The following is a 122,716-nucleotide window of genomic DNA, read 5'->3' as shown; positions in this document are numbered from 1 at the left end:
GGGCACCAATACGGCTCCAGCCCCGACCTGGATGGCACAGTCGGAACTCTGGGTCACAGTCTGGGGCCCTGCTGTCTGGGTGTGCGAACCACTCCTGAGAGTCCAGGGCCGTGGATCGCAGTCCGAGCACTGACCACCCACCCCGGGCAGACCCTATGATAGGCATGGGTTTGTGTGAGACTGAGCCTGCATCCTGCACCTTGGCCCCAAGGGGTGATGCTGGTCCCAGAACTCCCAAACCTCGGCCTCCACCCCTGGGCTGCAGGCCCCGCCTGCACTGCCTGAGTGTTGCCAGGTCGGGGGCACTCGTGCTGCTGCCAGCTTCCTGTGCCATCCCTGCCTCTCCTGGGGGAGCTGTGACGGGCCCCCGGCCTTTGCACTTACCAGAGGCACTGGGAGGAGGTGGAGCACAGGCAGGCCAGCCAGGCCAGCTCAGCAGCACTGTCCAGAGCGGCCGCTGTGGGGCCCGGGAGCAGCGACTGGGCTTTACGGAGTCTGAAGTCAGAGGCGCAGGAGGGCAGGAGAGGATGGGGTGCTCTTCACTCCCGCCTGCTGGGTCCAGCGGGGATGCCCCATGGGGCCTGGTGGGGCAGCCCTTCGCTGCTCCCATCCAGCCCCAGCCCCGAGGACGTCGTGGCGCTCGGTGTGGAGGGCTGAGGAGACTGGAGGCCTGGGCAGACCCGCAGGCCCCCAGCTACCCAGCTGCAAGGGGCAGGAGTCGAGGCTGCATCTGGAGCAGGCGAGACCCTTCCCGTCCGAGCCCTTGATGCTGCCTCCAAGCCTACTTGGGATTTGGGGTGACCATGGCCAGCATTGCCGACACCGTCCCTTACGCGGTCTGGGCTCAGCCTCAGAGGAGCTGGTGATTTCTGGGGTGTGTGGCTGGCAAATGGAGGTGTGGGACTGGCGCCCAGGTCTGGCCGCCCTGGCATTGACCTCCTGACTGCTGCACTGTGGGGCCCAGGTCGACCCTTCTGGGCAGCTCAGGGCCGGGACTGACCATGTCCGCCTGGACTGCAGCGAGAAAGGGCACCTGCTGAGCACACAAGGCCCAGCCTCTTCTTCCTGTGTGAGTCGGCCGGTGGCTGGAACTCTGCAGCAGCCCGTGTGCCCTCCCTCCTGCCTCGGCTGTGTGGGCTGACCAGGGTCACGGCGTCCGTGGGAAGGGTCCTGCCCGCCTGGCCACAGGCCCAGCACCGCCCCCCAGCTCCCTGCTGCCCACTGCCCCTGACTCTGGGTGGGATGGACAGGAGTCGGGACGTCCACACACCTGCCCCACCCCCTCCAGCACTAGCTGAGACACAGTGATAGTCTGATTTTCTGGGCACCTTCTACGGCCAGGCAGAGCTGACCGCTGGGTGTGGCTTTTCTGCCTGTCTGTCAGGTGCTGGCGGTGGAACCTTGGGCCTTGCGTGCTGGGTCAGCTCCAGCCCTGGCTGCCCCGCAGCGCCAGGGCAGGCTGCCATCCCTGTGCCTCAGGTGGAACTCAGGCTCTGCTAGGGTCTGCTCAGGGTCACAGTAAGTGACAGAGAAAGGGCCAGAATTCCAGCCCCACCTTAGGGGAATGTGAAGTGGTCAAGTCTTGAAATGGAAGAAGTAAAGTTTTTTTATTTATTTCAAAATTTCATGAGAACATGCAGTAACCACAACTTTAAGGAACAAATTTCTGGAGAGCCTTGTTTTAGTAAACTATCAAGATAAGATAAAATTATGATAGCTATCATCATTCTTGTTAGCCTGCCAAGTCCTTAATAATTATTTCCATTTAAACATTTCTGCATTAGTAATTTGCTTAGTAAACCTTTTCCTTCCAGATCAAGTCATATTAATGGAAACTCAGATTTAGAGGGGTCAGGATGAACCATGCAGAGATGTAACATCCTGGCCAGTGAGTGTGAGACCCATCAGCTGACCGCTGCTCTTAGGACCCTTCAGGTCAGCTGGGTGCAGGCATGCACCTGGAGACTTCCGAAGGAAGATTTCAAGTTCAAGGCTGGCCTAGTCTGTGCAGTGAGACTGTGTTTTTTTTTTTTTCAGTACCTGGGATTGAACTCAGGACCTTGCACTTTCGAGGCAGGCGGCGGAACCACTGAGCTAAATCCTGGCTCGAGACTGTCCTTTAAAAACGACTTACTTAGGGCCAGGGATTTAGCTCAGTGGTTTTGCCACCTGCTGCGCAAGCGCAGGGACCTGAGTTCCATCCCCAGTACCAAAAAAACCCAAACAACTTACTTAGGCACTGGCTCTCTGAGTCTATGTCCTTGCCTGTTAGACGGAGGTGGTGTTTTACCTGGAGCATTAAGGTAGGGTCAAGAGGGAAACAGCTGGCTGGACAGTGGCCTTCAGACGGGAAGGTTACCACCTTGACTCCCCACCCTGGCCCTGCAAGCACAGCCCTGGACCCAGCGGGAGCGGGCGGGAGCGGGAGCGGGCGGGCGCAGCTGTGCTATATTTAGCCCCAGGGAGCCAGGCTGGCGGGAAGGATGGAGGACCAGCTCCTGCCCTGCCCGGGTGGAGAGCCCAGAGTGGAGTGCAGGGTGACAAGAGTGAAGTGGAAGAGGTGCAGCGGATGCTGCAGGCCTGGAGGGGAGGGGACTGCCTGGAGGGAGGCGGGGTAAGGGTGGGGCTGGGGCAGCAGGCAGGGGAAGTTTCCTAGAGCTGTGGCTTGCTGGAGGCTGCATCTGGGAGGTGCTGGGGTTGTGATGCTCTCTCCTTTTCAAAATAGGAGTTGGGCACGGGGCACTTCTGGGAAGCTGAGGCAGGAGGGTCACAAGTTGGAGCCCAGCCTGGGAAACTTAAGGAGAACTAAGATATAAAGGGTTGGGGATGTAGCTCAGTGGCACAGCACCCCTGGGTTCAATCCCCAGGACCACACGCATGTGTGCACACAGTCCCGTTCTGTGATCCGAGTTGACTTGCAGGTGACAGTTGCGTGCTTCAGGTTGAAATGTGTTGCTAAGGCCCTCCTGTGGGTGCTCCCCAATTCCCGAGTTACCCAGTGTCATCCAGGACATCTCTGGGAAGGGCCCCATCCTGAGAGCCTCTGGGGCTGGGCCTTGGCATCTGCTCCAGCAAGGAGAGCTCTGCCCATTTCACAGACCAGAAAACAGCTCAGGGCTGGCCCAGATCCCGGCCCAGTGGCGATGACCAGGCTGGTCCACTCTACAGCACAGTCAGCAGAGCCACTTAGAGCAGCCCATCCTCACCCCATCTCAGAAGTGACTGCCAGGCCTGGCTGCACCTGGCACCCAGGGGCACGGACAGCTGGGCACAGTGCACTTGCATCGGGGCTTGCAGACATCGGAGACCACAGAGCCACGCACCCCTCCAGGCCAGCACCCCATGTTCTGGCCCCATCCTCAAGTCCATGCTTGTGGGGGACCAGGGCAGGTGCCCCATCCCTCCCGCCTGTGGCTCCTGCACACCCAACACCTGCCCTGCACCTCCTGCAGAAATTGACCTAGACTTAAAATCCAGCGTTAAGAAACAAGAAACCACTCACAGCCCTGGGGCCTCTTAACCGCTCCTCCTAGACTACTTGTTTTACTTATTTAAAAAAATATTTCTTTACAACAGAAAGACCTGCCTCAGCCAACACCCCTGCAGGCATTGTCAGGGAGAAGCAGTGTCCTGGAAGAGGGCGAGGGTGGGAACCAGCTCTCCTGCCTTCCTGTTGTCTGCCGACTGCCGGCCTGGTGCCTGGGAAGCACTCCAGGCCCTACCTCTGGGGCTCTGGGAGGAGGAATCTGCACCAAGCTCCCCAGCCAAAGAGGGACCCAGGAAGTGTGTAATGGAAACAGTGACACACTGCAGCCTCCGAGCTGACCCGGCTGTTCCCAAACCCTGGGCCCCAGGGCTACTCTTGAGTTCTCCCAGTGGGGGAGTGGGTTTGATCCTTTCCTGCCTGGTTCCATGTGAATAAAAAGCCATGTGGTTCTCACAACCTTGGGCTCTGCCACTCTGCAGGACTGGAGACCAGACTTGTCCCCTCCCTGCAGGGCCCTTTGCTCCTGCGCCCTGCACACACATCCTGAGCCCTTGTACCCGGCATGGCTCCAGGGTGGCACCCAGTGCCACAGCCTTCAGGGGGCCTGAATCCCTGTGGTGCCCACTTGGCTCTGAGTCCTGGGATGCTGGGCCCCAGTGCCTCCAGCCTGAGACTAAAGGGTGCTACCAGATAGCAAGATGGGAGAGGAGAGAGTCCCGGCTGGGAGACAGGAGCCTCAGTTATGTGTAGATTTTTAAACTAGGGGTAAAGTAACCTGATTTCCTTGAGTCCCACTTCTACCTTTTAAAACTTTTTTGAGCCAGGTGTGGTGGCACACGCCTGTAATCCCAGCACTGGGGAGGCTGAGGCAGGAGGGTCACCTCAAGTTCAAGGCCAGCCTGGGCTACATAGTGAGTTCAGGCCCAGCCTGAACTACAAAGGGAGACCCTGCCTCAAAAAAACCAAAAAAAAAAAAAGTTTTTATGATTCTGGGTAGCAAACCCAGGACCCTGCAAGGTAGGCAAGTGCTCTGCCCCTGGCTTTTTGTAAATGTTTTTAGTGTCAGTGTGTTGCTAAGTTGCCTAGGCTGGCCTGAACTTTCCCAAGCAGCTGGAATAACAGGTATGCGGCACCACATCTGCCTCACTTTACTCTCCCCCCCCCCTTTTTTTACAGTACAGGAGACTGAACCCAGAGCCTTGACATGCTAGGCAAGGGCTCTACCATGGAGCTATGTCTCCAGCACTTTTATCATCCTCAAAGTTTGCTCTGTTAGAAAGTTGACAGTGCTGTAGGCTCGCTAATAAGGTAACATGGTGCTGGGGTACAGCTCAGTGGTAGAGCACTTGCCTAGCACATGCAAAGCCCTGGGATCAATCCCCACTCCTGCATAAATAAATAAATAAATACATAGCTATATGTAATGATACTTAGTAAGGTAACAGAGATAAAAAGTTCATTGTTCTCAGCCTGCAGGAGAAATGGTGATGATATAAGATGGAAAGCCTTCCCTAGAAGCTGGGCAAGGCTCCACAACCTGCAGTCTCAGCACTCTGGGAGGCTGAGGCGGGAGGACTGAAAGTTCAAGCCCAACCTGGGTAACTTAGTGAGACCCTGACTCAAAATTAAAAATTTAAAAAAGGGCTGGGGAGATAGTTGAGTGCAAAGACCTTGAGTTCAATCCCTAGTACTGCCAAAAAAAGGAGTCTTCCCTGGCAGGTTCACTTATGAATTTATAGGAAGATAATACCTACTGAACATTTGATCATGTATGTGTATCAAGTTATGCACATTTATATATATATATATATATATATATATATATATATATATATCTTTTTTTTTTGGTACCGGGGATTGAACTCAGGACCTTGTGCTTGCGAGGCAAGCGGCAGAACCACTGAGCTAAATCCCTGGCCCTGCACATTTATATTTTACATATTACATAGTTGAATGTTTTAATGCCATTTCTTCTTTTTCATTGTTTATTGGTACATTTTAAGTATGTAACACAGTTACAGTCAGCATTGGGATCTCGTACCTTTACACAATATATCTTGGTTCTTATTTTTTTCCCTATCCCCCTGTCCTCCGTTCGCTCCCTTCACCCTTCCCTATTACAATTTAATGCCATTTCTAAGGTTTTGTTTTTTGTTTTTAAATGAAAGGAGTCAAACCAGGGATGGCAACGCACACCTGTAATCCCAGCACTTGGAAGGCTGAGACAGGATTGCCACAAGTTCAAGGCCAGCCTGGGATACATAGTGAGTTCAAGGCCTGAGTTACAGAGCAAGACCCTGACTTAAAAAATAAAGAGTCTCCAGCTCTATGTATCAGTGAACTCACCTGTGTGCTCAATATCTGGCTCACGCTAAGAGCAGAGCCAGCTGCTCACATCCCTATTCTCCCACTGCAACCACCCTGCCCGCTAGGTGACTTGTGTCTGGACTGTCGCCTTGGAGTTGCCGCTTCTGGGCTTCACAGCTGTGGAAGCTGTGTGAGGTTCATCTTCCGTGGGTAGTACCAGTCCTCACTGCGACCCAGAACTGACCTTCAGGTGGGTTAGAAGCACGGTTCATCCATTCTGGCTCCGCAGCTGATGGGCATTTGGGGCACTTTCCAATTTTTGGCTATTGTTAACAGTGCTGCTACGACTCCTCCAGGAGCAGGGTTCCGGTGACTATCTGCACCGTTTCTGTGGAGCTGCGGGGTCAGCGCGAACGCATCGGCGTCACTTTGGTAGGCACTGTCAGATGCCCCGAGGACTGTGCAGCTCACACGCGCGCTAGCAGGCTGCGGGAATTCTGACACCGCCGTCAGTGCGGCCGGGGAGTTTCGTGTTGTCTCCTCGAGTCTCGCCCAGTGCTGGGGATGAACCCGGGCGCGCGGATGGACGCGGCCTGCACTCCGAGGCCGCCGGGGGCAGTGCCACGCCGCGGGCGCAGGGGAGACTGCTTTCTTTCTGACTTTTAGAAAAAGCCAAAATTCCAGATGTTAGATTTTTGGCAGCTGCTCGTGTTTCTGGAACACTCCCCCTGGCCACACCTCCCACGGAGGAGGCGCCCGCGTGGACCGAGCGCAGTCGCCCGGATCCTTGCTGCTCCGCATCGGGGAGAGAGACCGTTAGGCAGCCGCACTGTCCAAGCCTTGGAGGTTGTGAGACTTCTAACGGGTGAAGCCCACGCACGTGGGTCTCAAGCGCTCGGGGGGCGCCCGGGGACGGCGGCCGCCGGGGTTTACGCGCGCTAGGGGCTGGGCGCAGAGGCAAGCCCCGCCCTCCCACAAGCCACGCCCCTCCCGCCACGCGCCCCCCTCCTCCCCCCGTGCGCAGGCGCCCCTCGCGGGCGGGAAGGCGGGAGCGGGCGGCAGCGGCCGGAGACGGAGCCCGAGACGGCGGCGAGAGCGGCGGAGCGAGCGGCGGAGCTGGGCGCGGGCGGCGATGGCGATGGCGACGCGGGGCTCATGAGGCGGCGGCCGGCGGGGCGGGCGGAGGCCCGGCGGAGGAGGCGACCCCGGGAGACCCCGCCGCCGGGTGAGGGGCGCCGGAATGAGGGGTCGGCGGGGCCGGGGCAGGGGCTCGGGCGGGAGCGACGCCCCAGGCCCCGCGGCGCCGCGTCGTCCAGCGGAGGGAGGGGGCGGCCTTTGTCCGCTGCTCCGTGCGCCGGAGCCGGGAGCTGCGCGCCGGAACGGCCGCCGCTTTGTCCCGGGCCACGGGGACAGGCGTGGACGCTGCTGTTCCGTGGGGCCCGGGCCGGCGAGGACCCGCGATCGCCGCCCGCCGAGGGGTCCGGACCTGGACGCCTGTGCCGCGCGCGCCCGGGCCCTCGGGTGGAACCGCTCCGGAGCCGCGATGTGCCCGCGAAGGCGCTCGGATTCCCGCGGAGCGGAAAGCGGAGTCGGGGAGTCCCACAGAGGGGCCACAGACCCTCCCGCCCCGGCCCGGCCCTGCTCGGACGCGCGGGTCCTTGCGGGCTTGGCAGAGGTTCTGCCAGCAGCCTGCCGACCCGCCCCGGGTCCGCACGAGCGCCGCGAGCCGGGCGTTTGAGAAGACCGGAGCGCGCCCGATTCCCAGCGCGGGTGTCCTGGCTCGGCCTGGCCCGCGGGCGCACCCCCGAGGCCCCAGCACCCTGCCCGGGAGCCAGGACTCAGACTTCGGGGTGTGCAACCTGGGCGTCGTTTCCCCGGGGCCTCCCGACTCTGTGAAGCGGGAGCAGAGGACCCCGAACTTTTCTATTTCGTTCCGGAAAATAGACGGCTTTAGCCTGTAGATCAGATTATTTAAGAACATCACAGAATTCTAACACAGCGATCGTAAATTAAGGGCTGTTAGCCTTTGTTGGTTAACGTTTTTATAAATCAGCCGAAAGGAGGGAATGCGGGGCTCGGCTTTTCATTCGCCCTTCTCTCCCAGCTGCAGGCTCGCTGTAGCCGCAGTGATTGGATCTGGTATGCAAGAAGTAATAAAACCCAGAGCGGCGCTCTGAATAAATACAGAGCGTTTGCCCGACGAATTCAGTGCTCAGTGATGTGTTCCGAGGAACTTGCTTTACTTGAAGTTCACATTTCAGAATTAAGGAGGGTGTGTGTTTCGGGAAATCTGGATAGTTAAGTGCAGGTAGGGGTATAATTATTTAATTTTGCACTCAGCAGGATCCTGTTGAGAATATTGATAAAAATTTGATTGAGGAGCTGGGTGGTGTAGTGCACGCCGGTGATCCTGGCATTTTCGAGGATGAGGCAGGAGGATCACGGGGAGTTCGAGGCCACCCTGGGCTGCACAGTGATTTCAGGGTCAGCCTGAATTACATAGCAAGATTCTCCATCAAAAAAAAAAAAAAAAAAAAGAATAAAGAAATAAATAATAAAGCTGAATGTAGCTTGGTATGAAGGGTCTAGGTTCAGTACCCAATAGGTTCAGTCCCCAATACACAAAACAGAACAGTTCTGAACAGTTACTGTTTAGCTAAATATTAGCAGTTGTTTTTAGACATGCTCTTTACAGCTCATGAGTTTAACTTGAGGAAAATAAGGACGTATGTAAAATGGATTGTTTGGGGCGGGGGATTTAGCTCAGTGGTGCGGCCACCTGCCTCAAAAGCAAAAAGTCCTGAGTGCGACCCCTGGTCCCGCCCCCCCAAAGGATTGTTTATCTTAAGAATGAATGACCAGCAGTCGGTGTGGCTTACATGCCGCAGTATGTTACTGAGTTTTCCAGAGAGTGCAGTTGACTGATGAAATTTGCTGGCAGATTTGTCTTTTAGACCTGTGGAATATGTTATCCAAAGGATTTTCCTAAAACTGGGCGAGATGATATTTGTATAGATGGCATTTTGCTTTTAAGAAATAAAGTTTCTGAGGAATGTATGAGTAGAGCTCAGAGTTGAAGTGTTTTTTGAGGCTGTACTGCTTAACACAATTTGAGCAGATATATTGCCAGATATTCTAGTGCAGCTGATGTGGTGGTGCACACCTGTAATCCCAGCACTCTGGGAGGCTGAGGCAGGAGGATCAAAAGTTCAAGCCCAGCCTGGACAATTTAGCAATTTATCAAGACCCTGTATCAAAATAAATTTTTTTTTTTTTTTTTGCTACCAGGGATTGAGCTCAGGTCCTTGTGCTTGCGAGGCAGGCAGCGGAACCACTGAGCTAAATCCCTGGGCCCAAAATAAAATATTTAAAATAGGGCTGAGAATGAAGTTCAGTGTAAAAGCCTCTGGGTTCAATACCCAGTACCACACTCAGGTGCGTACGTGCCACACACACCCCCAAAAAACAAAGGGAAGAAATAAATGTTCTGTCACCCATTCATTCAGCAAACCTTTCTGGAGCTGGAGAGAAGACCTAGGGCCCCTGTCATGCTGGACACAGACTTGGCTGAAACACACCCTCGCCTCAGCCCCAGTGAATGTTTGTTTTTTCTCATCAATTACTTATACATCTGGCACTGAGCTAGAGGCAGCAAAAGTCAACACTACGTTTTTTTCTCAAAATACTTTCTTTCAGTACTAGTGCTTGAATTTAGGACCTGTGCACTAAGCCACACCCATAGCCCTTTAACTTTTTTGAGCAGGGTCTTGCTCAGGCACGGGGTTGTGCCCAGGGCTTGAGGTCCCCTTCCTTTGGCTCCTAGATAGTCACACCAGTTCTCATCTGTGTCTGGGTAGGACTTCTCAGTTTTGACTAAGTGTACTGCTACTTACCGAATGAGTAGTGATGCCCCATTGGGAAATGCTCAGAGTAGAACAGGGCTGTGCTTTAGGGAGCCCCTTTAACCCATCATGCCCATCCCAAGTCGCTGTTTATTTAGGTTCAAAGCTTTTCACCCTCAAATGCTGTCTTCTGTTGGGTTCTGATTTCCTCTCCTGCTCTGACTACTCCCGGAGATCTCCACTGGATCTCTGTCTTAGTCTTCCTCTCTGCCCACTCCAGACTTACTGTTCTGTGCTCCCAGTTACCATGCATATTTTGAAAACTCTTAAATTTTTATCTGTAACCCAGACAGACCCCCTGCTGAGATTTTGCTTACTGGTTCGGTACCTCAGATACTCAGAGGTAACTTAAATTGAGCTTTTAAGTGAATTTGACTGTGGTTTCATGTACTGTTTCATGAAGTGGCTCTATCAACTGTTGATTGAGGTCTGTGACCTTTTCTTTTTGTGGGTTTTGTTTTGTTTTGAGACAGGGTCTTGCTATGTAATTCAGGCTGACCTTAAATTCACTATGTAGCCCAGGCTGGCCTCAAACTCACAGCAATCCTCCTGCCTCAGCCTCCTGAATGCGGGGCTTACAGGCATGTGCCAGTGAACCCAGCAGACCTTTTCTTTTGAAGACAGTCTTGTTGTGTAGCCCAGGGTGGCTTTGGACTTGCCTCCCCAAAGCTAGGATGAAGTCAGGCCTTTTATTTTTTGAGGTCAGAGTTCCCACTCTGCCCATCCTAGTTCCTGAGACTGCAGTGGGTTTTTTGATGGTTTCTGCATTTTTTTGTTTTGTTTGCTATGCAGAAATCAAACCCAGGGCCTCACCCCAGGCGAATGCTCTGCTGGTGAGCTGCATCCTCAGCCCTGTTTTTTAATATTTTTTTCTTTTTACCTTTTATGGTACTAGGGATTCGACTGGGGTTTGCTCTGAGTTGCAGCTCCATCTCTTTTTTTTTTGAGAATAGGGTCTTGCTGAATTCCCAGGCTATGGTTGAACTTGTGACCTTGCTGTCTTGGGCCTCCCAAGTAGCTGGGAGGTTGGTCCAAGGAGCTTGCCCTCCCAAGGAGCACCAGCATACCTGGCTCCTCATGCAGCTTTTTGTTTTGTTTTGCTTTTTGGTACTGGGGATGGAACTCAAGTCCTTGTGGTGTGGGAAAGGCAGTGGAATCACTGAGCTAAATCCCAGGCCCCTCATTCAGCTTTTATTAAAAAAGAAAAACATGGGCCGGGGATTTAGCTCAGTGGTTCTGTCACCTGCCTCACAAGCGCAAGGTCCTGAGTTCAAGCCCCAGTACCAAAAAAGAAAAACAGGGCCGGGGATTTAGCTCAGTGGTTTCACCGCCTGCTGCGCAAGCACAAGGACCCTAGTCCAATCCCCAGTACCAAAAAAAAAAGAAGAAAAACAAAGCTATAGCTGGCACCTGGTACATACCTGTAATCCCAGCAGTCAGGGAGGGGAGGCAGGAAATTGAAAGTTCGAGACCAGCCTAGGCAAGTTAGTGACTTAGTGAGACCCTCTCAGAATTTAAAAAATAATAATAATGGGGGCGGGGCTAGAGATATAGCTTAGTGCAAAGGCTATGGGTTCAATTCTCAGTACTGCAAAAAAGGAAAAAAACCAAAAGCTATGCAGGGTACATGCCTGTAATCCTAGCTGTACAGAAGGCTAAGGCAGGAGGATTGTATGTTCAAAGCCAGCCTAAGGAAATTAGCAAGACCCTGTCTCAAAATAAGAAATTTTAAAAAGGGCTGAGAATATAAACTCAATGGTTGAGCAAACCCTTGGCTTCAGTTCACAGCACCCCTGAGTAAAACACCATATTTGTGAGGACGTAATAATGCTGTAGTGAGTCCCACCTTGCAGCTGAAGTAAATGTTACCCTCACAGTCGAGATCCTGTCCTCTGGCTGAGGTCATCCTCTTCCATGGAACTCAGGAGCTTGCACTTGCGAGGCATGTGGAGGCACCACCGAGCTATGTCCCTGGCCCAAATGTGAATTAGTACCTTTAAAAAAACTAATTGATTAAGTTTTTTGAATTAGTACCTTTTTTTCCCCCCTTCGTTACCAGAGATCGAACTCAGGACCTGGTGCCACTGAGCTAAATCCCTGGCCCCTAGCCCCTTTTTACTGGTGATAATCACCAGCTCGATTTTTCTTTTTTTCTTTCTTTTTCTTTTTTTCTGTACCGGGGATGAATTCAGGACCTGGTGCTTTCAAGGGAGACACAGTGCCATTGAGCTAAATCCCTGGCCCCCTATTGTTTTTCTATTTCTGTATCTTTTTGGTGTATATGTATGTGTCTCTAATGTATACTCACTCATCTACTCTTTTCAGGGCAGCTAGCATTGTCTTTTTTTTTTTTTTTTTTTTGGTACCGGGGATTGAACTCGGGTCCTTGCCCTTGAGCAGCAGGCGGTGAAACCACTGAGCTAAATCTCTGGCCCTAGAATTGTCTTTTTTTGTTTATTTTCCTATTTCTCTTCGTTTGGTAGTGGGGATTAACTCAGGGCCTTTGAACTGAGCTACATTCTGTTCTTAGCCCTTTTCATTTTTATTTGAGGCAGGATCTTGCTAAGTTGCCTCAGGAGGCTGAGGCAGGAGGCTCTCCAAGAATTGGAGGCCAGCCTGGGCTATACAGTGAGTTCAAGGCTGGCCTGAACAGTGAAATCCTGTCTCAAAAAAAAAAAAAAAAATTCTGTGTGATGTAGCCACAGGGATATTTTTAGCACATACCGTAGCTAATTCCTTGGCCTGCAAGCCAGGTCCTTATTCTTCCCAGCCTCCTGAAGTAGCATTTCTGTGGAAATCCTTCTGCTCTTTTATGCTAGTTTAGAGACCCCTCAAATATACTCTTCTTATAGCCGGCACTTCTCTTTTATGGGGTGCGTCACCATTTTTATTTTATTGCCGTACCGTGGATTGAACCAAGGGGCTGCTGAGCTACATCCCTGGCCCTTTGTCTCTTTTGTTCAGAAAGCTCTCACGAGGCCCGGGGATGTAGCTCAGAGGTGCCGCCTGCCTCACAAGCGCAAGGTCCTGAGCTTGATCCCTGGTACCAAAAAAGAAAAAGAAAGAAAGCTCTCACAAAATCACCCTGTGTTGGCCTTACACTTGAGACCCTCCTGCCTCTGTCTCTCCAGTAGCTGGGATCACAGGGTGCACCAGTGAGCCTGGCTAGGGTGTATTACAGTTGTAGTTATGTGTGTGATCCCTGTTTCAGCATTTGACTGTGCAGGAGCGGCACCGTCTCCAAGCCCGGGTGCATAGTTCACTCAGCCATGGACAGTTCTTCGCATGCCCACCGGGTTCTTCAGAGCTGTTGGCACAGTGACGTTGATGGTGAAGCTTTCATCCTTCTCCTGGAAGCCTCCTTCCTGTCACGTGTGGATCGGGGGCTGGGTCGGAGGCAGATACTCACGCGAGCATGAGTCCTGCAGCCTGCTCTCCTGCAGCGCCGTATAGAGCCCACACAGTGATTGATGGTGGTGGGGAAGTCCGCACAGCCTCGGGGCCTGAGTGGTGAGATGCCTTTCGCCAAGTGGGGGATTGGACCCAGGGCCTTGAACTTGCCAGGCAAGGGCTCTACCACTGAGCTACAGCCCCAGCCCCTGGTTTCTGAGTAGGCAGTGTGTCGTGTAGTGCGAGATCTTGAAGGTGTAAGAGGGTCGATAGCAGGGCACATCTGTAACCAGCACTCCAGCAAGAGGCTCGTACGTCCGGGGCCTGCGAGGCCAGCGGGGGCTGTCTCCAGAAGGACACATGGTAGAAGGGCGAGTGAGCTGCTCCTTGCGCTCTTCTCACGCAGCCACCCTTCTTTGGTCTAACAGGTGCTGTAGTTGCTCTGTCCTTCTTTGTGTGAACCCAGAGATTTACCCAGCTCCTGGCTGCCTTTGTTTGCCCCTGTTACTGAGGCAGCCGCAGGGAAGGTTCTCCTGCTTGGGAAGCAGTGCCACCTGGCTTTGCTGGGCCTCCAGGGCTCTGCAGGAGAAGCGTTGCCTCCTACCTGGCGCACAGCCTTTCTGTCCACCTTTGGGGCTCTGCTAGCCCAGGGTCAGTGACTTCCGGTGGGACAGATGAAAGCGGGTATACGGTGCAGTTTTAGTTTGTCAGCCTCAATTACATAGGAGGCTAAATATCTTTTCATATTTATTATACTTCATGTAAGGGGCTGGGGTGTGGCTTGGTGCTTGAGGTGTTGGTTTTTTTAATTTTTGGTACCAGGGATCGAACTCTGGTCCTTGCGCTTGCACAGCAGGCAGCAAAACCACTGAGCTAAATCCCTGGCCCCTTGAGGTGTTTTTTGGTAAAAAGAAACAAACAAGTTTTTTGCTGTACTGGAAACCACACCCAGGGTTGCTCTACCACTAAGCTTTGTCCCAACACCCTCCCTCTCCGCTGCCCCCTGTTTTTGGAGACAGGGTCTTGTTAACTGGTCAAACTGACCTCAACTCACAACCCTCCTGCCTCAGTCTCCTAAGGGCTGGGATTACAGGTGTGTGCTAGCACCCTGGCTGAATGGTAGGGTTCTTGCCTAGCACCCTGAGGCCCTGGGTTTGATCCCCAGTACCCCAAACAAAACAAAAGGCCCATTTCTATTTCTCTTCCTTGGACTGGGCTTTTTGTTGGTTTGTTTTGTTTTGTATCATTTTTGTGACAGGGTCTTGCTTCCTGGAACTTGCTGTCGCTGTCGTCATTGTGTGTGTGTGTGTGTGTTCCGTCAGTCCTGGGAATGCTGGGCACAGGTGTACAGCACCTCAGTGGTTGGAACTGCAGGTAGAACTTGCTCCACAGTAGTGGTTCTGTTTCTGCTGTAACTGGGGCAGAAGTGTTTTGCCTGTGATTTCCGCTACTTTTAGGAGGCAGGAAGACAGTGTGAGGCCAGCCTTGGCTCTTGGAGAGGTAGAGGCTTCCAAGTATAAAGCCAGAGACTGTCTCAGAACACACACCACACGAGTGCTAGCATCCTCTGATGTGTGTCTTTTTTTTTTTTTTTTTTGGTTGCTGAGAATTGAACCTAGCGCCTCACACACACTTAAAAAGTGCTCTTCTTCCGAGCCACATTTTCAGCCCATTATTAGGTTCTTTCAAATAAGTGGTTTCAGTAAATGGTTTTGGGACAGGATGTCATTGTTCAGTTGACCAGCCTGGCCCTGAATCTGTGATCATATCTCCCCTCCCTGCCCCCCCCCCAGCCTCCTGGGCAGCTGGGATACAAGCTGTGCCCCACGTGTGGGGCTTGAGGCACAGATTAAAGGCTGCCCCCTGGGCTCACTCTCCCACATTTTACTCTGGAATGCAATTTTACATAAGTTCTGTCTCAGGCCCCTGTAACCAGGGTATACTAAGTACACCAAAGCCTGAGATTGTTTCATAATGTAATAACGAGGCGTGGGTGTTGCATTTCTGCTCTCCCATGATTCCTTCCTTAATTAGTTCTTTAAGAATATGTGCAAATTTTATGAAGTTTGGACCCTAACCTACTCTTAAAATTTCTCAGAGGGCTTTTGTTGCAAGCAAACCTTGCTGTGTGTTTATTGTAAGAAACACTGATGGCAGAAGAAGAGTGATGGGTGGGAAGCTGGTCTTAGTGCCGGTGAGTTCCACTAAGATTAGCGAGCAGCAGTACCAGAGGTGGAGACGGCGCCTTGAAGTACCACACCTCTGGAAAGCTGCTGACGGAGCACTGACCCGTGTGCCCGAGGATAGCAAGTCTGCTTGCAGGTACTAGTGGAAGGGCACACACACTCACCAGAAGACATAGAATGTTCAGAGAATTGCTTGTGATCATTCCAAACTGGACACTGCTCAGATGCCATCAGCAGGGCGGTTACCTGAGATCACACAATGGCAGTGCGGTAAAGAGAGTGGACAGGCCAAGTGTTCTTCATGCTTACAACACAAGGGTCTATTCTGTGTTATTCCTTTTATGTAAGGATCAGAACCATTAAACCAGTCCTTCTGTTCATTTTTTGAGACAGATCTTGATGTGCACCCCAGGCTAGCCTCAAACTTATGATCTCCCTGCCTTTTTGTTTGTTTGCTTAAGACAGTCTTGCTGTGCTAGCCTAGGTGGCCTCAAATTTGCAGTGGTCCTGCCTTGGCCACCCAAGCAAGTACTGGGACATAGCAGTGCCATTACACCAGTCTCAAGCCAGCAGCTCTGAGCAGGAGGGAGATAGTCCTTCTACTCGAGGAGCGCTTGGTAATGTCGGATGGTATTTTGGGCTATCACACCTGGAACAGGCCAGGCATGCTCAGAACATTCTGTAGCAGTGGGGGAACCTAGGGCATGCGTGCTGCAGCCGGCTGCTTGTATCACTGGAGGCTCCAAGACGTGCAGCGTAGCTGCTCTGTAGGCTTTGGGACACCCCATACCCGACAGAACCCGCAGCCTCGGTGTGATTTTGTGGTCAGTCAGGCTGGCCTCTGCAGGTGCCTCTGCACTGGATAGTTTCGGACGTCGCCATTCTGTGTAGTTGGTTATTTTTAGCAGTACTGGGGAGTAAGCCCAGAGTGGACAGTAGTGTTTTCAGAAACAGCTTTACTGAGATACATCTGAGATACCATACAGCTCACCCATTTGAAGTGTCTGACGTAATGTTTTCAGTGTATCTACAGGCTATGAGCCATCACCAAATTAATTTTAGAATATTTTATAGTCCTTATTCTCTCCCAGCCTGGGCGGGTTCTACTTGTGCTGTAATTATGTACCTGGATAGTTATTTATTTATTTTTGTGGCCCTGGGGCATGAACCCTGGGCTTCCATCCTAGCTCTTTTTTTATTTTTTATTTTGAGACAGGCTGGGCTTGAACTTGTATTCCTCCTGCCCCATCTCCCAGAGAGCTGGGGTGACAGGTGTGTCACCACACCTGGCTCATTTGACTTTGTCCTCGTAATTTTGAATTTTGTATATATAATTGTAGACATTTGAATTTTGTGTTCTCTGTTCTAAAAAAATTGTAATGGTTATATATTTTATAATGGGGTTATATCATAAATTATGTGAGATTCTTTTTTTTTTTTGGTACTGGAGATTGAACTCAGGACCTGTCGCTTATGAGGCAGGCAGGTGTGGGGCCACTGAGCTACATCCTTGGCCCCAGGCCGTTCTTTTTTGAGACAGGGTCTCACTGTGTAGCCCAGGTGACTTTGAATTCCCATGTAACCCTGACTGGCCTTGCACTCCTGCCTCAGCCTCCCCGAGAGCTGGGATTATAGGTGTGTGCCACTGTGCCCAGCTAAGCTCTCCATGAAGACAGCCGAGATTTCAGCCTCAGAAAGCTGCCTGGCCACGCCCACAGCACTGCCTGACGGTGCTCTGTGGGACTTAGCATCATAAACATGGTAGAACTGGAAATGCATACTTACTTTTGCCTCAGATGTGTTCATTTCCCTCACTGGGCATTGCTCAGAGCCCTTGGCTGAATGGGACGTGTGTCCGACACCATCGTCCTGTGTGAAGCCAGAGCCGCTTCTGCAATGCCATGCATGCCCGCCTTATCCCGGGTGCCCACGCTCCTTCCTCAAGCTGGTTCTTGGATGCTCTGCAGCCCCAGGAGCGTGGCGTGCTGCCAGAGCAGATCGGCACTTCAGCCCACAATGCTGCGTTTTCTTTCCTTGTTGGTTGACTGGGCCAAGATCTGAAGCTACTCTCTTCCCGGGAGGCTTTATAATTTGATTCACAATAAATTATGTTTTGTGCTTTCCAAATATTGTCCATCATCAGGAGCTCTTTGAAAATAAATTGTTTTCTTGTTTATAAACACATTGATTACTGTTTGTAGTTAGCTGAGGAGGCTTTTGCTTAGGAATTGTCACCAGCTAGTTATTAAACATCTATTATCGCTCATGTGGAATTAACTGCCACTTAAAACGTTCCAGTGAAGCCGAACTTCATTGCGAACCCTGCACTGCCTTCCTGTCTGCCCGGAGAGCTGCCCCCCAGGCTTGGGTCACTGGATGAGTCTGGCTGCCTCTCGGAGCCAGGATACCCAGAAGGCGAATCCTCACTGTGGAATTCCACTGTCAGTGTTGGAACTCTGGAGAGCATTCCCACTGCAGATGTTTGGGTGACTGTTTGGGAAATGTCTCTCTGAAAATGTGACATCTTGTTTTTGTTTAATTTTGCTGCTGTTACTTTGCTTCCTTCCTTCCTGTCCCCAGAGTGCTGAATTCCAAACAGGTTTTCAGTTGTTCTGTGTATTTTACTGTGCCAGGATAATTTTATCAAATGGTAATACAAGGGACCTGAGAAACCGTCTTTTTTTTTTTTTTTTTTTTTTTTTTTTTGGTACCGGGGATCAAACTCGGGACCTTGTGTTTGCAAGGCAGGCGCCAGAACCACTGAGCTAAATCCCCAGCCCCAAAAGAAATTTATGGGTTTTTCTGTTTGTTTTTTTTTGGTACTGGGGATTGAACGCAGGTCCTTGCGCTTGGGCAGCAGGCGATGAAACCACTGAGCTAAATCCCTGGCCTGAGAAACCATCTTATTTGATGGTCTCCATTTATTTCACAAATGAAAAATATGGAGAGAAATCATTTTTGAAGTGCCTGGATCACCTTCCAGAGTTAGTCTCTTGGCTAGGAGTACTTGTTCTGTTTCACAAAATTTAAGGCTCAGAATCACTGTTCTACAAAATTAATTTTAGTTCATCCTGGATTTTGGTTTTGTTTAGACAAGAAATTAAGATTTTAAAATATAGGCTGGTTTATTAATGGGTTTTGGGTCTCACTTTTTAACTAGGAGATTAAAATTTGGCTACAATCATTTATATTTATTTGTTGTATTGACAAAACATTTAGAACATCACTACTTTAAAATTGTTTCCTGATTTTTATACTTTATGAGCATTAAAAATTGATAGGAAGATTCTGAAAAGATGGCAGAGCAGGAAGAGAAGCCGAGTCTGCCCGGATCGTCCTGGAGTGGGGCTGTGGTCAACTTCAGCTTCACCCGGCAGCTGCCCGCCTCCCACTCTGCCCTTGGTGGCTGTGGGCTCTGCAGTCGGCTGCTCTGCCCTGGGACACGGGGCTCCATCCCTCGGGTGGACTCACTTCCAGGGACTTTTTCCTCCCTGCCCTTTGCTTTCTCTTTTCTGCCCACTTGGGAGCCAGAGATTATATACTAGGACCTTCAAAGACCCCAAACAAACAAGCAAGCAAGCAGCAAACCCTGGGGGAGGGTAAGAATCTGACTTCCAGAGTAACCCTGTATTAGATTCAGTTGTCCATGTATTTTTGTTTGTTTTAGCAGTACTAGGAGCTGAACCCAGGCCCTTCACACTGAGCTATATCTGCAGCGTGTTCTTTAAATTTTGAGACAGTCTTTCTAAGTTACCCATGGTGGGCTCAAACTAGCAACCCTCCTGCCTCAGCCTCCCAGAGTGCTAGGATTGATTACAGGCATGTACCACCATCAGTAACAACAACAAAAATCACAAAGCATACAGAGAAACAGGAGTAGAGCCTATTCCAAGGGAATAAATGGCCAGGTGTGTTGGTGCATGCTTGTAATCAGGAGACTGAAGCAGGAGGATCAGCTGTGAGTTCAAGGTCAATCTGGGCTACATAGGGAGACCCTGTCTCAAAAAACCAAAAACAACAAAAGAAACAACCCAGAGGGGAGAAATGTCCACAGACTGTCCCTGAAAAAGGGTGGCAGGAGATCTACCAGACAAGGACTTGGAAATAGCGATTTTAAAGATGCTCAAGAATGAAAGCAAGGTGTGAAGAAAGTGATGTTGGAACGACATGGAAATAGAGATAGAAAACTCAACTTCTAGCTGAAAAATCCTGAGGCTGGGAAAGACAATGACTGAAATGAAAACACTCCGGGAATCAGAGGCAGATTCGTGCAGGCAGGAGAGTGAACCGGAAGGCGGATGTGGGAACCCGCCCAGGCCTGAGGAGTGGAAGGAAAAACTGACCTGGGCACCGTGGCGGGAGGGCCAGGAAGTGTTTGAAGGAGTGATGGCTGAGACGCCAAACTCGGATGCCCAGAGGCCCCGGGACACACAGTGGCCTCGTCTTCCTCACAGACCTGTTTAGGGGAGCTGGGGACCCAGTTTGAGATTCCCACGCAGCAGGAACCTCGGTGGGTGGGGTGGAGCGTGTCCTCCGCCCTGGGGGCCCAGAAGGCGGGGCCGTGCGTCCAAGGCGTAGGGAGGAAAGCAGTCCCCCGAGATCCACGGGACTGTCCTGTGGAGTCCAGGCGCCCTGCCGCCGTGCCCAGGGGAGTGTCCAGAGGGAGGTGGAAGGGACACTGTGTGTGAACGAGGAGCTCCCTGAAGTGAGGATTTCAGTAAAGACAAGGAAAGCCAGGTGTGGAGGCACACGCCTGTAGTCCCAGCACTCCGGGAGGCTGAGGTAAGAGGATCTGAAGTATGAGTTTCAGTGTGAATGGGGGTGTAGCTCAGTGTGAAGGCCTTGGGTTCAATTTCCAGTACCTTTAAAGAAAAGAAAAGAACAGCAGATCCGGCATTAGTCGAGCTTGCCGGCTCACATCTGTATTCCAACACTTGGGAGTCGGAGGCAGGAGGGTTGCATGTTTAACTGTCTCCGAATTTTAAGGAATTTTAAATGGGCTGAGAATGTCCCTGAGTGAAAGAGCACCCAGGTTTAACTCCCAATGCCACACATTTAAATAAACAAAACCAAGTATCACAGCAGTGGCTTGTAGTACTACCTTTCGGTTTCTACATAATTTTAAGAGACCCTGCCCCCTTCCTGTGCTGGGATTGAACCCAGGACCTTTGTACTGGGCTACATCCCCCACCCTTTTTGATTTTCAGACAGCCTTGCTGAGTCTCAGGCTCGACTCAAAATTGCAGTCCTCCTGCCTCAGCCTCCCAGAGTGCTGAGATTATAGGCGTGCACCACCATGCCTGGCTAATCTTTTTTTTTTTTAAGACTAAATTTCATTGAGATATAATTGACTACTGTACTGCACATATTTAAAGTTTACTGCTTGGTGAGTTTTGATCCATATACACCCGTACCACACTCAGGAGTGTGAACATACTCATCTAGCCAAAAAGTTGCCTCGTGGCTCTGGGAGTTGAGCCCAAGGCCTTTGCACTGTGCTACACTTGCAGCCAGTTTATTTTTAGACAGGGTTTTGCCAAGATGCCTTGGCTGAGTTCAAATTTTCAATCCTGCCTCAGCCTCCCGGGTGCTAGTGTTACGGATGTGCATGGCTTTATTTTCATTGTTATTTTTTCAGGGCTGGGGGTGTGACCCACGGCCTGGTGCCAGTTAGGCCAGTGCCCACCACCCTGTGTGTTCCCTCCCCCTGCTCCCAACCCTGGGTCCATCAGCCATGACTGCTGAGCCGTGCTCACCGAGGACTGGCCTGCTCTCCTCCCTGAGGCGCATCGTCCATTGGTGCTTTGGTGCCGGCCCTGTCTCCCTGACCGCAGTCGGTTCTGTTGTCGCTCTGCTGGAAGCATCTGTGTGGGCTCCAGACATGGCTGTGGCGAGGACACTCCTGCACACTCCTGCAAGCCTGGACAGTTGTGACCTCTGAGCAAGTCCCAGGAGCGCTGGGGGCAGGGCTCAGGTGGGCTCACGCAGACGGCAGCTGTGCTGTCCTGCAGCCGTGCCCATGTCTGCAGCCAGCACTGCACCACACCCTCCTCTCCCAGGGCCTCAGCCTGGGCCCCACTTGTGACGGGCACTTGTTCCCGTGTGTTGTCTCTGTGTGTGGTTCCCGTGTGTTGTCCCCCACGTGTTATTCCCATGTGTTGTTCCCATGTGTTGTTTCCTGTGTGTTGATTTCTGTGTATTGTTTCCCGTGTGTTGTTCCCCGTGTGTTGTTTCCCGTGTGTTCTGTTTCCTGCGTGTTGTTCCCTGTGTTTTCATGCCTCTCTCTCCTTGGCCTCTGATTATACAGGATGCAGAATCCTAGAGTCTTTCTGGCAGTGTTGGGGATCAAACCCAAGGCCTCGCTCATGCTAGCAAGTGCCCTACCACAGAGCTGCAGCCCAGCCTGGTTCTGGGTTTCCCCCCAGGACTTTAGTTAGTTTTTCCAGGATTTTTGAGGTGATGTCCCACTCTTTCCTGGCTTGTGCTGTTCCTCGTGAGAATGTGCTTGTTTATCTGAAGTTTCTCTTCTGTGTTTATGTATTCATTCTTTACTATTAATTTTAAGCAGTTTGGTTATGATATGCTATGGTGTTCCTTTCTTCCTCTTTCTTGTCCTTGGATTTTAAATTTTTCTTGCTTGTGTGTGTTTATAGTTTAATGCAATTCGGGAAATTTGGGCTGTCATTTCTTCAGACTATTTTCCTGCCTACTCCCTTTCCTGGGTTGCCAATTACACATATATTAGGCCTCTTAGTCATTTTACAGTTCACTGATACCCTTTTCTTTCTAGTTTTTTTGTTTTTGTTTTTTGTCCACATTTTATTCTGAGTAGTTTCCATTGCAGCATTTTCAAGTTTAAAGTCTTAGGCAGTATCTAAGCCTAGATGTGATTTACATCTCTAAAAGTTTGTTGTTTTTTTTTTTTTTGGTACCAGGGATCGAACTCGGGTCCTTGCACTACGTCTCTAAAAGTTTAATTCTAGTCTTTAAAAATATTTCCCTGTCTCTATTATGTTTATGTTTCATTTTCTTTTTTGCAGTAGTGGGGATTTAACTCAGCACCTGGAGCATGCTTGGCAAGCATTGTACCACTGAGCTGCACCCTCAGCCCTTTATTTTAAATTTTATTGTGATATTGGGTCTTGCTAGTTTTCCCAGGCTGGTCTCCAGTTTGAGAGACTCCTGCCTCAGCCTCCCAAGTACCTGGGATTAGAGGAATGCACCACCACACCCAACTGTGTGTTAGCTTCTTTTACTGTTATTGGTTACTCTTTTCCCCACAGAAAGAGAATGAAATACTCCTTATACCTGCCACCTACAGAGGACCAAATACTCAGGTTAGCTCCTGCCCTGGGCTGTTTTGTGGTCCAGAACACAAGCCCTGGGACGCTCAGGAGTAGGGAGAGGGTGCTGTGGCTCTTGCAGCGCTCACAGGAGCCAGGCTCCCAGTTCCGCTTTCTTAGGCCGGCAGCCTGGCCAGCAGCAGGTGCAGTGGGGCGGCTGCTGCAGAGCTCAAGAAGGCTGCGGGCCTCCGCCAGCTCCGCTCACCCGGAGAGGGCTGTGTTAGGGTCGTTGCCCAGGCATCGCTACTGGAAGGTCCTCACTGGGTGGGGGTGCTGAGGCCCAGCTCTAGCTGTCCAGCAGGAGAAAGGAGGGAGGGAGGAAAAGACCTCAGCGTCTGTGTGCAAGGGGTGGAAGGGTGAGTTCTTCGACAGACAGTTGGGTTTTCTTGACTGTGGCCTGCTAGAAACAGTGAGTTTCAGGCCTTGGGGAAATGCTTTGCACTAGGCTTGGGAGGTCCTGAGCCTGCGGCGAGTCTGGGAGTGAAGCATCATGGGGCTCCGTGTTCTGCGGCCGGCCTGCAGTGGGCGCGGTGGGCACACCTGTGAGCCCACACTCCGGAGACTTAGGCAGGAGGAGGGAAGTTCGAGCCCAGCCTGGGCAGTTCAGCAGTTAGGAGACTGGACTCAAAAACGAGCTGGGGCCCGGGGATTTAGCTCAGTGGTTTTGACGCCTGCTGCGCAAGCGCAAGGACCCAAGTTCGATCCCTGGTACCAAAAATCCAAGCTGGGTCTGTCACTCAGTGCCAGGGCCCTAGGTTCAATCCTAGCACCTCCATAAACTGTGCGGGGCATCATTTATTTCCGCTTTTGTGAGCTTTGTGACTTGTGGGATGTTTGTGTCAGATTCGTTACTGTAAATTTCGATGCTTACATGCTAAGTAGATGCCTGCACTTTGTTTTTCGTCACTGAAGACTGAACCCCGGGCATTCACACTGAGCTTCCTCCCCAGCCCTTTTAATCTCTTTCTTTTAGTACTGGGGATCAAACTCGGAACCTTGCGCTTTCGAGGCAGGCAGTGGAACCACTGAGCTAAATCCCTGGGCCCCCTCCCCTCCAGCCCTTTTTTATTGTTTTGAGACAAGGTCTCACTAAGTTTCCTGGGCTCAAACTTGCAACACTCCCGCCTCAGCTGCTCAGAGAGGTATGTACCATTACACCTGCTTCTTTTCGGTATTTAAAAAATAATAAAAGCTGTATTAAATTACTATGGACACAACACTCATGGACTCTTTTTCCGGTACTGGAGATTGAATCCAGGGCCTTCACATTGAGCTATTTCCAGCCCTTTCCATTTTTTAAATTTTGAGGTCGGAGCTTTCACTAAGTTGGCTTGAACTTGTAGTCCTCCTGTCTCAGCCTCCCAGATTGCTGCCTCACCCAGCTGGGGACTGTTTTGAATAATGAACAGAGTTGGGGACCTCAATGCAATTCAGAGCGAGGCTTCATTCCAAGCCTGTTTATTTGTTCAGCAGATTTTTTTTTTGGTACCGGGGATCCAACTTGGGACTTTGCGCTTGCGAGGCAGGCAGTGGAACCACTGAGCTACATCCCCAGCCCTCCAAGCCTGTTTATTTGGAATCACAGTAGGTCACAGGTGTTTTCCTTCCGACTGTGCGGTCGGTCGGTCTGTCGGTCTGTAAGTAAATCACCTCCCTTGGAGCTCATGTCCGCCAGGCCAGCTGTGGGCTGAGCTCAGCGGCCGGCTCTGGCACAGCTTCCAACTGGGGACCCTGCTGCGGCCCCTCACATCACAGTGGCATGTCCCCTTCAGGTCCCCTGAATGCAGTGACTTCAAAGCCTGAGTGTCACCGCCACACAGCTTCCCCTCACGCCACTGGGAAGGGGGCAGTGGCATCGTTGCCACTCCTGAGCAACCCCTGTGACACAGAAAGCTTGGCTTCTTCCTGGTGGCTGACTTCTCCGTGGGAGGATGCTTGTGACCACTCTGTTCTCTTCCCTTGCAGAGGGAGTCTGGGAAAGCTGTGAGGGAAGCTGCACGTCTCTGAGGAGCTGGGTGACGGGCGCTCTGGGTAGCAGGTAAGAGCACGTCAGCCTGGCCTGCAGCCCACAGCACAGGGCCACAAGGGGGCTCATGCATGTGCTGGGACAGGGTCTCACTGTGCACCCCAGACTGGCCTCAAACTTGGGCAGTTCTCCTGCCTCAGCCTTCTGAGTGCCTGGCTTTCGCAGACATCTTACGGAGTTGGCTCTAACCTGGATTCTGGACGTAGATCTGCAAATCCCAGAATAAACCCTAAAAAGGCTGTTTTCTTGGGTGCGGTGGCACAGCCCTGCAGTCCCAGCTACCAGGGAGGTGGAGGCAGTGGGGTCCCAAGTTTAAGGCTGTCCGGCAGCTTAATGGCCCTGTCTCAAAGGGTTGGGGATGGAGCCCAGCCCCAGTGCTTGCCTGGTGTGTGGGAGCTGGAGTTCAGTCCGCCGACCTGCAGAAAAGAAATCCCAAATGCTGTTTTTATTTTTTGGTGCCGGAGATTGAACTCAGGACCTCTTGCTTGCCAGGCAGGCGCTGAGCCACTGAGCCAAATCCCCGGGCCCTCCAAATGCTGTTTTAAATGGATTGGCTGTGGATTAGCTTGACTCTCCACAGTTCAGTTAGTGAACGTCCCATCTCCACCCCAGGTGGAACGCAGGCACAGTTAGGGAAGTAATGTTTGCTCCAGGTGCATTCACTGTGGGCTTCTAGAAGCCAGAGTCTCTGTCTGTGCAGCTCAGCTGTGGTCTCCCCGCGCCTGCTCTGCTGTTTAGTCCTGGGCTGCTGCCGAGGCGCTGTCTCTAGTACCTGTGACCGGCGCCAGTGCTCCAGAGCTCGAGCGTCCTAGGAAGCTCCCTCTCCGCAGAGCCACCCTGGCCTCCGTGTGCCCGGGGAGGTCCCGCGGGGCTGGGACCAGACCGCCAGGACTGTGCCTTGTTTTCTTCTCTCTCAATGAGGTGATGTTACGCATTGAAGCCAGGTACTGTACCTGAGCAGTGCTCCCAGTAATGAGACGGCCATGATTTTGCTTTTCAAGCCGGCAAAGACGTGAAAGCCAGCCAGGCTCCTAGGCCCCGAGAGCCGAGGCCAGCGTTGGTGGGTGGAGGACTTGTGCTTTGGAGGTGGTGGGTGAGGTCCCTCCTGAGCCTTGAGAGTAACTGCCGGCAGGCAGGGGCTGCTGAAGTGTCACTCTTGGCTCTGACTGGGTTCAGATTCAATACTGCTTGGGGCTGCAGTGCTGCTCAGTGCTGGGTACAAGCTTAGCATGTGGGAGGCTCTGTCCCTGGCACCAAAAATAAAAGGGGTTTCAGTGTTTGCTGATGAATTCCCACCTTCCTCAGGGCACAGTGGTCTGTCCGCCATGAGCTGGAGCTTCCTGACCCGCCTGCTGGAGGAGATCCACCACCACTCCACCTTCGTCGGGAAGATCTGGCTCAGCGTGCTGATCGTCTTCCGAATTGTCCTGACTGCGGTGGGCGGGGAGTCCATCTACTATGACGAGCAGAGCAAGTTCGTGTGCAACACGGAGCAGCCGGGCTGCGAGAACGTGTGCTACGACGCCTTTGCGCCGCTGTCACACGTGCGCTTCTGGGTGTTCCAGATCATCCTAGTGGCCACGCCCTCCGTGATGTACCTGGGCTACGCCATCCACAAGATCGCCAAGATGGAGCATGGCCAGGCCGGCAAGGCAGCGGCTCGGGGCAAGCCCTACCCCATGCGCTGGAAACAGCACCGAGCTCTGGAGGAGACAGAAGAGGACCATGAGGAGGACCCCATGATGTACCCCGAGATGGAGCTGGAAAGTGAGAAGGAGAACAAAGAGCAGAGCCAGCCAAAGCCCAAGCATGATGGCCGGCGGCAGATCCGGGAAGACGGGCTCATGAAGGTCTATGTGCTGCAGCTGCTGGCCAGGACGGTGTTCGAGGTGGGCTTCCTGATAGGGCAGTACTTCCTGTACGGCTTCCAGGTGCACCCATTCTACGTGTGCAGCCGGCTGCCGTGCCCCCATAAGATCGACTGCTTCATTTCTAGACCCACCGAGAAGACCATCTTCCTTCTGATCATGTATGGCGTCACGGGCCTCTGTCTGCTGCTCAACATCTGGGAGCTGCTTCACCTGGGCTTCGGGACCATCCGGGACTCCCTGAACAGCAAGCAGAGGGAACTGGATGAGCCGGGTGCTTATAATTATCCATTCACTTGGAACACGCCATCCGCACCCCCTGGCTACAGCATCGCTGTCAAGCCGGATCAGGTCCAGTACACCGAGCTGTCCAATGCGAAGATCGCCTACCGGCAGAACAAGGCCAACACGGCCCAGGAGCAGCAGTACGGCAGCCGAGAGGAGCCGCTCCCGGCCGAGCTGGAGGCGCTACAGCGGGAGATCCGGCTGGCGCAGGAGCGCCTAGACCTCGCCATCCAGGCCTTCCACCAGCAGAGCCAGCCCCCGGCCGCCCGGGAGAAGAAGGCCCGAGCCAGCTCCAAGGCCGGCTCCAACAAGAGCAGCGCCAGCAGCAAGACGGGAGATGGGAAGACATCCGTCTGGATCTGACCGCCCTCGGCCTCCGGCCTGGCGGCCTGGCGGCCTGGCTGCCGTGCTGCGTGGGGAGGCTCAGCGCTCGGGGGGGGGGGGGGCAGCGTGGAAGAGGGTTGCGAGTTCCCCGGGCGGCAGGGCGACATCGCGGCTTCGGGTCCTGAGGGGAGAGAGATTTAAATCATTCTTGTGGAGCAGTTTTGTATGTACAGTATTATGGCACTTTTTTTTTTTTTTAACAAAACCTTTTGTATTTGTACATTGAACTACTGTAGTTATACTTTTTTATATTAAAAAAAAAATCCCTACAAGAAATGCCTGTTAGGCCAGTGTTACTACCCTGTTTAGCAAGCTGCACGCTAGCTTTAGAGTTTAACCGATGCTCACTTCTTCCAAGTGCCTGCTGTCCAGGCAGAGGCTTCAGGAGGCCAGGGGAGTTGGGCTGCTCTCCCTCCCGGGGAGCTGGCCCGTGTTCCTGACATCCGTGATGTTCACCAGCGTCAGAAGCACAGGGCTTCCCTGGAGGCCACACGCGCACACCCAAGTCCACTCAGTGGGGCTGGCCCGGGAGCTGCTTGGCCACTGTGACACCCACTGCCACCGCGGTGCCACCCGGCCCGTGTCCCCGGCCTTGTGGCCCCGAGGGCCTCTGCTCCGCCTGGGGCGCCTGACAGCTGCTGCTTCCTGTCGTCATTTTGAAGTGCCAGTCCCCATCATTCAGGGAGTTAGGACAGCACCCTTTGCAAAGGTTTCGTGTTTATCAGGTTGCAGTTTTTCCTCCTTACCACCCAATTTTTTTAACCTTCTAGTCATTCATATACTTACGTATTGTTTTTGTTTTTTCCTTTTGTATTTGTATTTTTTATTTTTTTTTCCTTTTGTATTTTTAAATGTTCACCTGGAAGAATCCCTCGGGGCTTTATTCTTTACTGTTCTGTGGTGCTGGGGAGTGAGCCCACGGCCTCTCACCAAGCTGCCTGGGGTGCCCCAACAAGCCCTCCCGCCTCAGCCTCTGAAAGTGGCTTTCTCAGGATCTTTAAAAATTTTATTTTGTTTTGTTTTGGGTTTTGGTACTGGGGATTGAACTTGGGACCTTGCTCTTTTGAGGCAGGCAGCAGAACCACTGAGCTAAATCCCCGGCCCAAGATTTTTAAATATTTTAAAAAGTAAACTCAAGTGAGATTGGGAAGTGTCAGAAAATGATAGACGAGGTATGGCCAAGAAATACGGTGAATGAGTTAGTTCTGTTGCTTTGTTTTGAATTTTACTGCAGTGAAGGACACATCGCCATTGCTTTCAGCTTAACACCCTGGCTCACTGAAGCAGATGGAGCCCCTTCCTGTCTGTTGCACTGTCCTGGCTGCCTCCATGTCCTCAGCTGATTTAAAACCCCTCCCTTGCGTCACTTTCACTTTGGGAGGACCCAGACGTCGCACGGTGTCCGACCTGGTTAATCGGGTAGATGAGGACTCTGATGTCTCCACGAGCTGCCTTCCTGCTGCATGCGCATGGCAGCGGCAGTCATGGTATTTTTGAGCACACCCTGTAAAGACCAGGAAAGAGGGCTCCGGAAATGGGCAAGAACAACAGGATGAGTGCATCGGAAGCAGGAGGAAGGACTTTGAATGTGTCTTACTGTGACACATTTTTAAAAAGTTTATCCATTGTATTTTTTAACCACACCTGGTGTATATCTTGGGTAATAACAGACAAGCAGTTTCCTCCAAACCCAGTGGGTAATGAAATGTAGCTAATTCAAGGAAACAGCAGAACCCTAACCCTGAGCGAGGTGGATGAGCTTTCCGTCTCCGCTGTAGCGCTTTCAGCAGACTTTGTAATTGAAGCACAGAAAATTTGCTTGCATTGACTGCCATTTACTGAGAGCCTGAGGGAGCGTGGTGCCCTCCTGCAGGGAGGCTGGGTTGTGAGCAAGATGCAGAGGGAGGAGCTGAGCAGAAATGGCCGGAAGCTCGGTGCCTGGCTTGACTCCCTGCTGGAGAGCACGGAGCTTGGCCGAGCCTGGCGGAGCAGCAGCCTCTGAGATAAGGTGCTTCTGTCCCCTCACGTGCACACACTTTCAGGCCTTTGTTATTCTCAGAGTAAAGCTTTGATCTGACAAGATTTTATCACTGCCTTCTTAGCACATTTCTTCCGGCTTTTGAACACAGGAGTCTTCCAAAGCCATTCTCCCTGCAGGACTGTTACGGATCTATGTTAAGAAAATGACCCTAGGGCCAGGGATTTAGCTCTGGTTTCCCCGCCTGCTGTGCAAGCACAAGGGCCGGCCCAGTTCGATCCTTGGTACCAAAAAAAAAAAAGAAAATGACCCTAAGGGCTGGAGATGTAGCTCAGCGGGCACTGTGCCTGCCTGGGAAGTGCAAGGCCCTGAGTTTGATCCCCAGTACCAAAAAAAACACAAAAAAGCAAAAAAGAAAATGACCCTAGCTTGGCATGATGGCACACTGCTGTGGTCCCAGCCACCTGGGAGGCTGAGGCAGGAGGATCGATCATTTAAATTCCAGACCAGCCTGGGCAACTTCACAAGAGCCTGTTTCAAAATAAAAAGGAATGAGGGCTGGGGATTTAGCTCAGTGGTGCCACTGCCTGCCTCGCAAGCATAAGGTCCTGATTTCTATCCCCGGTACCACACAAAAAAAGAATTACATATTTTTTAGGGCTGGGGATTTAGCTCAGTGGTTTCGCCGCTTGCTGTGCAAGCGCAAGGACCCGAGTTCGATCCCCAGTACCAAAAAAATAAAATAAAATCCGGGCTTGGAAATAAGAGAAAGTTCTACTCCGATGTCAAGTCTATGGAGATGAGAGCAGTAAGAGCCCTGCCCTTCAGGGCTGGGTTTCTGATCCGGCGGACAGCTCTGAAGCCTCGGCTCTTCCTCCGCAGAGGCTGTGCCTCACCAGCGCTGCGATGTGCGCGGGCCTCGGAGAGCAGCGCGTCGGGCTGGGCTGTGAGCAGCAGCTGCTGTGCTGCGTGTGCAGCCTGGAGCCGCCTGCTCGCGCCCGCGGTCACGCGTGGCTGGTTTTGTTCAGTGTGAGTCTCACAGGACGGCCAAATACACCTGAGAGTCCCGTTTGTGGTCTGCGTGCTTTCTCAGAACCTGAAAGCGCTGGACTCTGGGCTGCCGGGCAACGCCGCGGAGCCTTCTCCCAGCTCTTTCACGGCGCTCCAGCGCGCTTAATGCTTCCCGCGGAAAACCTGATCCGAGGTCGCGCGGGCTCCGCAGGGCGAGCTTGGCGGGAGCGGGCTGCGTGCGCGAGGAGCCGCCGCTAGAGGGCGCGCTCGGGCCCGGCTCCTCAGGTCGGCTCCTTCGGCCCGGGGTCCCCTGCGTGGGTGTTGGGTCGGGAGGTGCAGGCGGCCTCGGGAGGAGCTGGGAACACATCGGCCCCGGAGCCCCTGCCGGGGGGCGGGAAAACAGGGCAGTGTCACCAGGCCGCGTGGCCCCACAGCACAGCCCAGCTCCGCCTGTCAGCGGCAGCAGCCGTATTTGGTAAAGAGCTTGCGAGCGGGTGGAAGCCCTGATGGTAGTGCAGTGGTTGTCCGGGTTTGCGGTCAGAGGGCGGCCGGCCCGGGAGGGAGGTTCCGCGCAGGCGCAGGCCTAGCCTGAGCGCTCGCCAGCCCGTCAGCCGCTGCTGCGCTGCTCGCCGCCGGGAGCCCTGCTGCTGTCTGCGTCTGCGCGGGGGCCGCGTGCGGCTCGCCGGGTCGGGCCGGGGCCCGTGCATGCTGCGGCTGGTCTCCTTACCATGGTGCAGGTTTCCGCCGTTGGCCTGTGCGGCCCTGAGCCAAGCGAGGGCCTCGCTGTTGCGAGCTTCACCGGTGCGGCCCGGGCAGAGTTCACCTCGGGCGCTGGCTCCAGGCGCCACGGAGGGACCGAGGCCGTCGGCAGCGAAAAGAGACGAGCCTCGGCTGCCCTCCCGCACGGCAGAGGCTGAAAACCTGGGCCGCGCTACACAGTCCTGAGAGCCCCGAGGCGCGGCCGGGACCCCACAGAGAGGAGCCGCCCGGTGAACTCGGGTGGCTGAGCATAGCGGGCGGGGTGGCCGCTCCTGCCCGCTTGGCGCCCTCCCTCCCTGCGCCCCCAGGCCATGGCCGGTCCTGGCCTTGCCCTCGACTATCTGTCCGCTCCCGCCTGCTCCCGCGAGCAGAACCACCCAGCGTCATAACGACGGGCTCAGAGCCGCTGACCTGGACCGGCCTGGCCACAGCGCCGGTGGCTTTGCTAGCGTGTTATTTTTAGTATGTGTTGTCTGGAGCGCTGCGGCCAGGGAGCTGGGCCCGGCGCGGCGCCGCTGGGGCCTGCAGTGGGCGGGCAGCGCCCATCCTGGCCTCCGAGTGACCTGACCTGGGAGCAGTAAGCGCAGGTGTGAGGACTGTCCCCTCCACATTCAGATCCGGAGGGATCGAGACTGGAAATAAGCCAGGTGTGGTGCACGCCTGTCATCCCAGCGCTGGAAGCTGAGGCAGGAGGATCGCCACAAGTTGGAGGCCAGCCTGAACTGCATAGCAAGACTGACCCCGTTTGAAAACAACAAAAAATCTTTGGAAACATTGGCAAGGGCCTGCGGGGTCTGGGCCAGGCAAATCAAAGCCCGGTGTGGTTCCAGGCTGCTTCGGGAGTTTGACCTAGGACAGACGGGGAGAGGGGCCAGGCAGGCGTGGCAGCTGGGGGAAGCAGGGGAGCAGGGATGAGGCCGCCAGTGCCCCTCAGCTCTGAGTGAAGCACCAGGGAGCTGCTTGGCACGGGGCAGCTGGGCGGTGGAGCGCACACGTCTCCAGGTTTGATCCCCAGCACCCACCCCATCTTTCTGCTGTTTACCTGAAGTTCAAATGCACTGTCCTGTGTCATCAGCGAAACGATTTGCAGGTTGCATTTACAGTGAATTTGCAAATTTTCACTTCATGTGGGTTCTGAAGCCTGGGTAGCAAGGTGGGAAAGGCATTAGTCAAAAAGCTATAAGCAGGGCCGGGGGTTTAGCTCAGTGGTTCCGCCTGCCTCACAAGCGAAAGGATCCGAGTTCGATTCCCGGTACCAAAAAAACCAAAAAAGGAGCGTGGAGGTGGGTTAGGGGCTGGGGATGTGCTAGGTACATTTCAACCCAAACCCATTTCTCAAAACCTGGCCCAGCCAGCCCCCGACCAGGTCCCTGAATGGCAGCATCAGGCACAGCGTTCACGGGACTACAGCTCTGACGTCCCCAAGGGACGGATGGGAGTGAAGACCGCCCAGCCACGGGGCGCTGTAGTCCCCTGGAGAGGGAGGTCGTACCCCCGCAAGCTGGGGCAGGGTCCAGGATGCCTGAGTGGAGGAAGCCGGTGACAGAGGTGGAGAACCGGGAGATGACCAAGACCCAGGTGAACCCCACCAGGGCCACAGGGCCCGGCGGGGGGTGAGTTGTCTGATGGACAGGGTTTCAGTTTGTGGGTTTGGTTTTATTTGCAGCACTGGAGATTGAACCCAGGGCTTCCACACTGAGCTACCTCCCTGCCCCTGCCCCCTTTTCATTTTTAATTTTGAGATGGTCTCACTAAGTCATGGAATTGTCCAGGCTGGGCTCAAGCTTGTGATCCTGCCTCAGGCTCCCAGAGCGCTGGGACGACAGGGCCACTCTACGACGCTTGGCTTAGTTCTGCCTTGGTGTTTTGTTGTTATAAAAGTATCACACACTCTATTAAAGAAAACTTAGAAAATTCAGTCCCCTAAAAGATGGGGGGTTTTTTTGGTGCCAGGAATCAAACTCGGGTCCTTGCACTTGCGAACCAGGCAGTGGAACCACTGAGCTAAACCCCCAGCCCCTAAAAGATGTTTTAAACCAGGCCTGGTGGTGCACAAATGCAATCACAGCACTGGGGAGGCTGAGGCAGGAGGACTGGAAGTTTGGGGCCAGCCTGGCAGCTTCATGAGCCTGGCCTTGAAAATTAAAAAAGGCTGGGGTGTGGCTCGGGGTAGAGTAGTGCTGGCCCAGCATGTCCAAGGGCCAGGGTTCCATCCCCAGCTCACAGACACGAAAGATACGTGAAATGTATCTTAGAAGCGAAACTCCCCAAATGTGTAAAATAGACGAAAATCTCCCTTCCCCTCAGCAGCCGTGCCTGTTGGGTACATGACCTGCTCAGGGCCTTGCCTGTCGCCTGTGGCCGTCCATCCCACTGCAGTCCCTGCCTGCATCCTGTTGGGGCTCAGTCCTCTGTCCCTTCTGCACATGGCGGTGGCGGGTGGGGGTGAGCAGCCCATGCTGAACTCTACCCACACAGCTCTACCCTGAGGAGCCCAGGCCAACGTGGCACTCGGTCTCGGCCCAGTGACAAGCGTCTCGGAGCAAGGCCTGGGCGGCCAGGGCAGGTGACCGTAGAGGAGCCGAGCTAGCTTTCTGCCAAGATGCTGAGGAGGAGCTGGTCAGGAAGGGTGGTGGGACAGGCCGCTCCCGAGGAATTTCCTTCTCCCTGACCTCTGAACCCAACGCTTTGCTTTTCAAGACAGGGACTCATAAGTCACTAAGTTACCCAGGCTGGGCTAGGATTTGCAAGCCTCCTGCCTCAGCCTCCCAGAGCTGGGCTTCCAGGCGTGTGCCACCCGTCCTGACTCAGAATCCTTTCTTTCAGAGTATTCACAGAGGCCAGGCAGCAGGAGAAATGGGGAAGGGATGGCAGGTCATTCCAGTCCCTCAGCAGGATCAAGTCTGCGGCTGTCAGAACGAGCTGGGTTTGGGTCCTGTCCCTTTTCAACGGCTGTTACCCAGACTTTTCCCTGGGTCCTTCAGTGCCCGGGGCCTGGCAGGGTCCCTAGCCAGTGTAAAGCTCTGCCGTCTTCAGACCTGGCAGGCTGGGTCAGTCCCGTCCTCCTCCCCAGCCCATGGTGGTGGCCCTGGGCGGGCTGAGGAGACAGAGCCTCCCCGGCTGCCTCACACAGCAGTGACACTGCCGAGCACAGTGACCCCACGGCTGGTTTTGCCCCCGCAGGGACGGGGTGGGAACATCAGGCATGAGGGGCCCCGGAGATCTGGGGGTGGGGAGGTGAGGTGCTGGGAGGTGGGGGCAGAGGCCCAGATCACCTGCCAGCAGGGTGTGCGGCGCTCTGTGTGGCGCCGGGAGAAAGGTTTCCGTGTTGAGCACACGTGGGCCTGGCTCCAGTTACACTGTTTTGCTTCCACATCCTGGAGCTCCCTTGAGTCCAGACTGAGCCCGATTAAACAGCAGCTGGGGTTGTGGCGGTGCCTGTGAGGCCAGCACACAGGAGGCTGAGGCAGGAGGAGGCAAGTTTGAGGCCAACCTGGGCCACATGGGGAGATCCTGTCTCAGAACTGCCAAGCCTCCGGGTGTCCAGGTCTCCGTGTGTCTCCCTGTGGTCCAGCCCTGCACATGCCCACCCATGGACACGGGCCTCAGAGTCCACATGCAGAGCAAGTTTGCCTTATGAGAGGCCGGGAGGTCCCCCAAGAGCAAGGGACCCTTTCTGACGGGGCAGGGCGGGGCTGGGGCTGAGCACAGGGAGCAGTGGGGCCTGAGGTCACAGCAGAGTGGGATTCGCTCCTGCAGGGCGGGGCTGGGGCTGGACAGGGCCAGGTGGTTCAGTGGTCAGTGCTCGGCTGCTCTGCAGAGCCCTGAGTTCGCTCCCAGCACTGCCAAGAAATACAAAAACAGCCCCACAAAACGCAAGTGGGGTTCAGATGGGGCAGATAGGAGAGGAGACGTGGGTGAGAGGAGGGACGCGCGCATGGGACGACCCCCAGCAGCAGTCCGAGCAGCCCATGTCCCGAACCTCGGCGTCGAAGTGCAGCAGACACCAGGGCAGAGGCCGGCAGATGGTGAGGGTGTCTTCACCCCAAGCCGCCCACAGCCGTCAGGAGGCTCTCGCTGCCTTCCGGAGAGCACGGTGCTGCCGGGCCCGCCCCTGCCCGTCCTCCTCGGGTGGGCGTGGGGCTCCGGCCTCAGCGTGGCCACAGAGCCCAGAGGCCAACTCCACGAAAGCCACGGGCAGAAGAAAAGAAGCTGGCGTCTGCGTCACTGTCCTGGGAGTCGCTGGGGTGAGGATGGCTCGGGTCTGTCGCAGTCGGGGCCACGCAGAGCGTGTGGCGGCTCCTTCCTGAGCGGGCGCGGAGCGCGGAACCCACTCCTCGTGCTGAGAGCCAGGCCGAGCTGAGGGGCGGGCGTTGCTCCCCAGTCCCCAGCTGCCCCCACCGTCAGCTCCCGGTGACAGCAAGGCCACCTCAGCCCTGGATGCCTGGGACCGAGCTCCATGTCCCCGGCCACCTGGTGCTGACTCCTCAGGAAATCCGGACTCAGGAGTCTGGCACCAGTGGCCGGGCGGAGCCCAGGCCTGGTGCCTCCCTAGAGCCCTGATGCCCATCCCGGGGCCACTATGATGGGCCCAGCAGCAGCCCAGGTCCCAGAGCTGAGAAGGGGGCGTGTGGATATGAAGGGGCTGCCAGGAGCCCCGAGCCTGCAGGACCAGGAGCCTGCGGCAGCCTGAGCTGCCTATGGCGACCCCAGGGACCTGTGAAGCTGGACCAGGAGGCGCAGCCTCCGGTGGTCACTGCAGAGAACCGGGTCCAGCATGGCCTGCTTGAAGGCGAGAGGGGCTCCCACAACCTGGCATGCTGCTTGTTGGCTTCCTCTCTCTTTTGTGGTACTGGACTTGAACACAGGGCCTTTGTCTTTGCGGTGCAATATCCCAAGCCCTTTTTTATTTTGGGACAGGGTCTTGCTAGTTTGCCCAGGTTGGGACCCTCCTGCCTCAGCCTCCTAGAGTGCTGGGATGACAGATGTGTGCCACCATGCCTGGCTCCTGTGCTGCTGTTTCTCTCCTCCCCACTCCACCTCTCCTCTCCCAGTGCCAGATGGGCCCCCCGTTTTCCCATCCTAGCACTCCCCCAGGGCGGCCTTCAGGAGGGGAAGTGGGGACGCAGCCATGGGTCTGAGCTCCAAGGTGGCCTCCGACAGGGAGCAGCCCCAGCCCTGCCCAGGCTTGGAGGGAGCAGAAGGAAGCTGCAAAGCTGGGTGGAAGCAGGATGGCAGGGAGCAAAGGCCCAGGCCTCCACCCAGTGCCACCTCCTCCCTGGAATCATTGGACCCTCTCGGCTCTGCCTCCCCGAGGCCCCGGTGCCCCTGCCACCCAGTGGTCAGGCATCCTCCAGGCCCAGCAGGAAGGGGACCTCAGCAGACAATGGCATTCACAGAAGGAGACAGAGGCATGTGGGCTCCTCGGAGCCTGGATGGGATCTTTAATCGGTGCCCAGCCCGATGACATCTGTACAGGACTCCAGCAGCACTGCGGCCCCACGCCTCCCAGGCACTGCCAGGCAGACTGGATGCAGACAGCTGGGAGCCAGGGTGGGTGGCACAGGAAGTCTATGTCCTCCCTGTCCCCACCATGGGCCAGACTCAGGGCTCTGCTAGGCTCCTGGTGGGGCAGTGCCCACTGGGGCTCAGTCCTGGGGTCCCCACTGCAGCCCATGCCCTACAGCCCCCCTGGTCCTAGGCCCATCTCCTCCACACTACCTCCTCAGAGGCCCCAGAATCCCAAGGCAACCGGGGAGCAGGAAACCCTGGTGGCGTGGTGTTCACTGTGGTCGGTCCCTGGGCAGCTACACCCCCAAGCCGGCTCCTCCCGGGGAGGGTGCAGGGACTTGGATGAGGGGAGGGACCCAGATAGGGGCAGCAAGGGGAACGGGTCTGGTGGCCGGGAGGCCTTCCCTGGACCCTAGGGTCATCCATGAGACCTGTCTGGGCCTCTCCCCCAGCCCAGCCACCTTTGTTCTTCTGACTAGAGTTCTCCCTGGGAGCCGGCCTGCCCTGAACACTGGACCCTGGGTCAGCTTGGAGTCACCCTTCTTGGATGGGAGGTGCCATTTTATTTGAGGGACCCCCCCAAACGCATGCACCCTGGCAGGGACGGCTGTCGGAATTGATGCACCCCTGGCGGGGCCTCTGGGCTGTGCGGGCCGAGGGCGGGCAGGAGTGGCACCAGCCCCCTGGGGCAGGGGTAGGCACCAAGCTGTGTTCCCAGTCAGGCCTGGGTGCCAGGTGAGTGGCCCAGGGTCAGGACCGGGCACCAGGCCCTCTTGTGAATGCCGCCCCCCCCGCCGCAGCGCCCGTTACATTCATCAGTTAAGATCAGTGAGAAAAAGGGAGGTGCCTCTCCCTGTCCAGAGCAGGGCCGTGGCGCGGTGGCAGAAGCTACATTCACACAGCAGGCGTGCGCAAGGCCGAAGCCGTAGGAGGTGGCCAGGAGTCCCCCAGGCCCGGCCACCACGGCAGGAGGACATCGCCATGCCGCTCTGCGCACCAGAGCAGAGGGGGACCTGGAAGACACGTGATGGCGCCACCCTGGTGGCGACGGTGGCGCCAGGTGTGGGGAGGGTGTCGCTTAGGCCCCTCCGGACCTGGAAGGAGAGAGGACATCAGGCAGGAGCCAGGAAGGGCCCAGGTAACTGCCGGCCACAAGTCACGGGCCTGGGGGTCAGACAGCGGTGAACAAGGACACAGCGACAGACAGATGGGGCGGAGGACGGGATGGGCACTGCAGGAGCAGGGCTTTGCTCCAGGCAGCAGAAGCGGGGACAGATGAGATGAAATGAGCCAAGAGGCTGCTGTCACACCGCCCCCTGCTGGGTCGGGTCGTACCTTCCTCGGCGGATGTTTCTGCCGGTGCCAGGAGAGGAAGCGGAGGGAGAGATCAAAGGAGGTGTCACCCTCCGTCCCCACTGCCGGAGGCCTGGGCCAGAGACCGCAGGGTCCCCGGGGCTGCACAACAGGGACGGATCCACCCAGGGGCTCTGCCACCCATGTGTTCACGCCCTCCCTGGGGTCCCGCTCTGCACAATGTGGGGTCAAACAGCTGCCCCCGTAGCCCAGGAAGGGACGTGGAGGTCCCACAGTGCAGCCCAGGAGGGGGACCCCAGTCTGGGCTGAGAGCCAAGGCTGTGAAGACAGGATCCCCGGGTTTCAGTGGAGGTGGCTCAGGGTTTTATTTATTTTTTTGGTACCGGGGATTGAACTCGGCTCCTTGCGCTTCCGAGGCAGGCAGCAAATCCACTGAGCTACATCCCCGGCCCGGCTCAGGGTTTTAATTGGTAGCACAAGGCCCCAAGGGCTGCCTGGACGGGGTCAGCTGGCCTCTCAGGGTCCCCAAAGCCCACAGCCTGGGTCTTGGTGTCCAGTGTGTCTCTTACTTGAAGCCCCAGCCTGTGCCACCCAGAACGATGGCTGCGACCAGGACGGCCCCAGCGATGGAGCCGATGATGATGTTGGTGCCACTGGGACCTGGGGAGGAGACAGCTTGCTGTCAGGGTCGGCCTGGGCCACAGTGGACGGCGCTGGCCAGTGCCCGACTCACCTTTGTACCGCTCCGTCTCCCCAGTGGGCGGGGATGTGGGCAGGGGGTTGTGGACACTGCAGTCCTTGCCGGTCCAGTCGGGCTGGCAGATGCACTTCCCCTCATTGCTGCAGACCTGGGGGCAATGGCAGTGAGGCTCTCTCAGGTCATGTGATTTAAAGACGAGGTCTCCCTATGCAGTCCAGGCTGGCCTTGAAGTCACAGCGATCCTCCTGCCTCAGCCTCCCGAGTGCTGGGATCGCAGTACCCTGCTCCCGGGTCCCCTCCACCAGCCCCTGCTCACCCCGTGGTGGGAGCAGACCCGGCGCTCCCCGCTGCCCGGGCAGGTGCTGAAGTTGAAAGCCGAGGCTGGCAGGCAGCGGTGGCCCAGGCACAGCATGTTGGGCCCGCAGGCCGTGCCGTCCTCCACGTAGCTCAGGTCCGAGCCGTCGGCCAGCTGCACGTGGCCGCCCCTAGGAAGGGACAGCGGCTGGGCCTCGAACCCGCGCCCCACCGCCCCTCTGCGCGCAGCCGGCCAGCCGCACCTGCAGTCCAGCTCCTTGCCCTGGTGGTAGAAGGTGACGCTGCTGATGTCGCCACCCAGGTCGCCCAGCCGAGGAGCCCCGGAGATGTTGACGCAGAGGAGGAAGCCGCACAGCACGTCCCTGCGGGGCAGCGGGATGTGAGCTGAGTGGGGCCTCTGCAGCCCCAGCCGCCGCCCGGCCGCCGCACTCACTGCTTGTTGCACTGCACCCAGCCGGAGCCCTTGCGGCCACAGTTCCCGCGCTCCGTGCCCTCCACGTTCAGCTTCTCGTAGCAGAAGCGATCGGCGGCCGCTGCGGGGAGATGGGAAGCCTCAGGGCTGCGCTCGCCCCGGCCGCTCGGTCCCAGCTCTTGGGGAGCCACTCACCACGGCCCCACAGGGCCTGGCACTGCCGGTCCCGGGTTCTGCAGCGGCCTCCGTAGCAGCGACCCTAGGGACGGGGTGGCGGTGAGCGTGGGTTCAGGGGCAGCACGGCCTGGGCTGGGGGCTGCGCCTACCTGCTCGCGGTCACAGGCGTAGCCGTCCAGCTTGTGCAGGTTCGGAGGACACTGCGGAGACAGGGGCCTGAGGGCTGCGCTAGGGACTCGAGCCCCAGCCCCCCTCAGTCTCCTGCACGCGGGAGGCTGCGCGCCTGGCGACGAGGACAGGGCAGGGGATCCTCGGGTCACGCGTGGGCACGGTGGCAGGCGGGACACCGGCCGGACATGACCGAGGAAGCGGCCGGGAGCGCAAGGAGCCCCTCCCAGGTGGGGAAACAGGCTGCCGGCGCCCACGGACCTGGCTCGAGTCCCCGGTGCAGGTCTCAGCGATGTCGCACTCATTCACCGCCTCGCGGCAGGAGACGCCCCGGGGCTCGTACTGCGAGAGGGCGGGCTCAGCGGACCAGGCTACGCTCAGGCCCACTCGTGGCCCCGCCCCACCCCGCTCATTGGCGCTTTCCTCGCGCGCGGCCCCGCCCACATAGTGCCCCGCCCCCGCACACCTTGCAGCGACGGCAGCACAGCCCGTCGCTGCACATGGCGTCGTGCGTCAGCGTGCACTTCTTGCAGCAGTTGCCGCCGGCCCGGCCGCACTCCTGAGGGTCACGAGGAGAGGGAGGGAGGGAGGGAGGGAGGCGCTGGGCTCGTCCTTCTCTGGGCCCGCCCTCGGGCACCCCCGCGGGGACACCGCGCCCCGACCCCGAGGCTCACCTGCACCGAGCCGCAGTCGCACTCCTCCCCCGCCTCCACGAAGCCGTTCCCGCACTCGGGCGGGTCCAGGAGCTGCGGGAACCGGCGGTGCGCCGACGGGGTCAGGCTGGGGGCGGGGCGGGGCGGGGCGGGGCGGGGCGGGGCGGGGCGGGGCTAGGGCTGGGTCCGGTACCTTGAGCGGCTTGTTGAAGAGGCAGCTTCCGCCGCCCTCCTGCAGGAACTGCGTGTACTCGTCGATGCTGCAGCGCGAGAACTTGCGGGGCAGGTAGAACCTGGGCGGGCGAGGGACCGGGCGGCTGGGCGCCCTCCGGCCGCCTCCCTCTGTCCCCGTCTGAGCGAGGGGCCGCCCCGTGGCCGACGTGGGCACTGCAGCCCCCCGCCCCACGGAGACGCCCGCGCCCCTGCTCACCCCGTGTCCTCCATAATGCAGCCCAGCCACACGTCGGGACACCTGCAGTCCCCCGCCGCGCTCCGGTGCCGGTTCCACATCATACCCAGGTTCTGGCCCAGCGTCTGTGCCAGCGTCACGGCCATGGCCCCCATATTGCCGTACTGGGGGAAGAGGGAGGCCAGGTGTCTGCACCCCAAGGCCCAGCCCAGCCCCCAGACCCCCTGCTCACCTCATTGACACCGCCTCCCCGGTTCAGCGAGCAGATGCCCCCCACGTAGGCCGCCCCGCTGCTGGAGCTCTGGAAGGTGCGGCCCCTGCGGGAGAGGCCATCAGCATGGGCCGGCCCTGCCCTGCCCTGCGATCAGCCTCCCGGGCTCTGTGAGCTCAAGTCTAGGTGCAAAGCCCAGGCCCCCAGGAAGGAAGCTGGGACGCTCTAAAGGGCAGGGGACACCACGGGGACTTGGACACCGGGCCCAGGCTCCCCAGCCAGGGCAGTGGGAAGCCCAGCCGGACACACGTGGCCAGGTGGCCAGTGAGAAGCAGGGTGCATGGGGCAGCACTCACGAGAAGAGGTGGGTAGCATCGCTGGGCTCGGGTAGACCCTCCTGCCGGTAGACCATGAGCCGGGCCAGGGTCTCCAGGAGGTCGTCCTGCACCTGGATCTTGTCCCCGTCGGCCCATGTTTCCATGGCGACCAGCACAATGCGGGTGTTGAGCTGCTCCTTGTAGATCTGGACCCAGAGAAGGGGGTGGTGGGAGTGGGAAGTGGGGTCCCGCCAGCCCCAGAGTGTGTGGCGGGGTGCGTGCTCACCACGTCTGCCAGGTTCACCACGGACTTGGCGAAGTTGCTGGTGAGGACCACCGACTGCCGCATCTGCTCAAACTGGGGGAGAAAGCGGGGCTCGCTCCTTGCAAGCCTCCCCCGGGCCACACCCAGGCCGGGCACCTACCAGCTGGTGGTCGTTGATCACGATGAGCTCCACGTATTTGGTCTCGCTGTGGACTGTGGGGTGGCCCCTGCGGACCTGGGGATGGGTGGGCCCTGGGAGTCAGTCCCTCCACACCCGACACCAGGTCAAGCTGAAGCTGCGGGCGGAATGCAGCCAGGGCAGCGCGGCCCCTGCAGAGTCTGCCCCTCCCAGTCCGGGGACCGCAGCCGCCCCGGTCGGAGGTGGCCCGGGGTCTCTGCAGCCCGAGGTCTGAGCGGGCCCCGTACCTGCCTTTTCCTTCTCAGCCTCGGCCGGCTCGGAGGGACGGAGCGGGCGGCAAACAGGCAGCCTGCGGGGACGCACGGGTGAGGGGGGCCCTCCAGGCCCTGCCCAACCCGACTTCCTGCCCTTACCTGGCTCCCTGCATCCGAGGGGGGCTGGGAGAAGAGGGGTCCGGTAGACGAGGTGGGGGAGAGGTCCCTGCAATGAGGGGAATGCGTTCTTGGGGCGGCCAGGCAGGTCTGACCGGGGTGACCCAGAACCGGGCAGGGCTCCGTGGGATCAGATCTCCCAGAGCCTCAGATTCCGGGTTCACCCTGAGAGCCGGGGCAAAGGACACTGGAGCCCATGGGAGGTCGCGTGTGGGACAGAGAGGGAACCCGAGCTGGGGTCACCGAGCAGGGCCGCGAGGCTGAAGTTACTGCGGAGGCAGCGGGTGGACGCTCAGGAGAGCGAGGGCGGCTCTGGGCACACCTGGGCGAGGCCCCGAGGCCCGGCCAGCTCCTGGGGCTCCACGACGTAGGTCGAGTCCCCGTCGGAGAAGACGCCGCTGCGGAGAGAGGCGGGGCTACCACCGGGCCGGCCCCCGCCGGAGCCCCGCCCTCGGAGCCCGCCCCCGCGTCCTACTCACTGCAGCCCCCGGCAGGTGGACAGCGCCGCGAAGGAGCGGGGGTTGCCCCTGAGCTTGCCGTGGTAGTAGCAGTGGTCTCCGGCGCCCTGGGGAGCCAGGCTGGTGAGCAGGGCGCCCGGGCCTGGCTCAGCGCCAGCGCTGTCACTGAAGGGCGGAGTCCCGGGCAACCCTAACTCCAGCCTGAGGACGCTGGGCCAGCCGAGGGCTGGGAGGGCGGCTGGCAGCGGCCTGTCCCGGGCACCTGCTGCAGGAGGCGCGGCCCGGCCTTACTCGTCCTATGTTTCATCACGTGACCACGCCTGCTGCCTTCGGACCGCGGTCCCTGGCTGAGGAGCTGGGGCAGCCGGGTCCTGTCCGTGGTCAGGCAGAGGGACCACCTTCCTGGCCCTGCTCATTTGCCCTGTCCAGGTTCTGGCCCGGGCACAGGGACCCATGTGGCCTGCAGCTGGGCTCTAGGGCAGGGTGGTTAGGCTCTGGGGACACAGCTGGCCCAGCACACAGGGCCCTGTCTTTGTGGCCTCCGGCCCCATGGGCCTTGGCTCGGGGTCCTGTGCCACCTACATGCCCAGCTCCCTGCTGACTGGGGCCTCTGAGTTGGGGAGGCCACCTCCACCCCATCCCTTCCCCAAGGACTCACGGTGCTGTGCTGAGGTGTCCCTTCCCGGCTGAAGTGTCGCTCCACATACTGAGAGGACAGGAGGTGACTGGGACAGCAGAAAGCACAGTCACCGAGAGGCTGGGGCAGGCCCCAGTCCCCTGTGCCCTGCCTGCCCAGTGGGCCACACTCACTGGTTCAGCTCCAGGTCCAGGGTGAAGTTGGAGTTGAAGGCTGGGATGACAAAGCTCACCTGGGCCAGGTGGGCAGGCTGGCACGAGGGCAGAGAACAGTCAGGCTGAGGCCACTGGGCAGGTCTCAGCCCCTGGAGGGTGGCAGGGGCTCCACGAAAGCCTCTTGCTCCCCGAGGATGGAGGTGCAGCTACCCTCCACTCTGCACCCCCTGGCCCGGGGCACTGGTCCCCCCTTCCAGCCAGGGCCTGAGCTGGTCTCCAGGTGAGGAGACCGAGGCAGGGCCCTGGAGGATCATGGGAAGGGAGAGGGGACCTGAGGTGGATGGGGCTGACCCCGGGCCCTGTGCCATCCAGTCAGAAGGAAAGGGGTTGGCTCCTCTGCCTCCGAATCCATTGCCCTCTGCCTTGCCCAAAGCAGCTCATCTTTAATATTTCAATCTGCGGTTAATTTTTAAACACGGAAGTTTTCCTGATGAATTTTTCAGAGGGGCCTAGGCAGCGGGGCTGGAGGCTCCTGGTTGCCATGGCAACATACCCATGAGGCCTAAGCAAGGTGGCCCCGTCCCAGGCCTGGGCACTAGCTCTGGGAGGCCGGGACCTCAGAGCCCCCAAAGAGGAGGCAGGGTGAGGGGGTGACACCCAACCCAAGCTCAGCGTGGTGCATAGGAAGGGCCGGGGACCCCAGATCCCTCAACCAGGGCATCTGCTCCTGTCCTGGTGTCATGGTGAGGGAGAAGGTGCCCGACAGGATGCCCCATGACCCCTAACTTGCCTGGCGGCTGCCACCCCCTGCAAGTCCTCATGGATCAGGCCTGAACCGGGATAAGTGTCCCTGTCATTCCCACTTGACTGCCAGGGACACTGAGGCACAAGGAGGAGACCACTTTGCCCAAGGTCACACACAGGGGGTGGCGGGGCTGGGACTCGAGGCCAGGAGCCCAGGCCCAGGCCCCCATCTGCAAGGCAGAGCAGGAGAGAAGTCCACCGGGTCCCTGGAGAGAGGGCACTGTGGGAGTGGGGCTCGGCCCAAGGACACTCCCTCACCCCGCCCCAGGCTGGCCAGGGTGCCCAGCTCCTCCGGACCCCAAGAGCATCCACGGGACTGGAAATGGAAAGCCAAGAGCTGGTGTCCTGGGTCCTCTCCCCGCCCTGGGGCCCAGGTCGCCTGCAGCCTGTGTGACAGCCACCGGCCCTGGCCACCAGAGAAGCAGCCTGCCCAGGCTCCACAGGTGACCTGGCTACCGCGGGAGCCTTGAATTTGCCCTGAAGGGTGAGAGGCACTCAGAAGTCTGCCTCCCTCAGGAGGCAGCGGCCAAAACATCCAGCCTCCACCCCCTGCACAGGCTGGGGAGCCCCACCCAGGGAAGCCCTGGTTGACAGGGGAGCTTCATGCAGAGCTGCACGGCCAGAGGCAGAGTCTGGCTAAGTCACTGAGTTGCCTGGGGTGGACTGGAACTTGTGATCCTCCTGCCTCAGCCTCCCAACTGCTGGGATGACAGCGGTGCAGGGGCCTCCTGTGTACTGCCGGGGCTGGGACCGATGGAAGGTGGTCAGGAGGGCTCAGGGCATCTGGTGGCAATGGAGGAAGAGGAGAGAACTAGACCTTGCCAGGGAGACAGTGCGGTCCCTGAGGGGGAGCCGGGTCACCCTGAGTCCCAGCACGTGGGAGCTCCTGCTGGCCCAGAGCCCTCCCGGTGCCCTCCTTGTCAGGCCCTGACCTTGCCCCTTGCTGCTGCTGCTCTCATGCCCAGCAGCCTGGTCACAGCCTGCCTGGCTGTCGGGGCCTCACTTCATGAGTGCCAGGGTGAGCTCCATCCTGGCCAGATGTGCCTGGGAAGGGGCCGGCCTCACCCTCCACAACACAGGGTGGGGTGGAGGAGGCACAGGGCCCCGGCATGGGGAAGAGGACTACAGATCGCTAGGATGTGACCGCTCAGATGCCGACCCCTGATCTCCGAATTCACCCCAAACCCGCACCTGCCCATCACAGGGGCTCAACCCAGGGGCCTCTGGAGCCTTCAAGCACTGCTTTTTTTCCTGGTACTGGGAGTCAAACCTAAGGATGCTCCACCACCAAGCTACATCCCCAGCTTGATTTTTAGTTTGGACAGAATCTGGTTAGGTTTCCCAGGCTGACCTTGAACTTGAGGTCCTCCTGCCTCAGCCTCCAGAGTAGCTGGGATTGTAGGTGTGCCCACTGTGCCATGACCTCGAGTCCCCTGGAGCAAGCTCCACACCTGCTTTTCTCCTGTCCGGGGCTGAACACTCAGTGGGGTGAAAGGCGGACGGGCTGAGGCAGCTGCTTAAGCCCCAGCCTCAGTTTCTCCTTCGTGGAATGGGGGTTGTGAGGGCTTCTGAGCCTTGGTCAGTGCACTGTTCTCATGGGCCAGTGAGGACGGGAGCCTGGACACAGTCTCCTGGGACAGGGATGCCAGAGCAGTGGCTTTGTCTGATATGGGAGGGCCGTGCAGTCTCCCTCTGGTGTTCTCGTGGGGACGGGGACACCAGCACCTCTTGGGCTGGGTGCCTGCTGCTGGGCAGGACTACTGAGCGGTCCCGCCAGGGGACCCTGCCCCAGCAAGGCCCAGTGCCCCATTTACCAGACCTTGAGAACAGGTGGATGGATCTCCAGGATGGGATGTGACCTACATTCCGAGGACAGAGTCACCTCCTCACAGGGTTGCCAGTCCCTCTGGGGACAGACACTGGGCAGCTGGGCTCCTCCAGGCAGCCAGCAGGGAGCCAGGGAGGCCAGGGCCTGGCAGGGAAGGCCGAGGTGTGGGGCTTGCTGGGTTCCTCTCTGAGCAACAAATAACACGCAGCACCCAGGCTGGCTCGGTCACATTGGGCAGGACCTGCCTGGGGCCACCTGCCCCAGGGCACTTCAGGAAGCCTTTTGAACCTCAGTGCCTGGGCACCCCAGAACAAGAGGGCCCTGGCCCCAGACACAGCCCCAGGATGGAGCAGAGACACATCAAGGGCACAGGCCTGGGCTTGCTGCCCACCTTGCCAGGCTGGACTGAGCCACACCTAACTGTGCCTACTCACGTCCCAGCCGGGTGACCAAGACCCTCCCCAGCAGGCCCCTTCATGCTCCCCACATCCTGCCCACTCCTCGGTCCACATGGCAGCTCCACATGAGCCGGGAAAGGTGACCCTCAGGACATGGCCCGGCCCCTTGCCCTGTGGAGGCCCCTTCTGCTGGGAGCAGCCGCTCTGCACTGCACTTGGCATCCTGTGTCCTCCTTGGCGAAGCCCCACCCCAGCTCCCAGAGGGGACAGAGCTCAGGCTGGGGCAGTGGAGAAGGACAAAAGGTCCTGTGTGCCCCTGTCTGTAACTCTGGCCCTGAGTGCTGCTAACAACCCCCGGTCCCGAGCGTCTTGTGGCTGGGGTCTCTCCAACCTGTGGGACAGGGCAGCGGCTCTTGGATTTGCACCCAGAAAGGCAGACTCGAGCCCGTTGGTGAGGGCCTTCGAGATGGGGCCTCTCCACTTCCCACTCCCGGCTCCTCGCTCACCGTCCTCATCCTCTGAGATGCAGGCTGTTGTCCTGGGCTCAGGGGTCTGAAGATGGGGCTCTGCCAGCTGGCCTGAATGTACCCTCAGATCCCCCCAGGATCAAAGTCTCGCTGTTGACCCCACACCTGCTGGGCCGGGCTGCAAGCTCTGCCACTAGCCCACTGGGAGACATTGGCCGTGGCACCTGTGTCCCGGCTTCTTCTGTCCTGGCTTGCAGGCCGGGAAGCACCCTGGGACCCAAACCGAGGTGCCCAGAAGCCGAGCAGTGCAGTGGCCTCAGAGGAAACAGCAGCCAGCTCTGCCGCTGAGACCTGACAGCTGGGAGAGGCGCTTCACCTCTGGGGCCCGGGTTCCCCCGGCTCACAAGCTACAAGATTCAGCACAGTGCCCACCCCTGAAAGTCCACAACCCTCTCCTTCACCAGGCAGGTCCACCGGCACAGGGGAAACTGAGGCACACATAAGCCAGGGCCCTGTGCAAGTCCCCAGCATGCAGGGCATCCAGTCTCACACACCCATCCTGACCTCCACCCTTCAGAAAGGAGAAGTCTGCCCCGTTGAACCCTCACTTTCAGTCCTGCCCTGGGGCATCACCCCTTCCCCAGACTGGGCACTCAGCCATCAGGACAGCCATTGAGTCCTCGCCAAGGCCTTCTCGGCTGCAGAGTTCACAGAGCATCGGCAGCTACCCACTGCCCATCCCACCTGCCTGGCAAGAGGCTGGCCTGGAGCTGGCCTCTGCCCCCACCCTGCCCAGCGCCGGGACCATCCGGCCTCCCAGTGGGCGGCGAGATGCTCCATCTATTATGCATGCTCCTTCCTGCCCGAGCGAGCCGCAGCCTGGCCCGCCCCCTCCTCCTGGACGGCTTTTAACGGAGTGCATTAGGCAGGGCCAGATGCCAGTCTGACAGACGTCGGTAACGCTAGCCCCGCTCCCCTTCTGCTCCGCAGCCAGCCCGATCTCCTCCCACTACTCCCAGCTGCCAGAACGTCCCGACTTCAGTGGCCCCTGACCAGGCTGCACACCTGCGTCCCGGCCAGGCTTTGGTTACCAGCCCCACCGCCCCAGGGCCCTGGCCAACTCTCAGCTCCCAGATCCTGGGGAGCCGAGCAGAGCTGAGTGAAGATTCCATCTGGGTGATTATCATTCACATGATATTAATTAATTATTAATTGCAATTAATCTCCTTCATTCCTCCCCTTCCTCTGGGGTGCAGGAGGAGCCTGGCACGGACATGGAGGAGGGCAGGCAGATCTGGGGTGTGGACAAACTTGAGGCCTCTGGCCATTTCCCAAGGGCCCCCTCCAGCCAGGACAGGGAGGAGGAGGCGCAGCCTGTTGGGGCTCAGGGGGAAACCGAGGCAGGGCCAGCAGTAAGCGACTGCCTTCCAGGAAGCCCACGGCGCGCGAGCTGTGGGAATCCCCGCCCCCAGCGTCCTGCCCAGGCCCATCTTGAGTACAGCCTCACGGCTGGAAGGCCAGGGCGGTGGGGAGGGGACCGCGGCCTGGGCTCCGGGGTGGGGCGCCGGCACAGGGGGTCCCCGCACCCCACCCCGTCCCCACTCACCGGGTCCCCGGGTGGCTCCCGGCGGACGCGCGTGTCCAGTTGCTTCCTCCGCACCTCGCCCCCGGAGCTGCCCCCGACCAGGCGGCTGGGCTCGGTGACCTCGGCGGCCGCGGGGCTCCCTGGCGCCCCCCAGAGCAGCACCCCGCGGGGACCCCGCGCGCTGAGCCCTGCGGAGACAGGGCGGCTGGGACAGGCGCGGGCGCGCGTGGGCGGCGGTTCGGGCCTGGCCGCCACGGAGCGGACACAGATCGTGGGCCCCGCCCCGCCCCCGCCAGCCCCGCGGGACGTGGCCGGGGCGCGCGGGGTCGGACGGGGGCCGCGGGTCACTCACCGGGCGGGGGCAGCAGCGGCAGGAGCAGCAGAGCCGCGATCGCCCCGCGCCGCAGCCGCCGCATGCTTCGCGCATCACCCTCGGCCGGGCTGCGGCGGGAGGACTCGGGGACGCGGGGACGCGGGGACGCGGGGGACGCGCGGACGAGGATCGCGGGCGGCGGCTCAGCGCACTCGGGCCCCGGCCATCCCGGCGGGCGGCGGCGCTGGGTTAAGAGCAGCGCGGGGCGCGTGAGCCGAGGCCCCGCCCCTCCCGCCCAGCGCCCCGCCCCCGCGCCGTCGCCCCGCCCTCTCCCCGCCCTCCTCGGCAGCGGGGTGGGGGGCTGGAGGATCCGCGAACACCCGTGGAATAGCGCGGAGGGAGGCGGGGTGCCAGGGCGGGGGCTCTGACTCCGGCGGCCGTGTGGGGTCCGCCCCGTTCCCCGGCTGCCCTCCCCCATGTCCCTTCCTGCGGACGCGGCGGGTGGGCGGAGTCTCGGAACCTGGACCCCGCGCCTCCTGTCGGATCCACCCGCGGCCCAGCGATCATCCCACACCCGACGTCCAGCCGCTTCGCGGCCCGCAGGCTCCCCCGCCTCCAGGGGGCTCGGGATTGTCACCCAGCCACCAGAGCCCCGGCCCGGGGCTCTCAGCGCCCGCCTGCCTAAGCCCTGGCCTCCACAGCACCGCTCCTTGGCGCCCCCAGCCCAGGTCTGGCCAAGACGGGCCCCAGCTCCAGGGGCAGGGGCTGTACCTGAGACGCGTGGGCTGGCAGCGCCAGGGGCCGCCCCCCAAGGCAGGGCATTCCACACTCACTGGGGCCACGTGCCGCGGACAGGGGCCTGGCTGTGCCTCCCCCACCCGGCTCTATTTCAGGAGCAGGAGAGGTGAGAAGACAGCTCCCAGGAGGCGCTGGCATCCACCGTGGAAGAAGTGACGCCCGGCCACCTGCCCCAGATGCTCAGCCAGGCGAGTGGATCCTCCCCGGGGAAGACGCGGGACAACCTCCAGGCCAGGGGCTCCTGCGAATGACCTGCTCTGTGGGACCGGCTGAGGCTCGGCACTGCCCAGGATGGGGGCCTCTGCACTCCCTTCCACAGAGGGGAAACTGAGACTCTGAGAGGTGATCTGAGCCTCCCAATCCACGCAGCTGTTCAGTGGCAGGCATGACCCAGACGAGCCAGACGGGAACAGAGGGGGCTGGCTGCCTTGTCTCAGCCCCAGCCCACTTGGCACCCCAACACTGGGTACGGTCGTGCCCACAGTGACGCACTGTGCCCCGGGCAGGGGGGGCGAGGAGCCCTCATCTGCCCAGGCCCACACTACAGCCAGGTCCGTGGTCCTGGGACCCTCAGCTTCCTGTGGAGCCTGTCCCAGCCCCAGGGAGTGGCAGCCTCAGTGGGGCTCAGGAACATGGATCCTTGGCCCCAAGGCCCCTTCCTCCCTGGGTTCCCAGCCCCAAGCAGACCTTGGTGATATCTTTTTATTTTTTATTTTTGGCAGCGCTGGGGATTTGAACCCAGCGTCTTTGCGCTGAGCCACACACTTCCCTAGCTCTTTAATTTTGAGAGTTCTGCTAAATTGCCTTGAACTTGGGATCCACCTGCTTCAGCCTCTGGTGTGTGCCACTGCATCTGGCCCCAGTTGGACATCTTGAGCCTCCGTTGACCACACTGCTCCTGTCCCTGAGGTGCTGTTGCCCCATCCCATGTACTGTCAGGTCAGCCTCGAGGCACCTGGCTGGGCGAGGACTTGGCTCCAGCCCCTGCTTCTGGCCCAGTCTGGAGCTGTCTCTGGCCTCAGATCGGCGCCTCACAGGCAGGACCTTCCTGGGGCGTCTCCCTCACCAGCCCTGGCTCTTGCTGGGGCTGCCTCCCCCACCGCCCTGGGCTGGGGCAAGGGTGCCCAGGGAGCCCCAGTCTGCAGCTGTGGCTCGCTCCTGTGGTCCCCTGCGGTGCCTGGGGCTGGTGGCCACTGCCTCTGCTGCCTTGGTGCCACCCTGTCATAGTTGCTGTGTGGCCCTGGCACAGTTGGGGGCTGGTCTCCTCCCCAGGACTGGGCCTCTCCTGCCCTGCAACTGGCTTCCCACACTTTCCCACACGGAGCCGCACTGGGCAGCTGACCCTGCCTTGGCACTTGCAGGTCAGGGAGTGGCATCGGGCCACTGTCCAGGCCAGGTACCCAGACCAGGCCAGCCAAGGTGAGAGCTGAGCTCAGGGCTCCAAGTCCCAGATGCCCACTGCCTGGACAGGGCCTTGCACCAGCGCTGGCCCACGTGAGCCTGCTCCTCTAGGTCCCCGAGGGCAGGGAAGGGGCTGCCAGGGGCCCTCTCTGTGCCCAGCACATGCAGCCTGGGCCTGATGCCTCGGAGTGAGTGCTGAGCCGCTGGGGCACCAGGATCCCAGGCACAACAGTCCTTGAGAGGCCGGTGGGGGGAGCGTGGTCACCCCGGAGTCTGGCTGCTGCCGCTCCCCATGCAGAGAGTGGGGCCTCGGGACCAGGAATGGGGTCTCCAGTGCCAGGGAGGCGCGGGCAGAGGGCAGGGGAGTGGGGTGGAGAGGAGCTCCCACTTTCGAGCTCAGGTGCTGGAGGGCTCTGTCCCGTCCTGGCTCAGCGCCTGGCAGTGGGGTCCCGCTGACCTCACCTTTGGGCCGGGCTGCAGTGCTAGTCAGGACAGTGCCGGGCAGAGACGCCCAAGGCAGTGTCGTGATGCACAGGGCAGGATGGGGCCTGCGCAGCAGCTGCCGTGACAGTGTGGGGAGCCCCGGGCAGCCAGCTCCTCCGTGGGAGGCGTGGGACAGGCAGGCCCCGTCCCAAAAGAAAGGGACGAACCCTGCGGGTCCAGGCCAGCCACTGTGTGGGCGCCACGGCGGGCAGAGTCCCAGCGGAAAAGCGGGAGGGCTGTGCTGCCCCGCGAGGAGACCCCTCGGTGGCTGCAGGGGCCGGGCCGCTGCCCACACAGTGCACACCCGCGCGTCCACTTACCCTCAGTGCCTGTATTTACACCTCCTGAGTGGAGGTTAACTGTGAAATTTGATGGATGCCGCAGAAAGGCTAAACAGGGGCCCCGGGGACAGCCAAGCATACCGCTCCCCTCCTTCCAAAGTCCCGCTCAGCTCACGCCCGAGAGGAGGCAGAATCCCACCGGGTCGGCTTCCGGCAGCGGCGGCGTCTGAAGACAGACGGGCTGGGAAGGGAGGGAAGAACCACAGCACAGGCTGCAATAACAGAAGCGGCCTCGGAATCAATAGCAAACCCATTTCTGTCTGCAGATCAATGGCTCGCTGTGGCACGGGCAGGCGTGGGACAGCTGGCGGGGAGGCCAGTCCCCAGGGTCCCCGCTGGGTGCGGGCGTCCTGGAGCCGAAGCCCTCCCCCCTTGGCTGGGAGGAGCGGCGCCGGGGAGGGGCCGGCTGGGCAGGCATGGCCTCCCTGCTCCGCCCGCTCCCGTGGTCCTGGCCCAGGCAGAGCCCCGAGGGTCCGGACACTGCCAGGTCAGCACATCCCGGCCCTGCGAAGGCCTGGCGGTGAGCACCCCTCCTGGAGGCCCGCAGCTCTGCCCACCGGGTGGGGGCGGAGACGGGAACGGAAAGGCTGGGCGCCCAGGGCCCAGGCCAGGGCTGGGTGAGTGGGCAGGTCGGCCTGCTGGGATGAGGGCTCCGATGCACAGCCCTCAGCTTGGGGGAGCCGTCTCCCAGGGCCAGGGCGGGGTGCTGCTCTATCAGCAGGCTGCAGGGAGAGAGCCACAGAACCAGAGCCACTCAGGAGGCCTGAGCAGGTTGGGCAGATGGGGCTCCTGGGGGCACTGCAGACCCATCACCCGAACCCTCGCCAGCGGGCAGCCCCAGTGGGGTCCTCTGTCCTCTCCTGCTCCTTGGCACCTGGGCCTGATGGGGTAGAGGGGTCTCAGGACAGATCTGGCCACAGTCAGAGGCCGGGGAACCCGAGGGCCTTTGGGACAGGAAGGCTAGTGAGCTTCAACAGTGGGTGGCTGGGACTGCTGAGGGGCGGCCTGCAGGGGAGAGAGCAGGGCTGGGAGGCTGCTCTGGTTCTGACCATGCTGCAGTCCTGAGCCCTCAGGGCCCAGAGCACCTCCTGGGCCTGGTTGGGCCGGTGAGCGCTGTGGTTTACCGCCTGGAAGGAGGCCTCGCCCTCTGCACTGCAGGCCCAGAAGCCATGGCCCAGGCGGCCAGGGTGGCCTGCTGGGCTTGGGGTGCTGGCTCGGGATCCCCAGCAGGCCTTGTGCAGCCCTTCCAGGGCAAAAGACCCTTGCTCAGCACCCTCCTCCTCATCGATTGTCACCCCTAAAACAAAACAAGGACGCCAGAAGGAAAGTGAGGAGGGAGAAGCCTTACAGCCTGTGGCTGCTGCTGGCCCCCAAGGGCTGCTTCTGGCCAGAGAGGGCAGAGAGTGTGTGGATGTGGCCTGGCCTCGAGTGGGCTCACCTGGGGCTGAGCTGGGCAGCGATCTGCTCCATGTCACAAGGTGGGCTTCGAGGGTGGGTCCCTGGTGCTGGGCACTCTGGAGATGCTGGCAGGGCCAGCAGGCCTGAGAGGAGGCTGGGTGTGCCTCCCAGTGGCCTCTGCCCCAGGACACGAAGGGCAGAAACAGGAGCCACTGGGTGGGTGGGCGCCTGGGGCAGCTCCCAGTAGCCCTTCCTCTGGGCGGCGCAGGAGCACAGGCCTGGCTTCTGCTCCCTCTCGCTCCTGGTGGGGAGGAGGTGGGGAGCGCTCACTGCTGGGCCCAGCAGGGGGCAGGGGCTCTGCGGGCAGTCCTAGCCCAGGCTCGGGTCCACGGCCAGGGTAGCAGTCAGGGCCCACCTTGCCTGTGCCCCCTTGTCCCCTATCCCAAGCCTGGTGAGGCACACAGGTCAGGGGCCTGGAAGTGGAGGAGGAATTCAGCTCTGAGCCTGCATGAGGCCCCATCACACCCGTGCGCCAGACCAGGGAACAGCTCTCCCAGCAGTGAGGGGCCTGCTCTGCCTCAGCTCCCCACCTACAGCGCCCCTCCCGCATGGCCCCTCACTGCCCCTCTCACAGCTGCCACCTTCCAGGGCTCTTCCCACTTGGCCTCTCATGGGAACTGCAACCCTGCACTTCTAACGGTCTGTGGCCGGCAGGCCTGAGAGGTGCACACCTGTTATCCCAGCGCTCGGGAGGCTGAGGCAGGAGGATTGACACAGGTTTGACGCCAGCCTGGACCACACAGGTCTCAAAACAACACAACCACAGAACAACCCCCAAATCAAATGGCCTGTGGCCATTGCTATTGGGCTGTCCTAGTCAAGTCAACACGTCCAAAATGTTCTCCTTTAGACTTTTTAAGTATGATACAAAGCCTAGAAAACATACAAAAAACGCTGATAAATTCAACTATGTACAGCTTTTAAAAACGTAGGCATGGCAAAAACAATAAAGCTGTTTCTTTTTTTTTTTGGTACTGGGGATTGAACTCGGGACCTTGCGCTTGTGAGGCAGGTGGCGAAACCACTGAGCTACATCCGCGGCCCTATTATTTAACTTTTTAAGATGGGGTCTTGTTCTTTATGAATAAAACATCAATAGCAGGGGAACTAGCAGAAAGAATCAACAACTGGGATCTCATCCTATTAAAAAGCTTCTGCACTGCAAGAGAAACCACCAACCGAGCTAACAGACAACCTACAATGTGGGAAAAAATTTTTAGCAGCTGTACCTCAGACAAAGGACTACTATCTAGAATATATAAAGAACTGAAAAAAATCAGACCCCCCAAATTCAAAGACCCAATTCAAAAATGGGCATCTGAAATGAACAGGCATTTCTCAGACAAAGAAGTAAAAGCAGCAAATAAACATATGAAAAAATGTTCAACATCACTGGTCATTCTAGAGATGCAGATGAAAACAACACTGAGATTCCACTTCACCCCACAAAGAATGGCTGCTATCAAGAAATCAACCAATAATGAATGCTGGCGGGGGTGTGGGGAGAAAGGAACGCTTCTCCATTGCTGGTGGCAGTGCAGACTGGTGCAACCACTGTGGAAATCAGTGTGGAGATTCGTCAAAGAACTAGGGCTAGAGGTCCCATTTGATCCAGCTATCCCCCTGCTGGGTATCTTCCCCAAAGAATGAAAAGAATCATACCACAGTGATATATGTGCACCCATGTTCATAGCAGCACAGTTTGTAACAGCTAAAGCTTGGAAGCAGCCCAAGTGCCCATCAACTGGAAACTGGATAAAGAAGACATGGGTTTTTTTTATAAAATGGAGTACTGCTCAGCCATAAAGAATGACAAAGTAGAGACATTTACAGCTAAATGGATGCACATTGAGGCCATAGTGTTAAGTGAAATAAATAGGACACACATGTGTAAATACCGAATAGTTTCTCCACTGTGAGAAACTGAGAGTGTAAAGAAGGATTAAAAGGATTAATAATGAATAACTGATAATTTGAAATAGGAAAAGGTCCAAAGGGGTAGGGGTAGTGGGAGGAGATGGGGAAAGGAAAGAATGGAAAGGAAGAATTGTGAGAAAAGAAAAAAAATGGAAACAAAGTCTATGTAAATAGGGAAGGGTGGAGGGCTGAAGGGTGCACAGGTAATGGGGAAAAATAAGAACCAAGATGCATCATGTACAGGTGCAAGCACCCAATGATAAATGTAAACGTATTATATACCTAAAATGTAACAATAAAAGAATTTAAGCAAAAATAAAAAAGGACAGGGTCTTGCTAAGCTGCCCAGGCTGGGCTTGAACTTGCAGTCCTACTGCCTGGCCCTCCTGAGTGCTGGGGTGACAGGCCTGGGGCTTCACGCCTGGCTCACTCTCTGTGTGCGTGGTATACCTGGGTGCCATCTCTGGTGACAAACCCAGAGCTAGAGGATGGATACAGACTACAGACTTCACTTCAAACCCTTCATTATTCTTGAATTTTGATCCGAAATATAACAATTTTAAAATGTGAAAATCATACATTTCTTCTGTGCTACGATTTAGACCTAAAATGTCCCCCAGTGCCTGGCACGTGCAGGGCTGGGCTTTCCAAGGGTGCTGGGGGGTCTCGAGGGCAGGGCCTGGGGGCGGCTGGGCTGGTGGGGCTGGGAAGCCCCCGGTTCCCCTCCAGGGACTAAGGACTGGCTCCTCCTGAGCTGCTGACGGGCAGTCACCCTGGCCTCCAGAGTCAGCACACTCCCTGAGGGCTCTGCACACACACAGCCTCCCCACCTCCGCTCCCAGCCCCAGCCAGGCCCTGACGGCCTCTCCCGGTCCCCGTGCCTCGGAGGACAGAGGAGGGCGGAGAGCACCCTGAGGCTGCCCCTTCTCCACCCACCCTGCCCTGCTCTGCTCCAGGCACCTCCTCTGCACTCGGCCCCCAGGAGAGGCGCCAGCAGCACCTGGCACAGGGTTCGGGGAGCCCGGCCCCCACAGGTCCACTCTTGGGCGGGCGTTGCCAGCACGGGGCACCCAGAGCCACCCCGGGGACTCAGGCGCTGCAGGTGAGGCACAGGAGAGACTGCCCTGCTGCCTGGGACACTCGGGTCAGTTCTGTGGTGGGGATGAAAAGGACACCAGCAAAGGGAGGGACCCGAGAGCTTGGCTCGCCATTCCCAAGAGACTCTGCCACGGCGACCCCGGCGACCCTGGGGACCAGACACCCAGCCAGGACTGCTCCAGCCGCCTGGGGCCATGCACTCCTCCAACAGACTTGGGCCTTTGGGTCCCAGAAAAATTCAGGAAAGCATTTAAACTGGTGGTGAAAAGGATGAAACTTCCTTCCACTCTGCAGGGCGGGGAGAGGAGGCAGCGAGAACACAGGGCAACGTCCACCAGGACTGTCCACCTGAGTCATCCAGGGCTCAAGGTCGCAGGGGACAAGGAGGGCGTGGGGTGGAGGGGCACCGTGCAGGGCCTGTGGGGGCAGCGGGAGGACACCACCGCTCGTGTCTTCAACCTGGAGGAACGGGCCTCAGCCTGGCTGCTGCAGGAGACTGAAGCTGTCGGCACCTGCCCACCAGGGCCGTGCCTGCCCCAGCCCAGCTCCCCTGGGCTCACTGTAGGGCCTCCGGGGTGACCTTGGAGCCTGTCTCCCCCCACCCCTGCCAGCACCACAGAGCCCTGGCTGGGGGACCAGCCCTGATGGATTCTGGGTCCCACAGTCCCCGCTTCTGGCTACACCCTGGTGCTTCAGAGTCCTGAGTGGCTGAGAAATTCCACAGGCAGAGCCCTCCCTGAGGAGAGAGCCAACAGGAGGCGGGACAGAGTGTTCAGTGAGCCAGGTGCAGCAGCTCCCACCTGACATCCCAGCACTCTGGGAGGCTGAGGCAGGAAGATCACCAGCTCGGGCAATGAGCAACCCTGTCAGACACACACACATTTTTTTTAACTTTTGAAGTATTCTTAGTGATCTTTGTAAGAGTATAGTAGAAAAATATCACAGGTGAAATCTGCTTTTTGAAAAAACAGGACAAAGGGGTGCTGAGAAGACAAATTTGGAATTGACCGAGCAACTCCCCCTGGTCATTTTCCGCAGTTATTTACATGATTCACACAAACTCTCAGGCATGCAGAGCCGCGATGCCTTCCCACAGAGCCTGGGATCCTGGAGCCACCCCAGCACTGCGCTGTGGCTCCATTAATTACTTGCGGGACGGCACTGTCTTCCTAATTAGCTGCAAGGTGATTAAAATCCGTTCCCCACAGAGGTCCCTGAGCCTGAGCGCTGGCCTGAGCAGGTGCCAAGCAGCTCCCGCCGTGCTGAGAGCGCCCATGCTCTGGGAGCTGCCCCTGCGGACAGAAAGTGGGGTGAGGGTCGGCGGAGCCGGCCTGGCCGCGAGGCTGAGGGGTGGTGAGAGGGCCCGGACGATGCCAGGTGGCACGCGGGGGCACTCAGCGTGCAGCTCTGACCCCTCGGCCCCACAGGAGCCACAGCTGCACCCCCAGTGCAAGGGGAGGCCGCACCATGCAGGAGACCCCACCCAGGACCGCTCCTGCGGTACTTCCAGGCTCTGTCCTCCGGGCCACTCCACAGGGCCAGGGGCCGTAAAGCCGAGGTTAAAAGCTAAACAGAGAGATTTAGAAGTCAGCAAGCTGTGGCCAGGGCCCCAGGACCTGGGACCCGGGACCCCTGACTGCTTGCGCCTCCACCCCGGGGGGCTCGGGCTCTCGGCCACGCTGGGGGAGACACAGCCCCAGGCCCTCCTTTCCTGGATGTGCCCCAGACCCGCCCCGAGACTCACGCGTGCGCAGTGGAGCAGTGGCGTCTAAAGAGCGGCACTTCTGATACACCCGTGGCCCCGCCCAGGGAACGGAGCAGCCGGGAGACCCCACAGCAGCGGCCCCTGAAGACCAACCCACCGAGCACAGCAGCGCCCGCCACTCCGGGGCCGGCCGGGGCTGAGCTGGCAGCTGTGGAGCTGGCTGCTCCCAGTGTGAGCTGCTCCTGGATGGCGGCCTCGGGGATCTGCAGACCCCAGCCTTCTTCGGACTCAGCTTTAGTGAAGCCCCCGAGGTTTACTGAGCCTGCTTTCTGATGGGGTACATGTTTTTTTCTTGTTTTGTCATCTGGGAATTGAATCCAGGGCCTTCGCACTGAGCTTCACCCCCAGCCCTTTCTAAAACACTTGACACAGGGTCTCCCAGGCTGGGCTTGAACTTGCAATCCTCCTGCCTCAGCCTCCCAGAGTGCTGGGATGACAGGCATGCGCCACCACACCTGGCTGAGTACCCACAATTGTTTGGTTTTTGTTTTTGCAGAACTGGGGATCGAACTCAGGACCGTACGCTTGCAAGGCAGGTCGTCGGGTCACTGAGCCACATCTCTGGCCCAGAAAACAGAGTTCTAAGCCTAGTAAAGGAAGGAATAACCAGGGCTGGGGATGTAGCTCAGTGGTGCCACTGCCTGCCTCAAAAGCACAAGGTCCTGAGTTCGATCCCCGGTATCAAAACCCCCCCAAACCCCCAGAAAACAAAAGAAAAAAACCAAAAAAACCAAAAAAAGAAAGGAACAACCTCACAAGAATTTGAAGGCCGGGGATGTAGCTCAGCAGTACAGCGCCTGACTGGCAAGTGCGAGGTCCCGAGTTCGATCCGTGGTACCAAAAAAATAATAATAATTTGCAAAACAGTGGCCCCCCCGCCCCTGGCTGCATGCTGTCCCTGGGCACTCCCAGGTCTCATAGGCCAGGACTGACCCCAGGCGGTGTGTGGCAGGGGCCTGGGAACCACGAAGGAGGTGGCTGAGGGCCACAGTTCTCTGGCCTCGACCCATGAGGCGGTGACAGGTCAGCACCCCTGCCCTGTGCGGCGGCCCCACCCACCTCAGGCGCCTGGCACTCTTCCTGCCCCCCCCACAGACGCCCAGGGCCAGCTGCTGCATGGGCACCGTCCGCAGGAGACGGGGCTCCACTGTGGTCACTGCCCTGCCCAGTCACTCAGGGGCCACCTGCTGGCTGATGTCACATCTGCACCTCCCAACCGGAGGCTGCTCAGCTGGGACCCGGCCTGGACACCCGAGGCCCTGCAGCCTGGCGTCCCCTGCGCACAGGTGGGAATGAGGCCTGGTCAGAGCCCGGGTGGCACCTGGGGAGCAGAGTGCAGCACCCCAAGGTGGGTCAGGGCACACCCGGCTCGGAGGACGGGGCAAGGTCAGCCACTGACAGCCCAGCCATTCTGGTGTAAATTGATCTCAGTGACAAACAGGTCATCAAGGCAAGGCAGCCGCAAAAGCAGACACGAAGCAGACAGCTGGCTAAACTGAGTTGGACTTCGGACCTCTCCGGCCTGGCCCTGCCCTCTGCGGCTCAGTGTCCTCTGTGCTGGTACCGCTCTGCCCACTGTGAGGTCTCCGGTCAGGGGCGGCCCTGTTACACAACTGCAGTGCGGCCCTGGCTCTTGGAGAGGCGGCAGATGGGCTGGACAGCAGGCGCAGGTGCCCGCCCGATGCCAGGCCACAGCCATCCCTCTGCCTGCGTCCCCACCCCGCCCGGCGGTGACGCAGGACAGAGCCCCTGAGCCTCAGAGTGACCCGGTCAGGGCGGGCCGCAGCGTCCATGTGCAGGGCCCTTACTTCCCAGGCACGGGTGCTGCGCTGCACGCTGCTGCCACCCTGAAATGACAGAGGGGACTGGTGGCAGTGTCACGTGGGCCCTGGGTCCTTCACAGGGCATGGGACATCTCCCGACCCCCGTCCTCCGTATGCTTCTGTACCACGGTCACCCCCAGCGGGAAGCCGCACAGGTTCTGTCCTGCAGCGCCCTCTCCCTCATTCTGGCCAAGGCAACGCCCCTTTTATTTCTTTTGAGGGCAGGTTTCCTTGTTTTGAGACAGGTTTCACTGTGTAGCCCACACTGGCCTTGACCTCACAGAGATCCTCCTGCCTGGGATTACAGGCGTGCACCACCACACCCTGCCAGGTTTTTTATGTTGCCTGGGCTGGCCTTGACCTCTTGGGCACAAGTGATCTTCCTGCCTCAGCCTCCTAAGCAATTGGGACTACAGGCAGAGACCACTGTGGCCAGCCGTGCCATCTTGGTTTTGTTTTAATGACGTCCCACAAACTCCTGCCCTTCACTAGGAGGCCCTGGAGTCCACATGTGGGACAAACGCTTAGGAGTGAGAGCAGCAGAGCCTGGAGGGCCTGCCACCCCAGGCTCTGACAGGGAACAGCTGAGGACAGGGGACATGACAGCCTAGAGAACAAGGCAGGTAAAGTCACACCTGCCAGGCCTGGTAGTGCACGCCTGTCAGCCCAGCACTCTGGGAGGCTGAGGCAGGAGGATTGCAAGTTCCAGTTCAGCCTGGGTGACTTAGTGGCTCAGCAAGACCCTGTCTCAAAATAAAAACAAAAAAGGGCTGAGGATGTGGCTCAGTGTGAAGGCCCGGATTCCATCCCCTGTACCAGCAAAAAAGGAGAAAAGCAAAGCCATGCGGAAGGAGTCGGGCCAGCGCCAGGGCAGTGCTTGCCGGGTACGCGTGAGGCCAGGGCTCGGCTCCCAGCACACAAAGCAACACGAGCCGCTGGCTCAGGTGCCCAGAGGGAGCCGCACTGGAGCCTGAGTGGCCCGCACAGTCACCGGGCTGCGGTTGGCCCTGGGTGCGGGCAGGCCGGGCCTGTGTGAGGCCAGGGCTCATGGGGTTGCACACCTACCTGCTCGGCCCCTTAGCGCCAGTGCCTGAATCCAGGTGGGGTCAGGTTAAACCAACGAAGCTAAAACGAGACTGCCCAAAGCGCTCCACAACATCTACTTCTGTGTGTGCGTGCACCCGCGGACCTGGGGATTGAACCCACATCCCCAGCCCTTTTCATTTCCTGAAACAGGGGCTCACAAAGTTGTTCAGGTGGCCTCAGGCTTGGGATCCTCTGCCTCAGCCTACTTTGTTTACACAAACCCCTCTGCCGCCCCCGGAGCTCTCGCCAAGTCTTTGGCTTTCCTTGGGGCCTGCCATGGCTGCCCTGGGGCACAGCTGGAGATGATGCCTCCATCCCATCCCCTCTCTTGTCTGCCTGCTCTCTGGCTTTGCCTGTCTGCAGCTGGACACGATGTAAGTGACTTCCTTGCTGCTTTTACTTCTTTGTCTGAGAAATGTCTGTTCATTTCAGATGCCCATTTTTGAATTGGGTCTTTGAATTTGGGGGGTCTGATTTTTTTCAGTTCTTTATATATTCTAGATAGTAGTCCTTTGTCTGAGGTACAGCTGCTAAAAATTTTTTCCCACATTGTAGGTTGTCTGTTAGCTCGGTTGGTGGTTTCTCTTGCAGTGCAGAAGCTTTTTAATAGGATGAGATCCCAGTTGTTGATTCTTTCTGCTAGTTCCCCTGCTATTGATGTTTTATTCATAAAGAACAAGACCCCATCTTAAAAAGTTAAATAATAGGGCCGCAGATGTAGCTCAGTGGTTTCGCCACCTGCCTCACAAGCGCAAGGTCCCGAGTTCAATCCCCAGTACCAAAAAAAAAGGTGTCTGATCCTTCCTGTACAGCTTGTAAGCCATCACTATCTGCTCGTCCAGCGAGCTATGCACTGCTGTCCCAAGGCCTAGTGCTGTGCCCCTAGGTCCTCCCAGTCCAGCTAAAATGGAAAGCACCACTGGGCCTCGTTTCTGCCTAGTAGGTGATGCCCAGACAGCAGTCCCAGACCCTGGCGTGTAACAGACAGGTCAGGGAGGCACAAGAACCTTGACTGGTGGCTGAGAAGGGACAGTATAGGCCATCCCCACAAATGCAAATGGGGGAGTGCTGGCGGTCCAACTGGAAGAGACGTCTTCACACAGCTAGTAAACTAGGCTTGGAGGATGCCCCCGATGAGAGGAGCAGTTGCCCATGACCTCAGCAGGGCTGCTTTGGAATAGGCGAGGGGCCTGGTGGGTCTGGCTCAGGTTGATGTTATTGGCAGCTACCGCCAGGGCTCAATAAGGCAGGGCAGTCCAAGGAGTACAGAGCCAAGAGTCAGAGGCCTGCGTGGGGTCTGAGGCCATTCATATCCAGTCTGTGCTATTAATGAGGGTGAGCATATCAGGCAAGGGGTTGAGGCCTTGTTAGGAGGGAGGTCTTCTGGAGGGGTAACAGAAAGTGGAGGCTCGGCGCTGGAAATCTTAACCTTGGCAGTCCGCAAGGGGGTCCTCCAGACCCGTTTCACCTGTAAGGTCCACCAGGCGCTCTTTCCTCGTCTGTCCACCTGACATCTGCAAGTTGGCCCTGTAACCATTCTGAGCCAGAGGGATTTTGAATGGTAAACCGAATAGGGTTAGTTTCCTAGTCTGCATTCAAGGCATCTGTTACCTGGGGAAGCTTAAGGAGAGGCCCTTCTGGGTTAGTACAGTAGTGTGGCAGTCTCAGCAGTTACACAGCTGACCCAATCCGGGTCACGACTCCTGGGAACTGTCTCCCGGAGGAGTTTCCGTCTGGTAGTGTAACCTTCCCATCCAGGACATAATAAGTGTTTTCCATTCTCTTTGCGCTATTCCTATTTCCACCATTCCCCTCCACAATTTACAGCTACAGGCCAGGAATACATTTCTCTTGGGCAAGTATCAAAGAACAAAGTGACACCGGTCGCTTTGTGGTCCCATTTTGTGGTTCTTAGAACTCTGTAATGTTGGTGGATATGGGTTTGGTATGCCCCGGCATAAATTCTGGCCTCGAATTCTCAGTGTCTGGCATCCAAGGCAGGTAGGGACCAGAGGAGCTCAACTCACGAGAGAAGAACAGATACCAATAAACAGTAAGCAATGTTTTGTGCAGCAGTATAGGTAGGTGGAACAGTAAACCAAAATCCTATCAGGAGCAGAATACAGCTCAAAGTTATTAGTCCAAACCCACAACAAACTAGGAAGTCCGAGGTCTGGGTGTTCATCCCACAGTAGTCTTTAGCTGTGGATAGACTCGGCAGCTTCTGGAGTGTCGAGAGCAGGGCCTTGAGTGTGTTGTCCCCTCAACGAGAGGTTGGCTTCTCCAGGCAGATTTTCCAACAGTCGTCTGGGTGGCTTAACTCGGGAGTGGTGGATCCAAGGCTGGATTTATGAAATTTTAATGGCTGTGGGAGTGGTTAATAGGATCATAGGGCTGGGGATTTAGCTCAGTGGCAGCGGGGCTGTCTGGCAAGCGAAAGGTCCTGAGTTCGATCCCTGGTACCAAAAAAAAGAGGATCATATAGGGAGGGCCCTTTCCACAGTGGTTGTAAAGGTTCTGTATTCCAATCCTTTACCCATCCATATCCCCAGGATTGTGTGTGTGCAGGTGTATCTGTGGGTATGGCAGGTCTCAGGTGTATTTTTGTGTAGCTGGGAGAATGTCTTTCCTAACATATGAGTTGTTCCTGTAAGAACAGGTTACCCAATTGATGTAAGTTTTCTTGGAGGCCTCTTATTATGGATGGTGGGCCCCCATATAAAATCTCAAAAGGGGTATACCCAGTGGGCCCATGAGCTCGGGACCTTGAAGAGAGCCATAGGGAGAAAATCTACCCAGAGCTTTGCAGCCCACAAGCTGTGTACAGGTTGCATTTTTTTTGTTTTGTTTTTTGTTTTTGGTACTGGGGATTGAACTTAGGTCCTTGCACTTGTGAGGCAGGCGCCCAAACCACTGAGCTAAATCCCCCGCCCCGGTTGTATTTGACTTTCTGTGTCTCTGCCAAGTTCTGAGTTCTTTCTGCCACAGATGCAGGCCACTGTCACTGCCTGTGGACGGAGCAGTGCTTATCTGGGACGATTTCTCTTAGCAAGGCCCTACAGACTTCAACCGCATTTTCTGTTCTGGTGGGAAAGGCTTCTGGCCAGCCTGAGTATGTGCAGACAAGCACCATGAGATATCTCATGGTGACAGGGCCTGACTTCAGTGAAGTCTATTTGTGAGTCTCCGAAAGGGGAGCGTCCACCATGTTGGATGCCTGGGGGCTGCCAGGGCCCCTGGGTTGGTTCAACTTTGGCACAAGTCTGGCATTGCTAGCTGGCTGAAGCACAAACTGAGGTTTGTTTGGGTATAGAACAATATCGACTTTGGGCCGGGGATTTAGCTCAGTGGTTTCGCTGCCTGGTATGCAAGCGCAAGGACCCAAGTTTGATCCCCGGTACCAAAAAAAGCCCCCCAAAAGACAAAAATAAAAACAATATCGATTCAAAAGTTGATTCACTGCAGTTTTCCCTCCATGGGTGATCACGGTGCCGTTTCACCCATGGAAGGGCAAGTATTCCAGGGATGAGGACTGTCAGGACCCATAAGCCTCCTGGCCCCAGGTGGGCTCCTTCCTGATCTGCCAATTTATTTGCTTCTCTGGTGTAATGGAGGGGCCACCCTGAAGGGTGAGGACCGCGTCAGGGGAGTATCCTGTAGCGCTTCTAGGTTGCCTTTTAATTCATTGATTGGACCACTGGTTTTCCAGGTGGAGCTTTCAGCAGCCAGCTTCCCGTCTTTTGTTTTTTGATGTCCCTTACAGTGGATGATAGCAACCTTTTCAGGCTTTCAAATCGTAGTCAAGAGTTGAGAGGTTTTGGGCCGGGGATTTAGCTCAGTGGTTTCGCCGCCTGCTGCGTAAGCACAAGGACCCAAGTTCAATCCCAGTACCAAACAAACAAACGAAGAGTTGAGAGATTTCATCCTTATTTTTAATTTGTTTCCTTCCGCTGTGAGAAGTCCTTGTACAGCATTCTGTGGACATGAACAGTGGTGAAAGTATACCTAGAGCCAGTGTAAATGTTTACTTTCTTTCCTTTTGCCCAGTTTAGGACTTGTCACTGAGCAGACCAGCTCTGGGGAAGAGGCCTGGCTAGGTGCACCTCTTCTGTGGTGACAACGGCATATCCAGCCTGACGCTTTCCGTCCTTGACTGAGCAACACCCATGGTGAACAGAGCGCACTCAGCATCGGTTAACGGTCCCATCAGTAGGTCTGGCTGACTGGCGGAGTTCATGGGTCAGGGCCGGGCAGTCGTGGTCTGGAGGGCCAAGCTCGGTGGGCAGGAAGGTAGCTGGGTTTGGTGGTTTAGTCAGTTGGAAAGTGAGCCAGGGATTTTCACAAAGCAGTCCTTGATACTGTGCAACACAGCTGTCTGGGAGCCAATGGTGTCCCCGGCTGCTGAGGAGCTCCAGAACACCGTGTGGCACCTGCACTGTCAGGTTCTGTCCTAGGGTCAACTTGTCTGCCTCCTGCAGCAGGAGGGCGGTTGCTGCCAGTGCACTCAAGCAGGGAGGCCAGCCTTGGCTACAGGGTCTAAGTTCTTAGACAGATGTGTGATAGGCCTCACCCAACAGCCGATCCTTTGGGTCAGGACCCCTGGTGCTACATGTCTTTGTTCACCAAGGCACAGGTTGAAGGGCCTGGTCACATCAGGATGCCCTCAGCCGGGGCTGCTGCCGGTGCCTGCTTTATAGTTTGGAAGGATTTGGTTTGGTCTAGAGTCCAGTCTCCTGTCTTCTTCTCCTCTTTATCTCCTGCTAGCATGTCATATAGGGGTGTGGCCTTTTCAGCAAATCCCAGTGTCCATATCCGGCAGAACCGTGCAGGCCCCAGGAACTCTCTTAATTGTCTTTTATTATTGGGTCTGGGGATAGAAAATATCACTTCTTTTCTTTCTGGCCCCAGGCGTCTTAGTCCTTTCTCTAGGTTGAAACCTAAGGCTACTTTGGATTTACATATTTGGGCCTTTTTCTGGGAGACCTTATGGCCACTGACCAGTAGGTGGTAGAGGAGAGCCTGTGTCCCTTATTCCAGCTACAAATCAGCAGGTCATGTATGTACTGTGGAAAGGCGCAATTGAAATCAGCATGTGGAAATTTGGCCAGATCAGTGGCTAATGCTTCTCCAAAGAGTGTGGGGAAGTTCTTAAAATCTTGTGGAAGGCGGGTCCAGGTAAGTTAGCCTTTTCGTCCAGTCTCTGGGTTTTCCCATTAGAAGGTGAAAATGAGCTGGCTGACAGGAGCGACTCAAAGACAGAAGAAGGTGTCTTTTAGGTCCAGGCAGGTAAACCAGGCAACATCAGGGGGAAGCAAACCCAGGAGGTATAAGGGCTGAGAACCGCTGGGTGCAGAGTTGTGGAGGAGTTGAGAGCACGAAGGTCTTGCACTGGCCAGTAATCCCTGTTGGGCTTCCTTACCAGGAGGGAGTGTTCCAAGGCGACTGGCAGTCTATCAGGATTCCAGACTGTTTCAGGGAGGAGATGTGTGGTTGAATACCAATATGGGGCTCCCCAGACAGGGGTATGCTTTGATAGTGATAGGAGTCGCTGTTGGATGGAGCTCAGTTGTAAGAGGGGCATGATTTTTGGCAAGTTCTGAAGAGTTATCTTCAGCCCAGACTTCTGGGAAAAGTGTCTTTAAAATTTCAGGGCTCTGGCTGTCAGATCATTTTGCCTGATGGAGCCACCATTCTTCTTCTCAGGGCACAGTCAGAGTCAAAATTAGGTCTGGGGCTGAGGCTGCAGGTCCAAGCCTGAGTGTTGCCGGCTGGTTTGTGTTGGTTTTTTTTTTTTGGTACCAGAGATCGAACTCGGGACCTTGAGCTTGCGAGGCAGGTGCCAGGACCACTGAGCTAAATCCCCGGCCCTGCCGGCTGGTTTGGAGTGATGAAAATTGTGGCCCCCAGCTTAGAAAGGAGGTCATGTCACAGGAGATGAATGGGACATCCAAGTATGTACAGGAATTTATGTTTGACTAAATGTTCCCCAGTTTCACAAGACTGGCTTAGGTAGAAGTCTTTTCCTGGATGGAACTCCAGAGGCTCTGACCACTTGGACTCGTTGAGGTCCCAGAGGTGCAACAGGCTGAGTTACAACTGAATGTTCAGCCCCACCGCCCACAGTAAAAGTCACCGGTTTGCCTCCTACTTTTGCCATGACCGTGGGCTCTCAAGGGCCCAACTGAATAGAGCCTGGTTTGTCCTAGTTGTCCAGATTGGACAAGGCAAAGAGGTTCAGGTTGGGCTGGCTTGCATCCTTTTTATTCTGCAGGAGATGTGGTCAGTTGTCCTTCTGGTGCTCATGCTGCTGACAGTAGGCGCATTGATCGGGGTCCAGAGAGAATGTTCTTCCAGTGCTATTACTTCTTTGTTGGTAGGGTCTCTGGGATCCCTTCCATCATCTATAGGGGTTTCCGACGTTTTGTGCCCCAGGAGGAGGAGCCTTTCCTAAAGCTGCTGGAGAGGAGGGCAGCCTTTGGATGATCTTGGCGGTTGGCCTCATGTCGTTGTTCTCTTTTTTCTTTTCTTTCTCTGTTTACAAAATCTTTTGGGCAATCTGAATTAACTGAGTTGTATTCATGCCTACAAAGCCCTCCATCTTCTGTATCTCTCTTTGAGTATCATTGGGTGGCTGAGCAATGAAGGCTGTATTAATCACTTGTTGATGTTTGGGGGCTTTGAGTCACAGGGCGCACAGACTAGGTAAGCTTCACATAATCTCTCACAGAATTCAGCTGGGCTTTCATCTGATTTTTTTTTTCATCTGATTTTTTGATGATAGCTGATACCTTTGACATGTTTGTTTTTTGGGTACTGGGGATCGAACTCAGGACTATGCGCTTTCAAGGAAGGAACTGGAACCACTGAGCTAAATCCCCGGGCCCCTTTGACATGTTTATAAGCCTTTTCCCACCCTTTTTAAGACCCACTAAGAGGGCATTCCGATACTGGTTTAAGGCTTCTAGTCCTCCCACTGTGTTACGGTTCCAGTCTGGTCGGCCCCTAGGCAACACTTCAGCAACCCAGCGGTCTGGGTCATCTAGAGCTGGAGAGGCTTGGGCCTCATCCAGAATCTGCCGTTGTTCCTCTGTGCTGAAGAGAGTCACAAGGAGTTGCTGACAGTCATCCCACAAAGGCTGGTGAATTTGGAAGATGGAGGTTACAAGTCCCATCATCCCTGTGGCTTCTCAGTGTAAGAGGGTTGTGGTTTTTCCAGTTCAGAAGGTCGCTGGTGCTGAAAGGCTGGTGATACCTCAAGGGCTGCTGGCCAGGCGATGGGGGAACTCCGGATATTCATGCAACAGCATCTGAAGGTGAGCCAGTGGTTCAGACTGCATGGCCCATCGGAAATGAGGTCTGAGGGGGGCCTCTGCTGGCTCTGGTGGGAGTGGTGAGGATCCTGCCTGCACATCAGAAACTAAATGGAGCGGAGGAGGCAGAAAAACAGTGCCCTCTGGACTTGATGTCGCTGGTAATGTTTGGTTGCGCTGGAATCAGTGGAGAAACAGTACCAGGTGGTGGCATCTGAGAAGGGTGAGGCATGGTTCCAGGCCCAAGGTTAGAAATTGGTTGCTGTGGGACCAGAGGAGCAGGTGATGTCACCGGTGGAAATGCTGGGCTGAGACCAGGCAATGTCACCAGAACAGGAACAGGCACCCTTACTGGCGTGGCGGCGGCTAGGCTCTGGTGAAGGAAGTGCTGTGCCGGAGCAGAAACTGGAAGCAGATAAGGCGCCACTGCTGGCTCAGGGGCGGGGCCTGGGAAGGGAAGGGCTGGGGCGGAGGTGGAGTCGGGACATCACTGGAGATGGGCAGGTATGGCTGGGAGGCAGAGTCAGGCAATGCTGGCGCAGGGCTAGGGGCAGGCACCAGAGGTGGGGTCGTGGCACTGAGGCCGAGCTTGTGGCACCTAAGGTGGGGGCGAGTCTGATTCTCCCTGAGAAGAATCCTCTGGGAGGACCAGATAGTCTCTCTGGCTGGGTCTTTTGTCATTGTTCCCAGGACTGGCGTGGCTCTTCTGCACGACTAAAATGGCTCCTGGGTTTTCATGGCACAAACACGGATCACAGCAGCAAGTTTAAGCAAAGTTGAAGCCATGAGTCTACAGGGAACTGGTCTGGGCAGCCTCCTTCATCAATCCCAGTAACTTTGTTCCAGACTTGGCGGAGAGTGTCTGTATTCAGTCCCCTCCGGAGGCCATTCTGGGCACAGTTTTGGGCAGTCAAGGTCACAGAAGGTGTGCAGCCTCTGGTGTTTCACTTTTACTCCCTAATTACCAGCTAGCCCTCCCTAAAATTTTCTAGCATACATTCTAACACCGCGGGTTTGGACTGACTCATACCCTGCTGGCTAGGCGCCTAGGTGTGTGTGGTTTCCCTGGACTGGAGTCACAAAGGATGGGTGCCCCTCCCCTGAGGGAAGGACCGAGGAAGTGTTCAACTGGCCGCGGGCCTCTCAGCCACTTGAAGGACTGTCCAGGCTTGAGAGGGTATTTATCTCATCACAAGAGCCTCCACTCGGCCTTTTCTTAGATGCGTCACAGAATCACAGAATGAGCTCAGTCAGACTCCGTAGGAAGAGGGATCACCCCTCTTTGCTGTGTAGCTGCATGGACCAAATACTGAGGATGGTATCTGGTTGCATTCATTTACACTCATACTCTCCAGGCATGCACAGGTTAAACCTTCCAACCCCCATCCCAGGGATTCTCTCCTCTCTGGCTAGCAGGCAAAAACTGAAAAAGAACCCAAAACAAGTGAGAAATGTTTGTTCTCGAAGAGGGTTGGCCAAGCCCTCCTTCCACCATATGGGGCAGGATTAAACAAATTAAGTAGGGTGCCCCTGGGGGGTCTTACCTTATCTGATGACCAGACTGGACTAAACCAGATGAGCATCCTCACTCCTTCTCGGTCCTGAAAAACACAGGCGGTAAGCAGTTCATCCTCAGTGCTCTGAAGACACTCAAGAGGAATCTCTGAGGGCGTGCTATCCCTTCGAGGGGCTGGGAGGGCCCTGCTCCCTCCGTAAGGGCTTCGACCAATGATTTTAGTCAGCGCGATCGATTTCCCCGGCCAACACACCAAATGTAATGGTAGACTTGTAGTCCATAGTGTTACAGCTCTTAATGGTTTAGTGGGATCAGACCAAGAAGAATCAGAACACACCTGGAGGTTGGAGGTAAGCGTATAGCTTTATTGTGCTGGTGGGCCAATCAGGGATTTCACAAAGCGATGAACCCAGAGCTGGCAATGAACAGGGTTTATATGGATCAAGGGAAGAGGGGTGGGGATATAGAAGCAAGGCACTTAACATCAGTTCGTTGGTTTGAGGAGGTTACACTTACTCTACATGATTGGTTAGCATACAGTGGGAAAGGAGGGATTACAGAGGATACAGACATTCAACGAGAAGAAAAGACAATGAAAGAGGGCATACCTGGGCAGCCTCAGATGTCTGTTAGGTGTGAGAGGGGGTATGAACTGGGAGTGGCTCTTTCTCAGTTAGGTCAGCTAACCACAGGAAAAATTTTCTGCTCAGAAATCATTTTTCCAGCTCAATACTGCAGGATTCCAACAAAGAAATATGCAAAAAAGTTCAAAAATACAGAATTAAGACCTCCTGAGATAAAAGCTAAAACCAATAAAAATATCAGAAAAAATATGAAAAACCATAAAGTCTAATAAAATTGCTGGACTGTGTGCGCGCGCATGCGCGCGCAAACACACACACACACACGCACACACACACACACATACATACACACGTGACAAAACACTCAAACCCAAAACCCATAACATAGCAGATGCAACTGCAGGGAGGAGAATCTGCAGATTGCAAGATCTGAGGCAATTACACAGGATGCAGTAGAGGGGAAAAAAAATCAGAAAATGCTCAGGATTGATTAAGAGATTTAAAAGTAGATTGAAGCCAGGTGTGGCAGGACACACCTGTATCCCAGCTACTTGGAAGGCTAAGGCAGAAGGACCCTCAAGTTTGAGGTCAGCCTGGGCAACATGGCAGAGCCTTGGCTCCAAATAAACACAACCCCACAAAGCTCAATAAAAATAAATAAATTGAGAAAGACTAACATACATTTCCCACTTCTGAAAAGAGATGGGGTACAGCTGACTCAGAGGTGACTGCTGGACTGTCCAGAACCGACAAGAGCCCAAGTGTGAGTCTGCTGAGAGGCTGGCTTGAGCCCCAGGTGCAGCTGCTCAGCACGCGCAGGCCCGGGGGGGGGGGGGGGGGGGGCTTCCGTCACCAGCACTGAAACAGACACAAAACAGCAACCCGGAGAATCTCAGGAAGAAAAAGCAAAACCAACCTGTATTAGACACATCAAGCTGAATTCATGCAACACCAAAGACACAGGGTCCCAGCTGGAAAAGGAAAGGAGCCCTTGAGCACCAGGCCTGACAACCAGGAGCCTGCAGCAGACAGCCCAGCGGAGATGGAAGAGTGAGCGCCACAGCCCGGCTCAGCCTACCTGACTTTGCCTCTGCTCTTGAGTAGCCCCTGCCCTTGTCCCAGCACCCTCCATGCCACAACCAGAATTACCTGTGAGGTGCACACCAGGAACGAACCAGGCCTCACAGGTGCTATGCATTGTACCACGAAGCCACATCCTCAGCCCCTTTTCCAGTTTTTAAAAATTTGAGATAATCTCCTTAGGTTGTCTGGGGTGTGTTCGAACTTGCCTCCCAAGCCACTGGGTAGCAGCTGTGCAACACCCCAGGGAGTAAGACTTTTAAACCACAGGGTGGAGGTGTATGTAGCACATGTCCATGGGGCCCCTCCCAGAGAGCCTTCCTGAGAATAGTCAGTTCCAGCCCTGATGCCCTAAGGCATGGCCATGGCAATTGCTTGGCTCACGGAAAGGGGGAAAAGTGACACATTACTTCCTAGCAGATGCGTGAAAGGCTGGTCACCATTTCCTCCCTCATTTCGATGAACAGGACATCCCAGTAGAGGGGCCGCCTCAGCCCAGTTCCTCAGTAAAGCCCACATGGACCAGAGCCATGGGTGAAAAACAAACCTTCCTTGTAAACTCCTGAGGTTTGAGGCCATTTGTTACCACATCATAATGTAGCTCAAGGTTCCTGAAGTAGTTTGGGGGCCTGCCCAGGAAGATTCCATGAAGTCAAACTCTTTTTACAAGAATACTGAGAAATTGTCTTCCATGTGCCCCTTCATTTTCCTGTGCATGTTCAGTGGACATGCAGAAGGAGAAATCCAAATCCATCTGTCTCTGTTAGACCAAGTATCAGATCTGCAGAAATGTGGAACTATTCTTGTTCTGCAGAATATAGTTGCACTAAAAATACAGTTTATATTGATACATAGTGACCTCCTTTTTATTTTTAATTTTTGTTTTGCAGTGCTGATGAGCTCACTTTTATCTTGTAGCTCTTTTTTTGTTTTTTTCCTGAGAAGGTCTTACTTTGCTGTTCAGGCTGGTCTTGAACTCTCGGCCATCCTCCTGCCTCAGCCTCCTTGACTGCTGGGATTAGAGGCATGTGCCACCATGCCCAGCTTCTTAGCTCATTTTCATGTAACAAATGTGGGCAGGGCACCACCTTAGTGGTGTAGCATGTGGCCAGTATTCCAGGGCTATGGGTTCAGTTTCCAGCTCTGCAAGACAAACAATAAAAACATTAACAAACCACTGCTTAAAAGGGTTCTGGGGCTGAGATGGAGCTGAGTGGTAGGACTCTCACCTAACACGCTCAAGACCTTAGATTCAATCCCCAGCACCAAAAAACAAGAAAGAATTGTTTCAATTTCTAATATGGTAAATATCAATAAATACGATCTTATTTTATGAATCCACATTTATATACAATGTGCATACCCTATATGCTACTCTGTACTCATATTAACTGGTATTTGTTATTCTTTTTTTTTTTGGTACCGGGGATCGAACTTGGGACCTTGTGCTTGCGAGGCAGGCGCCGGAACTACTGAGCTAAATCCCACCCCTTAACTGGTATTTGTAAGTGTAAATCCCACGATCCCCACACTGTGTCTCCCAGGCATCTGCAGTCACCAATGGCCAGGTCATCACCGGGGCAATGAGAACACGTGGCGTGTGACCCTAGGTCATAAGATGCATTTTGCTTCCTGTCCTGCTGTTGCCTGGCTCCTGTTCAGGGGAAGCCAGAGTTGCAACCCCAGGATCTTCAGGGTTGCAGGGAGGCTCCCGGGTCTGCCTCTCCCACCCGCTGTCTTTGTGAGCTGATCTCAGCTCCAGCTGAGCCTCCTAGGAGCTGTGACATCTGAGCTCTCTGGCCAGAGAAGCCCAGAGAAAGTGGCCCCAGGGCCCAGGTGCGGATGCTCGGATCCCAGCTCAGTGTAGCTGGGGACCAGAGTTCTCCAACAAGTGCCTGGCAGGGTCTCAAGTCACCAAATGTCGCCTTCCTGGGTCCTCTTGGCGCCCAGCTGAGAGATGAACAGGTTTTGCTGAGCCTGTGCCCTGCCTTGTGGGCAGCCTTGACACAGGCCCCACGGGCCACAGAGTGGACCTTCAACACCGTGAGCCCAGCCAACCTTTCCTCTTTCTAAACCGGTCACTCGGGTGTGCTATGCTGACAGAAAGCTGACTGACAGGCGCTGAACGTGAGCAGTAGCAACAGCAGAGGCGCACACATTAAAAATCCTCTGGGAGCCCCAGGTCTTTGCCAGATAGGGGCCTGAGGCAGCCTGGAGACCCGCTCAGCTGCACATGCCAGGCAGGATCAGTTCCAGCGGCCCGTCCTCCAGAGCGCATGGCCTGGCCTCCCTCCGAGATCTTGCACTCACCACACTCCTGCTTGCCTTGGGGCCCAGCGCCAACAGTGCTGTTTTCCAGATCTGGATCAGATCAGTTCTTCCGCCCGGACCACCCTGCCCGAGGCCTGTGCCCGCCTGGCTGTGTCCTCCCAGCACTCGTGGCTACCAGGTGGCTCTCACTGTGGTGAGGGGCCAGGCTGTCCCAGTTACTGCGGAGCCACAGAGCGAAGCGGCTGGCGCAGTGAGGGAATCGCTTTGATTGCTGGGGTTTTTTATGTGTAAAAAATGAACATAATATTATCTACCAGGCAGCGAGGTTTTAAGGACTAAAATGTGTTCAATGCATAACGACTGACCAAAAGAGGTGGCTTTGTTTTTTACTTTGTGAGCCCAGGATCTTCTCACTAATCTACACCACCCCCAGTCTTCATTAAAATTTAAAAAATATTTTAGACAGTCTTGCTAAATTGCTCAGCTGCCTCAGCTGGGCTCGCTCCTTCCCCTCCCAGAGGCTGGGATCACAGGTGGGTGCCAGCATGCCTGGCGAAGGTAGCTTTTACCACTTGCGAAAAACAAACTTTAAAAATAATTCAATTTTTTATCACCATTATTTATGATTCCTGGGGGAAGGGCTTAGAGTTTTTTTAAAAAATCAAAATTGAACTATCACAGAACAAGGACTGACTTTCCAGTACCTAAAAAACATGTACAAATAGACACAAAAAGAGCAACAATCCAACTAAAAATGGACAAAGGAACATTAACAGAAAAGGGAAAATAAAGAGCAATCAAATACACTGAATTTCACTGAGATAAACACAGACCGAATCGCTGCTGAAATCACGTTTTCACTTGCCAGTCTGCTGAAGACTGGGCCCAGGTGTGTCCAGCAAGGTGCGCTAGGTGCGGAAGGCCACGTGGCAGAGGCCGGGACAGCACTTGGTAACTGCAAAGGGCAAAAGTGAAACCAAAAAACCACCCCAAAGCTCCAACAGTGAGCAATGGGTTGGACTGGGGAAGTTACCAAATGTACAATATACTGCGCTCTGGGCATGGAGGTGCTCACCTGTAATCCCAGCTCCCAGGAGGCTGAGGCAGAAGGGTCTCAAGTTCAAGCCTAGCCTGGGCAATACAGTGAGATGGGACACTCCACTCACAAAAACATACTTTAGAATGTGTTAGCTTTCTGTTGTGTACCTGAGGCGAACAGGGCAGGGGAGGGAACATGACTTGGGCCCTGCTCGGTGGAGGCAGCATTGGTGGGCCGTGTGTGGCAGAGGGGAGCTGCCCGCCTCAGCCTCGCAGCAGCCAGGAAGCAAAGCGGGTGAAGGTCAGGCAGGAGGGGTGGGGACTAGACCCATTCCCCAAGACTGTGCCTCGGCCACATCTCCTGGGAGGCCAGCAAGTTCTGTCACGAGTCACGTAGCAGTTAGAGCCTGGCGCTCTCCCCTCCCGAAAGCCCCACTGACTAGAGGCGTTGGGTCGTCCGATGTCCGCACTGCAGCCAGTACAAATGGCCTGGCCCTCACATGAAAAGTCCAGCGTCACGGTGTTCACTGGAGTGGACCCATAGGGATGTGGACACTCACTTCACACTGCACGGCGCACTGGGAGAAGCTGTTTCTCCTCCCTTACACCTCGCTGGCGGCCGTGTTGACGCTCCACACTCCACAGACAGGATGTAGGCATTAACTCACCGGAGGTCACAGCCAGGGTTAGGGCTGGGATTTAAACCTCAAAGTTCATGGTTTTCTTTTCTTTTTTGAGATGAGATCTCCCTGTGCTGGCCTTGAATTCCTGGGCTCCAGCAATTCTCCTGCCTCAGCCTCCTGTGTAGCTGGCACTCAGGTGCTTGACGCTGTGCCTGGCTAGAGTCCGTGCTCTTAGCATTGCTCTCTACAGCAAAACAGAGAATGAAAAATGATACAGTGATATCAAAAGTTGACAAAATACAGATTTAGGAGATAAAGAATTACTAGGAATATAGGTACCATTGCTTGATGCTAAAAAATTCACTGAGAACTATAACAACCTAGTATAGTACCTATAGCGTGCTAGCAACAGTCTCACATGGCATTTAAACTTAGGACCTTACGCTTGCCAGGCAGGTGCAGCACCACTGAGCTACAGCCCTTTATACTGAAGGCATAAATTGACATAGCTAAGAGAAGAATGAAAAGCCTACACACACAGTGGGACATATTAACATATTTAATAAGAGCTGGCACTAGAGCACTGGCCCAGCATCATCTGTGAGCCCTGAGGCGCCATCCCTAAAACCCCAGCCCAAAAGTACATTGTATACTTTACCTCAAAACTAAGAGACAGAACAAAAAAACCAAAATTAGTAACATACAGAAGAGTAAATATTACAACAAACTTTATCAAATATACATGTATAAAATCTTGTAGCTAACACCTAGAAAATAAATATTTTATTTATGGAAAATATAAAAAACTGACTTTTTTTGGAGACAGGGTCTTGCTATGTAGTTCAGACTGGCTTTGAACTATGTACCCCAGGCTGGCCTCGAACTTGCAGCCATCCTGCTTCTGCCTCCCATAAAAACTGACCTATACTAGGTCATTAAAGTGTCAATCAATACCAAAGAATCAACATCACCCTGAAATCCCAGCACTCAGGAGGCTGAGGCAGGAGGATAGCCATGAATGAGGCCAGCCTGGGCTATACAGTGAGTTCAGGACAGTCTGTACTACGTTATCATTTCACTCTTTCTGTGGTGTTAGGGATTGTACCCTGCCTTGTACGGAGGCCCACATCCTGCCTGAGTCACTCCCACCCCACTCCCTCCCTCCATTCTTTTCCTTCCTTCCTTTCCTTTTCTTTTTCAACAGGGTCTCACTCTGTAGCCAGGCTGGCCTTGAACTCACAGTGATCCTCCTGCCTCAGCCTCCCAGGGGCAGGGATCACAGGTGTGCACCATCAAGCCTGACCCCCATCCCCTCCTTTCTGAGTTCTGCTACGCTGCCCAGGACAATCTTGAACTCCTGGGTTCAAGCGGTCTCTTGTGATCCTGGAGCCACTTGGCCCTACTTCACTTTTTAAATCACCCTTTCTACAGTTATTTTCCCCTTTTTTGGTATATCGATGAACATACTACTTTGGTGTAGCAGTTCATATGAGCAAAGTCTAAGGACTACATATTCATACATTAGGGGTGCTTGCTGCCAGTATTTTTAATGCTAAGCGTATGTGGCAAAAATATGTTTGATGGTCACTGGTCTAGATACTTTCCCACAGTAAGCAAGGATGTGAACTGAAGCACTGTTGGGAAAACTGGGAAATAACCGCAATGTTCATTGTCACAAAAATGAATCAACTAGCTGGGCATGGTGGTGCGCACCTTTTGTCCCTGCGCTTGGGAGGCGGAGGCAGGAGGACTGCAATGAGGTCAAGTCCAGCCTGGGTTACATAGAGAAGCCCTGTCTCTAAACAGCAGCAGCAGCAGCAAAAAATGGATTAAATAGATATATTCAAGAGTGAATCAGGGGATTTAGCTCAGTGGTTCCGCCACCTTCCTCACAAGCGCACGGTCCCAAGTTTGATCCCAGGCACCAAAAAAAGAGAGTGAAACACTGTATAGTGGTTTAAGCAATGGATAAGAGCTACATGTATTAACATGGGTTTACATGGGTTTTTTAAACACTCTTAAAAGGAGAAAAACCACATTGCAGAGTGAAAAATTACAATACACAAGACAATGTACTACACCGTTTATGGACACATATGTATGTTGTAACAGTTATTACTTATGTGCTGTTTAGAATACTCCAGAGGAAGATAAATACCAAACTCAGGACATCGGAGGGTTTCAAAGGCTCCAGTGTCAGGATCGAACTTGGCCTTGCGCTACATCCACACTTGCTCTATTGCTGCACCACAGCCGCAGCCCCCAAATAGGACTTATTTCTTTAAAAAACGGGACATAAATGTAATAAACAGCTCACAAGGAGTTCTCCTGAGCACCAGCCCCACACCGCAGTCCATGTCTCTTCCTCGAGGACAGCACATCCACACCTGCCCCACTCCAACTTCCTTCCAAATGCCAACGGCACCAAACACAACCCACTGTTTTAGCTTTGCTTTTTAAATATATCTTGAATTTTGGTACACATCAGTATATAAAAAGCTTTTTTATTTGTATTAATTTTGTGTGTGTGTATGTGATGGGGTTTTGTTGTTCCCTACACTAGTCTTGAATTCCTGGGCTCAAGGAATCTTCCTGCCTCAGCCTTTCAAGTGAAGGGACTACAAGCGCATGCCACATGCAGGTAAATGAAACAGTCATTTTGCCTTTATTAAGGCTCTCACCCATGCTAGGCACACATGACCACTCAGCCATACCCCCAGTACCTCGTTCAGTTTCCAGCCGCACAATACCAGGCTTTTCCAATAGCTGCTCATACACAGCAAGCCTCTCCTCAGTGAACGCCCTCGTCACTCTGCAGGTTTTCATTGCAAACTCCCTGGAGTAGAAATGCTGGGTCTTTTCAAACAGCCCTCTGAAAGCCTGCTCAGATCTACTTTCTCCTCCAATGTGTGGCACGTCTACTACCCTCTCCCAGGCTACCACAAGGAACATTACACTTTTTCTCCAGAAGTTTTCTAGGATCCAAACCAGGGGCTCAAGCGTGCTATGGAAGCACTCTGCCCCTGAGCTACACTCCAGTGCTACTGCTAGACTTTCTGACCTGAGGAGAAATGGTACATCCTTGCAAATTTAATTTGTATTTTTAAAAACTATAAGCACAAGGTTGTGAGTTCGACCCCTGGTACCAAAAAACAAAAAAACCTGTAAAATGACTAAGAAGTTAATTTTTTTTATCCTCCAAGACTTTGCCTTTTTAAGCCTCAAAGCACCTTTTTATAGTGTATAAAGGAAATCAGAGTTTTTTTCCTGTAATTTTGTTATTTGTCTATATGCATCAATCTGTTTCACGTGAATTTATCTTTTTTTTTTTTTTTTTGGTACCGGGATTGAACTTGGGCCATTGCGCTTGCGCAGCAGGCGATGAAACCACTGAGCTAAATCCCTGGCCCCCTTTTACCTTTTTTTTTTTTTTTAGACAAGGTCTATGTAGTTCAAACTGGCCTTGAACTATGTAGCCCAGGGAATCCTCCTGCCTCAGCCTCCCAAGTGCTGGGATTACAGGTGTGTGGCACCATGCCCAGCCTCACATGAATTTTTAAAAACTCAGGACAATGGTTTCTTTGGTATAAAGCTAGCCAAGGAGGACGTTCTTAATGTTTAGGGTGTGGAGAGCCTTCACTCAGTTTGCTGATACTTTTCTTTTTTTTTCTTGGTACCAGGGATCGAACTCGGGTCCTTCCGCCTTCGAGGCAGGCAGCGGAACTTTAGCACTGAAATTTAGCACTGAGCTAAATCCCCGGCCCAGTTTGCTGATACTTTGAAAAATGTTTTGTCAGATAAGCACACTGGTGGCACATCTGTGATCGCAGCTACTAGGGAGGCTGAGGCAGGAGGATCAGAAGTTTGATGCTAGCCTGGATAACTTAAGACCGTCTCAAAAGAAAAAAAGATCTAGAGTTGCAGCTCGGGGTAGAGCACTTACCTAGCATGTATGAGGCCCTGGCTTCCATCCCCAGCACTGCAAAAACCGAAACAAAACACAAATCCTTTGTGAGGACTACTGCTGTATGAAAAATAGTACGTGCAAGGTCCTGGGTTCAAGCTCCTGAACAAAAGGAAAATAGGAAGAGAAGCGTCTGAGGACTGGAAGCCGAGGCCAGTGTTCGCGGGCTGCCTCTGCCTGCCTCCCGGGGTTGCGTTTAGGCTCAGGCGCACACAGACGCCGGGGCTCGGGCTGCTCCATTCGCACCTGTGACCCGCACGGGGCTCTGTTTGGCTTCTCATGCCCGGCTGCCCTCTGTCCTCGGCCTCAGGAAGCCTCAACGCCAACAGCACAGGGCGGCCAGGGACGGCAACTCCACCCTAACCCCGGGCTACCATCCCCGAGGCGCAGACGGTGACGTCCTCGTCTGCCTTCAGGGCCCTGCGGCAAGATCCTGCTCCCCGTCGTCACAGGTGGCCGGGGAAGGAGGAGGAGCTGGCAGGGCCCGGCCTGCCTCCCTGCGCGTCGACCAAACAGAGCTGAGGCTGTCCTGAGCACGTGTGAGGCTCCGCCCCGCTCGCCCCGCCTACCCCTCCACCACGTGACCTCGCGTCGCCCGGCTCCGCGTCCACGCCACGGTGGGCGGGGATTCCCTGGGCATGCGCACTGGGCCGCAGTAGGCGGTCAGGCACTGCGGTGGGCGCCTCGGGGGCTGGCAGGACCCCGGCCCCAAGATGGCGGCGCCCAGCGAGACAGCCGCGTCTTCCTCTTGCCCAGGCGACGACGGCGGCGGCGGGGTCTTCGGGTCCTGGCTGGATGGGCGTTTGGAGGCGCTGGGAGTGGACCGAGCCGTGTATGGCGCCTACATTCTCGGCGTCCTGCAGGAGGAGGAGGAGGAAGAGAAGCTGGACGCCCTGCAGTGCATCCTCTGTGCTTTCCTGGTGAGCAGCGGAGAACCCCGGGCGGCACGTGGCACCCCCTTCCCTACTCGGGGTCACGGAGGCCCAGTAGCCTCACCTGGGAGAACGCGCTCCTGGCCCGAGCTCGGGGCCGCGAGAGCAGGGGGTGGTTTCTTGCCAGGGTTTGAAGCCGGAAGGTCACCGGTCAGAGGGGGCGCTCCGGCTCCCTCCGAAGGCCTAAGTGGGTCGGGGTTAGGATCATCAGTCCCCAAAACCAGTCCTGCCTCCCTCAGTGTTCCGAGGAGGGAAGAAAACGCTCTGGGCTGTCTGCCCATTGGGAGGCAGTGCCTGGGGCTGCCCCACGACCAAAATCGGTAGAAGTCCCCTCAGGTAGGAGTCCAAAGGTGAGCTGGTGGCAGAGGTCTCTTCAGGGCGGGCGGAACTGAAGGCAGTGTTACGATTGTCCTTTCCAGTATCCAGGCGTTTGGTGATCATTGGTATGGAGGGCGGTGGATGAGATGAGAGAAGTTTGCTAGCTGTCTTCTGACCAGATTCACTCCTTCCGAAATGCGTACTTTAAGCGGTGTTTAGGTAGGAAGTGATCAAGATGTCCAGTCTTCAAACCCGGTAATTTCTGCTACATTCATCCCGACTCTCGCTCCAACCCACACTCGAATAGTTTCTGTGGCTTCGCTGGTCTGTGGCTTCCGCAGGCTCTTTCCTTTTAAAAACAAGGAGCTTGAAAGTAAATTTACTTGCATCATTGCTAAATACTGTAGAAAACTAGGGTTGTCTTTGCATTCATGGTTTAGAGATCTTGGAAACTGGACTGCTACTGTGAAAGCCACCAGTCCGTCAAGGGCTTTATCCTTTGGCATCTGTCACAGTGAACAGAGAATCAAAGGTACTAGGAATACTGTATAGATATAAACATACACATACATACTTTGTAGAAAGTAGGAAACTGTTTCAAGTCCAGAAGTATTCTGCGGAGGTGGGGGGCAAGAAAGGGAAAGAAAAAAAAAAAAATCTCAAGTGCAGTTCATGAGCAGCTGTCCCGGATCCCTCTGGTGAGAACCCTTTTCGTCCCAAACCTGCTCTGTTGAGATTGCCCTAAAAAGGAAAACTTAAACAAAGCTTGTATAGCAGCTTGGGAGTTTGGTGGAAATACAGCCCAGTGGAATAAAATCTTTTCTTGGATCCTGACATTGCAGATTACACAAGGAATAAGAGGCAAGGAACTTTAGTTTTTGGTGTTTTTTTTCCTGGTGGTAGTGGGGATTGAACCCAGGTCCTCATGCACTTGCTGTAGCACCAAGCTACATTCCCAGCCCTTGTTCGGTGTTATTTTGAGACAAGGTCTCAGTTGCCCAGGCTGGCCAATACTTGGATTTTCTGTCTCAGCAGCCCAAGTGGCTGGGATTACAGGTGTGCGCCACTATGGCTAGCCCTTGAATTTTACTTCCAGCTGGGAGTCATCTTTTTTTAATTAATAAATTTAATTTTATTTTATCCCATTTCCCCATTCAAGCAATTTTCTAAAGACTCCATGATGAGCTTGTTAAAATAACTTCGTTACTTCTGGGTACCATTGCCTTAGCCAACCCTTCTCATGGTGCCCTTGTTTGGTGGTGTTTTTCTGTTGATAAAGGGAAGCAGGTGTCTGTGTTAGGCTGCTAACAGACTCTTGAGAGAAGAGGTGATGATCGAGAAAAAATGTAGTTCTTTCTGTCTGTGTGTCGCAGCATAAGCTGCAGAAGTCAGAATCATCTTTGAAGGCCCCTCTCACCCCCATCTGGTTCATGTGCCATGTTTGGTTTTTTCATAGCTTCCCTTATCCTCCTATGTGGACACCGACTGGGAAGAATTGGCCAGGAGTCATACAGTGAAGCAGGGCTTCTGTCGCTGAAACAGCTGAAGAGAATGCAGTGTGTTGTATGCTGAGCACCTGATTCAAAGTGCTGCTTTCAGTTAGCTGTCTGGAGGCATATATGCCAGAGGCCCCTAACTTACTCGCAGTACCCTCCTCCCTCAGCCTCCCTATGCTGCCAACACAGGTGTGCGTCACCACACCTGGCTGACCGTGACATTTGTGTCAAATCCTTTCTAGGAAAAACAACAAGCACAGCCCGTCTGGCACAGTTGCCAGACTGGGCTGATACTAAATCTTAGGGATTATGAAGTTTGTTGGCAAGAATTGAGGTAAGGTTCAAGAGTGTGGTGTACAGTCAGGCACCAGTAACAGGAGCTCAGAGAGTTAGCCCTGCTCACAGGCCTGGCACAGGCACCTAGGTGTCTGATCCACAGCCAGCGTGGTTCTGTTCAACTGACCTGAGGGGAAGATGGGCCCTCTGCCTGCCTGTCCCCGGGGCCCCATGCCCCAGAGGTGCTGCGGCACGACAGCCCACGAACCCTGGAGAATTGTCTGACCACATCAGCTGACTTCACAGGGCAAGTTTTGACCTAGGTGATGCATTTTATTTTTTTTCGGTACTGGGGATCAAACTCAGGACCTTGAGCTTGCCAGGAAGGTGCAGTTCCGCTAAGCTACATCCCTGGCCCTGTCGATGGATTTTTTGCACTGAAAGAAGTGGGGAGGGTAGAAGGGAAAATGGAAGATGCTGAGCAGAGGGTAGAGACTCTCAGGGAGAGGGGAAAGAGGATTTAGTGACCCAAGGCCTGAGTGCAACTGTGATAAATGATATGATTCGTTGTATGTTTCAGAACTGCTAAGAAAACTTTAGATGTTTTCACGCAGCGAACTAGTGAGTATGTAAGATGAACCTATTAATTACTCTGACTGTATCATTCCATAACGGAAACATTAAAACATTAGATAGTACCCCACAATTATACGTACAATTATTGTCAATTTAAAATGCAGCGTATACTGGGGATATAGCTTAGTGTGGTGCTTTACCTGCCTGGCAAGTGAAAAGTCCTGAGTTTGATTCCCAGTACTGAAAAAATACCAAAAAAAAGTAAACAAAAAAATGCAATATACATGTATTTAAAAGTTTTATCTACCTATTTTTTTGAGATGAGGTCTTAATGTGTTGCTCAAGCTGGCCTTGAACTCCCAAGTAGCTGCAATTGCAGGTGTGCATTGGCACCCGACAGAATCTGTCCACATGGCTGAATCCTGCCTGACTCCATAGTCTGATTTCTGCTCCATCAGGAGTGCTGTGCCCCGGGTAGCCCTTCTTTAGGTGGCTGTTGCTTTCATGAGCTCTCAGGAAATTAATTTATCTGCTTTTCCCACTAGGAAGAAGATTCCCTCCTTACCATCTGCAAAGAGATTGTGGAACGGTGGTCGGAATCTCAGAATGTTGTCCCCAAAGTGAAGAAAGAAGGTAGCATTGGTGTTTGTGGTCACCCCCAGGGCCTCTCCCGGAGCCTCGGCACACAGCTGATCGGAGACTTTTACATCCTCCTTTGGACACGGGTGCCTGGAAGGTTTCCGCTGGCAAGCAGCCAGCAGTGTGCTTTAACTTTTCTTCTTTTTTTCCCCTCCCTACTGGGAATTGAACCCCAGCCTTTCACACTGAGCTACAACCCCAGCCCATTGAACTCGGGACCTTGTGCTTGTGAGGCAGGCAGCGGAACCATTGAGCTAAATCCCTGGCCCTTTAACATTTTCTTTTGAGGCAGGATCTTGCCAAGTTATTAATTTGCCCAAGCTGGGGTTGAATTTGTGATCCTCCTGCCTCAGCCTCCTGAGTAGCTGGGATTACAGGAGTGCACCACTGTGGCTTTAACTTTTTTTTTTTTTGGTACTGGGGATCGAACTTGGGTCCTTGCGCTTGCAAGGTAGGCGGCGGAACCACTGAGCTAAATCTCCAGCTCCTGTGGCTTTGCTTTTCTCATCTTTCCAGTGGCCTGTGAAGCTTGGCATTGCGGGTACAGTCAGCTACATTTTTCTCATCTTATACCTTTTTCATGTTCTCATTTTGTGACACAGACTGTGTCTTCAGCTAAGCTCTTCACCCTTTAAGATGCTGAAATGGGCTTATATAGTCAGCATTAGGCTGGCAAGTTAGCTGAGAACATGCAAATCATAGACTCACAACCTGATGCGGTTGTCTGCTGCGCTAGAGTCCCCTGGGGCTGGCTGGGCCAGCATTGGTGGTGTTTTCCCAAATGCATCCCAGATGACCTTCCTGTGTAGCCAGGCTGGAGAAATGCTGCTTTATACCCCTGTTCCTTCCCTGACAGTGGAGAACACAATAAGTGATCTTATTTTAAAATGTGGCAAAATACTATGTTCTTTTTTTTTCTTCTTCTTGAGACAAGATCTTGTTATGTAGCCCAAGCTGGCTTCAAACTTGTGATCCTCCTGCCTCAGCCTTTCAAATACTGGGATTACAAACACTGCACCTCCACATTGGGCAAAATATTCTTAAGAATTTTACATGGCATAATGATAAACTTGAAAGGGAGCAGCCTGTGTCGGTTCTAGATCCCGAGCACAGTCCCATGTGTGGGCGCTTTCCCGTGATTTCAGCATAGTGCTTTCCAACCCTTTAAGCGGCAGCACTTCTCTGGTTGAAGATGGGTTAGGGCCTAAAACCTGGTTCTACTTGCTCATGGCCCCTGAGGCAGCTTCCCTGAACCCAGGGCTCTGGAGTCAGCAGGTGTACCACAGGAGGCTTGGGGTCACAAACCCCTCTCCTCTCGTGTTACCACACTGTCCCTTCCTGCACCCCTCCCAGATGAGGTCCAGGCCATTGCCACCCTGATTGAGAAGCAGGCACAGATCGTGGTAAAGCCCCGGATGGTGTCGGAGGAGCAGCGGCAGAGGAAAGCCGCCCTGCTGGCGCAGTACGCTGACATAACCGATGAGGAGGAATATCCTTCCCTGCCGCTCAGCCAGGGCTTACAGGACCTTAAAAAGTGGCCCATTCCCCACCTGGCTTCATTTTCTCTATGATGACAGTGACACGGCCAGGCAGGAAGATAGCAAGTTCAAGGCCAGCCTGGGCCACTTAGTGACTCAGCGAGTCCCTACTTGAAAAATAAAAAGGCTGAGGATGTAGCTCAATGCAGAGGCCCTGGGTTCTATCTCTGGTACCAAGAAGAAAAGGCGACCCTCTGTGGCCCTGTGTGGATGTGAGCCATGATCTGGAAAGTTGAGCGGGTTGCTCATATACACACGTATACACACATGTGCACATGCACATACATACATACACTCTCACACGCTCATGTGGACACATTTTGGTACTAGAATGGAGCCCAGATCTCCCACATGGTGAGTGAGCGCGTGCTCTGCTCCTGAGCTGACCCCTGGGTCCGGACGTCTACTTTTTTTTGGTACCAGGGATCGAGCTCAGGACCTTGTGCTTGCGAGGCAGGTGCAGCACCACTGAGCTAAATCCCCCTGGACTTCTGTTTTTAACACATGATCAGTATCTTCCTGAAAACTTCAGCGAGAAACAAGTCATGCCTCAGTGGAGTGCTTATACTGTGCTCTCAGAACGTCTCTGTTCACCTGACGGTTTTCTGTGTGGTGAGGTGTCCTGAGTGTAACTGAGGCACCAAGAACCATCCGAGGCATTGGGATGCAAGTGGCAGGTCAGAACCAGAACCTGGGTGTCTGAGGGTGTGCTGAGTTAGGAGCAGCCTCCTGTGACTTCCCAATGTGATTGTAGTTACAAATGGAGTTCAAGCCCCACGCAACACCAGAATAAAGCTGGGATCTGAGTGTGATACAGAAAGCATTGGGGGCTGGCAGGTCACTTGTGGGTGTGACGTTGACAGAGGACACGCTGAACTTACCTGGCTGACATGAATGGGGTCTGGCGCATTGTGTCGGGGCCATCGCCCTAGAAGTGTCAGCGGCATCATCATGGGAGTGGGAAGGAATTCCTGAGTGCTTCCGGGTCTGTTTCTGCCGGGATTTCCCCGTGGCTGCCTTGACAGGGTTGGCAGCACTGTGACCCTAATGACAGAACATCAGTTCTTGGGTGAGAAGAGAACTTTTAAAGCACTGGCTGTCCTGGAGGATGTGTTAAATCTCAGATTTCTGGGCTTTCCCTCCAGTGTTTCTGGCTGAAGAGGTTTGGGGTCCAGGAAGGTATATTCCTGGGAACAGTGCTTCAAGAGCCGCTGTTGAGAGGGCATCTCCCTGTGGCCTGGCTTGCAGGTCTGTCACCCAGAATAACTTACATTTCTTCTCAGCCTCTAAGAAAAGGATTCTAGAAGCTCTGGACAGAATTCCCTAAGTGGAGTTTGTTTTTTGTTTTTTTGTTTTTGGAGTTTTGAGATGGGCTTGCCATGTAGTTCAGGGTGGGCTTGAACTGGCAGTGATCCTCCAGCCTCAGCCTCCCGAGTGCTAGGATGACAGGTGTTCGCCTCACCCCTTTTCTGTCATCCCGACGGGACCCTCCCTGCATCCAGCCCGCTTCCCTGCCCACCTGTCTGCTGCACGTTTCTGATGCTGAATTGGGATGTGCAGGGCTTTGTTTTCCAACTTTTCCTTAACATCAGTCACTGAAGCAGATGAGAATGACGATTCAGGCGCTGGGATGAACACGGCTTCTGACAAATGTATCCTTCTCTGTGTCCGTCCCCATGTGTCTCCATAGGTCCTCTTGAGGGTCAGCTTTCATTCTGCTGTCATTGCCAGGGTTCCCTTTATCTCCAGGAACTTCTGTCAGCACTGTGAGCCCATCCTAGATGGCCCAGGTAGTCACCTTAGGACAGTGGTGGCAAACCTAAGGCACACGAGCTGCAGCCAGCCTCTTATCCTGGAAAGCTCTGAAAGGCTTGCTGTCACTGCAGAAGCACTTTGCCCAGGCTGAGCGGGTCAGTGGGCTCTGTGCAGGGCTGGCTGGGAGCAAGCTCTTCAGAGTCTGTGCACTGGTGCAGATCTGGGTTGCTTGGCACTCTGGAAACCAGTACAATAATGGAGTTTTCTTTTTGTTCTCAGGAACCTTATAATTTCTTGGAAAGAGAACACAAAAACTGAACGTTTTAAGCTGAAAATATACATAGTGACATCTGTGCTGAGGAAGGACCCTCCTGACAATCCTGACCTGAGCTGCAGCCCTGAGAAGGCAGCTTCTAAGTCCACCTTGGAGCAAAGGAGGACGTTGGTTATTAGGGAAGGGGAGGTGATTTCAGGGACACACATTCATTCACTGTGGTGCTAGGGTTAAACCAGGGCCTTGTGCATGCTAGGCACATACTTTACCATTGAGCTACAGCCTGAGCCTAAAACACTAAAATAGAAAAAAGTCATGTTTTAAGGGAGGAGCTTGTCTGATACTAAAGTTATTTAAAGTTGTAAAAAATGAGAGCTGGACATGGTTGCATACACCTGTAATCCCAGCATTTGGGAGGCTGAGGCAGGAGGATCACTGTGAGTTTGAGGCCAGCGTGAACTACATATCGAGACCCTGTCTCAAAAAACAAAGAAATGAGTACAGTTTTTTTGTTTTTGTTTTTTTTTTTGGTACCAAGCATCAAACTTGGGTCCTTGCGCTTGCACAGCAGGTGGCAAAACCACTGAGCTAAATCCCGAGCCCTGAGGAATACAGTTTTTGACTAGTTAGAAAATCTAGGGCCGGGGATTTAGCTCAGTGGGTTTACCACCTGCTGCGCAAGCACAAGGACCTGAGTTCGATCCCTGGTACCAAAAAAAAAGAAAAGAAAATCTAACAATTGTTAAACTTACTTTGTTTCTCATGAATTCAGTCTTTATGGTTATTAGAACAGTTTTTCCTTTAGCATCAGTACGTAAGGGAAAAACTGATAAGATTAACTTTTCAAGCATTTTTATGGGCCAAGTTCGTTTTCCAGTTACACTCCTATCACTAGAACTATCATAGTTATGCCAGCAGTATTCGGGTGTTGAATAACTATTTACACTTGAACCTTCATTTTGATAATGTACTTTAAAATTCAGATTTAGTTAAATCTGAAAGAAAACCAAAAACCTCCCACAAAAATAGACCAAAAGAAAAAAAAAAACCCAAAATCTGAAAGCGATTTTAATCTGAAGGACATTTTAGAACTTCTGTCCTGGTAGTGTTAGCATTTCTCCCTAGACCGAAGATAAACACAAGGGTTATCTCTGAAGGCTAGAGCTCAGCATTGGCGAGAGGACCGCAGGGCGAGGAATAGTGCTAGCTCGGGCCACTGTTACCTGCTTCTCAATCCCTTAACTCACCTCAGCTCTGTTCCGAAACACCAATGTGGAGGACGTCCTCAGCGCTCGGAAACTGGAGCGGGACTTGCTTCGGGATGAGTCCCAAAGGAAGAAGGAACAGGATAAGCTGCAGAGGGAGAGGGACAGACTGGCCAAGCAGGAGCGCAAGGAAAAGGAGAGGAAAAGGACACAGAGAGGGGAGCGGAAGCGATAACCTCAGCCAGCTTCGCTCTTCCCCTCGTGGACCTCAAGCCGAGCTGGGTTTCGCAGACGTGTTTAGGAGGTCTGAGAGCATTGTGGCAAAAGGTTTCCTCTTGTTTACATGGTTAAAAGGAGTATCACAATCATTCTAATTACGATAGGTGTGTATTCAGTGGTGTGGGCAGTCATATTCTAGTCGTTCTCTACCAAAGACCTAGAATGGGGCAGCCTTCATATTTTATTATTCAACTCCCAGGCTTCTTTAGCACCTTTTTAAAAAGAAATCTTCCTTGGATAAAGAGCAAGATTCAGAAAGCTGACTCAGGTTTCCTCCTGAAGGAGTGGAGCTGGGACCTCTGCTCTGTGGGGTGCAGGCTGCTGTGCAGGTGCTGGTGCCCCAGTTGTAGCGGTTTCCCGGCTGAGATAGGAAGCCCTGCTGAAAATCCAGTTTAGGGTACATGGCGGCAAACTAGGAAAAGGACTATTTGGCAAGGGAATGTTGTAGATCTGAGAATGTTTTTTAAGAAAGTTTCAGCTTACAGGACAGAAAAAAGTTTTTAAATAGAGATACTTATGTATTTTTCTTTTTCTGGGCAGTGACTTTAAGAAGAAAGTTGGCATTGAGTGTAAGGATATCATTGCTAGATTAATTTTTTATAATCATGAATCTCCTTGAGTGCTGGTAGATTTTAATCCTGATTTGCCCTAAATCATGACTATTAAGACCGCTGGTTCCTGGTTTAGAGAAACTGGAGGGATTACCCTTGTAAGAAAAGCACTGGAACCCTTGGTGATGCAAAGATACGCAGGACAGGTCCGGTAGGTGCTTAATGAACTTAGTGAATGGGTGGGAGCCTGGGGTCAGAGGTCACAGGGCTCCACTCCTGTCCTGGTCACAGCCACAGTGCTGCAGGCCAGGCCCTTCCCTTGCTGACTCCTGCAGCAGAGCAACCAGGGCTCAGCAGACTACCACCCAGGAGCCAGACTGGTGCTTTTTTTTTTTTTTTTTTGATATGGTACAAACTAAAAATAGTTTTTACATTTTTTTTTTTTTGGTACCAGGGATCGAACTCAGGTCCTTGGCGCTTGTGCAGCAGGTGGCAAAAGCACTGAGCTAAATCCTCGGCCCCAGAAGGTTTTTTTTAAAAAGACATGAATAAAGAAAAGAAGATACGTTGCCTCTTCACAGTCCCGTAACTGTGGCATTGAAAAAATAACCATCTTTTAAAAAAAATAAACTTTATTTAAATCACTATCTTCTGTCTGATTCTTTCCAGGTACCGGTGGAAGTGAAGTTTATGTAGACAGTCACTTAGGAGTGTTTTTACTTTATGCTTTAATTAGGCCTATAACCTACATTCTACTGGTAGAACCTCTTCTCCCTGGAATCCATAAACTTTTCCTCAGATTTCCTTTCTGTGAGGTGAGATCAGGAGATCATAAAGATTATTGTCTTTTGGAAAGTCAGTAAATTGGCTGTGAGGTCTTTTGAGTTACTAGTGGAGGTTTAGTTCTTTATTTGGTGATAGCAGTAGGAGGTGGCATCTGAGCCTGTTTCATTAGGGGCCTTATTTTGGGATTTGGTTTATTCTCGGTTTGGTCTCCAAAGGAGTCAGATTATACCCATGGACCCCTCACGAGTATTTGTTTGTTAGCAGTTGACTTTTCCTTCTGGGACTATTCCATAAGTATGTCCCAGTTAGTATACATTCCAACTAGTGCTTCAACAGAAAGAATCAGCTTGTTAGGCTTTGAGTATGATTGTCCATTCATGTGACTATAAATCCTTTATATCTAAAATGTTTAATATTGCAAAGGGCAGGGCCCCCCACCCCCTCCCCAACCGGGGATCGAACTCAGGACCTTGCACTTGCCAAGCAGGCAGTGGCACCACTGAGCTAAATCCCCGGCCCTCAAAGGGCAAATTTTAAATGACCACATCTTCTAGAGTAAGATTGAGTATTAGGCCAAACTTGAGATTTCAGTCATAACTAATTCCCAACCAACCCTCTAAAACTTTATAGTAGATTATTCAAATAGGAAGAGCCAGGGATGTAGCTCAGTGGCACCACCTGCCTGGCAAACACAAGGTCCTGAGTTTGGTTCCTGGTACTGAAAAAAATCAAATTGGAAGAATACTAATACAATAATTCAGAGTAATTTTTAAATCCCTTTATACAAATTGTTTTTTCCATAAAAATACACCAAGTTTCTTTCAATTAGAAATGGTGGGAGCACCAGCTTTACCAGTTTCACTTAAGATTTTGTGTGATTTTTTTTGTTTTCTTTTTTGGTGGTACTGGGAATAGAATGCAGGGCCTTTGTACTGAACTTCATCTCTAGTCCTTTTTTTAATTTTGTTTTGGGTTTTTTTTTGGTACCGGGGATCAAACTCTGGTCCTTGCGCTTGTGAGGCAGGTGGCGGAACCACTGAGGTAAATCCCCGGCCCTTTATTTTCTGTTTTGAGACAGGGTCTTGCTAAATGGTTAAATTGCTCAGGCTGAGCCTCAGAGTGCTGGGTTTAGTGGTGTGTGCCACCATGCCTAGCTGTGTATAACGTTTCTGTAGGTTGTACTTAAGATGTGTGGTACATAAGAACCATCTATTAGACATTACACAGTAGAAAGGGACAACCAGTTAATAAAAGAAATAGCTACTGGGTGACTTGTGATTTTTAATTTTTAACAAAGTTTGTTTTTTTTAAATGGAGTAGTTTCATTTCTGACCAATGTCATATTAAAGCTTTTACCCAAATTTTACTCTGGTTTGCCTAGATTACTGTAAAGATAATAAAAGTTTCATCTTTGAAGGTAAGGTGTTCATGTGCGATTCAAGTATATATGAAGGGCATCAATCTACTAACCCTGTTACTTATGAAATTAAAACATTGTTATCAGTTAAGTTTTCTGATATGAGTAACTCTTGAGAGTTAGAAACTGATACAAATGTAAAAAAAAAAACCCAAATATTTTCAACAATTTATCCTTTTCCTGAGAGACTAAATTCAGTACAGTATTTGTTTTTATAACATCCAACATGTCTCATATCAAACTTAACCACTTTCTGTGCAGTGACTGGTGGGGTGATCTATTTTATTTGACTACCCTCGTGCAATTCATTTGAGTAGTTCTATGGCTTATCAGTGATCAAAATGTTTCTCCCTACAGTTACTCCTGCATTTGCAAGCAGTGTCTTCCACACATCATCTAAAGAAAATTTATTGGTGTGATTACACTTTTTAAATACCAGGATTTCTAAAACTAAGAAAAACAACGTTTAAAACATCAGTGTTTTTGATTAAGCATACAATTAAATTTCATCAGTACATTATATTATAGTTCAACTCATGCTGGAAATGTTAAAACGCAGATCTTCCGAGTCACATAATACTAACGTTTTGTATTAATAAATTACTCGGGTTCCATAACAGGTATTAAGGGATGAGAAAGAGGAAAAGCCAAGCTTTCAAGTACTCTTTTTTAAAAAAAAAAATATAGAAGCAAACTAATGAACACAACTGCACAAAATATAATGAACCAAATGCAAACTAAACTAGTTAAGGATTAACCTTAAAAAATTACCTTTTAGAACTTCGTGATACCCTCATAAAAGACAGCCAACTAAGGGTATTAAAACAGTTGTCATTATTTTAGTGACTGTAAATCAAGTCTAAAAGTTCCAGATAAAGGAAATGTTTTGATTCAAGTTAAATACTTTAAAATTAGAAATAATACTTCATAGAATAAATTTTAACTTTAAAATTAGAAATTATTAATAGTATAAATTGTAAAGAATATACACAAATGATTTGAACAGGTTTTATATCCAATAACTTGCATGGTTTTTGCACTGGCACTTTTATCACTAATTTAGGAGAATCGGATGGATTTCCCTCCGTATACTTAAGCACTAAGATTTCAAATCTATAAATGTGGTAGTATTTTAAATTTTTACGTGAATATTTGTTTTCCTTCATCTCTTAGGTTTATCCAGTTTTGTAAGGAAAACACTCCTATCACAATCAACATTGTCTTGGTTACTAGACTGTAGCCATATTTGGGTTACAGTCACTTAACATTCATTATTTGGAATCATACTAAGGCAGAACTAAATGAAGAATTTGATATTTGCATTTACCTGCACTGCAGAATGAGTTTAAGTACTATTTTAGCTGTTAGGAAGTATTTAATTTGCTTAAAGAAATTTGTTATGTTGGACTACTCAGAACTCCTAGTCAACTCTGCCTCTAAATTCACTATCTCATTCATTCCAAATAGATTTTTAAATAGAAGTTCGACTTCATTAAGGTATTAACTAAGTTGAAAAGAAAATTAATGTACTGAAGTTTGACAAGTTCATTAAAAATTGTTAATATGTCTTGATAAATTTACTTATCAGCTTTTCATTCTTCCTTCTGTGGCCTTTCCTTAATGTTTGTGTCACCTCTCTGGTTCACTGGATTGCTGCTATTCATGCTCTCACGGACCTTATTGTCAGTTCACTATGTCCTGTAAAACTTTATCCACATCTGCGTGGCCCGCTGTGCTTACTGTCTTCGGCAAGGTCATCTGCAGTGCACACCACAGGGTTGTGCGTGCTTTCCGAGTAGCCACACACATCTCTTTAATTGCTGAAGCAAGGGCAAAAACATCTGTGAAAAAAATATTCAGGGCCATTTCATATAGATACCACTTCAGTATCCCTAAACTCATGAAACCCAGTGTTGTCAATACTAAATGATCAGACACGATTTTTATAAAAACAAGGATCAAGGCTGGGGATTTAGCTCAGTGGTTCCACTGCCTGCCTCATAAACCCAAGGTCCAGAGGTTCAATCCTGGTACCAAAAACAAAAACAAGGATCAGATGGGTACGGTGGCCAAAGTCTGTGATCCTAGCATTCTGGAGGCTGAGGCAGGAGGATCACTTGAGTTCAAAGCCAGCCGGGGCTACATAGTTCAAGGCCAGCCTGAAATACATAGTGAAACTCTGTTTCAAAAAAACCAAAGAAAGAAAGGAAGGAAGGGAAGAGAAGGGAAAAGAAGGGAAGGTGGCCACTGATTGAGCTAACCTAAGTATTTAGTTTTTGGGTTTTTTTTTTTTCTTTTTTTGGTACCGGGGATCGAACTCGGGTCCTTGAGCTTGCGGGGCAGGTGGTGGCACCATTGAGCTAAATCCCCAGCCCCAGTATTTAGTTTTTAAAATACTTAAAAGTGGGCCAGGGATTTAACTCAGTGGTGCCGCTGCCTGCTTTGAAAGCACAAGGTCCTGAGTTCAATCGCCAGTACCAAAAAAAAAAATACTTAAAAGTATTGTTATTTGATATTTTCTGACCTGTATGACAATCAAGTCTTTGGACAAAACAGATTGTGTCTTAAGACATTATAATTAAATGAATAAAATTAACAAAGTAGAACAATGTATCTTTGGAATAAATGTGTTGATCACTTGCTAATCTGTTCTTTAGGCAAGTGTTAATCTTAGAAATCCAATCTTTTAATCCCAATCTGATTTTAAAATATTCAAATTATCACACTACCTTATTAGAAGGTGTGCACTAATATTTGTACCTCTGTCATCCTGGCATCTTGGCACCCCTTGCCTTTGCCGACTTGAAGCATTAAAAATCTCATCCTTTCTGCGCGACTGTACGATGTGGATGGACTCCAAGTGTCTGTCAAGAGCAGTGGAGATGTTGGGATGAAGGGGAGAGCTCCGGAGACGCTCCATTTTGCCCAGTAATGTCATAACCTGAGGGGGACATGGCAGATTCAGTGAGATGTGTAACCCTACTGTTGTGGCGTCTCCTTAAGTATAAACAAATCTTCAGTGAAGCAGAAAGATGTGAGCAGCAACAGCCATTTGGTAAAGAAAGAAGCATTAGCTTTTTACCAAGATGGTGCTGAAGGCGAAGAAGGAAGCTCCTGCCCCTCCCAAAGCTGATGCCAAAGCAAAAGCTTTGAAAGCCAAGAAAGCAGTGCTGAAAGGCATCCACAGCCACAAAAAGAAGAAAATCTGCACGTCACCCACCTTCCGCCGCTCCAAGACACTGCAGCTCGGGCAGCAGCCGAAATACCCTCGGAAAAGCGCCCCCAGGAGAAACAAGCGTGACCACTATGCCATCATCAAGTTCCCCTGACCACAGAGCCATGAAGAAGATGGAGGACAACGACACACGTGTGTTCATTGTGGACATCAAGGCCAACAAGCACCAGATCAAACAAGCTGTGAAGAAGCTCTGTGACATGGATGTGGCCAAGGTCAGAACCCTAATCAGGCCTGATGGAAAGAAGGCATATGTTCGACTGGCTCCTGATGATGATGCTTTGGATGTTGCCAACAAAATTGGGATCATCTAAACTGAGTCCAGCTGGCTAATTCTAAATACACATTATTTTCACCATATAAAAAGAAAGAAAGAAGCATTAGTTTACTTCTAACCTCATCAAGTCCTCGAGTCTCAAATGTTTCCCTTTTAGAAATCAGAATGTTCAGATAATAGTATTAAAGACAATTTTAAGGAATAGATAATACAGAAAGTATTGATTTAAATTTATGTTGAATAATACAAAAATCCTGTAATTGTCAAAACTGCTTAAGAAAATTATAGGAAGGTCCTCAGTCATCTTATTGATGAAGTTTAAACCCAGGTGTGGTGGCACACACCTGTAATCCCAGCACTCTGAGAGGCTGAGGCAGGAGGATCCCAAGTTTGAGCCCCGCCTGGGCAACTTAGTGACTTAGCGAGAGCCTGGTCTCAAAATTTAAAAAAAGGGTTGGAGACGCAGCTTGCTATGAAGGCCTTGGATTCAATCCCCAGTACCAGCAAAAATAATAACATTAATAATAATTAAGATTAAAAGGGACTGAATATAGTAGACCAATAGGGGGAGTATATGATTATTATGCCTAATATCTTTCAAATTCTAAACTTGGAAAATGTATGAAAAGAGAAAGTTTTGATTAAGATTTGAGTATCAAAATAATTACCTGTAGGAATGGAATGACTTAACAATTCTCATCAGAAATGGTGTTTAGGGATTGGAGATGTTGGGAAAAACTAAGGTACTCCTTAATACTCAGATCAAATTTTTGTCTTCCTTTCTTCCTCCCACTAAATGCTAAGTTACCCAGGCTGTGCTCAAATTTATAATCCTCCTGCCTCAGCCTCCCAGCGTGCTAGGATTACAGGCATAGCTTTCATGCCAAGTTTCTTTACAATAAGCCTATTTCAGGTGTTAAATATTTTCCTGCCAACTGTACAGGCCAGATCTTTGAACTCTGCCATAAAGAAGGATGCCCTTCAGACACTTATAGCTAAATGGATGCACCTTGAGACCGTACTCTTAAGTGAAATAAGTTGGATACTCATGTTTAAATACCTCACTGTTTCTCTGGTGTGAGAAACCGAAAGTAGAAATAAGGACTAAAATGTATACTAGATATGGGAAATGGGAAGAAAATGTCCAAATAAGAAGGGGAACAAGGGAGGGGTGAGGGAGAATGGAAGGAAGGGATAAGAAAAAAAGAAGAAAATAGAAGGAAAAAATGGAAACTAAACTTGTGAACATAGAGAGGAGAGGGGACTTGAGGGAGGGGGGATGGGAAAAAAAGAGGCAGGATGTATATCATGTACAGGTGCAAATTCCTTATGATGAGTGTTATCATTATGTATGCCTAAAATGTACCAATAAATGTTTTGCTATTTCAAAAAATTTTTAAAACAAACAAATCTTTGAGAGGCAAACAAAACAATAAAAGAAAGAAAGCAAAAGTAGTACATCCAAAAAACTCCACAGAGTAGTTTATGGTAAAAGAAAGAAATGGATGAGCCAGGTGTGGTGGCACATGCCTGTAATCCCAGCACTCAGAGGGCTGAAGCAGGAGTATCACCATGAGTTTGAGGCCGGCCTGGGCTACATAGTTCAAGGCCAGCCTGATCTGAACTACATAGCTACACCCTGTCTCATTAAAAAAGAAAAAGAAAATTGGGGCCGGGGATTTAGCTCAGTGGTTTTGCTACCTGCTGCGCAAGTGCATGGACCTGAGTTCTATGCCCGGTAGCAAAAAAAATGATACTCTATTACATATGTTGATTTTTCTAATCCCTAAAGTGACTTTTATTCAGTCAAAATCTGATTTTGTTTGTTTGTTGTTGTTTTTGGTACCAGGGATTGAACTCAGGACCTTGCACTTGTGAGGCAGGTGTGGCACCACTGAGCTAAATCCCCAGCCCCAAGATATTCTGTTTTGCTGCATTTTTTTTTCAGACATCAACTTTTTATTTGGAACACAGTATGTTTATAAAAAGAGAGATGTCAAAAGAAAAAAAAAGAATACCTACTCTAAGCTGCTTAGAAAATTCTGAAATTAAAAAGGAAATAATAGGTATAAGCATTCATTGAATTACAGCATGATTTAACATCAGGATTCTTCACAATATTTGTTTGAAGTGATACTTTATTTTTCCAAAACAAAGCTATTTTGTAAAATGATGCACACCTGTATACCTCAGCTTCTCAATATTGAATACATTGCTGAATATACTTTAGGTGTGTTGAATAACTCAGAATGCAAGTTAAAACCAGACAAAGTGTTATGCACGTGTAACACCAACACTCTGGGATGCTAATGCGGGAAGATCACAAGTTTAAGTCCAGCCTGAGCATTTTATTTGTTTTTTGGTGTGTGCCATAAATTGAACCCAAGGCATTGAGCCTGCCAGACAGCCACTGTGCCACTGAGCTACATTCCCGGCCAGCCTGGGCATTTTAGCAAGACTGTCTCAAAATTTTAAAAAGAGCTGAGACTCAGCTCAGTGGAAAGAACCTAGGCTCAATTTCCAGTACTCCCTACCCTCCAAAAGTACAGGTAAGCAGTCCTAGAGGTACATGGACACCTGTAATCCCAGTGTCCCAGCTACTCTGGAGCCTAAAGCAGGAAGATAGCAAGGTTGAGTCCTGCCTGGGGAACTCAGTGAGACCTTGACTCAAAATAAAAAAATGAGATGTGCTGGGAGCTGGGGGTGTAGCTCAGTGGTAGAACAGCCCTAGGTTCAATCCCCAGTACTAAATAACATAAAATAAAAATTTAAAAAGGTTTTTTAAAAAAGAAAAAAATGTAGTATTCCCCGTTAACATCATCTTATATAATAAAAGCTACTTTACTCATCAAACTAGAGAACAAGTATCTGTGCCTAAGAAATTAGACTGTCCCTATAAATAATATTCAAAATGCCAGGCGTGGTGGTGCACACCTGTAATCCTAGCACACCTGTAATCCTAGCACTCCTAAGGCTGAGACAGGAGGGCTGCCTTGAGTTCAAGGCCAGCCTAGGCTACACAGCGAGATCCTGTCTCAAAAAGCAAACAAACAAACAACAATAACAAAACCAAAATGGACTTTGCTTTTAAAAACTTTCTGCAGTGTGGTGGCACAGGCCATAATCCTAGCTCTCAGGAGGCTGAGGCAGGAAGGATCACAGTGAGTTCAAGGCCACCCTGAACCACACAAAGCAAGATGCTGCCTCAAAAAAATGAAAAATAAAAACATTCTTTCTGTTGGAGTCTCTCCATTGCCAATGTAGGTTTGAAGAAGAATCATTTAAATTACTAAAATTACTTTTTATATAATTTGAGTGGGACTATTTTCCTTTTCCTAAATATTAATTATAGTTCCAGAACCAAAAATGGAAAAGAATATATTTCAGAGTTACATGTAAATGTGATTTTAAAATCCTTCAGCAAGCAGGGCCTAGCGGTTGCAGGCTGACTGGGACCTGCTTCCTCCAGCTTGCTCCACTAGCTTGTGACCAAGACAGGCTTGCGACCAAGACAGGGTGAGAAGGACCACTCCCCCCGGGCATGCCCACCAGCCGCCAGCTTGGCTGCGCAGGTGCCTCTAAAATAGGGCCCGCCCCCCCAGGCCTTTTGGCTGTGAAGCTACCTGGTTCCACACTACAGAGGCACAGGGGGACGTAAAAGCCATTGTTCTGAGCTGCAGAAGTGCACAACAGAGAGAGGAACTTTCAGGCTCCCTGCTGAAAACAAGCCCACTGGAAAAGTGAAGAGAATCTCTGCAATAAAGGCACGCCAGACCAATGTGCTTGGTAAGTTGGAGGGATCATCAGCTCCCATTAGAACCTGGACTTCCTTCAGGGGAAAGACAGCTGAAACCTGCAATAGAACCTTCCAGAGTGCAAACTTGCAGAAGGACAGGGAGCTTAACTTGGGACTTGCAGCCAGAAATCTGCCTGAATTTCACGGGTCTGGGACTAGCTTGCTGAGACTCACTGACTTATAACTGCACACTGCTGGCCACGTTGTCTGTTGTGACAGCAGAGACATAACCTGAAGGAGGCCCTTCATTTATATCTTTTATTTGTTATTTTCAAAATAACCACATTTTTTTGCTCTCATTTTTAATATTCTATTTTTTCCTTCTTTTCTACTCTTAAAATTTTAATTTTTCTCTTTTTTCTTTCTCTTCTATTTTCTTTCTCTCTCTCTCTGCCTTGCTCCCTTGCTTTCCCATATTATTCTTCATCTCCCTTTGTGTTCCTGTTCTGGCCCTAATTTGTATTTCTTCTTTGTTTTTTCTTCTCTTTCCTTCTCTTGCCTGTGCTCTATGGTCTCACTGCTAACCTTGTCCTATCCTTCTACCTACCAATTCCTCCCTCCCCAACTCCTTCTAACTCGGCATCCTGAAGGGGAAAGTTCCTATATTGAAGAGTTTATCCAATATAAACATATATTGGGTTGGTCCTTGATTTGGATTTAATTCTCATAGTTAAAGGTGATAAGTTAATAACTACCACAAATTATCATTCTCTAAGATGTACTTGATGCTATGGTGTTGCTGACTGTATCACTTGGGCTAAGGTGTTGTGATTGATCTAATCAGTTGTCCTTCCTGGTATAATGAAAATGAGATAGCCTCAGAGCCATTAGACTCAAAACCTAAAGACTAGCTATATCTGGAAGACAGCTCTGAGAAGCAATCATTCCATAAGGATTCTAAATACATCAACAAAGATACTTACAATAAGTAACTTCAAAGTATCAACCCAGGAACTAAACCAAGGACAGTACCAAAAACAAAAATGAGAAGACATTTAAGCAAGTCACAAACTCAGACTTCCACTCCACAAAAGGCAAATTCTGGGGGAAATGAGGTGGAAAAGTCTGATAATCAACCATCTGGACACCCTGAACTGATAGCACAGGAAGTAACAAAACCGATGAATGAGGCTCTAGAAAAATTCAAAGCAGAAATAATCTCCCAGATATCTGCAGAGATGGTGAGCAGAGTGAAAGACATGATTAGAGGCTCTAGAACAGAAACAGATAAAAAAACAGATGAGCTCAGAAACATGCTGGAAGCCATGAATGCCTAGCATAAGAAAGAAATGGAAGCCATGAAACAGATTCAAACAGATATTCAGGAGATTAAAAACTCCACTGAAAGCATGCAGAGCAGATTAAGAGAATCTGAAGATGGAATAACAGTTATAGAAGACAGGATTGCGGTGAAGGACCATGAAAACAGAGATTTCTTAAAAATAGTAAGGGACCATGAGAAATCAATCCAGCAGCTGCTAGATGATGCAAAGAAGAATAACATAAGACTGACAGGAGTCCACGAAAAAATGGGAGAAAGTACAATTGACTTAAAAAAACTGTTCACAGAAGTAATAGTAGAAAACTTCCCAGGCAGAGGAGGAGAATTGGACATACAGATAAGCGAGGCATATAGAACTCCACCCAGCCATGATAAAAAAAAATCTATACCTAGACATATAATAGTCAAGATCCCAGAAACCCAGGAGAAGAACAAAATCCTATAGGCAGTTAGAGAAAAGAAACAAATCACCTATAAAGGAAAGCCCATCAGAATCATGGCAGACTTCTCAACACAAACCCTCAAATCAAGGACAGCCTGGAGTCAGGTATTTCAAGCCCTAAAAGAAAATAACTTCCAACCTAGACTGTTGTATCCTGCAAAATTATCTCTCAAAACCAACAGGGAAATTAGATACTTCCATGACAAAGAACACCTGAGAATTTCATGAACACCAAAACAGCACTCCAAACAATTCTAAGGAATATTCTAGAAAAAGGCAACAAAGGTCACAACTCCATGAGGCTCAACAGAGGGAAGCCACCAGGCAAGGTAAGACACTAAAGGGAAAGGGGGAAAAAGAAATAAATAAAAGAGCCAACAACAGTAAAACATCATGACAAGGATGAGTCAATATCTATCAATTATAACTATCAATGTTAATGGACTCAATTCACCAATCAAAAGAAAAAGACTGACAGAATGGATTAAGAAGCAAAATCCAGCAATATGCTGTATACAAGCAACACACCTAACTCAAAAAGAAATTCATAGACAAAGTAAAAGGATGGAAAACAGCTCTCCACGTGACAGGAACCCAGAAAAAAGCAGGGGTAGCAATCTTATTTGTAGACAAAGTAGATTTCAAACCAAAACTAATTAAGAGAGACAAAGATGGTCACTACATCCTTGTGAAGGAAACAATCCAAGAGGAAGAGATGACAATCCTAAATATATATGCACCAAATACAAATGCCCCCAACTATACAAAACAAATATTAATGGACATGAAAATCCAAATAAGCACTAATACAACTGTAGTGGGGGACTTCAATATCCCACTATCACAAATAGACAGATCATCTAGACAAAAAATTAACAACAAAATTCTAGAACTGAACCAAGCTATTGTACAAATGGACTTAATAGGTATTTACAGAGTGTTCCACCCCACAAAATCGGAATACATATCCTTTTCAGCGGCACACAGGTCATTCTCCAAAATAGATCACATACTAGCTCATACGATATGTCTAAGTCAATGTAAGAGAACTGAAATTACCCCCTGTATATTATCAGACCATAGTGCAATAAAATTGGGTATCAATAACATGAGAAACTGCAAAACTCCCACAAACACCTGGAAATTGAATAACACCCTCCTGAAAAACCAATGGGTCACAAAGGAAATTAAAGAAAAAATTGGACAGTTTCTACAAGTAATGATAATGCTAGTACAACATACAGGAATCTATGGGACACAATGAAAGCAGTTCTATGTGGGAAATTCATAGCAGTGAATGCCCATATTAGGAAAACAGAGAGAACTCAGATAAATAACCTAATGCAGAACCTCAAGCTCCTAGAAAAAGAAGAGAATAACAAACCCAAAGCTCGCACAAGAGAGGAAATTATAAAGAGAGACTAAGAGAATGATACAAAAAATTAATGAATCAAAAAAAATTAATGAATCAGTTGGTTTTTTGAAAGAATAAATAAAATCGATAAACCCTTAGCCAACCTTATCAATAAAAGGAAAGAAAAGGCTCAAATCCATGCAATTAAGAATGAAAAAGGGCAAGTCACAACAGGCCCAGCAGAAATCCAGAGGATCAATACCTACTTCGAGAACCTGTACTCCAATAAAATGGAAAACACAAAAGAAATGGACAGATTCCTAGATACACATGAATTGCCAAAGTTAAATGAAGAAGATATAGAAATTCTAAACACCTCAATAACAATGAGTGAAGTTGAAAATGTAATAAAAAATTTACCAACAAAGAAAAGCCAGGTCCTGATGGCTTCACTGCTGAATTCTACAATACATTTAAAGAAGAACTATTGCCATTACTCTTTAAACTCATCAAGGAAATTGAAAGGGAAGCAAAGCTTCCAAATTCATTCCTGGAAGCAAGTGTTACTTTGATTCCAAAACCAGGGAAAGACCCAACCCAAAAAGAGAACTACAGGCCAATCTCCCTAATGAACATAGATTCAAAAATCCTCAACAAGATACTGGCAAACAGAATACAGAGGGTCATCAAGAAGATCATACACCCTGACCAAGTCACATTTATCCCAAGGATGCAAGGATGGTTCAATATTCGTAAATCAATAAACGTAATACACTATATTAACAGAGTCAAGGACAAAAACCATATGATCATCTCAATAGATGCAGAAAAGGCATTTGACAAAATCCAACACCCATTCATGATAAAAACGCTACAGAAAATTGGAATAGAAGGTCTTTATCTCAACCTGATTAAGGCTATCTATGAAAAACCAACAGCCAACATCATACTAAAGGGTCAAAAACTGAAAACTTTCACGCTAAAATCAGGGACAAGACAAGGATGCCCACTATCACCACTCCTGATCAATATAGTCCTGGAAACATTAGCCACAGCAATTAGAAAAGAGAAAGAAATAAAAGAAATAAAGATAGGAAAGGAAGAAGTTAAACTGTCATTATTTGCTGATGATATGATACTTTACATAGAAGACCCAAAAAACTCTACCAAAAGACTTCTAGACTTAATTGATAGATTCAGTAGAGTAGCTGGATATAAGGTCAACACTCAAAAAACAATAGCCTTCTTATACACAAATAGCAGACTCACTGAAAAAGAAATTAAGGAAACAATTCCTTTTACAATAGCATCCAAAAAAAAGAAATATCTAGGAATCAATCTAACAAAGGAAGCAAAAGACTCTACACTGAAAACTACACCACCCTGAAAAAGGAGATCGAGGAGGATATAAGAAAATGGAAAGATATCCCTTGTTTCTGGGTAGGAAGAACCAATATAGTGAAAATGGCCATACTTCCAAAACTACTATATAGATTCAATGCAATGCTGATTGAAATTCCAACTATATACTTCACAGAACTAGAGAAAACAATCCAAAAATTCATTTGGAACCAGAAGACACCTAGAATAGCAAAAGCAATTCTAGGCAACAGAGACATGGGTGGGGTATCACAATACCAAACTTGAAGCTATATTACAAAGCTACTGTGATAAAAACAGTATGGTACTAGCAAAGAAACAGACCCAAGGATCAGTGGAATAGATTAGAAGATGCAGAAACAACTTCAGACATACTTAGCCACCTCATCTTTGACAAAGGAGCCAACCACTCTCGTTGGAGGAAAGATAGCCTATTTAATAAATGGTGTTGGAAAAACTGAATTTCAGCCTGCCAGAGATTAAAACTAGACCCATTACCTATCACCATGCACTAAACTAAGATCGAAGTGGATTAAAGATCTAAATATTAAGACAGAAAAACTAAACTTGCTGGAAGATAAGTTAGGTAGAACTCTTGAAGATATTGGCATAGGAAAAGACTTTATGAACAAAACCTCAATAGCACGGGAACTAGCACAAAGAATCAACAACTGGGATCTCATCTTATTAAAAAGCTTCTGGACTGCAAGAGAAACCACCAACTGAGCTAACAGACAACCTACAATGTGGGAAAAAATTTTTAGCAGCTGTACCTCAGACAAAGGACTACTATCTAGAATATATAAAGAACTGAAAAAAATCAGACCCCCCAAATTCAAAGACCCAATTCAAAAATGGGCATCTGAAATGAACAGACATTTCTCAGACAAAGAAGTAAAAGCAGCAAATAAACATATGAAAAAATGTTCAACATCACTGGTCATTCAAGAGATGCAGATGAAAACAACACTGAGATTCCACTTCACCCCATAAGGAATGGCTGCTATCAAGAAATCAACCAATAATGAATGCTGGCAGGGGTGTGGAGAGAAAGGAACCCTTCTCCATTGCTGGTGGGAGTGCAGACTGGTGCAACCACTGTGGAAATCAGTGTGGAGACACCTCAAAGAACTAGGGCTGGAGGTCCCATTTGACCCAGGTATACCCCTGCTGGGTATCTTCCCCAAAGAATTAAAAGAATCATACCACAGCAATATATGTGCACCCATGTTTATAGCAGCACAGTTTGTAATAGCTAAAGCTTGGAAACAGCCCAAGTGTCCACCAATTGGAAACTGGATAAAGAAGATGTACGTGGCCGGGGATTTAGCTCAGTGGTTTCACCGCCTGCTGTGCAAGCACAAGGACCCGAGTTCGATCTCTGGTACCCAAGAAGATGTGGGGTTTTTTTATAAAATGGAGTACTACTCAGCCATAAAGAATGAGAAGCTAGAGTCATTTATAGCTAAATGGATGCATATTGAGGCCATACTCTTAAGTGAAATAAATAGAACACTCGTGTAAATACCAAATAGTTTCTCTAGTGTGAGAAACTGAAAATGTAAATAAGGATTAAAAGGATTAATAATGAATAATTGATACTTTGAAACAGGAAAAGGTCCAAAGAGGTAGGGGTGTTGGGAGGAGATGGGGAAAGAAAAGAATGGAAAGGAAAAATTATGAGAAAAGAAAAAAAAATGGAAACGAAGCCTATATAAATAGGGAAGGGTGGAGGGGTGAAGGGCGCACAGGTAATGGGGAAAAAATAAGAACCAAGATACATCATGTACAGGTAAAAGCAACCAATGATAAATGTAAACGTATTATATACCTAAAATGTAACAATAAAAGAATTTATGCAAAAAAATAAAAAAAAATCCTTCAGAATGCTAACATGCTTTAATGTTTTAGTATTTTATCAAGTAATTTAAAAATCCACTGTTGGATCTTTTTACAGCTTACTCTCGCTTGTTCCCGAAGTTCATCCACAATTAAGCGATCAACTCTAGATGGGTTGGAGGTCAGCCTTGGAATTGGAGTATTGTTAGTACTGGATACTTTTTTTCCTGGATAATTCTTGGCAAGAGCTAATTCAGTCTGTAAAAAATCATGTAACTTTTAGATGCTGAATTTTCTAAATATAATTCAACTATGATTAATATTTTTCATAGTCCTAAGAAATAAAATTACCCCTTTAAAAAAATTCTGGTTTGGTATCAAAGGGCAACAAATATAAATCATAGGGTGACAGTATTTTTGTTATACTTAATACATATAAAAGACTCAAATACTACTATAGTTTTCAAAGAAATAAACTTTTTTTTTTTGTACCGGGGATCAAACGCAGGTCCTTGCTCTTGTGCAGCAGAGAAACCACTGAGCTAAATCCCCAGCCCCTCAAAGAAATAAACTTTTAACCCAATAAAGAAAAAAAATCTACTCCATAGACATACTTTAAAAATTAGAATATTGGCAACAATTATTTTAAAACTCAAGTTTTAGTCTTTAACCTAGCTAATTCTTCATAGTCATGAACTTAAAAACTGTATACATAAAATAATTCAGTATAGAATAAGGCAGTCTTAAGCTGCACTAAGGTAAGCAAAGTGGAGACAGGCAGAGGGAACAGATTACGTTATTCCTAAATGGACAACTGGGTTACCTTTTTCCTCTCCTTTTCTAGTGCTCTCCACTGTTCATAGCACTCTTCTAGACGAATATGGAGTTCGCTGGCTGGTCCACTACGGGTTTTAATTGGTCTTTGAAATCCAAAAGTTGGCATCAAACCAGAAAAGGAACTATCACAACACATCATATCATTAAAATAAGGATATAAGTGGCTTAAGTCATCATAAGAAAACAAATCATAGGAATCCAACAGTGGAAGAACTGAATGGCCAAATGGGTGAGTGGATCTTAGGGGAAACCCATTTGAACTAAGTTGTTGAAAACCCTGATTATGCCTTAAATCTCCCATCATACAATTATTAGAGAAGCATGAGGCCTGTGTGTGATTCACATGGCTATTAATATTGTTGTCTCCACTTCCTTGTCTGTGGCTATTAAAATGCCCCTGTACCTCCAACAGCTCTTGGTATGTATTTGGAGATAAGCCATCTAAATGCTTTGGACCTTCCTCGGGATCATAATGTCCGCTCTGGGGCTTGGCTTGAAAATTATGTTTGTTTACATTTTCAGTGATCCCATACTGCTGAACTGAATGGTTATCAGAAAATCCATTTGGCTGCTTCACTTTTTTATCCATAACCAATTCAAAGAGATTTTCTTCTCCAGTCTTTGTCAGTCCTTCCATGTGATTGACAGATTGAATTCTTTCTGCACCATTGTAATTGAAATCAAAACTAGAAAACACTGAAGGGTTTTCGTGGCAATACTTCTGAAATAAATTGCTATTTGGGGTTAAATTTGTGGAGGGTAGCTGGGGGAAATCTGAATAATGGTTAGAACCTTTTGGAGCTGCACTTAAATGACAATTTAATTTCATCAAGTTACCTTGATTTCGATAAGGAATAGCAGTGTTATTCTTTGTTTGAACATTCATCCAAGTTGGTCTGTTTAAATTGATACCTCCTGCGGATGTTGCTGAGTTTGATAATAAATTCACTGATTTAAAGTACTCAGAATTTGGGATCTCAGCTTTAGCAAATTGTTGCTTTTCTGTGACATTAGCAAAATCATTATTAGCTGGGCAAGCTGTGTGAGGTTTTAGTCCATATTCTGACTTTAAGGCAAAATCAGCAGCGAATCCTGTTTCCTTTCCAAACTGTTTTTCTGCCAGATGTAGTGCGGTTTTGGGAAATGTGAAATTTTGCTGGTCAGATAGTGTGTCCTCCATTTTTTTCTGACTTGCTGATTTAACCTGAAATAACTTTGTATAGCCATCTGCTTCTACAGTTGGTGTTTCAGATGTGCCATTGGCTAATTTTTTACCATCTTGGACACTAAAATTTGAACATTTATTAAGCTTAGCTTTATTAGGATGAGCATATTCTGGGTACCTACAATAATCTGCATTTTCACTGTATCTATTAAATTGGGAAGGAAACATCTCTGCCCTTTTTTGTTGTAATGGTGCTTCAAGACCTTTAGCAAATATTTTCTCTCTTCCATAAGGGTAAATATCAATTCCTGATTCTTTCACAATATCAGACAGACAAGTTTGTGGTGCAAGACAGTTCTTGATAAATGGATATTCTTGGAATGTTGCCTTAGCTGTATCATTTGTCTGACTATTATAACAGTTAGAATGATCACTTCGTGCGGGATACATCCATTGTTCATCCAGGTCTAAACCAGTAAATCCATGATAGAGTTCATCTATTTTTTGTTGTGGTAGGAGATTATTACTATGAAGGTATTGTTTTTCCATTGCTGACACGGATTCACCACTATAAAAAGATTGTTGAGAGACAGCTGTGTCTACTGGCCTTTTGGTTTCTGTTAAGAGGTCATGGTGATCTACAAATCTGCTTGTATTCATTGGCCAAACTGACTTTAAATTAGAGGAGCAGGTCCTAGAACAAGTAAATATATTTAATTACAACTTAAGTTTTAAAGACATTATTTCCCCAGTGAAAAAGATAGGAAAGATTTTTAAAAACATTTATTTTGCCCCCCCCCCCATTTTCAAATCTTGACTTACAAGCTACCTTCAACCCCAAATAATTTTTTTTTTTGGTACCAGGGATCAAACTCGAGACCTTGCGCTTGAGAGGCAGGCGACAGAAGCACTGAGCTAAATCCCTGGCCCATCTCCAAATAATTTTCTATCATATGAAATGTGCTTTATGCTCTATAAACAGTCATGCACTGATAAAGACTTTTCAATTAACAACAGACCACATATACAACTGTAATGAAGCTGAAAATTTCCTGTTGCTCATGACACATAATCATCATAATATCACTGTAGCCCAAGGCACTCCTAGGTGTTTATGGTGCTGGTGTAAACAAACCTACTACATATATGATTGCATAGTCATATAAAAGTATAACATAATTATGTACAGTATGTAGTATTATATAATGGTAAAGAATATTTACTGGTTTGTGTTTTTACTATACTATACTTGTTTTGTTTTTTGAAATACTAGGGATTGAACCCAGTGCTTTCACACTAAGCTACATTCCCAGCCCTTATGTTTTTATTTTGTGATAAGTTTTTAAATTCCCCTGGCTGGGCTTGAACTTGTGATCTTCCTACTTCAATCTCCCAGGGTGCTAAGATTAAAGGTGCGCACCACTGCACCTAGCTTTTAGGCTTGTTTTTGTTTGTTTGTTTGTTTTTTGTACCCAGGATAGGACTCAGGACCTTGCGCTTGCAAGGCAGGCACCGGAACCACTGAGCTAAATCCCCGGCTAGTCTTGTTTTTAAAGCTAATGTAAAATCATGCTGTGTTACACTGATTGCACCAAGAGGCCATGTTGAGTGACTAACTTACAGCATCTGCATTTGTATAAGTACACATCGATAATGTTTATTTGAATGACAACAAAATCAATTATTAATGCACTTCTCAGAACCTATCCCCATCATTAAGCAACCCTTAACTGTGTTCATTTTAATCTTATTAGGTCTTTACTGTACTTTGCCAAGAGGCATTAAGTAAGGCCTTCAGGCTGGTAACTTGGGGGTCTTAGAGGAATTGTTTATCATAAGTAGAGAATAAGAAAGGCTTTTTTCCTTTGATTAGATTATTATATAATACAAAAGTACTGTTGACCACAATTTTTTTTAATGAAAAAAGATCTGTTTTGCTTAAAGTATGTTTGAAATTAGTTAGATGTGTGCAGCATATTTTCCTGTTTATGAAATAGGGTGTTTTGGTAATATGTCTTCCACACCCAATTAAAACAATATTTTAAAAACTTCTACCACATGAATAAAATCCACATATGTTTCTGTAATGACTAATGAGTTTTATTCTTTGGGATCTATATATAAAAGCTCCTCGGAATTTATACTCTTTAAGTCAAACTTTAGCTTATGAACTCAAGGGAAATAGCTCTGAATTATACAAGAATAAATTTTCAAATGAAAGTTCTTAAGCAAATAAAACCTTAGACTGAACTTTCAATTCTATGACAATTACTTCAGTAAAATCAAGGCTCCTAGCAACAAATACCTGAATTAATATGTCTACTGTCGGATGATCCACTATTAACTAAAAATAAAAGTTAATAAACAGGGTAACCTAATGTATGTGAATTTAAAATCTTATTATACATTATAAAGTTTATACACCATACTAACCCTTCAGGAAAATATGGCTGTGACTTATCTTGTTCTTCCAAAATGTTAGACACAAGTCCATATAAATCTGTTTCGCTGCCATAGTCATTTCTTTCAGTTTGAATCCTGAAAAGAAATAAGTAACATGTAAACTATTTTATTCATGTTAAACACAATATATTGATTTTTCCTTCCAGACATATTCTACTATTGTTTTTTTCTAATGTACCTGGATTAACTTTATACCATCATTTCAAAAGAAGAGGGAACAAGGGCCAGGGATTTAGCTCAGTGGTTTCGCCGCCTGCTGCGCAAGCGCAAGGACCTGAGTTCAATCCCTGGTCCCCCCCCCCCCAAAAAAAAGAGGGAACAAGAACTCAAGAATACTTACTACTCTGGCATGATACCTATACTATATAAATTCTCTCCTATGTCTACTTCATAATGTATGTTTATCTCTTATTCCTCCCTAACACATGCTGTTCATTTCAGGTGACCAACAAACATATGAGTGGGCCAGGGATATAGCTCAGTGGTGCAGCCACCTGCCTTACAAGTGTGAGGTTCTGAGTTCAATCCCCAGTACTGAAAAAAAAAAAAAACAAAGAGCTACAATGTCACAGACATGCTGTACCATAGCTACTCCTAAAAGCATGCCTGGTTCTATGATACTTCATTTATTCCATCATCACCTGCTCAGCTTCTTCACTTGTGATTTAAAGACCACATGAACCTGCTGCTGTATTGAGACTCCTTACATTAAATATCACATATCAAAGTGAATTGTCATATGGTCATTCTAGTTTCCATGGCAATTTTGCAGTTGTCCTTAAAATACAATAAACTGAAGGGCCATCCCTAAATCCTTGTCAAAGTAGTGACTGGTTGGAGTCCCATGTCTTTGAGATCCCACCAACTAATACTGTCTAAATAAATAATATAAAATGAAAAAAACCACAAGCACATAGAAAATTGCTGTTTTTTACTTCTCATGGTTTTGATAATTCCTTCCCAGAAATAATGTTTTGTTTTAAATATAATTTCTTGCCTTTTAAATATGTTATTTCCAACATTCCAAAGTGTTGAGATGTTCTAAAATAAAAATGTTATATCTGCCTAATACTCAAATGTTTAATCGATCATGGTACCAGAAGGGTAAGCATTAGTAATCAACTATTATCTCCTGAATGGTTGAATGATTATTTGAGATACAGAGAAACTTGTATTTTAAATTAAACTTTAAAATTATATGCACAGGTATAATATTTGCCATGTTGGGCCAGGGATTTAGCTCAGTGGTTCTGGTGCCTGCCTCGAAAGTGCAAGGTCCCAAGTTCGATCCCTGGTACCAAACAAAAAAAAAAGACTTGGCATGTTAATTCTAGTGTCTTTAGTAGGAAAGCATCTAATATACAATTGTCCCTTATTATCTGTAGAATAGAAAAGTATTTTAAATTACTGAAAACTTTGAATTGGATTAAAAAGCTGGGCATGGTGGTACACATCTGTAATCCCAGCATTTGGGAGGCTGAGACAGGAGGATCACTGTGAGTTTGAGGCTAGCCTGGGTTACACAGTGAGTTTAAGGCCAGCCTGAACTACACAGCAAGACCCTGTCTCAAAAAAATAAAAAACAGGGCTGGGGATTTAGCTCAGTGGTTCCACTGCTTACCGTGCAAGCGGAAGGTCCAGAGTTTGATCCCCGGTACCAAAATAAATAAATAAATAAATAAATAAATAAATAAAAGAGGCCAGGCACAGTGGTGCACGCCTGTGATCCTAGCATTCAGAAGGCTGAGGCAAGAGGATCGCTGTGAGTTCAAGCCCAGCCTCAACTGCATAGCAAGACCCTGTCTCATAAAACAAAAAACAAAAAAGAATTGGATTAAAAAACAAAACAAAACAGATCTACGGCTGAGGATGTAGCTCAGTGGTATTGCACTTACCCAGCATGTATGAGGTCCTGAATTCACTTCCTTATACCACACACAGATACAAAAAAAAGATAAAATAGATCTAAAAATTTTAATTCTATGGGCTGGGGATGTAGCTCAGTGGTGCCATGCCTGCCTGGCAAGCACAAAGTCCTGAATTTGATCTCAGTACTGAAAAAGATAAAATACTTGGAAGAACTTAAGATTTATGTACTAAACATTCTCTCTAATGAGTTAAGGACTAAACTAAAAATTATACACAAATAACTGTCTAGTTTAGGCTTTCCAAAAAGTTTGATAAACAAAAGTATAACGCCACAACATTAAAATGCTTAACTAGGGAATTGAGTACTTTACACTTTGGTTCCTATGTAATTAAACTTAATGATACCTCATTTTGCCTAAGAAATCTAATGTATTCATTTACCTGTTCTTTATATTGATCTGAGAATTAGAAGGTTGTTTAATATCATCTCCATAAGTAGACCGTGGTGCATAGAAAAGTGAAGAATCTATAGAACGCGCATATTCTGTTGGTGAAGAAAGTGGAGTGTAGGTCTGTCTTAGATCTACATTATCTTCGTTCTGAAATTTTAAGAACATGTTTGTATATTAAACACATTAAGGCTTCCATTTACAATAGATTAACAAAATAATATGAAATCAGAGGAAATAGCATAGGTATAAAGGGTTGGGACAATTACACTCAAATCCAGATTTAAGCTACTTGAGCTTACTTTATACAAGGAATTGGCCAACTTTTCTGTAAAGGCCAGAGAGTAAATATCCAGGCTTTGCTAGACAATGAGGTCTGTTGAAATTTGTCAACTATGTTTTTTCTGGCACCAAAATAACTACAGAGAATATATAAACAAATGGGCATGCCTGTGTTTCAATAAAACTTTACTCACAAAACAGGCACTGGTCAGATCTAGCCCCTTGTTGCTGATCCCTGGTCTAAAATATCTGCAATTAGCCAAGGAAAAGAAGTGGGGAGGAAGACCTGAGGAGGAGGAATAGGAGGAAGAGGAAGAGGATCGGATAGTGAGAGAGGAGGATCTGACAGAGAGGAAGAGAACTTCACAGGGAGGAGGAGGAGGCTGGAGGACTCAAAGGGCAGGGTAACCATTAGTTCCAGGACAGCCTGCACTACATAGTGAGTTCAAGGCCAGCCTGAATTGCACAGTGAGATCCCGTCTGAACAAAAACAAATTTAAAAAATAACTACAATTATTGCAGTTTTAATATTTTCAACAGATGAGTAATATGTGAATACTTGGATACTAGCACTGTTATTTGAAATAAATCATATTAATGCTTCCAATCCTTGGGGTTTTTTTTGGGATTTTTGGTACTGAGGATCAAACTCAGGACCTTGAGCTTGCAAAGCAGCCATGGCACCACTGAGCTAAATCCCCAGCTTGAATCTTTAAAAAGTACATTTATATAGAATTTTTCAATTTTCAAAGAAATTCCACTTAACATTATTGTATTTAGTCAACACTGTAACAGTGGTTATATCTCTATTTTATTTATTTATTTATTTATTTAGTGGTACCAGGGACTGAACTCGGGACCTTGTAGGGCAGGCAGTGGCCCCACTGAGCTAAATCCCCAGCCTGGTTATATCTCTATTTTAAAAAGTAGGAAACAGATTACAAGTTACTCAGCCAATACATGATAAAAATTAAACCAAAACTCAAGAGCTTCTTACTCCTAGCCAAAGCCGTTTAAAAAAAAAACAAAAAAAAACCAGGGTCCTTAATTTTCATCTCATTTTCTATGTCCAAGGGATACTTTAAATTTGAATTGATATATAAAATATTATGCTCTCTTCAGAAGTTTTATAGATGTTGCTACAATTAGAAGAAAAATACTCTACAAACTCATTTTCCTTTTTTTCTGGTGCATTGAATAATGATAAAAAGTTTGAATTTTTTTTTTCCTGCTACCAGGGATCGAACTCAGGACCTTGCACTTGTGAGGCAGACACGGTCAGTGCCACTGAGCTAAATCCCCAGCCCAAAAAGTTTGGAATTTAAGATGTTAATGAATTACAACCTTCCTCCTTCTAAATAGCTCTGAGATGCCATGAAAGTAATATAAAATAGAAGGAATTTAACAAACAGAAAGAGATTAAACAAATTTAGCCATTTATTCTAAAAAATGTTTCCTTAAAGAACTCTGAAAGTACACATTTACAATTTTTAGCTCTCAAAAAGGACCTATTAAAACTTGAGATTTTTATAACTATTATCCTAACATAAGCACAATAGAAATATTTTCGTATAACTACAGAAGAGATGTAATTTTGGGTATATGTTGTTTTTTGGGGTGTGCTATTAGTGCTAGGGATTGAACCCCACACACCATCCCTCACCTGCACCCTACCACTAAGTTATAGCCCCAGCACCTAAAATATGTGTGTGTGTTTTATAAGGTATTGGGGATCAAACCCAGGTGTTCTCTACCACTGAGTGTTAAGTTCGCCACACTGGTGTTGGTTGTTCCTGCCTCAGCCTCCAGAATTGATGGGATTATAGGTGTGCACCACAAAACCCAGGGTTTTTTTTAGGACAGTCTCACTCTACTGCCCAAGCAACCTCCAACCCCTGGTTCAAATGATCCTCCTGCCTCAGCCTCCCAAGTAGCCAGGACTACAGATACATATCACTGCACTTGGCTAAAAATATTTTTTAAATGCTTTTATTTTCTTGGTAAAAATTTATATAAAGAAGTGGCATTGCGCCTGCCTCTCAAGTTCAAGGTTCTAAGTTTGATCCCCGGTACCAAAAAATAAAATTTATATAAGGAGAAAACCCATGTTTAGATCAAAGTATTTCTAAATGTTTGTTCTCACTAGACAATATTATTAGTAGGGTGTGGGGTGTACACCTCTAAGCATTCCTGGGGCTGAGGCAGAAGGATTACCACAAATTTAAGGCCACCCTGAATATACAGTGAATTCAGGGCTGGCCTGGACTAATAGTGAGACCTTTCTCAAAAAACAAGCAAAAAAAGAAAAAGGAAAAAGTTAAAAAGCAATAAATATGTAATACTGAGTTTATATTAATACAATATGAAAATTAAGACATACTTTCTATTGCAGAAATCTTTTTTTTGGTACCGGCGATGGAACTCAGGTCCTTGCACTTGTGAGGCAGGCGGTGGAACCACTGAGCTAAATCCCCGGCCCAAGACATACTTTCTAGTCTCCCAACTTCAATAATCTCAAAATATTTTACAAGTGTTTATTTAAATTGTTATAATTATTATTTAATACCTACATAGTATAATTTTTCTGCAGAAAGCATGCTGTTCTTAAGAAATAGAGGCACAGGGTTGGAGATTCAGCTCAGTGGTTTTGCCGCCTGCTGCGCAAGAGTAAGGATCCAAGTTTGATCCCTAGTACCAAAAAAAAAAAAAAAAAAAGAAAAAAGAAATAGAGGCACAGAAGGGATTATGCTGAGTGCCACGAAAATCTACTTTTCCAGAATTTCTGTTAGTTAGCAGCAACTTTTGCAAAGGCTTTTATTTTCAGAACTTTTCATAACTATAGTTTTTGGGGGTTTTTTTGAGACAGGGTTTCACTATGTAGTTCAGGCTGGCTTTGAACTCATGGCAATCCTCCTGCCTCAGCCTTCTGAGTGCTGGGATTAAAGAGGCATGCTGGGCCAGGGATTTAGTTCAGTGGTTCCGGCACCTGCCTTGAAAGTGTAAGGTCTAGCCGGGGATTTAGCTCAGTGGTTCCGGCGCCTGCCTTGCAAGCGCAAGGTCCCGAGTTTGATCTCCGGTACCAAAAAAAAAAAAAAAAAAGAGGCATGCACCACCATGCCTGGCATTTTATAACCATAGTTTTTATCAGAGGCCTATTAAAACTCTTTATAGGGGTATCCAAAGTGGCATGAATACATTCTTCTTGAAATAAATGCTTAGGGCCAAGAATTTAGCTCAGTGGTTCCACCACCTGTCCCACAGGTGCAAGGACCAGAGTTTGATCCCTGGTAACAAAAAAAAAAAAAAAAAAAAAAAAAAGAAAGAAAGAAAGAAAGAAAGGATGTGTGAAATAAATGCTTAGACGAAAGGGATATTTTCAGATTGTATAATAGTAAATGAGATAAACAATGTCTGGAACTAAATACATTTTATTCTTTCAAGTACATTTTCCATTGTGAGGGAAGTTCTGGGGCTGGGGCCGGAGCTCAGGTAAAGCATGCGTATAGCATGTGCAAGGCCCTGGTTTCAAGCCCCAGTACCACTTAAAGAGGTATATAAAAGTCAAGGTGTATAAATGTCAGAAAAATTAAAGTTAAACCCCTTTAAAGGACTAATTTAAAGTTGTATTCTTGGATAATAAATCAACTGAATATGGTGAATTTAAATATAATTACACTTGTAATATCTAGATCTTTTTCAGTAAAAATCGAAAGCCTGGAAATATGTACATTAGGATAACTCCAAAATGCATTACTTATAGCACTGATATACTTTTTTTTTTTTTTTGGTACCAGGGATTGAACTTGGGACCTTGCGCTTTCAAGGCAGGTGACAGAACCATTGAGCTAAATCCCCAGCCCAGCACTGATATACTTTAAACAATTACCTGAAATTAAATCCAAATAAATTTTAGTAGAAACATTTAATAGAAATAGTAGTATACATTTAGTAGAAACATAAACATCACAAACAGTAGAAGTCTGGTCTTGGGAGTGAAAAGACCTGAATTCCATTTAGGATTTATCATTTAGGGCACAGACCGAGATCTCTGAGCCTTAGTTTTTCAGTCTGTACAGTGGACATAATACTATGCAAGGTTGTAGTGTGGGTTATATGTATTAATGTATTTAAATATATTGTTATAGTTCAAAGTATTTTTTTAATACACAGGGGCCAGGGATTTAGCTCAGTGGCACTGCACCTGGCTTGCAAGAGCAAAATCCTGAATTCAACCCCCAGTACTGGAAACAAAACAAAACAAAACAAAAACAAAAACCCCATAAATTATAACAATATCAGCACTGATGTCCTGGTTAAATTATTTCAAATGAAATGACTTACATTGCCCTACGTTTTCTTTTCTTTTTTCTTTCTTTCTTTTTGGTCTTTTTGAGACAGGGTTTCACTATGCAGTTCAGGCTGGCCCCAAACACAGAGATCCTCCTGCCTCAGCCTCCCGGGTGCTGGGATTACAGATGTGAGCCACCACAACCGGCCTCGTTTTCTTAATATGCTTAACAAAAGGAAATGTCTTGGTAGCAAGTAATTAAAGACATTGTTAAAGCTGGAGAACAAAGGAATAAGGAAAAATTTCCCTTAAAATTAACAAACTATGTTTAAAATTAAAAGAAAATTTGTTCTTAATAAATAAGTATGACCTGGCCTCTTTAAAGAACATTTCTGAGCTGGGCATGGTGGTGCGCGCTTGTCATTCTAGCACTCTGGGAGGCTGAGGCAGGAGCATTCCAAGTTTGAGTCAGCCTGGGCAACTTAGTGAAACCCTGGGTTGTAGCTCAGTGCCAAGGCCCCAGGTTCAATCCCCAGTACCAAAACAAACAAGAAAACCAGATTTCTGACATAAGATACAGAGGGAAGATGGAAACTTGCTCCTTAACTTGTGGTCAGACCTGTGTGGACTGTGTTCACAGTGTCCAGACTTCAAGTGGACCCCGGGTCCCCCAGTCCGGGGTCTGGCGAGGGGGTGTCACCCACGGGCCTGCCCCTCCCGGCACGCCCAGCAGTAGTCGGCCACACCCCAGGGCGCTCTGGGCTTCTCCAGCCTCCCGCCCGGTCCGCTCCGGCCTCGTCCTCCCGCCTCGCCCCTCGCGTCTTCCTAGCCCTTCTCTGTTTTGGAATCGGGGTTGGGGTCGGGATTGAACCAGGACCTTACGCCTGAGAGCCAGGTGCAGCGCCACCGCGCCAAATCCCCGGCCTGACCCTCCTTCTTGCTCTCCTTCCCTTCCCTTCCCTTCTTCCCCCGTCGGGCCCTCCCGTCCTCCTCAGGTCCCCTCCGTCCTCGTCGCTTCCTCCCTCCTCCCCTTTCCAGGCCAGGTCCCCGGCCGCCCCGCTGTCCCCACAGCCGGTCTCGGTTCACCGTCCGCACCCCGCACCTCAGCCCCCTCAGCCCCCTCAGCCGGCCGGAGGTGCCCGGCGCTCACCTCCATGGCGGCCCAGCCCGCCGGCTGGCGGACGCGTGCGTCGAGGCCCGGCCTGCCGTGCACCCCGTGCCCCTCCCGGCGGCGGCCGGAACCGGCTCTGTGGGCCGCGGCGGGCGGGCGAGCGGGCAGCGGACGGAAGCCGTCGGGAGAGGCCGTTAGGGCCTGGCTCGCGACCCACACGCGACCCTCCGCCCGCCACGCCACGCCACACCCCGCCGGGCCCGCCCCCGGCCGCGCGCCCCTCATTGGCCCGCAGCCCGGCCAATGGGCACCCGCCCTGGGGGCTGTTACCCTCGGAGACAGGCCTCTGCAGCAGCGGGTGGCCGGCCTCGCTCTCCGGCAGCATCTGAGTCTTTCCCGCTCAAAGTGAGGGCGGTGGGGATTGGCCCGCGCGGATCAAGAACTGACCGATGATTGGCTAATAGCGCAGCGGAGAGCGCAGTCTGTCGAGTGAAAGTGGTGCGGGAGCTTGGCAGTTTTGAGAGGTCAAGGGGCAACTGAATGACAACCTCCCTGCGCGCCCAGAGCCAACAAGGGCAATTTTGTCCCTCGGTCCCTCCCTTAGTTCCCAAAATGCCCTGGGCCGCCCAAGACACGTGCATAGTGGCGTTCCCCCGCGAAGCGGCTGTGGACCAGTCTGAGGAAAGTGCCCGCGCCCCGGGGTCCGGGTGACGTGTCCGGGCCAGTGTGACCCCTGAGCAAAGTCCGCCACCTTCCCTCCCGAGAGGGGCCGCTGTGGGCCGAGCGGCGGCCCTGTCGGTGGACTCACGGGATACGAGGTCCCAGAAACGCGCCTCCTGGGTGATGCTCATAAAGGGACACAAAATGTGTTGAAACCCCAAAGGTGCTGAGGTAGACACTGTAGAGTGCGCACTGTTAGTAAACCAAGCTAGAGAAACAGCGGCGCGCGAGACACTCGCAGAACCTGGCGCAGGTGGACGAGCTCCATGCCATGAGTCCCATGGCTGCTTCCGGCTTCTACCTTTCTACTTCTGGTCCCTGCGTCGTGTCGCGGGCTGCAGGTGACTCTGCCAGCCGCGCTCCTCCCTTGCGCAGAGCCCTGCGTCCTTTTCCCGCCCCGCAGTCCCCCAGAAGGATCTTGAAAATTGTGCGACCCCATGATTTTTTTAAAGGCAAAAGTGTACGATTCAGTAGCATGAGATATATTCACGATGTTGTACAACCATCACTACTGTCTGCTTTCTTCCTTGTCCAATATTAGTATGGTGTATTTTAAGAAATAAGCATTATAGGAAAATTTAACTGTTAAACTCAAGTGAATACATTAGCAAAGGAGACAGTTTGGTAGCATGCAGGTATTTAGTATGTAGTTAGTTCTGTCAGCTCTTACACTTTTTTGAAGATCTAATTTTGACCATGTGTACGAAGGTTGGATAGGTTGGTTTCAGTCTTACACAGTTAAAATGAGAAAGTTGGGAATACTCAAATACTTGTCTTTTTATGTTCTCTGCCTTCATCGTTTTTTGAGGGGATGGTGACCGTTTTACATTTATTAAATGTTTCTAAATATGAACAAAATGAAAGGCATTTTATGTAATAATATTAATTACATTTCAGTAATAATGATCTAATTCACAAAGATGGTGCCAAGTACAAACTTTTTCCAACTGCTATTTGAGAATATTTAAGTGAATCAGAATTTACTAGTGCATTTTAAACAAATTTTAAGAGCATTTTTTGTTAGAACTAGGTACAGTTTATACCCATTCCCCCCCCCAAAAAAGTTTCTGCAGAATGTAGCTTGTAGTTTTCTACTCTGCAAGACAATGTGTAATGCAGTATTGTTCAGATACATTAATGAAGGCATTTAAATACTTTACAGATACTTAAATATTTTTCTTTTGTAATAAAAACATTGTTTTCATTTTTAAGAGTCAGTCTGTCCTCCATTAATATCTTAAATGATAAAATAGGATTTTACTATTCTCTTAAGTAAACCTTTGAGTTCCAATAAAGCACTTATTTTTGAAAATTGAAACAAGTGTGGTGGCACAGGCCTGTAATCCCAGTATTCAGGAGGCTGAGGCAGGAGAATCAGTGAAGGTTCAAGGCCAGCCTGGGTTAGGAGTGAGACCTTGTCTAAAAAAACCAATTGAAGATATACAAGGGGCGATTAAAAAAAAATGTATGTTTAAATTTTTAAAGAAACATCACAGTGAAAGACATATTGCCATTAATCCCCTCAAAATTCTCCTCCTCACTCAGAACACACTTATCCCATCTTCTTGCCAGTTTCTGAAGCAGTTCTCTCAGTCCTCTCTGTGAGTATCTTTATGAGGTGTGATCAAAAATAAGTGAATGCTGGCCGGGGATTTAGCTCAGTGGTTTCCCTGCGTGCTGTGCAAGCGCAAGGGCCTGAGTTCAATCACCGGCACCAAAAAAAAAAAAGATTCCATCTTAAAATTTTGGGCCAGGGATTTAGCTCGGTGGTTTCACCACCTGCTGCACAAGCCCAAGGACCTGAGTTCGATCCCCAGTTCCAAAAAAAAAAAAAAAAAGTGAATACTACCACTGAGTGCCATCCAATGGAAAGGCAGGCCCCAAAAAACATCACAATGTGTCCTGGTCCACCTGATTTGCCAGATCTGGTACCATGGCCCTCCTGAATCTCCCCCAAAGTCAACATGAACACAAAAGATAAACATTTTGAGTCAGTTCAGGACATGAGGGCAGCCAGGACAGCACAACTAAAGACACTCAGGAGAGGACTCCAGAGCTGCTCCAGAAAGTTCAGAGTGATGGGATGAGCATGTTAAAAGTACGTGGGGGTATTTTGATGAAGGTGATGGCAATGCATCTTTTATTGCAATACATTTAAAAAATTTTAAACACCATATTTTTTAGTCCCTCTAGTATGTGGCTCCACCTGATGCCAGGGAGAGGGCTCTGAATTCATCTCCATGGGAAATAACATGGGTTCCAACTCAGTGTGTGACTCAGTAGCCACAGGGTCTTATCCCTCAGTGCTCAGTTGCTTTTCCCCCTTTTCTTCCTGCTCCAGCTTCTCCACAAGTAGCTCTCCCAGTGACCCTCAGACCTTTAGTTCAGCGCTACGGGGGGCTGTTAGGAAGATGCATCTTGGGCCCAACCAAACCCCACATGGGTGAGTGGGGACAACCAACGTGTGCATCTCAGCAGCACCCAAGGGCTCCAGGTGCTCGAGTCTGAAGGCTTGTTTGTGGCTTGGCAGGAACTGAGGCACATGGGAGTGTGTAATACACCCCAGCTTCCAAAGACTCAGATGACAAAAAGAATGTACAGCAGGGCCGGGGATTTAGCTCAGTGGTTCTGCCGCCTGCTCCGCAAGCGCAAGGACCAGAGTTTGATCTCCAGTACCAAAAACATAAAAATAAATAAAGTAAACGTGGCAAAAAAAAAAAGAATGTACAGTAGCTCATCGGTAAATTTTTATATTGATAACATTGAAATTAGATTTGTGATATATGAGACTAAATACATTGTCAGAATAAATTCCACCTGTTTCTGTTTATTTTTTTATTTTAAATTTTTATTAGCGCCTGATTGCAGTATGTAATGGCAACGCTGGCCATGGGGAGTTGGTGCAGAGCTAACACCTCCCAGAGAGGTTTGCACACACGTGGCTGTCATGTTTCGATTGAGCAGCAGTGTTTGGGACCCGGGTGTGCAGTAGCCCCGCATGGCCTGTGTGCACCACACTGAGGAAGGGGGAACTGTCGTAGGCCATATAGAAAGTATATGATATACAATATAGTTAATGTATATAAGAACAAAGCTTCTTTTATTACTTTTTTATGATAAGGTTGTGTTTTTTTTGGTACCGGGGATCGAACTCGGGTCCTTGTGCTTGCAGGGCAGGCGGCGGAACCACTGAGCTAAATCCCCGGCCCTATGATAAGATTTTTTAAAAGAAAGCAACACAACACTATGGCCGGGATTTAGCTCAGTGGTTCTACTGCCTGCTTCAAAAGCACAAGGACCTGAGTTTGATTCCCGGTACCAAAAAAAAAAGAAATAAGAGCAACACAACACTAGTGGGGTATTCCAACTTGTTTGTATGAAACTAACACACAGGGGCTGGTGCCATAGAAGTGGTTGCAGCTCTTGGTGAGTTTCCAGGCGCTCATCAGAATCCCGATCCCATCTCACCCTCTTTGCCCTTTGCCCTTGGAAATGGTTGTTCCAAACCTCTGAGCTGCCAAAGAGGGGGCAGAAATGGGGCGGCTCTGAAGCGAGGGGTGTTTTCCTTGGGAAGGTCTGTTCATAAAAGCCCAGGAAAGAGACACGGTCACTTTTCTCTGAATAAACGTCTGGTCGCAACTGTACACTTTCAAAGATGAATCAATCAACAACCTTCCCATTTCTAGCATCAGGATGTTGTATTCGTGATTACAACAACATCATGTGCAAAAACCATTGGATACACTGTGCATTGCTATCCTATAGCTACCAGAAACTATTTTAACTTGTTAAATTATGAAATTAAACCCATGTTGGGGCAGGGATTTAGCTCAGTGGTGCCGCCACCTGCCTCACAAATGCAAGGACTCAAATTCGATCCCTGGTACAAAAAAAAAAAAAAAAAGAAAGAAATTAAATCCATGTTTAATAATTAAATAAAAAGAGCTGGAGCCAGGCACAGTAGCCCAGGTCTGTACCCCAGAACTCAGGGAGGCGGAGGCAGGAGGATTATAGGTTCAAATCCTGCCTGCAGAACTTAGTGAGATTGTCTCAAAATTTTCAAAAAGAAAAAGGTCTGGGGATGTCGCTCCATGGAAGAGCACCCTGTGCTTGACCCGCAGTAGCATAAAGCAAGCAGTAAATACACGCACACGTGTGCTTGACCCCGTGAGCCCCCAGTGAGTTAAAACACAAGTCTGTAACTGCTGCATGGTTCTCCCAAATGGCGCAGCCGCGGGCGACGAACACACGGGCTGTGATGAGACGTGTGACTGAGTGCAGTGAGGTCAGCATGCACGGGGCTCCTCACACAGGCTCTTGTCACCCACACAGCCGATGCTGTAGCACTGCCCAGCCCAGTCCCGAAAACCAGCATGGGAGCCTCACAGCCACGCCGATGTCTTCTCAGGACGCTGAGGCAGGAGGATCGCCATGAGTTCCAGGGAACCTGAAGTGAGTTCAAGTCCAGCCTGAGCTACACAATGATACCCAGTCTCGAAAAACAAAACAAAACATAAAATAAAGCAGACATTCTCATAGCTTGAGACATTCACAGTGTCATTCAAACACCACCTCCCTCTAGTCCCAAAATTTCTTTCAAAATCCCAAAAGAATATTCCATATCTACTAAGTTGTTTCCCCCTGTTTTACCTTTTCCACAGATTTTTCACACACATGCACCTGGACAGACACACGCACACGTGTGCACACAGACACACATGTGTGCACTCGCATGC

At 51.1% G+C, this 122,716-nt stretch overlaps 4 protein-coding genes and 1 pseudogene across 16 annotated transcripts; 3 read left to right on the top strand and 2 right to left on the bottom strand.

Moving 5' to 3' along the window:
• The first annotated feature begins 6,861 nt into the window (after nt 1-6,861).
• On the top strand, nt 6,862-27,431 carry Gjc1 (gap junction protein gamma 1). Of its 3 annotated transcripts, none has more exons than XM_004859195.3 (3): nt 6,862-7,019; nt 24,581-24,653; nt 25,947-27,431. In XM_004859195.3, exon 3 carries the CDS (start codon nt 25,967-25,969, stop codon nt 27,155-27,157), a length of 1,191 nt encoding a protein of 396 aa, XP_004859252.1. In that variant the 5' UTR covers nt 6,862-7,019; nt 24,581-24,653; nt 25,947-25,966; the 3' UTR covers nt 27,158-27,431. The 3 variants fall into 3 exon arrangements, with proteins under 3 accessions (XP_004859252.1, XP_021095902.1, XP_021095903.1); XM_021240243.2 differs by lacking the exon at nt 6,862-7,019 and adding an exon at nt 19,875-20,054; XM_021240244.2 differs by lacking the exon at nt 6,862-7,019 and having other exon boundaries at nt 24,521-24,653; nt 25,947-27,262.
• An 8,909-nt stretch (nt 27,432-36,340) lies between these two features.
• Adam11 (ADAM metallopeptidase domain 11) lies at nt 36,341-79,715 on the bottom strand. 11 transcript variants are annotated; one of them, XM_087202485.1, is made up of 29 exons: nt 79,396-79,655; nt 79,129-79,251; nt 75,123-75,429; nt 71,323-72,396; nt 70,198-70,321; nt 69,618-69,674; nt 43,217-43,293; nt 43,065-43,131; nt 42,428-42,513; nt 42,271-42,346; nt 41,931-41,997; nt 41,805-41,866; nt 41,539-41,613; nt 41,400-41,471; nt 41,153-41,319; nt 40,818-40,902; nt 40,607-40,749; nt 40,370-40,469; nt 40,198-40,269; nt 39,990-40,082; nt 39,785-39,865; nt 39,505-39,555; nt 39,374-39,437; nt 39,200-39,299; nt 39,009-39,128; nt 38,768-38,936; nt 38,485-38,599; nt 38,321-38,411; nt 36,341-37,790 (listed from the first exon to the last, which is right to left on the bottom strand). In XM_087202485.1, the coding sequence occupies exons 6-29, from the start codon at nt 69,654-69,656 to the stop codon at nt 37,742-37,744; spliced, it is 2,121 nt and encodes a 706-aa protein (XP_087058611.1). In that variant the 5' UTR covers nt 69,657-69,674; nt 70,198-70,321; nt 71,323-72,396; nt 75,123-75,429; nt 79,129-79,251; nt 79,396-79,655; the 3' UTR covers nt 36,341-37,741. The 11 variants fall into 11 exon arrangements, 10 of the variants coding, with proteins under 10 accessions (XP_087058611.1, XP_087058609.1, XP_087058612.1 ...); XM_087202483.1 differs by having other exon boundaries at nt 74,600-75,429; nt 79,129-79,715; XM_087202486.1 differs by having other exon boundaries at nt 74,731-75,429; nt 79,129-79,715.
• A 73-nt stretch (nt 79,716-79,788) lies between these two features.
• Ccdc43 (coiled-coil domain containing 43) lies at nt 79,789-89,635 on the top strand. The gene is made up of 5 exons (XM_004859204.3): nt 79,789-80,069; nt 83,293-83,380; nt 84,740-84,875; nt 86,521-86,576; nt 88,206-89,635. The coding sequence occupies exons 1-5, from the start codon at nt 79,863-79,865 to the stop codon at nt 88,391-88,393; spliced, it is 675 nt and encodes a 224-aa protein (XP_004859261.1). The 5' UTR covers nt 79,789-79,862; the 3' UTR covers nt 88,394-89,635.
• On the bottom strand, nt 88,995-117,405 carry Meioc (meiosis specific with coiled-coil domain). The gene is given in 8 exon segments (XM_087202481.1): nt 88,995-92,877; nt 92,879-93,032; nt 93,952-94,132; nt 104,920-105,054; nt 105,620-107,492; nt 109,232-109,336; nt 111,572-111,729; nt 117,300-117,405. Coding segments are annotated over 8 exon segments (2,706 nt in total). The 5' UTR covers nt 117,306-117,405; the 3' UTR covers nt 88,995-92,783.
• LOC147821077 (large ribosomal subunit protein uL23 pseudogene) lies at nt 94,126-96,636 on the top strand (annotated as a pseudogene).
• Nucleotides 117,406-122,716: the final 5,311 nt, after the last annotated feature.

Source organism: Heterocephalus glaber, unplaced genomic scaffold, assembly GCF_053883595.1.
Source record: "Heterocephalus glaber isolate CG9 unplaced genomic scaffold, H.glaber_assembly_v1.0 deba00001773, whole genome shotgun sequence".
Classification (NCBI taxonomy): Eukaryota; Metazoa; Chordata; class Mammalia; order Rodentia; family Bathyergidae; genus Heterocephalus; species Heterocephalus glaber.
This window is presented reverse-complemented; position numbering and strand designations above follow the sequence as displayed.

Bases quoted from the DNA above. Each gene is read 5' to 3' on its own strand.
- Ccdc43 (XM_004859204.3), top strand. From the start codon at position 79,863: ATGGCGGCGCCCAGCGAGACAGCCGCGTCTTCCTCTTGCCCAGGCGAC. The intron at 84,876-86,520 runs ATATCCTTCCCT...AACATCAGTCAC, and splicing joins GACATAACCGATGAGGAGGA to TGAAGCAGATGAGAATGACG. The intron at 86,577-88,205 runs GTATCCTTCTCT...AACTCACCTCAG, and splicing joins GAACACGGCTTCTGACAAAT to CTCTGTTCCGAAACACCAAT.
- Gjc1 (XM_004859195.3), top strand. From the start codon at position 25,967: ATGAGCTGGAGCTTCCTGACCCGCCTGCTGGAGGAGATCCACCACCAC.
- Adam11 (XM_021240205.2), bottom strand. From the start codon at position 48,696: ATGCGGCGGCTGCGGCGCGGGGCGATCGCGGCTCTGCTGCTCCTGCCG. The intron at 43,294-48,301 runs GTGAGTGGGGAC...CCCTCGTGCCAG, and splicing joins GGGAGCCACCCGGGGACCCG to CCTGCCCACCTGGCCCAGGT. The intron at 42,514-43,064 runs GTGAGTCCTTGG...CTGGCTCCCCAG, and splicing joins GGACACCTCAGCACAGCACC to GGCGCCGGAGACCACTGCTA.